Here is a 138,143-nt window from a genome sequence, read left to right on the forward strand (position 1 = left end):
GACTTTTTAGCTACAGAGTCGTACCATTAACCTATACCAACTAGCCACCTTTTTCTGAAGAATTCTATATTAAATGATTTTCACAAGACTATATAAAATAAAAAAAAGTTGCTTTCTGTTATATGTGGAATTTCTCTACACTGTACTAGGGCCCCCCAGTTTTTAGTTATAAACCTTTTAGGGGGTCCTGGATATACACTGGTGACATTTATGAAAAGAATTTGGAAAATATCCATCCATCCAAAATGGCAAAGAAAGCCATATACACTTATCAGTCGATTCCTGGTGTAATTTATCTTTCAGACGTTTCTTCTTGACTGTCAGGACTATAAAAGCCCTGAATGTCGATGAGCTGTCCCCAATCCAGTCCTGTGAAACTGTACCTCAGTAAACTTAATTAGTGTCTTATATCACCTTATTCCCAATCACCTTAGCTGGCAAGAGTCCCATATGCTATCTTAAGTGAAAGACTGCAGCACTCAGATAACAATCCCTTTTGCAATCTTAATCAAGAGGATGGCTTAATTATCACTAATTAACAAAAGACTTAGCACCTTCTGAAACAGGTTACTCAGGGCAAGATTAAAGACAGCCAAAATAAAGACCTTCCGGTGGTCCATAAAACAGTAGTTTGCATTAGTCAGAGAATGTGCATACCGACTGCCAGTGCATGCCAATGTCCACATAGCATCCTAGCTAGGGGCAGGGGGGGGGGGGGGGGGCGCTGAGGGAGGTGCTTCCGACTGGCACGACATACCATTCAAAAGCATTAGACCATCAAAGAAAATAAATTATGTTTAAATTTATCATCATGTTGCTATAAAAGTGTATCAGCTCGGCCATTTCTGAAGACGTCTCCTCAAAATCACCTCAAGTTTGCAGCCAACCTCCAATATACTAATATGTATCTAAACTTGACCACTAGCACACCTGATTTGGCTAAATGACTCATGAGTCAATTCACTAAGTTGATCAAATAAGTGAGCTGGTGGTAAATTTTATATGGAACGGATGGTGCTCCGAGAACCGAAGCTGTGGTCTTACAGCCATTCAACAAAATATCAGTAACTTTCTCATAGAACAAAAGATCATTATTACTATTACTATTATTATTATCATTATTATTATATTTGTTGTATTTGTGTCCATTTGTATATACTCTAATCTTAAATAGTTTTTCTGAGCACATATTCACTTGATGTGCAAATAAATGACTTTGAACATGCTATGACTGTGTGCATTTGGCAATTCTCTTAGAATAAGCAACTAAGCAATCGAGTGGACGCAGAACATAAAAGAGCCATTTGCCACACAAGATGGAGAGTGTTCTTAGGTACAGAAGAACTGCGATAAGAGCATCATACAAGCACACACTTCTTTCATCAAACAACTGATTTTAAGTTGGTCATTAGTGAACTACATGTTGAATATGTTACCTGAATATAATCTTCATATTTTATAGCACCTACAAAATTAACTGCATTAGCTAAAAGGTATGAGCGATAACGGTTAGCAATGCATGTACTCAAAGAAAACAGCACCAGCTGAGTAGCTTTTGGGGAATTGCACATAACTTTAAGAGTAACAGAGCACTAGTGTCACACTCTGTAGTGTCATTCCTACAAGCCAAAATGGCTCCTTCAAGTCTTTGCAGAAGCATTGAGGCCATATGACACGTTTGTGCTGCTCAGGATCCTACTCCTGTCCATGACATTAATGCTGCATCTATCCAAGGTCCGGGCTCCTGCCAAGTTCAGACATGGGAACAGGAAGAGCGGGAGCAGAACAGAGCAGAACGTCAACAAACGAGAAGAGAGAGTGTGTGGTTATGGTGAGTGATGCCTGCTAAGACAGCACTTTCTTTAAAAAGGGAGCGGGCTGTTCTGAGATCAGGGGCTCAGTCCTGAGTGTCGAGTGGCTGTCAATCATTCGGCTCCTCGCGCAGCGTATCGAGATCCTGAAGGATAGCATCTTCGGTTGACATAGATATCTTCAGTGTGCTGGACCACCTGAGGGAAGGCAGAGAGGGAAGTCACCTTCTACATCAAGTCATCCACTTGCTGTCTACCTTCCACCTGCATCATTAGTCTTCCAGCCTCCTCCCTGTATGCATTTACTGGCCCCACTGAGAGCTTCACTCATGTATACACTAATTTATACCATATTAAAATTAATGAGTTTATTGCCCTTGTAGTGGAGACATGATACCGGCTATTGCCTACTAATTAAGTTACTAACACGTCAACCTCTTCCTATAAATCCATCTTTTAACCGCTTGATCCTGATCAGGGTCACTGGAGGGCCTGGATCCCATCCCATGTTGCTCAGGACACAAGACAGCGGTGCACCAGCAATGGGATTCCAGTACATCACAGGGCACACATATACTTGTAATTTACAGGCAGTTTAGAGATGCTAATTAACCTAACTGCATGCCTTCGGAGTGCAGTAGGAAAGTGTCCAGGAGAAACTTGCATAACACAAGGAGAATTTTTACAGTCGAGGCGAGATTTGAATGCTCAGTCCTGCAGATGAAGTATCCACTGAGCCAACATATTACATATTGATAGTTAAGAAAACAAACAAAAAACATCTATTCAGGAACAAACAAACAGATAGATAGATAGATAGATAGATAGATAGATAGATAGATAGATAGATAGATAGATAGATAGATAGATAGATAGATAGATAGATAGATCGATCTGTGAAATGTCTTGGGTAGAAAGTAGTTACCTGAAAAATTTACACTCTCACCAGTGAATTCCTCATTATGTATTATTATACTAGGCTAAAGCAGAAGATAAAGGGACTTTAGCACTGTTGATCCTAATTAGAAACACAACATTTAATTTATCATTGGATTGCTACCCTGAGAGATGGTCTTACTTAAATCGTGTTTTGTCTGAAGAGTACTCCGGCTGTTTTTATTCATAATCCGATTTCACATAAGACAGGAACCGTAACAATAATCAAGCCATGTGTACATAAAACGGCGTCAGTCAGACATGTGAACCACAGTTATACTCTCTTGGGCACAATGGGTCCTTTAAACAGGACTGTTCATCAGTCAAAACTAATCAATTCATAGATATTTGATGTGTGTCTAACACCATAGTAGTCAAAGCTGCAGAAAACTACTGGCGCAAGATTAATTTTATTCATACATATGAAAAGCATATAAAGCTCATCCAAGTCAGAGTCACAAAGCTGCATGGAAAAATGTCCTTTGAAGTATGCTTCTAACAATTTCAAGAAGGAAGGAATTCAGTGTGAAAAAACGATCTTTGGCTAACATTTACGAGCCATATCAATAAAAAAAAAAGTATAACTATTTCTTTTCTGCTAGCTGACGTACTTCTGCATGATATATATCCTTTGGCAGCGGCAGTTGTTATACATTATGATTTTGATTTTAATACCACACTAAAGTTTAATACAATATATCTCAAAGAGTTATGAGGGTCACGCATGCCTTCTTAAGACTGCACATGGTAACAGAGATATCGATATCACTGAAGAAGTGGTTCCGAACAAGACTGTGGACCTATGGTCTTCCACCTGTTGAAAAAGGTTTGCCTAAAAAAATATATTTATTTTAAGACAAATTAAGTGATATAAACCGCTCTTTTAAGAGGAAAGGGCGAAACATGACAAAACATCTTATTTGGCCCTCATTTGCATCCCAAGGGAAATAAAAATTAGAAACTGTAAAACAGTTGAAATATGAATTCTCATATATATTTTGAGATGTATACTGGAAGATATATGCAGTGTCCAGAATATGTCTTTTACGAATGGAACCTTTAAAAGTCATGCATAATGCATCAGCGTAATTGTCAATGCATCAGCGTAAAATGAAAATCCGTTGAAAAATGTGCTGTTATGGACCACAGCCACCCTACCAATGAACGAATGAACAAATAAACAGATAGAAAAAAACACATGAAAAGATAGATAACAGGAACACAGCACGCCACCTGTACCACTCCTAAACTCTTATCGAGGGTCAGCTTTTCCTCACTGGTCGTGTTGAGGGATAACCTCCCAACTTGCACCAGTAACTAGGACACTGCTAGTATAATATCGCACTGCTGAGGTTAGGAACTAACACCCAAAACAAATTACTTACTAGAACAAATTTGTATGCATATCCCGAGCTTTAAAATCATACAATTTTTAGGTTTTATGTTTTTAAATGTCTTTGACTACATATTATAAATCGTCAGGAGGAAGTCAAATGTAATACTGGAAGTACATTCATAAATATTATGACCCTGTAATTTTCTTGTAAATTTCTTATATTTTGTAAAAAGATCTATCAACTACGTGTTCTAGACGTGGCAACTGATTTAAAACCAACTATATAAAACATTAATGAGAAGACGACACGATAGAAATCCTTAACTTATTTATTTAATGTGAAAGTAATTGGTTCCTCGTACATTAATGAGGACAGAGAGCTCCTCAAACTAATTATTACTGCTTCTCATTTGAGTAAAGGGTCAAATGAAGAGTAAAGTAAGGACATATTTCCGGGTGTGAAATAGTCTAGAAATGCATTGCAATTAGGAGGATACAAACATGATCTTATACAGTAGATGCAAACTTAAGAGGATGGCAACCTTCCATTTGAAATGCCACCTAGTTTCTTCTACCTAGAAGATAAACATTGTACTTATTCTCACAAGCCTCAGTAAGAAGACAACATGATTACCTTAGGTGAGGAAGTCAGGGTTCAAATCTTGTCTTGATCCCTTTAAACATCACAATCAAGTAAAATTTACAATGAAACAGGTATAAGAAATTCCTTGGAAACCAAGTCGTTATCAATGTGAGTATGATTCTTACAGAATCAGTAGTGGCACTCCTGATGAAAGGTATGTATGTTTTATATCTATATTTCATATGCATATTTGGTGGTTTTCCTCAAAAAATAAAAGGATTATGTTTTGTTTTTCAACATGTTTTTCATGAGCAGGAAAAACTAGACTATTTTCATGATTCTGCAACCATGCATCTTTACTAAAAAAACTGAAAAACACCCTATCAGGATTCAAAGAAAACATCTACGCTATTATAACAAGAAGATATTCACACATTATACACTTTGGACTGTGAAAGGAAACTGGACTACTTGGATGAAGCCTGAGATGGGGAGAACATGCAAACTTCAAACACACGGAACAAGGACAAGATGACTGGACTTATTTGCTAATTCAGAAGGTTTTTATAGGAACCTACTGACCCCCACTGGACTCCATAATGTGCTGACATTATCAGAGAGGAACCATAGGAAACTGTCTAAAAGTTCAGGGATGTAAACAAAAGAAACAATGGGTGTCACCATTGCATGTCTTTCCGGCTACATTTCATCCTGCTTGTATCCCTTTATCAATGGTTCTTGGAACTAGGTGGTTCTTGGAACTAAAACTCAACTGAGTTCTATGACAGAGAAATTTAGATTAAAAAAATCAACCAGGTGACAAGCCATAGGACTACATCAAGAAAAACAATGTTTTTTTTGTTTTTTTTTACATCTGCTAGCAGAGTGATTCAAGCATTTGTTGACAAGCTTATGGTTTTGTGTGCACTTTTCATGAACTGGAAATAATGCACTAAGGACGAACAAAGACTAGCGCTAATTATAGCTATTAATTAAAGAATGAGAGAGTACGACTGTGCCCTGCTCATCCACTCAGCGTAATCAGGTTATCCCCACTTTCTCAAATCCATTACTTTAGTGTCCAGAGCATGAACTCCTTAGCTGTTACCCAGGATATTTGACCTCATTGCTGGCTACTTAAGTCTGAACAGGGTGACATACGTTACAACATATACTGTTATTTACAAAATAAATTTATACATGCATATTTGTACAAGCACATAGTCTCTTCCAAAAACCACATATGCCATAAAAAAAATCTAAATTGAAACATTGCATGCAACTTACAAATTACATTTTGTGATCTGATATAAGAAATCGTTGCCATTTTAAAGCAGTTTCTTAATGTGAAAACACTGGCAACTTATGAATAAAATTCAACTAAATTAAACCTGTGGTAACATATATCTACTTCATTCTTCCATCTGCTAATCCAGTACAGAGTCTTAGGATATTCTACTTTCAACTAATGTTTAAATAGCTACAGTATAGGCTCTCATGACCTTCCGTAATCCCCAAAATACAAAAATATTAATACAATAAGTAAATCCATCCTGGGTTGTTCCCTGCCTCGTGCCCATTGCTTCCGGGATAGGCTCTGGACCCCCCGCGACCCCGTAGGATAAGCCTTTATTTAGATACATAAATAAATACAGACAAATACAAAAGGTTAAAATCACAGCAACCGGAGGATATGACGCCTGTCAACCCCATCTCAAACAGTATTCGCATTTTCACGCCATAAGCCACTATAGAAAGTAAAAAAAAACACAGACAGACACAAAAACAGAGAGTAGCCAGCAAATGTAAATGAATAGTGTTTGTTAAATGGCACTGGAACTGGGAGTGAAGCTGGGTACCATGGTCACAGGAGATGAAATTAGAGCTGTTCCACCACTCATACCAGCCGTGGGTTTGGCACCAGAAGAGCCCATGCACATGTAGAAATGGACATAATACCTACTTTCAAATGTTGTGTCTTTGATGTAAAGGAACAATCTTGCTTCCAGTGCTCCTGGGGACAGTGCTTAGGTCAATGGCCCCATAAGCTCAAATCGGTGCCATATCAAGCAAAAACTGACTTTCGTAGCCTGGAGACTGAAACTTTTCTGGAAGGGAGTCTTGTTTTTTATTTTAAAAGGCCAGTCTGGGTTAGTGCAGTCAAAGTATATCAAGGGTCTTGAAGGTTTATAGAGAGATACTCTGCAATGTGCTCAGTTACGTAAAACCTCATTTAAAAAAAATCTGTCATTATCCTTGCAAGGCAAATACTGAAAATGATTATTGTAAATAACTGTGAACAATCGTTAATTATTGTAAATTTTATAATTTCAGGAATGCAATTGTAATTGATTGGTTTGGATCATCAGTAAGGACACTTAAAAAATATTGTTATCATCTTTATCAAGCAGGATGAAACACTGACTGTATGCTCATGTAGGCTCAAGTCAGAGAGAGAGAGAGAGAGAGAGAGAGAGAGAGACACACACACACACACACACACACACACACACACACACATATATGCATACCTTCCAGTTCGGCACGGATTTGTACCGGACGAATGCAGCAGATGAAGCCAAACAAGTACATTCTAATATAATACAATATTTGTGTTGTGCAGTTCTAATGTGAAGCTGAAAGCTGCTAAGGTGAATACAGCACAGTTAAGTTTCTAAATGTGCACCTTAATGGATATTCATTTTTATTTACTTGAGAGAATATTTATTTTGATTTACTTTTAAGTAAATTTTAGTTTTTTATTAGTAGGTTGCAGCAGTATCGACCGACTTTTTACTTAAGACAGTCATACTTTTATCAGTAAACCTCTGTTTAATAAAGAAAAAAAGTTTTCTTTACCCCCCGTTGTACTGAAAACGTACCGAACCGTGACTTCAGAACCGAAACACGCACTGAACCGTGATTTTTATCTTTACTTCTTACATATACATATAATTCAAATTCACCTGCACCAACTGCTCCTCTATACATATGGAAAATTTATTCTTATAACAAATATTGCTGACAAATCATATTTGGGAGCAAGTATAGATTGTATAGTTACGGCAAAAATACCTTGTTGTCTTGTTTATCATATGCAGCAGTTCAGTTAAATCCATGATGCCTGCAGAATACTGAATCACAGTCCTCACGGGTTTGAATGGTTCCTGATACACCTCCACAAGAATGATTCGTAAAACTTTCCATAATTAGTGTATTTTGTTGAGTTTGCATGGTTCTATATAATGTTTTTCTGTTTTGTCTTCGGCTTGATGTGCCTTGATTGCCTTAACTGATAGCCCTGTGAGACATCTGGTGAAAGAGTGGCTGATGGGAAGGTGGAGGAATATGTAGCCAGTGGAGGATCTGTGAGCTACGTTTGGTGTTTACCAGCACATTCCAAAACTCCCCTTGTGGAAGCCACGAAAACCTGTGACCATTTCTCAGCAAGCTCTCAGATTTTCACCTCACATTTTGTCCTCATGTACTTGCTAAAAACAAGCGGTACTGACAGATTAGACAGGGGACCTAAGACAGCAGCATGACTGATCTATTTCTCAGTCTTATCTCCTTAAATGGATGGACTCCACTGGCCTCCGGGCCAGGCTCTCGTACCTGGGGGGCTTTCCAGTCCTCCGTGGTTAGCTGGCAGCACTAGTTGCTCCAGGCTCCTGGACTTTCTTCACACTGGTATTTGTCTGCAGATGCCCGGAGGTGGGATAGCGTTTGTTGCCGTGTGGCGTACCTGAACATGGAGGTGAGTGTGCATGTCGGGGGCGGGCCCGGTTGTGGGAATTCACGTTGGCTAGTAGTGTGTGGCCACCTCCCCCAGATAAAACCGGCTTCCAGTGATTCTGTTTTCACCCCGGCGCCCATTGAACATTTGTCCAAATTAGATGTCATTTTCAGAGGCTAGCATTTTGGAGGACAGCATGCAGTAAAATCCACGCGGGCGTTTGGAGGAGAAACGCGCCATCTGGGCATGGAAATGACTGTCTGTCCTGGAACAATCAGGGCCTGGGGGTGAGCTGCTTTCAAACAGTGGGAAATTTGCAGAAACTATTGTTGGGAAGTGCCTGGTTTCAGAATTACGCTTGTTATTCGTGTTACTAGCTGCAGTCTTATTAGAACTAACATGTTTCGTAGGTTTCAGCTTCTAGCAAGAGTATTACTATTTAAATTTTAGCTTTTATATTGCATAAAGCGATGTTTTGATACACATTCCATTTATAAAGAAAAGGCACATTCGGGGCAATTTAGTTAAACACATTAAAAGTAATGTTAACAATTACTGACAATATAATTAAGAGTTGGTTTAGTTTAAAAAGAACAATCATATCCTCAGAATACATTATTATATATTTATGTGACAGTTACACCATACCACTATATAATTTTTGGAAGAAAAATGGTCTAACTCAAATTTATTATGAATTGACCTAAAAACATTTATTCATGAGCCCCTTACTTTTTTCGAAAGCATAATAATTCTGGACATATTATCATAATTTACTCCCAACCTGTCATGTTTATACCTGCAGCCTTGAGCCTGTGTCCTTAAATTGCTAAATTGCTAAATTTCCACCTCTGTCAAAGGCTCCCCAAATGCACTGCTGAGGCAGCAATAATTACCCTTTCACCACATCTCACAAAAAAAAAGAGAAATGCATTACTCCTTTCTGGACTTGAAAGTTTGGCCCTGTCTGGTGCACTCTGCTTCGCTGACATTAATGATACTGGGCTGTGTACAGCAAAACTCTTATTGGACCACAAAACAGAACCTCTATGTGCAAGAAACCCTAATTTACAAATTTCCACAGAAAAGAGGGAACTGTTGCTTGAAAAGCATTACAGAGGCGGAAAAAGCATTACATTTATTAAGGCCAATGAGACTACAGCAGGTCACTGAAATAGTGAGGACAGAATTCATGTAAAGATTATCCAGACTTGGCCGGTTTACCGTACCTCGACAGACACCCTCCAGTCCCGCCTCAGAGAGCAGCTCCCTCGCCGAAGGGAGAGAAGCTGAAATGATCCCTCTGAAAGCAAATAAGCCAGAAGGATGAAGTTAGTCTTTTGACTGGAGTGAGACAGTCAGAGATACCTGGTGCAAAGCCACCGTCATCTGGCAAGAAGCAAGTTACAGATGACATATATGAATCCAATTTAAGAAGCTCAGTTTAAAAACCATTAAGTCTATCAAATCTATCCTGTGCATGTCGTGAGTTACAGATTATTTGTAATGTTTTTAAATCACAGCTACTCTGTCTATAAGTAAATGCACTGAGGAAACCTGCACGTCTGTAATTTTGAGGTAGAGGAGTGTAACAGAATGGGTACTGAGATTTTCTTTCTGCACTGTCAGAGTGTATACGACCGATTTTTGTGTTTTGCCCGATAAACTGGGAAAGCGAGGCTGTAGTGGGGAAGGAAAGCGCAGATTGAGTAGACATATTTCTGCATTCAGCTACACTATATGGTTTGAGAGAAATCCAATTGAAAATTAAGCATGGCCGGTGTGTGCTTGTTATATGATATAGGGTCCATCATCTCTGTCTGGATGTGTCTGCATCCTTCTGTGCACTCGTAAATGCAAAAAACGTCCGGCAATGAATAATAATAATAAAATGTTCCTGTTTCCCTTTTTTGCAGTGGGGAGGTGGGCCTGAAATACAGTAACTAAGCCTGCTAGGGACTGCCGTGTGGAGCCATACCTGAGTTGGGCAGTGTTGGGTTACAGCGTAGCTCTGTGCTTAGATTCCCATGGTAGACTTTTCTGTCCCGGTGAATATTTCATGGCGCAATTAAATAATTAAAGCTTTGTTTAAAGCCCAGGCGGTATGTGTGCCGAAGGTAACTGTGTCTTATCAGCTGAGACAGATCGTTTGTCCATGTTCTTGCAACTCTATTGCTGGATCACTTCCTGAACTCATACAGTCATGAGCCCTTACCTTGTCTCATATAGCACAGAGTGGAGAGAGGGAAAACCCTAACCTGTAAGTGTATATCTTCGGCTCTGAGTGTCTACTGTGGATCATTATTATGGATCAATATCACCGAGGCTAAGATATCTCGGGTCCAAGAGTGAAACTTGAAAATAAAAATACATTTTAAAGAAAAATACAAGGTAGTAACAATATGAGGTGCTCATGGTCACAAAAGGGGTATTTTTTTACAGGTCTTACAATGATCAAATAACAAAAATATGTAATGCGATGAAGAAGAGCACAGAAATGGTGCTAATTAAATGAATGCTACTGTTCAGGATATATCAGGGGGAGCTGGAGCTAAGCAGACTCCGGTTTCACAGTGTAGATCACTGCAAGGCATTTCTGTGAGTGACAGGTGTAATTTAGCAAATTATTTTTTGTGGATATTGAGACAGCTTACCTGGGACAAAGGGTCATTCAGTGTGGCTCATTCTGACACAATACACATGTTTTTGAATTTAAAAAAAAAAGGGAATTCATATCCGTATAAGATTCTTTACATGTGAAACTCCATCGTGTTAGTATCTGACAGAGACTAGTTGTAAATTAATATCAGCGTCAACAAGTTCCCCATTCATTACAAGACTTATGTGTTTTAAGGTATCATGAGGTCATTGGATTACAAATGAAAGTTAAATTCAAATGCATTTTACCTGACTCTGATGCCTGTCCAGATGTCTCTGAAGTGACATTGGGATGTTCAATTGACTCTCGTCTTCCAACGATCCTGTATTGTAACAACGCAAACAGGAAAGCCTTACTTACTGCCAGACAGAGCAAATAACACACAGTCAAACCTGGCTACTTATTTTTATTTGGAAACAAGGCTCCTTCTACGCCAACACCTACCTATGGGCCAGAGACACCATTGTTATTTACATGTCTTCACTTTAATTATATATTTTAACCCTACAGAATTCATTTTGTCTCTCCATTTCCACTGTTTCACTTAGGATCTATTTTGGCTTTATTTCACCTATAGCATCCATGCCTTTCCTCAGTCACCTTCCTCCATATTCACCATTCTGTCATCAACCTTCTCTCTGCCATTCTTCTTTAGTTTGAAAATATATAAAATGTCAGGAAGTCTTATATGTGGACGAAACTGAGCCACGCTTTGTGACCATGTGACTGTAGGCTACTGATTATGGAAGCCAAAGTGGAATGACAGGCCGCTGCTGATGTTTAAAACTTGTATTTAATAATTCATTTGGCCTCTTTTGGGCTTGAGGCTTATTTTTTACTTGAGTCTGACTTGATATAAGTTAACAGCCTAGTCTCACCATTGTATAATTGGTTTCCGTTCTCGATGGAGATGGGACTACTGAAGGGGTGGTTGTTCGCATTATTGTCCTGTAGCTGCGGGGATGGAGAGGGGGGGCCAGAGTCCACCCTCCCCGCTTGGTTCATGTTAGAGTTGAATCCTGTGGAAACATGACATATAAACCCCACTCAGTCAGAATTCCAGAACACAAACTCAACGTGATGAAAACCTACGAACAAAAGGCAGTCAAGTCATTTATCATCTGAATGCAGAGTGTTAATTTTATAAAAACAGGTTCAGCCCCCCCTCCCCCCATCCACACACACACACACACACACACACACACACCCGCACTCCATAGTGTTCTCAATTCTAAAGTCTACCACTCAAATTACCACAGACATGCCCCCCACAATGACGGACCTAATTTTAACTCTCGTCAAATCGCCCACCTCCATAGCACTGAGATGTTCTTGCCAATGCTAGCAGAACACTATGTCACACCTGCCAATTCATTGCTGGCGTTGCACATGGAGCATGACACCTACTTCCAGCGACATTAATAGGATCATATCCCGCCCCTTACGGTATAAATCATGTAAAAACAATGGTAATGGTTTGCAGGGGAGTTGGAAAGTAGGCTATCCGGTTAAGCCACTGTACTGCAGCTCTGCTCACTGTTATTGTATCGTCAGCAACAGCAAAGCCGGCCCAGTCTCCTTTAGCACACAGTCCTTTTTGTTGAGTAATTGTTTTCAACAAATTAATTATTTTATCCATTTATAGTAACATAATGGTCCCGGGCATCTTGGCGGATGTTCATCAACAGAACCAGGGGTCCATCCTGAGTAATGATTTAAATGAATCTTTAGGACATCCAAGGCTACAAGTTCTCCAGAAACACTGTCGTTAAGCCGTAAAACAGATTCACGGTAGATACGTTATACACATAAAGGTGTCATTTGGTGCTGTAACCTCATCAATCAGAATCAGTCGCATCTCGTCTTTGGAAAGGAGTTATTGATGTGTGGGGACAGCGAGGATCCCTCTTTACCCGCAGCTTAGACTATACATGATGAGAATGAACTTGCAGGGATATATTACCCATAACCACTAATTTATACACCGCTAAGCGCTCAGCGAAGCAGGAAGAATCTTTTCTTACTCTTTTTCATTCAGCATCACTCTTGCTGGCTTTATTTCCTTTGAACTTTCAAACACGATAGGAACGATGAGTACAAATACGATCCGGCCCCAACAACACCCTAGGGAGCTGGGGAGAAACGATACTGCTGTTCCAGCCTTGCTGCTAGCGGATTACCGCTCACTCTGAATTAATTCAATGTCCCCATTCTCCCATTGTTCACCGCGAAGAGTATGTCCCGTTCAGATACTCACTTATCTTAGAGAGGATCATAAAACTTAAGAAGACAGCTATTATAAATGACAACTGAAGCATCTACCCCAAAATCAAAAATGCATACTGTTTAACAATAACGTAACATTTAGGAAATATGTACATCGCATGGCGCAATAAAACATAACAGGGAATACTATATAAATGTTGAATTGTAATGATTACCCAAAAGTGACCCTTTATCACCTTCTAGCCCACCTCACTTGTGCCAGACCCCTCATTAACAGAGTTACAACCCCAGAGAAACTTAATGTTCAAACCATCTACTGTGACAAAGGGCAACTACATGATGGCGTTTACGGCCAGCTGCTCTGGGATATCCTATCATCCATTCATCTTATAGCTGCTTATCCTGGTAGGGGTTGCAGCGGGTACCCTGGCACCTATCCCAGGCAGCATAGGGCATACGGCTGGGGTAGACCTTGGACGGGATGCCAGTCCATTGTAGGGCACATATACTGAGACACCCATCTGTACTCTATGGCCGATTTAGCGACACAAATTAGCCTAACTACATAATTTTGAACTGTGAAGGGAAACCAGAGCATGACGGGTTAAACATGCAGAGTCCAGGCAGAAAGAGCAAAGCTGGAAGGGTCTCATATCAATGGAAGTTAATTAATGAAGACATAATCAGTAAGTTCATGGAAGAGATTCAGCAATGGGAGAGTTAATTGGGTGTGGCATGCAGACGTTTAAGCAGTTAGTCCAAAACCCCAAGGATAAGGAGTGTTAAGCACGTCATGCCTCTCAAAGGCCCATGACATCAAGAAATATCAGCACAGGCAATAAAACAGCACAATTAATAATAGTAGAGAGTTATTATGCTGATTCATTTGCTACCTTGGAGAATTTGGAGGTTTTCCTAAAGCAAAGACAAAAAATAAATTGTTTCGGTCTTATATAATTACACATGTCTTATACAAAAATGCGAACTCCATTTGTAACATTCTGCTATCACTGGGTAGTACAGTATTAAACTATGAATCTCTCATAAATACGACCTGGTAGAATCATACCGCACAAGCACATGAAAACCGCTACAATAATGACGATGTCAATGATTGAGCATTGTTTTTTATACACTCATTTAACATCATTTAACTTTGATCTTAGATCCCAATTACAAAATATCACTGCCAAACCACCAGATTGCATTGCTTCTGAAAAAGCAAGACTGATCACAGGATTCAAGGTAGAACTCACTGACCAGTGTCACGGATCTTCCTGCTGTTAGCTGACTTCCTTAGCAAGCTGCGTGGGGTGCTGAAGATGGCGGAGAGCTCATCCAGGGGGCTAGAGAGGGGGCGGGCATAATTCGGATTGAAGAGCAGCGGGGACGAGCAGCAGGAATGCGCGCGCCTGGAATCTGAGTGGGCTTTCTTCACAGGCGAGTAGGGGGTCTTTCCAATCCCCGGGGGGGCTTCTGCTGAACCATACCTGACCTTCTGAGACCCAGAAGAAGCATCAGACACTGAGGCCATCGGAGTCAGTACTGGAACACTGGTCTCGGAGGGAAAAGGAGCGTAAGATGGGGTCTTGTAAGGTGGAGGAAGTTTGGCAGGAGGGAGGCATGTAAGAGGTGGTGACAGAGGATTAACACACTTGTCCTGTATCGCTGCAATGGTGGACAACGAGTCAGCTCTCTGCCTGGTGCATTTGGGTGACAGGGGGCTGCCCCCATCTCCTTGGCTTGAGTAATTCAGGTTTGTTTCTAGCATGGGCAACATCTTTACTTCCAGCGGAGTGAGAGGGGACTCGTCTAAGGCTGACGAGTAGGGCACCTGGGGTGGAGGGAATATTAAAAGTGGTGGCCGATGAGGAAGCAAGTTAGGAAAGGGGGATGGAACATCTCTGGTTCCACTTTTGGAATTGGGTGCGCCCCCCAAGGTCTGGAGTGGACTGCTTTCTGCTGCTATTGGAGTATTCATCCCTGTGTTTGCTGGGGATGACGGCCCATCGGGTGTGGTTGATGCAGCCGTCATTGTTACAGTTTCCCCCTCAGGCTTTGAGTACTTCATCTCCTCATAAACAGCCTCATCCTGCTCAGGGCAGTTTGCATCAAAGAAGCCTTTGATCCTAAGGTTCCCCAGCATCTCAATGTAGACATCTTCCTCTGGGGAATGGTTGAGGCTGACCGTGGGATAACTTAGCCCATCCACAGTGATCCCTTGCTGGGGAAACCCCAAACCTTGTGACCCTTTGGAAAGGCAGGCTAGCTTCATTTCCAGAGAACGTGGTGACAGTATCTCATCAAAGGACCCAGTCAGTTTCGTGTTAGGGCTCCTTATTGGCTTAGGCGGAGGGATTTTCTTTGTTGTGCTGTAATCATCACTGTGAGGACGTGGCTTTGAATACTCTGTGGTAAAGTCAAAAGAATAGCAGTTACTAAATATAATTCTGAACTGGGAATTCAGTAAATCACAAATAAAGATAACCTGACTGAAAACTCAACTCAAACATCAAATAAAAAAATCCTTTCATGTCCAACAGTCTGGTTACTATAGTCTGGTTACTAGAGGGAAACGGAAGAGTTTTAGATGTTATTGCCTTAGCAAACACTGACCATCAAGTGTGTTCTGGGGACAGATGGACAGGGAGGTACTGACAGCCTCAATGGAGGTGCTCAGCCTGGTGTTGGGGTCTCTCTTTGGTTTGGGAGGAGGCTGTTTCCTTGGAGATGACAGGCAACTGCCGCCTCCCCCTCCTTCTGTCTGCTGGGATGGGGGCTTGATTGATAACCCAGCAGCAGAATGTATCAAGCTGTCTACGGCTAGGGGTAGGGGCACGGAGCTGGAGCAGAAGTTCTTCAGAATACGACTCCTCTCTGTGCTGTCTTCGTTGACCTTCACACTCTTGTTTGCATCCCTGGGAGAGCAAAATAATACCCATATGCATTATTCAAAATGGCAACAATGAGACTGTTCATGTGGACATAATTGAATCTCTCTTTCCTCCTTTTTTCCCTTTTATCTTGCATAAACAACAAATCTCTCTCCCACGTAACACAAAGCTTCTAGCGTAGACCTAGATGTAACATATCTGTAGAAGATGTGTTTATGGATTTTTTTTGGGTAAATTTCTATAACCATTTGCTTCTCATGACCATATATTACATATATAATCGATAATCATATTCTTATTAAGAACATAAGAAATTTACAAATGAGAGGAGGCCATTTGACCCATCAAGCTCGTTTGGGGAGAACTCATCTAATAGCTCAGAGTTGTTATAATCCTATCTAGCTCTGATTTAAAGGAACCCAGGGTTTTAGCTTGCACTACACTAGCAGGAAGACTATTCCATACTCCAACTACACGCTCTATAAAGAAGTGCTTCCTCAGATTCAGTTTAAAATGTTCTCCTGCTAATTTCCACTTACGGCCACCAGTTCTAGTATTTAAACTAATATTAACTAATATATACCTGGATCATATCCCCTCTTAGTCTCCTTTGCTCGAGGCTAAACAGATTCAGCTCAGCTAACCTCTCCTCATGAGACATTCCTCTAAGACCAGGAGTCATTCTCGTAGCCCTACACTGCACCCTCTCCAAGGCAGCAATGTCCTTCATAAGGTATGATGACCAAGCCTGCACACAGTGTTCTAGGTGGGGTCTTACCAAGGAATTATATAATCCCAGATTGCAAGACGAAAAGAATGTTAGAATAAATCTTCTTTAAAAATAAATCACAAATTAGTACATTGCTTATTGAAAACATTCATTCATGAACTGGTTGCCTAACATATGGAATTGTGCACAAATATCTTTAATTGTTGATTAATTTAATCAACTTCCTATAGTAATGTAACATGCAATCTCTAGTTTTATATCTGCATTTTAATCTAGGAGTACCATCTGTCATTTTTAAACCAAAAGAGGCAGAGGACAGCTCTGATTAGCTCTCTGCACATCACTGCATGTCAGCTTCTGATTTCAGATCCCAGGTTAAAACACAAAACTTTGTGAGTCTGGACTAAAGATCGCTGTCATGTTTGAGGTCATCGATATGTGAGCAACACTGACGGCATTTTGCTCTCAACTGACCCCCCCGCCATCCTATGGCAGTCACACCCCCCCACCCACCCCTTCCTGTTCAGACTGTGGCTGCCTTGGCAGATGTCTCCTCTGTTTTGCCACCAAAAACAGACGTGGAAGAGAGAAACTCAATGGATAATTTGCTTATACCCCAATGTTTAATTGTATTTTCTCCAGCACAGCTGCCTCATTAAACTGAAGCACCTCCTAGCTAATTAACAGGAATATCTAACTAGAGAGACAAACATAGATATGTCGATGTTTTGTACTTCTTACTATACAATTAATTAAACAGATTAAATGTTATGTGATGATGTCTGTTCAATTAGGGTGATACATCATAGATGAAATGCATTGACACGGAAACCTTAACTCTAACAGAGAAACAAGATGTAGTTCATTATCAATGAATCAATAATTGGGCAAATTATGAAAACAAACAAACAAATTAATTAATTAACTAATATTTTAAACTAATTGTCTGTAGATGATGCCGTTCGAGAAACTTTTAAACAGCCCATCTTTCAAAGTACCAGTTAAAAAATTATTGGATTGGATTAAATACTCAAATTTGCACAGTATACTTATTGTTAGTTAGTTATCTCTGTTTTGAGATCAATGACATATTTACAGTAAATGAAAGACTGAACTGAAGGTTCTTTCTGTACTTTCTGTTAATCCCCTTATAGAAAATGAGTGCGTGTTCAGGACCTGTGCTTAGATCAGCAAAGGACATACGTACGCATGCACATTCTCACACACACACACACACACACACACACACACACACACACACACGCACACCAAGAGATACTCAAGGATATAACAGTGAACAGCCCTGGCCTGGAAGCAGTAAATATTTGTCAGGTAACTGTGTTCCACTGGCTGCATCAAGAGGAAAAAAACAACTATTACTTGCATCTGGGGCAGTCATCTGATAATACCAAAGCAGACACAGCTGACTGTCGGAGTAGACGAGATAAACTCACATGTCGGATTGGGGGGAGAGATAATTTAGTGGCACGTTGTTTCAGAGCATCGTCAACTGTAAAGGGATTGTTTAAGAGGGCTAATTCAAAAACGCCACTCAAAAATATGTGTAACAAAATTACTTTGTAGTGCCTAGTGACATATTGTCTAGGGCAGGGGTGGGCAATCCTATCCGCAAAGGGCCGGTGTGTATGCGGGTTTTGGGGGTAACCTTTAGGCCAGCGGTTCAAACCCAGGTGTGAGAATTCTTCAGCCAATCAGTCCTCTAATTAGGGAGTTGCAGCAAAAACCCACACATAAACCGGCCCTTTCGAGGTAAGATTGCCCACCCCTGGTCTAGGGCTTCATACTGTACACCTACACAGTACTTGTGTCACTGTCAGCTGTCTAGTAACAAGTCCCTGTCACAAATTGTCCACATTTACTCTTTAATTCTTCAAAAATGTCAGCCACCAGGGTTGGAAGGGGAGTCATGGACACACCTCGTTATTTTTTATCTGCCTTTGCTTCTGAGTCATATGTTACCTTTTGTGTATTGAAGTTCATTTTAATTTTATGGAAAAAAACATCTGAAGAAGGTCTTTCTGTATGAGATGAGTCTGATGTGTTGTCATGTGTTTGTCATTTTATAAGACTTGTACCTCTGTACCTGTGTAAATGGGAAATAAAGTTTCAATTCAATTAATTTCAATTCAAGTCAAGTCAAGTCAATTCAGAGTAGGTTTTGACCTGGTCCACTGGTGATTGCTAGTGTACAGTCATCACACAGTTAACCACAGCATCATCTGACTACTCGTATATTTGGTTTGGTTAGTTACCTTGTGTGGATCTCCCTGGCCTTTTCCACTAACTCCTGTGGGTCCACAAGGCGCAGGCTGGCTAGCTGCTTGCGAAGGTCGCCGATCTTATGGGCAACGTCGCTCTGGCTAACGGGGCCGTCGTACGCCATCTGGCTCTGCTCCTCCGACCCGCATGAGAGGTTCTGGGAGCTCATGCGTTTTCGGGCCAGCCAGCCACGCACCACTGCCATGGCAACAGGCATAGTTATTACATGAAACACACATAAGGAAACACATCACACAGCGACACAGAACCAGCTGCACACCACTGCCATGGCAACATGCATAGTTATTACATGCTTCAGACATGAAATGCACTTAGCTACACTGCACTATTCCTAAATAACTTTACATAACATAATATAAAGGAACAGCACAGAAAGCAGTGCAAAAAAATATGGATCCTATAGTCTGGGACAGTGAAAGAAGAAACTGGTTCTTAGAGTTTTTAAATTACTATCTACAATGTTGATATTAACGGTTAAACATTGTCGATCCATGGAAAAGTAATAATGATTCATTTTCACTATGACATCACATAAGACATGCCAATTCCCTTCTAGAATTTTTACTACACAAACATACAACTTGCTATTACAGTGGACATTTTAATCAATGTCTAATATTTTCCATTTCGTGGAAAACATAATAAAAGCACGAATAAAAGGTGGAGGGGTGCATATTACAGGAAAAGTGACAGAAAATATAAATACACTACATTTACATAAATACAGTACATTTACATAAATACAGTACATTTGCATTAACCCCAAAGCTTCAGAGGGGAATATTTAACATGTGAGATGCATAATTGTGTTGTTTGAATGTCGTTATGTATTCCGTTGCTAGAAATACATTAATTTCCCTTTAATGAGGCAGTCACCATAAGGCTGACTGATGTAGTGCTTAGTAAAGCATTTCAGTTGATAGGATGTACTGTAATTGGATTGGTCCTTAATTAACAAAAAAATAATGAAATCAATTAATGTTACCTTTCTGGCACGTTATGATCCTTCTTTGCATCTGGTGGCAATGCTCATCAAGCTGCTTGGCTTGCCAGAACTTCAGAAACACCTTGGTCTGTCCGATCTGGAAAGTGGAGAAATACCATCAGTGCCCTAAATGATTTTACGGTGTAAATCTTCTAAAATAAACTGGAAAACATAGATAGCAACTAAAACAGCCTTTCAATTCAGAAAATCAAAAAGGAAAAAAAAACTGGCATACTTCACAAGAACATAATTAAGTTTAATGAGAGATTCTCAATCACATTTCTCATTTCCATTGTATGCCACACCTGTGCCGATTTGTATGTGACTTCCAAGTAAAAGAGAACGCTCTCTAAGTTTAGAAATTAGACCAGAGTGCTGTTTCTACCGATACCTCGTGCAACTGTCCCAGAGAAAAGAACTGTCATTTGGCCATGAGTCAACTCCATAAACATAATTATAAAGTTAATGAGAACAAGGCATGAGCTTTACTAGCTAGCCTTAAGAGTCAGAAAGCCAACAGGCCAAGTGAAAAAAAAAAAAAACTCAGATATCAGTAACATCTTCAGAGGAGGGACATGCTTATACTGTATATCCTGCATCTTGGAAGTTGAGGGTGTTACATCCCAGCACCATCTCTCTGTCCACACTTTCCCTTTGCCCCTTAGCTGCATGGGCTGCCAAGGGTGCCGAATTGGCGCTGCGAGCCCCATTGTACAAGCGTGCGCCTTTCACCCTCTGACATCCCATTCGTCTTCCTGCCGCTCATTTGACCTTGTGTGCAAATACATGTGTGTGGCAGGTTTTCCGGGGTTAAGAAATTGTGTCTGGAGCCCAGGGCTGCCCTAAGAACATTCTCTGGGGGGTTTTATAGAAAAAAAAACGAGAAACACAGAAACCTGGGGGAAGCCGGAGAGTATTATGTACGCCGCTATATATATAGGACGCCCTTGAATAATAGTACAATTTCTGGCAAAAGAGTAAATGAAATCAAAAACAACAATGACAACAACGAAAACATATATTCAGTGTTGGGCATTTCAGGTAGAGAAGCTACAAATCCAGACCAAGATTTTGTTTCTACCAAGCCGTTAAGCATAAAGAGTCACAGTCATGGAGACATCAGCTGGTTGGTAGAAACAAAATCTTGGTCTGGATTTGTAGCTTCTGTACCTGAGATGCCCAATACTGAATATTTTCAATGGATTCCAATTAGGGGTTTATCAGAAATGCTAAAAATTCTCTTGCATTTACGCCAGCTTCCTTTATTTTAGCTGAAGGATTTTGGGGGGTACTATGGGGAACCCTGTTATACCGTAAGGAATCTTCTTCCTCTCCCCCATAGTAATGACATTCTGCTGGGACAAGGTCTTCAATGTCAGCTTGGCAGACAGCTTGGACGGAGGGAACAGACACCGCGTGTGTCTGTGTTTCTGTGCGGCTTCGCGAGTGTGTGTATAAGACAAGGGGAAGGATTATGAAGGGAGTCTTTGCACAGTTACTGCAGCAAGAGAAAGGAGATTACAATCATGTGGCACGAGACACTGATTTCCCCAGCTGCCCTCACACACAGACAAGCACAGGACTGACTTATCGCTCGCAGGGACAGAGGAACTGAGCCCTAGATAAGAACGATACCTGTAGTGTGTGAAGCAAATGTATGGGCTGAAAAGGCAGCGGGTTTCAACATATTAAATGACACATTAAACTCACTATCCCATGTGTTTGAACGTACCTAACGTGCTTCAGATATCATAAAATAAAAAAAGATTCATGTGTGTAGGTTGCACATTGATTGTGTTAATGCTTTTTTAGAACCAGCGTCCAGCCAGTGCTCTTCAATATGAAAACTGTACTAAGTCTAACTACATTCTGATTCATTTACACCAAGTGATGCTAATTTTCAATGGCCGCCAGCCTGGATAAACGCTTCTGGACAAAGATGCATAAGCGAGTGCCAATAGCAAGTAGTGTGTCACTGTTTATGCTGCACTGGCGAATGCCACGGAAATTCTTTCCATAGCCTGACATACGCCGGATGGGGTTTACAGCCGTTGTAACGTCTTGATCACTGATAACTCACTAATGCACCACTTCATCGTTTTTTTTCTCAGTGCAGCACTTGGGTGGGTCCCATTTTTTTTTCTCCAATCCCAAAGAGATAAAACTTTATTTTATTATTTACGGACTCTCCAGCAGTAAATACATATTTCATTAGGAGTGGAATATCAGCGTGTGAATTTTACACGACCCCTGTATTAAACAGGGGACAAAAAGTGCTCCCACCTGCATTATAAAATATGGATCTTATAGTCTGAAATTGTCATTTGTTCTATATTTTCTAGCATGTCTAGTACTTCCTGTAAAAATGTGATTTATACATTTTCTCTATATATTCTGAAGACATCAGTCTTCCCCTGCATATATATATATATATATATATATATATATATATATATATATATATATATATATATATATATATATATATAAAACAAAATAATAATGAAGGAAAAAAAGAATTTTAACCACGAACTAAGTGCTTCAGGTAAGGATGGACCTTCTGGCAGATGTACATCTTTCGGAGGGAGAAGGGTTAAAGGTTACAAACCTTCCATCCCTGGAGCTTGCAGTGCTGTAGAACATGGCGACACTTTTCCTCCACAGAAGACATTCTCTTGTCTTTTAGAATGGTGGCAGCCAAATCCTGGTATCTAGGGTGGCACAGGAAATAATCAGTCTGTTTGAATGGATACCATTTTCACAAAGGCTTTTTGTGTCTGACAGACTCAGTCGGTCTGACATACAAAGGGGCAGCTGAGCAGTTCGAATAAACAAGTCACATGACATTATTTATCGCTATGCCGAAGTGAAGCTCTTGATGTGTTTCTTAATTCACTTTCTTTGCCTTTTGGATGATAAACTCTAAAGTAGTGTTTCCCAACCCAGTCCTCGGGGACCCCCAGACAGTCCGTGTTTTTGTTCCATCCAGCAAAACCTTGGACTGTTTGCGTGTCCCTGGGGAAAGGATTGGGAAACACAGCTCTAAGGCATAAAAAGGGACAGAACAATTAAAGGAAATAATCAAGCATTCTGGATGTGGGATGCGTTTTGACACTGCTAGCAGTTCTGAGGAGCTAGATAGTGACCCTTTATCTTCTCTCTCCCATTTTTCTCTGAGACTCCTGAACTATAAACATGTTTCCAGGTAAAGTGTAACAGGAGGCCGTCCGATTAACTTATCTTAAAAAATGTTAAAGGTAAAATGAAGCCAGATATAGGATGTAACCAGATGAAACCAGGATCTTCATAACTGCAAGATTCCGACATGAATTCCCTCATTCCCTGAACTGATCTTAGCAGTGTCTGGTTTATAAGAATCAAATAATATACTGCATCCCGAATAAGAGAAAATAAAGCAACCGCAGCGGACTGTGAAATGTGTATTGTGAATTCACACAATACCACATTATCCAGCATATGTTCCACAACCAAGTAAATTATACATACACACTCAGCGGTAACTTCATTAGATACACCTGAGTAGTACCAGTCAAGTCTCAGTTTTGCCTCCAGAACATCTTCACGATTACAAACTTGACATGCCTCTGTTGGACTGAGCTATTATTTTAGTATTTGTCGCCATTCATTTAACAAGTCTGACCATTGTCCTCTGACCTTTCATATTAACGAGGTGTATTTACCCTCACAACTGCTACTGACTCAATGCGTTTTGTTTATTCGTTTGTTTGTTTATTGCACCATCCTCCGGAAACTAGACATTTGATTGTGTTTCAGTCCCAGGAACGAACCTGTTTCTGACATATTGGCGCCACCACAAATGGCACCAACAATCACATGTTCAAAATCGCTTTGATCGTGCATCTTAGCCATTCTAATGCTTAGGCAGATGGTAATTAAATCTCCTATCGTGTATTTATGCTGTAGTTACGTAGTTGCAGACACATGATTCACTGTGTGGAGAAGCAGGTTGCTTGTGTTAAGAAACAGATGTACTTCATAAACTGGCCACTCAGTGTGTGTGTGTGTGTGTGTGTGTGTGTGTATGTATATAGACCATTATACCACCATTAACATATATTAACATATGTCATACTGCTTTTCATTAGAAGAAGGACCTTGTAGATTACATTCTAATTATCTGAAAAATCAATTATTTCCCTCTAAATTTCTCGGGGAAAGTAGACTGATGGCTCAATTCACGACAGGGCTGGAGGCTATTAAAAGTGCATCCACATCCTTCATGTTCCTCCTAGTACCAAATAATTTAGCTTGGACTTTAATAACCTCTTAAAGCGACACCAACTCATATTTTCTATCTGGGATATTGATAAGTTCCTCATGTTCCCCAAAATAACTCAGAAGTCCTCATTTGTCCCAGTGTGAGGCGTACACCCAGACGACAAATAGTATACAGGGATATCAATGACATTTTTTTTTAGACTGCATCGCAAGCTCTTTAAGACGTATCCCTGCGTTGAAATGCACTGTGTTCGGTATCAAGTGTCAAGCATGCATGTTACTGACTTGTTTTGTGATCATTTAGTAACCCAACTCCAAATAGTGATGTGGAGGCAAAGGTGCACCACATATCCCACCGCCCTGCCCCCGGGAGTCAGAAGGAGAAAGACTCTCAGACGAGAGTCGAACAAGATAATTTATCAGACTTTGTTATGGAAAACGGAGATATCTTTAAACTCATCGGACTATATGAGCATTGACTCAAATGATGTTAAGCTGACAGCTAGCTGTAATATATTACATATATCCGATATATTTCAGAAGGCTGCTTTTCCCACAAAACTACCGGAGAATATCAAATATCACGCTTCTCATGAATAAACCTTGAATGACTTTCTTCCTTTCTTCCAAAGATCAACTGTGAACCGTGAATATAGCTTTACCTGACTTGTCCTCTACAGTTTACGAAGAAGGACATCATCTATGTGTGTACACGCGTATGCAAACACATACTGAAACACGGGAGTTCTATATTGTCCAGAGTGCTGAAAAGTAGACAAACGGCTCAAATGGAACAGAAAAATAAATACCAAACGGAAAGTGGGGCGGATACATGAATCTTCATGCACTACCCATCAAAAGTTTGTGCACACACTGAGATTCTGTACATTTGCATGTCACTCCCTCAGCATTTATTAAAAAAACAATGAATATACTTTGCTAGCAAACTAATTTACAGAATGTTCTCCATTTGAGCGCCTTTATTAGCAAAAAAAACGTCATATCTTTGACTAATCAAACTAACCTCGTCTAGCAGTAACAGCAGCAGAGAAAACTCGAGGCAGGGGGGAAATTAAATAGTGCTCTGTTTCATGGGATGAAACAGTTAACTAGTGCATTTAAAATTAAAGGACAGCCTAGAATCTTTCCATGTTATAAACGAAACTTTATTTGAGTTTAATTTTCATTTATAGTTGTTCACTGAACTTTCCAAAGCTTAACACGAATAACAAAGCTGCAGTTCATGAAATAAATGGAAAAGTGGCAGAAACTTGAGGTGCGCAAAACCTATTGACTGGCCTTACAGGAACTCTTTTGTTGTTGTTGACACGTCATGTTCAATGGCAAGAGTATATTGGTACGGAGAAGTGGAAGGTAAACATTGCTAATATACTTAGGACGGGAATGTGATTTATAACTCTTAAGTTCCCTAAGCACTTATTCTGTTTGTTCAAGCTGAATAACAAACTAGTAAGCAGCTTAACGTAGCGCATGAAAACAGCACAGTGGTCTTTCAGTCACTGGAAAATATTTTCCTTCAAGCACAGAAAAAAAACACAACAAGCTGCATGAGTGGCTGTCCTTGAGTGATATATTTACTGTAAAGCAAGAATGCTTTGCTTGGGTATGATTTGACAGTGAAGAAAAAATAAACACTGATGTTAATTTGTTTTGACATATTACTGCAAAGTAACCTAATCTATGGCATATAAGGTATATGTAAGTGCTGTACGTAACATCAGGTGGCTTCACAGGCATGCCTGAGCCAGGCCCTAACCATTTACAGAGATCTTTAAATATCATGCAACAAACGATTCAGAAATACCCAACGGTCAGAGTCGGTCTTCTACAGATGTGTAGAGATGGCAGCAAGCACAAAGCGATTCACCAAGATGTACTTAGTGTTCATTAGAAGTTAGCAAACGTGATTTTTTTTTTCTTTCCCTATTTCTTTTTTTTTTTGAAAGCGAACACAAATTTTTAACCAAGGGAAGGGAATGTCAGGAGAAGACATCTAAATAAATGTACTTAAATAATATACAGCAAACAAATATCGTTTTATGGTGAGGAGGAAGAATATCCACCGTGGATCACTAGGCCATGTTATGTTCCCATATTAATCTTCATATATAACTTCATTAATCTTCATCTCTGATGTAAAACACCTTCAACAGCTTCTTCAACTCCACACACAACGTGCTCCAGAAAGATGAATAGGCGTAAATGGAAAGTCACTTCCTGGGAAAGCCAGTGCAAATCCACATGACCTCTGCAAAGAGGAATTTACATGAAAACTACTCCACTACTCCCCTCAGCTGACCGTCCCTGCCAAGCCCTTAAGAAGGGCATTGACGTTAACTATTCAAATACATAACAGCGCAGGAAACAGACATACAATTAACCATGGCCGATTGAGGGGGATTTCTATATGCATTAAGAAAAATGGCAGACCTTAGTAGGATAATGGATAATGGATACGGACATATCAAGTTGTTTGTGGAGAATAACCTTATCGGGAATGCCATCTTCGTGCCTCAAGGCCTTGGCTTCTCGTGTTGTTGGAATATAAATCTCAGGAGCTATCAGTGCATTGTGCATTTCGGAATATAAATAACTTGCGTAATTTAAGAATATAGGATGAGAGCAGCAAGCACTGGGAATCTCTGGGGAAAATAAGGACTATTTATGAGAACCAATCAAGCTGTATGAGAGTCTGGCATGGTAAATTGAAAGCTCCACCCCTTCGCCTACTTCGGGAATTGAAAACTGCCATTCTAACTCTATTCTGTTGGGCTTTATCCCTGCTGTTTAAGACTTGTTTGAAACAATGTACTGAAGGTGGTCTATATTTTATCTCTAAATTTGAAAAGAGAACAGACCCACTCCTTTAGCACTGGCAAAAGATTAATGATGTTTACTGCAACTTCTTATCCTTTTGCTTTGATTGTCATCCAAGACCATAGAAGTAACGGAAGAACTATATTTCTTTCATCTGTTTCTGCATCTACCAAGGTATTGAAAGCTGTCCTATATTTCTGCAAGCTGTTCAAAAGAACAGAGTGAGAGGACGAGGAAGATCTTTTCAACACTTTGCAAGTGCCTCGTTGACACCTCAGTGCCAGTTCCCAGTCCTGTCAATGTCACATACGCCATAATCACAGTACATTCAGAGAAAATGAGCTCGGTGAAGCCCTTTCAGTTAATTTGCTCAAACCCCCTATGTTCGGAACAGAGTATTCTGTTCCACCTGGACGGAAGGTGAAATAGTGATTATATGATAAGCTATGAGAGTTTCTCAGCTGCTCCATGTTGTGCTGTCAGAATCTTAGGTTATGTTGACCTGACAAAAGACAAGGAAAAAAAAAACCCAGCAAGGCTTGCAGTTTCTGTCACTCTGAACATCACAATCCAAAAGCCAATGTGACAGAAGGGGAATTGAAATGCATACTTCCTCTGCAGCTTTTCCGCATTATCAAAGCGAAACCACCCTGGTACAAAAGCAGGTCACTCTGAACCTTTCTGAGGGTATCCTGACATCAGATCATCACACTCATGAAAGTTACATCATACTTGTACATCTTCACAGCATTTTTGGACTGACACGTAGCTTGGTGACCTCTACAAAGAAGTATGTGGAAAGTTTCAAACTAATGATTACAGAAGGATGTCGAACAGTGAACAGAAACATGCGACGAGGAAAGCGAGCCACAACCAGCAGGCATGTTAAGGAACGTTTTTCTTTTTGGGGATAATGGAAAGCAGAGTGTGTGGACAGAATTTAGACTAAACATGAAAACTTAACATCCCCTGAAAAAAAATCAAAGGGCTGTTTGAACAAATGAAAATAAAAACTCAAGTGTTTGACATAACAGGAATGAAAAATGTCAGTTGGCTGCTATGGGTCTTACTGTCGGTGTCACAACTTTGATCTAAATTATTGGGGACAAAACAAATCAGGACATATTTAATGCTTTTCAGAAACGACTGATTATGCAATTTAAATCAGCATAATTTAGCAAAGCAGTCCTATCTGTTTATCTGTCCCTTCTGAACAATTACACTTTGGAGGATTTCCATTGCTGTTTCTGGTCACCTTCTGATCACTTGATGTTTTCATGCCTCCCAAGGATGATCACAGTTCAATGAATGACCCTTAGCCAATGTAAATGGAACGGGGTTTGTCAGATAGAATAAAGCACACAGTGCTCACATCCAGCTCATTGAATTACAATGTTATACATGTCACTGAATTATTTTGGGAGGCTACTCACTGGGCCAGGAAGCTGCTGAATGACAGTCGGACAGGGTATCCATAGCGGATCATCTTTACCATCTCCAGTACACCCACATGTTGAAGCTGAGAGGAAACATATTGGCTGTCGAAGAAGTCAGGCCGTTTGCTGCCGTTGGGCTTCATGCAGTGGATGAAGTGAGGGGCACAGCCTTTAAGTTTGCTGGTGATCTCAGAGAGTGAATTCTAGTCCAAAGAGGGACACAGACAGTCATCCACCTTGTCGCAACCCCCATGGCAATCTGACAACAACAGCATGGAGGAAGGCAGACGTGCCGCCCGAGTTCTGGGGCTCACCGTCAGCTGAGCTGCCACTGTCATGCGTCCGTTTTCCTCCAGCCTTTGCAGTAAGGAGGTCATTCCATCCTTCTGCAGCAGCTTTCCGGCGTGAGACAAGTTGAAAGAAACAATGGCATCAATTTCCTAAACAGCTGAAGATGAAAGGAAGTCATTTGTGGCACCAAGAGACTCATTTTGTGAAGGAAGGTGATAGGGCCAGTTAATAAGGAGAGGATAAACGCTTTTGGACTTATTACGCTCAAGTTTTCAGTACATATTGCACAATACATCAAATTATAGATTTTACAGTCTACCTTCAAAAAACATACACACATACTGAATAGACTACAGGATTGAATTCTTATCTAGACTTTACTGACTCAATGGAAATTCAAACGGTACCTGAGCGCAGCAGTTTCCGATTCTCCAGCTTAGCTCTTGTGTTATTTGTAGGTTTCATTACCAGCCTTATCTAAAAACTGTAAACTCATTTTGCTTTTCATAAAGAAAATAGCTGCAATCAGATTATAATGAATCTCTTTTGAATATATTGCCATAAGCACCAGCCCCCTTCTGTCCCAGAATATAAATGCACACAACACAGAGAGGAAGGTTAGGGCAACTTTCTTAGGATTCCTTTGTTCCAGTGATTTACGAAGGTCTTGGGCACATAGACGGCACAAATCTATAAATGTGAGAGTTGAGATTATGGTTCGGTCCAGATATATTTGATTTCATAATAGTGAGAATGACTACAGCATTGTGCCCCTGACATTAGTGAAAGCTTTCATATTTGAATTTCTTTTACTTAGATATGTATACGATACATCATTTGTGTACATCAGCAATGCACTTCCAATACGAGTCACTTGTCATGTAATCAGAAACCAAAAGCCCAATCACTCAGTTTTCAGCCAATAATAAAGTGACTTTTTCCCGTCGGTCATCATGACATCACACGACCCTCTTATCCCTAGGAATGCGTCATGCTTCACTTGCATGGCTCGTTAAGCAAAAATAATAATAATAATAAAAAAAAAATGTATTTTGGAGAATGGGAGTGGGTCCAGCAGGATGCTGTCATTTGGCAGCTGTGCTTTTCACAGGGAAGGGTCTGGATCGATAAAGACCAATGGAAAGCATGGCTAGATTAATGGTTTCTAATTTAAGTTACTGGAAGGCGACCTCCATCAGATAGGAGACTAAAAATAGGGACCGCGGCTATTTGTTCTGCCAGCAGGTCATATGTGAAATGTACCCATGGCAGAGCGGAAACCAGGCTTTGACACTGATTGTTTTTAGCCGCACATAATGACCTTATTATCCACCTGTGGCAAGTGTCCTGATCTGCCCTGAGCAGCCCAAGAGGTGCCAATACATGTGTGGGCTTTCGTAACCTCAGCACGGACATTGTACTCCAGCAGAAAGCTGCCTTTCATAAACACTGTTATACAACTTCACAGGGTACATTGGAAAATATATATATGTTTGTTATATATATATATATATAACAAAAGAACTCGATGGAATTAAAACTTTGTTTGCTTTTAACTTATGTGTTCAATGTCTGATAGAAAACATTTGTTTTTGTAAAAAGCAGGTACTGTACTGTTTTGCTTAATTTTTCTTTTAAATCAACGTGCAAGCCTTACTTCTGAATTGCTTAATATTGGAAAAATCTACATTCTACAAGGATGTTCCTTGAGTTACGGTAAGGATTTTGCAGTCCAGTGAAATGGATCTGCTGTGTTTCGTACTCAGAACATGGCTTTGGGTACCGCAGTGTATAGGAAGTCAGACCTTGCTCATGTCCCTGTACTTATCATCCAGGGCTGCAGAGGCCGACGCCAGCTGATGATGAGATTGACCAGCTCTATGCCCTTGAGTCTTGAAGCAGTTGGATGGTGGAAGCAGCACTCCAGTATGTGCCATCTTGTACTTATACATTTGATTGATGAGGATGTTCTCACTGGCTGTCCAGAGAAAAGAGCGAAATAACCTGGATATACATTGGCTCCAGATGTGAGGCTGAGATCATGTGGAAATTCACATCATATGGCTATTACCAGCATCGAGGCCATTGAGAATTGGCCTATCTACCATGGAAGCTTCCGAAAAGAGCCCCTCTCCACGAGCCCCACTTGAACGACGCTTTCCGTAGAAACCCCCCAGGAGGACAGTGTTCGATGCAAAAATATCGGTCATGTGTGGGAGTTGATGAATTGACTCAGTGAAAGAAAATAAATTGAGACATACATGTTTAGCACTAATTAAAACAAGTGTCCAGGGTAATTATCTCTGCACATCAAAATTACAAGAGTGTTAACTATTCCAACCCTGATTCCATTGAATCCCACCCAAGCTAAACTGACCTTTCATTCTTAAAAATGGTGAAATAAATATTCTGGCTGAAGTGTGTTCATAGAGTCCTCTCAACATTGTTGTGATGATGTTAATCAATGTCCCCAGTGAGACTTGTTTTTTGTGCATCTCGAGCCACCCTCTCCCTCTGTCCCACGTCATTCTCCAAATCGGTACCTGTTCCTCGAATCTTCAATTAATATCCGAACAAACATACGGGTGACAGACCAAAACCCCATAAAACAGGGCCCAATGCGACAGAAAGCCTCACACATTGTTAATGAGCGAATCTGACTTCCCAAAGATGTTAATTATGGTGGGCAATTAACGTCTTTCCTTGTCTGCAAGTATTTTGGCATGATTATGAATGCGTCCCAATCCTCGTAGCACATCAGCATTTTTTGTAATGCACGTTGCTGACACAAACAAATTTTGTGCCTGTGGACAAACATTTAACCAAATTGTTTTACATTCTTAGACAACTTCAGACTTTAAAGAAAAGATTCAGATGTAAGAAATGAGGGACGAGCTGAAGTAAGACTTACATTTCATCACAAGGAGAAGGCTTTGGGGGAAGTTGTCCTTGTTTCTCTCTAGTAATCCTGTGAGGTCGTAGGTTGTCTAGCCACCCAAGGACAGGGAAACAAGTCACCACTTTAAACGTGAAATAACACATTTTGATAAAATGTACTTCTTACCAAGGTTTTGTAGCTATTAAAACAGAATTGGGTAGCAATAACTAAACAGAGAGAATTATATACATATAGTAATATACATTTATAATATTTATATACATATCTGTATATAAATAAAACCCATTATTATTTTGTTACTGTGCCAACACACATATTTATGATGCTAGATGTTTTATGGGGAATTGCTGACTGCTGGTAAAATACCTCACTGAAGCGCGTACTGTAGTACTATTCCAGCGAGTTAGCTCTGCTGTCAAGAAATATGGTGGAAAATGGATTTTTATGGCCCGCACACATGGGCCAGAAAACCATGGGTGGTCAGGGAAAACTCAGCAGAGAATGTAAACTACTTAGTCAACGGGAATCACCTCTAGTGGAACTGCAAACAAGCTTCTGTCCCTCAGAATGGGAACACATAAGCTACTGAGGTACTGTCCGGAGCTATTTCACATAACAGGAGATTTCGCAGATACGAATGGAGCTTGTCAACCAATCACCACACGTGGAAGTTCTTCTTAGTTAGTCTGATGCTCTCAGCAGAAATGTGTGGCACAGAATGTGAGGAGCCAACACCAAGACGTCCAAAATGCACGAAAGACTGTGAGCAAGATACATGTTACTACTGAAAAATGTGCGTATGCAGTGCATCAAATATATCTTGTGTTGTAAACTCTGTTTTTTAAAAAAATTATTAAAACAAACTGGAAAACTCGTACCTGGTCTTCTGAAGGATTCAGTCTGTAGCACATAACATTTTATTGCTATCTTGGTAGATATAGCACCAACGGAACAGTAATAGAACTCTATGATTTACTCTGCTAGGCCCTAATGTCTGTGATTCGCTATTATTAATATTTAAACAGAAAGCACGAATTTTACACTGTGTAATTTGCATGTGTTTTATGATGTCATATTTTAGCATCCACACCTTTTACATCTTCTGTCAGAAGTTATATTTTGATGTCGACATGGACATCTCTACCAAAAGAAAGAGAGTCAGCAATGTGTTTCTGAAAAAGTAAAAAGAAAAGTTTCTTATATAAGCATGGATTCAATTACCTTTACCCATCCAGATCTGTGAATTAGACTTTCATGGTTTCGGTCATTCGCAAGCCGTGAACAATTAAATGGGAATATTTTTGGAGCTTGCGAGAGATCTCCGAAACTCACAGAAGACACCAACCCAAAAATATACAAACTAAACTGAAAATGATTTTGATCAGCTAAAATCATAATATATAAAAATGATTGTTATTTAATATTTGTTAGTGTATGCACATACTGCGTCTTTAATATTAATATCATTCACAGATTTTCACATTTGCGGGGACCTTCCACGCCTAACCCTCTTGAATATGGCGGGATGACTGTATATATAAAACATTCTTTTTGTGTTTGAAAAGTTTATGACAAGTGAAAGATAAATTTCTCTTATAATGGGCAAGGTAATAATATGTGTCTAATGCTGTTGATTCAAAATAATATGCTGTCTGAATGGTAGGAGCAGGTGGCCACACCAAACTCACCGTGCCGGCATAGTGAGTGACGGTGAATGTGGGCCCCTGGCTCCCCGCTGGAGGGTTGCCATTACTGTCTTTGGGGGATAGGAGTACCCCAGCCGCACTGGCGGCATCCTGGTTGGCCTGCAGCCTCCTGTAGAAAGCCGGGTCCTCTGGACAGAAGCTGCGACTCTCCACATGGAGGACAGAGAACAGACCGTGGGGTGCCTGGGGAGAGTGGAGGAAAGGCTCACAAAGGATCCCCTCACATCCCTGTGGATTACTGAGTGCTGTGTCACAGCCTGGTCACAATGACCTGAATGTACTGTACGGGCATTAACCATATCGACAGAGACGGGAACTTTAGGACCTCGTAAAAAACATCTACAAAATTTATATCCTGAGCCCCCAGACTATGCAGTGCCCATACCAAGATATAAAGGGGAATCATTGTGTCATTATATAGCATGCAGTTACTGAATTCTCTCATATTGTACATTATAGTCATTCCTCTATAAAAGGGCAATAAAATTGTCATTTCTCATAAATTATATCCCATGATAACCATGAAATATGTCTAAAAACCTACACATTTAAACGATAACACTAACGACATATGATAAAAACTTCTCCTTGTATGACATATAAAATGTGGAGAACAATAATGTTTGTGGAGGATCAGTGAGAGCAGAGCCTGACTGGCATGTTCCTGCATCTTTAGTCATGCGAGCAAAGAGTGTTCTTCGTGAGAGACTGATTCTAATACCTGGAAAAAGAAATCTAGAATGGAGGACTGGTTTCTAGGATGGTACAAAGTTTCCATAGCAACTCCTTCCTGTAGACAGTCCCTCTGCTCGTCCACGAAAAGTACTTCCATCATATATTGGTGGATCTTCTCATCGGTCATGTTGACACAGAGCTATAGAGATACATACAAATGCTGATATTTAATATTAAACATTGGTAGCTTAATCATCAAAGCAAGGTTTTATCCGTGACATTTTGCACATTTAACATGTTAAACATAATAATTGCTGTAGCTCAGAGAGTCCAAAACTAAACACGGTTGCAAACCCAATATATATATCAGAAACAAATCCATAGATTAAAACACATAAAAAGCATATTTAAAGCCATCTAAGCACAAATATTCTGCATATTTTATTCAGTCTCAATCCTTGGCAGGTGCAGGTGGAGTACGTAATTTAAAGCCGCAATATCTGAAGCACCATTTACTTGTTATTTATTAATTGACGGGGAGAAGCAAACTTATAACATCTGGGACCACTTCAGCGCAGATTTATGGTGTGTTGTGGTGCTGCATTAGGAGAACAAACTAATGCCACAAACCCAGCACAGAACAGTATTTACAAAACGGTTTCTGCCATCATGTAAAAAAAAGACCAAAAAAAAAATCACATTATTGCTATTTTGTTTTATGGGGAAGCCAGTATTTAGTCACAGGCCACTTTGGGCCTTGAGATCATTAAATGTCCAAGGAGGATAACCTTGCTTCACCTGCTGCTACTTTACCAACCCTGTCATGTTTATAGGCTATTGGAGACGTACAAATGAGGAGGGAGGGGAGTTTTAGGAGGGGTTTGGGGAGGGGGGAGGTGATGTAATGGAGCTTTTATTAGTGCACATAAAGTCCCCCGTCTGGAAGAGAGTAAACCCCAGAGGACACCTCCCCTATTTATTTATTTGTTTTTCAAAACAACCACTCCTCGGGGAACTTAAGGCACTCTAGGGTTACACGCTGTTAAGCTTAGTGTTACACACACGCCTGCAACCGCTTGCCAATCCTGTCTGCCTTCTGCTCAGGATACACTCTCTTCCAATATGTGCGCGGTCCCCCACGTCAGCAACTATTACAGGTTCTGATGAAACATCCCAACAGTGACACCTCCGGCATCCCCCTTCCAACACCTACAGCCCGTCATTTTTTTTCTCCAAATTTCACAGAAAACAAGGATAGTTGTTCCTTAGCAAAACACTGCGCCACATACCAAAACCATCGTTTCATTTTATGGACTAGAAAATAGCACCTCAATCACATGCAGTCATTTACACATTTCCCTCAACGGAGTAGAAAGTCATCATATAGGATCTAATTAGCAAGTACTTAAGGGTGTAGCTCCTAACTGCTAATATAAACCGTCTATATATATATAGACACTTTACAGCCTTGCTTTATCTATTGAGATGGGATTAATAAGACCATAGACTCCAGTTAGTGAAGAGGTTATTGGTATGAAGCACAGTTGATAGTGGTTTGTGTAGGACATTGGTAATGAACGCAATGAGTGGATTTATCCACTACAAGAAAGAGTTGTAAGGGTTCCATCACTAACATAGAAGATTGGATTCACTAATGCTGTGGTTCACTAAACAGACCTATTTGAGTTATTCCCCAATGATGCAAAATTCACACTTGTTCACTCACGTTATCTTAGCTTAATCATGTTGAATCTGTCTGTGTTTCTCTGGTGACTTATTATGGTATATTGAGGATAAAAGAGTGACTGAGCAGGGACGGGGGTTAGGGTTCGAGGAACTTTGAGAAGAAACTTGTTACTGATCCAAGTCTTAAATGAGGGACTGATTTTGTACTGTAGAGTAAGCTTACAAAGATGTCTGATTGACATGGGAAAATCTGATGTTGTATGATGACTCGCTAATTCCAGCCAATTGAGTAAACACTACAGTTTGAACTCACTTCAGGTGCTTCTGTTTATCATACAAGGTGTAAGAACCTTTTTAAATGTCATAAGCTTTTTATATGTTCTTTGGAAGGGGGGTATTCGATCCTCCATCAACAGTCACGCAAAACCATCCTGGAGATTGACATCAGCTCCTCTCTCTCTGCTTAGCGATCCACAGGGGAGCTTGTGTAAGCATTTCTCTCCTCAGACAGCCTGTGATTTAGAGCACTGCCATAGTGCTGCTGGTAAGGTTTTCAGAAGGCACCCACACAAGCACTATCGTGTGTCTCAGCTACAGGAAGCAGGTGCTGAAGAGAGACGCGGTAAATATACACGTCACGGGCGGAAATGATTAAGAGGCTGTAGATCCCTGGTAAGAACAACGAAGGCAACGATGATCCTGCTGGTAATCTCAGGCACCTACTACAGCCCCGTGGGCTGGGATCAGAGCTTATCATCCTCCTAGCTCTTCTTAGAGTGGATTTAAATGATGAAACAAAGAACATACTGACTCCCTCTCCACTTCAGAACAGAATTACAAAGAGTCGAATATGTAATCTTGGTTTATTCTTGCTTATTCTGGTTTTATGTGAAAGTCATAGCAAGGCACTTTTATTCCGAGTAAGATCCAAAAAGTGCACAGAGCGCTGGGTCTCCACAGGGGGACTCACCCACAGCTCGGCCGCACTGACAGTAACTCTGTAAGTCTCTCGCACATGGACACTTCCTGGGAACTAAGTGAAATATGTGCATATTCTCCAAGTTTCTCTTTTCTTCTGTTTTTTGGGAGGTGGCCATGAGCAGGGAGTGGGGTGGGATTGGCCGTGTCGCACAGGGACCCAACCAGTCACAGTTCCTTCTTAAGAATTAAGAAACCACTGGAATCTGCAAGGCACTATCGAGTACGGACCAGGCCTGACAGTTTCTGCATTTCCTAGACGGCCTGTGTGAAATTCCTTGGAGCCTCCAAGCCCAGCTGTGGAAAAAAAAAAAATCACTCGCTCAGCACTCGAGTCTTCCTACTGGAGGAGGTGACCACATTCCCAATAGGCTGTCAAGACCACATCAAGGTCTGTCTCCCAGGCAGGGCAATGCTCAGGCGTCTTCCGAAAGCACAATTACATGCTTTGTTGCAAAGAAGACTATAGATATAATTCTTAGAAATATAACCGTAGGCTTTGCTGTGAAGGTTTCTGGGTAGGATGTGTTTGAGCAGAATTACATGCTTTTAAAAACGTGTGTTTATGTGGTGGTGAAATTGCTAACAGAGCACTAATCTAGACATAAAATTAAACAGGGTGACTAAAAAAGATTAAGGAACTGCACACACTTCTGAATCATCGCAAACCCAGCGAGCTGAAGAAACCTCAAAAGTCGGTTTGTAGTAAACAAGTTAAAATATCTGTGATGAAATGATGATTTTGAGCTGGTGAGATGCAGAATTTTGGAGGTTTACTGATGTATAATGATTCATTTTTTAATTAAATAGCTTAGTGGTTCCATCCATCTATCCATCTTGTGTAACCGCTTGTCCTATTCAGGGACACATGGGTCCGGAGCCGGTCCCAGAGGCTATGGGCGCAAGGCAGGGAACAGCCCAGCGTGGGGCGCCAACCCATCACAGGGCAGTTTCCTGGTTGTTTAGTAGATGCTTCTTCCTAAAGCAATATATAAGGCTTAGAATTGCGCACTTTGCACAATTACACAACTGGCAATTTAATGAAGCAACTCAGGTTAAACACCTCGCTTAAGGTTACAAGAACAGTAGACTATTTCATAACTGAAAATACTGCCATCTGAGGGGCGGAACTAAGGAATATGAATCTCACAATGGCAAAGGTGTAGAAACATTAGAACAGAAGTAGTATGATAGGAAAACGAATAGAGGAGCATAGAGAGCAAAAATAATTAAGGTTCATCAGATGGAAAAAAACATAGGTGACAAAAAATAGAATTTGTTTTTTTTTTTTCCCCTTCTGACCTTTTGCGGTTATTTAATTACAGAACAAGTTGCAGCGGCAGGTAATCAGTGTTGGGGGGTGGGGGGTCTTTACCTGTTCAAAGCTATTCTTCTGGAAATCTTCAAAACCGAAAATGTCCAAAATATCAATTTCGAGTCCGGAATTACTGCAAAAGAAGGATGCAAAAAAAAAAAGCTTAGAACAGTATCTGCACATGAGTCAGAAAGAAATGCAGCTTTATTATTTATTGGGTGGGGGATGATATAGGAAATGCAGCCTGAGGGTGGAGAGAACAGAGAGTCCGTGAGATGCTACCTTGGGGCACATGGATTCAGAGCATCATACATCTATATATCAGATTCTGCATCACCAGAAATCAATGGCTTTAAATCACACCAAACACAACGTGTCCATTGTTAATTAAAAATCAGTTCCAAGTAGCCAGTCCTTGTTCTTTAACAATGATAAACTTAAACATATTCAAATAAAATGATACAGAAATACGTTGTAAAATAATAATTGGACAACACTTTGATGAAAGACTATGAGATCAGGTTTGCTGAGAACAAGTTGTTATTGGCTTATTTTATTATTATTGTAATTATTATTATTGTTGTAATTATTATTATTATTATTGTCACTATTATTATAATTGGTGTTGTAAATAATAATAATAATGATATATTTTGATAGCTATTTCTCTTCAGGTGCACTTTGTTCACATTCATCGTAAGACATTGCTTAATAGCTTTTCTTTTTTCTTATAAAAAATGCTGTAATGCATATGGCGTTTTGACCACAAAACTAACTGCCTTGTATAGACGCTCCTCTACTTACAAATTTTCAACTTCCGAACTTTCAGACATACAAACAAAAAGGTCCAAACTGTGTTCCTTTGGCTCCCGTTTCCTGTCTGGAACATTTTTTTCCTGCGCGCCAATTCCGCCTAGTACGACTTCTGGCCGCTACTCCCACCGCGCAGCAGCGTAGCGTGCGTACTCCCAGCATCCTACTTCTATGTACTTGCGTATACCCTTAAAATGATGTTGAATAACAACTTACGAACATTTCAAGTTTCGAACGGCTGTTCGGAGCGTATCTTAGCCATAAGTAGAGGAGCGTCTGCAATTTTTCAAAGTAAAGAACACCAAATTCATAATGCATTCACATTTAGCTATTTGCGTAACAGCCATTAAGGAAAAGGACTTTACTCGCCCTCTTCTAAGTCTACAGACAGAGGGGTAAGGAATCCTGTGTATTCATTCTATACGTATCCGACTGAACGGTCCGAAGCATTCCAACAAAATATCTTGTCGATATATCAAAATGTGCCTGGGGTCTTATGGGATTACAGAGGTCTTTAACCCTTATGACAGCTCTCTATCTGAGCTGCCAATGCACACAAACAAATAAGACAGGCTTCCCCACGTCTACACCTGCCGGTCCCCTTGGACTTCTCCTTGGGCTCGCTAGAAACATCAACTGGATCGGGAATGTCGGTCTCAGAGATAGCATACAGTCCATAATTGCTATGACAATGACTATGGGCTGGCAGAATGACTCTGCAGCAGCTCAGGACCATCAACGGCACCAGGACACTACCCTTCCGCCGACTGAACTGCATGTGGTTTGTAATCTCATAGACTAATGAGAACAAATCAGCCTTTCCGTTTGGTACCTTCTGTCCCTCTCTTGATCCTGCAGGTGACGGTTGATGATATTCACCAGGAAGCTGAAGAGATGATCGTATAAAGACTTAGCCAGGCAATCCCTGTAGCTGCTGGACATCTCCACCGTGTGTCGCCTTATGATGACATCACCTGGAGAACGGATGAAGATAAACAGGAAATGTGAAGTAGGATGAACTGCACCAGGGTTTCGGTGATAGAGGATCCCAACAAGTCAAAATAAGTCTTGATTATTATGGCTGTTAGGATCAAACAAAATGATAAGCAGCCAGCATGTCAACACTGATGTGCAATTTCCTTCAATTTTAGGATGCACCTTGGTTAACACAAGCTGAGATCCTGCAGTTGGCACAATAAATAATAAAACCAGCCTCTTTTTTATAACCAGAAGTTCACCAAGCAAACAACTGGCAGTGCAGATGTGTTATGGGCATTTATAAACTGGATCCTGAGTGCACACTCTCACCCAGCCAAAGGGGTCGCCGTGTTCCAAAAAAGGGATTTGCTCCCTGTTACTTTACTACAGGTGTTACGTCACATCGATTGGGTGGAACGGATGGAGACCGTGAGTGAGTAACGATGGCTACGTTGCACTCGCACAGGGGCAAGTTCAACTGGCGGGTAATAAGGCCGCAATTAAGGCACCTGAAGGATGGGGGGAGCATTTCTGCAGGCAGAGAGAGCAAGAAGAGGTGCTGCTAACGAGTGAGGAAGAACTTCAAAGGCATGCTGACAGGCAGGAAGAGGGGAAGACTGGTCTGGGTAGGATAAAACGTACAAGCAACTGACAGTGACAAAGACTGCAACGTGACAGAAAGGCCTGACGGCGCCTATTAGGCGGCACCCCAGCCGTCCCCTAACTTACAGATCAGGGATGATTATTTCATTATTATTTATCATTCTTTATTTTTATACTGCTGACTCTAAGTGCCATATTTATTGTCATCCTTATGCCGATTTTACTTGAATGTGTCACATTACGCCATAACAAACTCCCTGTACCTGAGCTGTACAGGGCGAATATAGTTGATTTTGAATCTGATGTCATGCATGAGGGGGCGGAGCTTGCGAACAGGAATGATCTGTCTTATTGGTGCAGATGTCTGCATGCATCTTTCTGCACCAACATGACGGGCATGTGATGCTGGAGAATCTCTTGGCCGGCTGCGTCATGGCTTCGGTGAATTTGTCCCCTTCTCCTTCTCCTTTCCCCCCGCCCGTGTTAGACCATTGCCGCGGGCAGTGTTTGCTCTGCTCGCGTCACGGAACAGGGGATGTGATGTCCCATCCCAGCGTGCCAGTTACCTTTAATGTGTGTCACGTCTGATGTCAGGGCGGTGCTCAGGTCCTCGGGGCTCACCTGCAACATGTCTGACACTGAAGAGAGGGATAACGTTAATCACATGACTGACACTCGCTCAGACTTAGCTCTCGCTATTCGTCAGGTCCTGGTGCTCCTTAATTACCCATTTTAATATTAAACCTGTTAATTCAAGAGCAAAGTTCCAAAGCTCACTCAGTCTATTTTTTGTTTCTTTTGAGACATTATTGTGAGCCAAAACTCACTCAGTCCTTACGTCATTCAGCATTCAACTTTCCATAAATTTCCTAAACTCACTAAGTCCACGGAAATATTCCTCAAAAACTATCCCATGGACTGTGTGAGTTTTAGAAATATGTTCTTCAATTACACTCTACTTAGAGCCACGTTTGAAGATAAACAGATTGCACACTTTACAACGTGGTCCCCCGCAGTCCATTACCTGTAACGCACTGAATTACAGGCGATCGATTTCACGATGCCTATTTATCAATCTAGTAAAAACATTTAATATTCCCAGAGTGCTGCCTGTTGGTGAGGCTGCATCACTGTCGGCCCCCCCTTCATCGGACGTCAGCGGCGATGACTTATCGCGGCCCCGGCAACAGCTGCCCCCGTCAGCTTCCACTCGGAACAGAATGAGCAACACCGTGGCAGCCCGTGATGTCACTTGTTTACCATCTTCCAAGTCGCCGCTTACTGTAATGCAGGCGTTACATAAAGTAATAAATTATTATTTGAACCTAGCGGGGTCTGTGAGTAATGCCGCGTGGAATGAGTCAGGCATCCCAGAGAGCATGTGACTGCTTTCCTGCACAGATCTGCTGGAGTGAGTGGCAGCTCCTGCTCAGAGCAGCTGCCGCGGGAGATGTTAGGGCGGCCGAGTGAAGCCGGGTCTGTGAGACCCCCCCCCCCCCCCCCACTCCACCCCTACCAAGCCACCCGCAGCACCAGACAGTGGGACCCCTGAGGGGTGAACAGCGGCCGCCCTTCATGACACTGACCTCGTTCTAGCATCCGGGAATCCAGCACAGATGCGTCGTCCTCATCTGGCGTACCAGTGAAGCACAGGTCCCCTAACAGCAGGATTGCCGAGAGAAGCACGAACAGGTTCTCCACATCCTGAAAAAACACACGACACAACGTCTATGAATCAGCGTATTTCTGCCCCCCTCCCCCAGTTAACATAAAGGTAGGAAAAGCTAATGTCTAACAGGTAAAACATCGTGACAACGCGTGATGTTGACATGACAGAGGTTTGGACTAGGAGACAGTAGGTAGATTTAAAAACACGTGTGTTTCTAATAGGTGATCTGGTGAACACCCAGGCTGTTCCTGCTATGGGATCATGAGATAAGATTAGGATCATAAGGACACTGGAGGTGATTCCAGAGAGGGTTAGCACCCCGCGGTCTGGCTGCAGGTCAGAGGCTTCACTAGTAGCACATGATCATGGCATCCAGCAGAGCTCAGGCTCCAGAACATTCCGTCACTGTGGTGTCAGGACCTCCAGAAGACCCTCTCATGTTCACCATTTCATCGTTCATACGCATCCTGAGTATCTTCTCCTCTGTGTGTGTATCTAATGCCTGCCTCTCATTGACACGGTGCATCTGCGTGCACTAGGTACAGTATATGAACCGTGGCTGGATAATTTGCTGCTCTGGGATGAGGGAAGTGCATTTCATCAGGCAGACATGCAGGTCTCCTCTCCTAGTTATGTCTCTTCAATATCCAGGACAGGCCTGCCCTGCCAACCCCACAGTGAATTCCCCAACACTGCACCTGCTCGCAACTGACAAACCTTCTTCTCATTTATCACCCTGGAAAAAGCCCTTGGAAAACACATCTCAGCACTTAAAGTGAGACATCCCATTTCAACGATAATCCTTTAACAGAGAGGTTAACCCCTCGCCTCCCGCCCCACCCCTCCTCCTCCCCACCCATTGCCACAGATGTCCTTGACCACAACGGAGGGCAGGTAATGGAATTCCCCATTATTCAGCGTTCCCATCTACGGCAGCGCTTTATGAAATTTGAAGAGATCCAACTTAGATAAGCAGGAACATTTGTTTAAGTTGACAGTTAGTGTAATGAACAAAGATGGGGAAAAAAGTTTAAGAGAGAATGAATGGAAACCTCATCCAGAAACCACCCGTAACCTTCCTGAGCCTGAAGTACAGATATTAATGTTAATAACACTGAAGGATTTTATATGAGAAGGTGATTCCAAGGTCACCACAGAGAGATGTTCTCCATAAGGGTTAAATAAAATCTCAGAAGAATGACTGTCTGTCTATCATCATTTTCAAGCTGAAATACCAAATAATGTTATTTTGATTATTGAAGAAAGGTAACACCACAAGCAAAGGCTTTGCCACTAGATAGACGTGGAAATGGAAATGCAGGACATGGCAAGTGAGGAGCAACGGCCAGGGTCTAGAAGAGAGGATTATGGGTAAATGAGATCAAATCAGGGAATGGGCATTGGATTCATGGTATCAGGGCGCATTGTGTAGAGGATTACAGTGCTGCAAGTAAGCAGTGCCCACATTTGAGCAGGTGCGTCCACAGCCTGCATCTATGGTAATGAGCACCTGTGGTGACTACCCACGGAAACGGAATATGTCCAGAAAATATAACCCAGAACATGACCCTCACATGTGATGAAGGGTGGGAAGGCCAGGTGACAGGCAGCTCCGGGAAACCTCTGCACCTGGACTTCAAAGCGCAGTGGCGCACATGATGCCACGCCCACCCGATAATTGGTGTGTTCTGAAGGAAACGCCGCACAGGAGGCGTCCATGCGTCTGTTTTTTTTTCAGCCAGCTCGCTGTCATAAAGAGCTGATTGGAGCAGCCATGCTGTCATGCAGTGCTGACTGAGGGAAAAAAATACTGATCGCAGGCGGCAATTGCGTAATCGGACTCGTCAAACACCCCATCGAAGGCTTCCAACTCCAGAAGATCACACGTCAGATCACTGCTACAGTCTGCATCAGTGGTTTTGAAAATTTGGTGCTTAGCAACTTTGTTTTATTTTAAGATATTAACCATAAGCCAACTGCAACAGGTCAAAACGTGCCCGTCAGGGAATATGCATGGACAGAAGCGTGTTTGTTAACTGTGCGGGTCCGTGCTCCGCATGGGGGTGTGGGAACGAGCGCACATGGGGCTGTGCGTGACTGTAAGCGGCCGAAACCACGCTGAGCTCTGCGCATCCCGCATGTGCTTGTTGGGTGGGAGAGTGTGAGTGCGTGTGTGACCACGCTGCCCCCCCTCTGGTGACGCCCCATGCCCCCATACCCACCGGGACACTGAAGCCCACAACCTGCAGAGCTTGTCTCAGGGATGCCAGCCTTTCCCGGCTTTGCTCCTTAGGTACAGCCTCCTCCACCATGTCTCCTGGCGTGCCCTGACTCAGGTACCTGCAGAGCAAGCAAAGAGGCCGTGAGCAGCCACTCTCGCCATCAGATGTACCGGGGGTCACTGGACGCCAAAATCAGGCACTTAGGGTGGGGCGAGGTCTCCAGGAGAGCCGGGAACGCTGAAGCCTCAGTTCTCCTTTCCTTTCTTTTTTTCTGCTCAGATTGACTATGCGGTTATGGATGAAAAGGCCCATGATCCTCTGTAAGCATGCGGGGGTGTAAACGTCTGTCTGGGTCACCATTCGGCCATGACCGCAATCAGCAACGTGGACAGGAACTAAAATTATGGGTTTGACCCCCCCCACCCCTGGTCAGCAAAATCTCCCGAGCGGGTACTCCCCCACCCCTACCCCGATTGGCAAAATCTACTGGGGGGACACCCCATGAAATTTATTTCTGGCTACGGGCCTGACCACTGTGTGCGTTTATTTGCTGTGGCCTAGTGGGGGCCTCTGATAGGTCTCCTGCAGCCTTGACAGAGGTGCCTGCATCACCGTGGAAGTAAAGGGGCCACAGCTGCTGCTGCTTCCCATTCAGGGGCCCCGTGTCAGCCTGAAAGTGCTAAGTGGCCCCCATCTCCTCCTCCCGATTTCTCTGTCCCTGATCTCCCTGTCCTGATCTTTCTGCTCCCAATCTCCTGGTCCCGACCACTCGGTCCATATCCCAGTCCTTATTTCTCTGTTCCCAATCTCTCTGTCCTTATTTCTCTGTTCCCAATCTCTCTGTCCTTATTTCTCTGTTCCCAATCTCTCTGTCCTCGATCTTCTTGTCCTGATATCTCTGTTCCAATCTCCCTGTCCTGATCTCCCTGTCTTAATCTCCCTATCCCGATCTCTCTGTCCTGATCTCGCTGTCCTTGATCTCCCTGTCCATGATCTTTCTGTCCGGATCTCCCTGTTCACGATCTCCCTGTCCACGATCTCCCTGGCCTTGATCTCCCGATCCAGATCTCTCTATCCACGATCTCCCTGTCCATGATCTCTCTGTCCTTGATCTCCTGGTCCCAATCTCTCTGTCCTCGATCTTCTTGTCCTGATATCTCTGTTCCAATCTCCCTGTCCGGATCTCCCTGTCTTAATCTCCCTATCCTGATCTCCCTGTCCTGATCTCACCGTCCTTGATCTCCCTGTCCATGATCTCCCAGTCCATTATCTCTCTATCCGGATCTCCCTGTTCACGATCTCCCTGTCCACGATCTCCCTGGCCTTGATCTCCCGATCCAGATCTCTCTATCCACGATCTCCCTGTCCATGATCTCTCTGTCCTTGATCTCCTGGTCCTGATCTCTCTGTCCACGATCTCCCTGTCCCAATCTCTATGTCCCAGGTCACCAAAATGTTTATATAACACCCTCATGCAAACACTTGAACAGCAGGTGAACTTTTGAACCTGTGGCCGTCGTGTCACTGCTGAAATGCAGTCAGTGTGAAATTCCTTGCCTCGACAGCTACTCAGCATTCATACAGAAACTGGGAATAGAAGAGTGTTTTTTTCATGGAACAGCTGAAACATTCACATCACTGAACCAAAAGATAAAAACGAGAGAGAAATAAAGAGCTTTGAGACACTTAGCTAGCAGCCGCATCAATTCATCAAGTTACCAAGGTTGTGTAATTTTCCAGCAGTATATGTACTCTCACGTTAAGGTGTACCTTTACTAATCTGTGAATAATACACAATGAGCTTGTGTATATCTGTCATAAACTTATTTGTCTCCACAATGTGATAAAAGCCTGTTATCTTGATGTAATGCAAGCTATTTTTTTCCGGTTCCTACAAGGGGAAGCTCAATTTTATAAAATTTGTGCATGCAATCGAAAAACTAAAAAGTCTTTTGTTTTGTTTGGTCACTTAAGGTTAAGGTTAGGGCTGGGTGGGGGTTACGGTTGTCATGTTGGGATAAGAGTTTTTCCCAAAGAAAGGAATCGATGGTCCCCACATAGATATGAATACAAGAATATATGTGTGTGTGTGTGTGTGTGTGTGCAGTTCTGACCTGTGTGTGAGTACACTGTTGAGATACAGACGGCTCTTCTCCTCTGAGGACATGCCCTCTGCTATCAGGTAGAAGATATTAAAGTTCCTCTGATATTGTGGTGGAGAGATGAGCCGTGACTTCTCAAAGAGGTATATATATAGCCTGGCTGAAAGAAAACACACACAGGGCCATTAGCATTAAAATAAAACACACATACAGCTCAAATAACTTAGAGAAGGCACTTAACAATATTGACTTTCAACTCCCAAACCAATGATGGCCTATCCTGTAAAGCTATATGTTTCGCTTTGGACTATTTCCTTTATATGTAGCTCATTACATTCAGTTGTCATTTAGAGTTAGAGAGTAAATTAGAGTACACAGCATTCCTGCTGGTCGGGGAAGGGAAGCGGTTTTAAAATAAATTTTGAAAAGTTAAGCTTTGGCTCCCCCTATTGGCCATTTTAGTGACTTGCAAAATCAGCTCGTCTATCTACACTTCTTCCAACCAAACATGCAGGTTAGGGTAGCAGGGAGGAGAGAACCTATCCTAGGCGGCACAGATGACAAGGCTGGGGTACAGTTTGGATGGGGTGTCCCTCATAGAGCAGTGTTTTTCAACCGGGTCCTTGCTTCCTCCCAGCTCCCGGCTGGACAATGCAAAAATGTGGCCTGTCTGGATCGACAAACACTGCCAAAGAGCGCACAGGCACTATGGGCGATTCAGAAACACCAGTTAGCCTAACCAAACTCCCCATACTCACAGGAGTAATGTGGATTCACCCCTCCCCCCAGGAGGCGTGCGGATACAGCCCCAAGTCATGACGTCACCCATAAAGCCTGTTTGTTTACACATGTAATAGTGTTGACAGTAAACAAGCAAATTCATTTTCCAGGATTTGAAATTGAATCAAACGTTACTATTCATAGCCATGCCTTACACCATCGGTATATAGTGTAATGTAATCATTTCAAATATTTGTAGAATAACAATAAAAAAGATTTAATTTACCTCCAGTCAATGTCTTCTCCTTGTACTGAAGCGAAAGGAACTTAATGAAGCGACTAGAGCTGTCGTTCATTTCGGTTTTCGCATGACTGAATGCTTCAAGAATGCAGTTTATCTGAAAATAATGAAAAAGCAAACATAAACTACCAAAAAGTTACTCCTTTTGTATATCTCCTCACCTGATGAAACAACCAAAAGGAGGAATTACTGACACGTGCACGCAAATACGCATACGTAAGAAATCCAGGGTAAAACTAAATAATTTGTATAATAAAGTAAAAAATCAGTAAGACAAATTTACCACCAGGGGGCACTATCAGATACATGTTGAAAAGGCGACTATGGGCTTTATTTCTTCAAAATGAGAACATATTTGCCCAATGTGTTGCCGTGTTTAGCAGGGCAGGCTGCTTGGGACTCTCAATATACTCATGCAACACCAGTCACCTATAAAATCTCAGTCGTTACATTACAGCTTGCTCTGAAAATACATATTTTGCAGCAAATTCACTTTATTGCAGGTCTATAAAGTGGTCACCACTGGGACTGGCTGCAGTTTCATCTAAGACCACAAAATTGAATACAGATTATGGGTGCTGAGTGAGGGAAGCCCCCAGTTAAAAGGGGTGGGGAGTTACTGACTCACATGCTCCATCTGGGGACCCAGAGCAAAGCCCTCGGGGCTGGAGTGGACAGTCAGGTGCTGCACAACATGCTGAGAGGCCACGGTCTTCCCGGAACCACTCTCTCCGCTGGAGGAAGAGGGTGAGGAAGGGAGAGGGAGAGTGAGAAGGAGATGATGTGAGGGCGGGATAGATTGGGAGGCAGCCAGGCGGACGGACAGAAGGTAGGTAGACGGGGAGGATGGAGGGGATATGGCGGCGTGGGAAGGAGAGATGGAGAGAGAGGGAGAATGAGAAGTTTGAAAGAGAGGAGGAAAGAGAGACTTCCAAAATTCTTGACAGCTTGCTAGAGAAACTCGGTGCAGGACTGGCTCTAGCTACAGACAGAATATGCAGTTGCCTAACGCCCCTGAATTATCTGTGTTGTGGAGGAAGTGAAATGATCATCAGTTTCATTGGTGGGGGGGAGGGTGGGGGCTCCCAAAAAGGCTTTGCCTAGGGCCCCTGGAAAGGTAGGGTTAGCCCTGCTTTGGGGGACACTCTTCTGTAACCTACAATGCATATGTGACCAGAGCTGGAAGGCTGCCTTCTCCTCTCACTACATCTAGACCTTCTTCATATTCCAGTGTTCTAGAACATAAACAATGTGTTATCTCTGTAGGGGACGCATTTAACAAACCAAGCAATATATTGCTCAGCAGTTTAAAAATCCAGGTAAAAAAAACTTATTCTTTCTGGGTCACGGTCATGTGGATCTAGTTATGGGAGGCATGGAGAGCAAACCAGGACACAGAAAAATGGTCCCCACAACGTAAAGATAACATATTTTAATTGCACTGAACATTTAGTCCCCACAATGCAATATAAACATAATCCCCGCCCACACACACACCCAGGAAAGCATATATGGGAGCACATTATTTAATGTGCTTTGGAAAATTTATGTGGATCAGTCCACCTAAGCTGCATATTTTTGGACTGTGGCATGAAACACACTCAGACTGTGGTAATATATAGGAGATAACAGAAGCAGTACTAATTACACTGCAAGTCAAACGTTACTTAACACAAAACCAACAGAGGTGTGAGTATGTCAACAGCTCACGCTCAGCTTTTATTGAGTGTGCATGTTTTCCCGGTGCTCGGGGAAGACAGCGTCCCCCCCCCCCCCCCCAAGCAAACCCGAAAGTTTAATGCTGATTCTGGGGTATTGGCAGCCCAGGAATGAGGTCACACAGATGCAGATGAGGTGGAGAGCAGAGGTGAGAAGCACAGCGAGGGGTACCTCAGGACGAAGCACTGCGGCCGGCGTTCCCGCAGCATTGCCTGGAAGGCTCTCTCCGCAGAGGAGAAGACGTGGGGGGGCAGGCTGGGGCAGGGACGTCCCCTGGGGCGGAAGTACAGCTGGCTCACCTGGAGAGAGCCGGGGGGGGGGGGGTGATTGTAATCACAGCTGTATAGACAACGTCAGAAGCATGCCATGTTTCACAGACAGATGGGGTCATTTTTTCCTGAAGCCCCTGAGAGAATTGATCCTGTCAGGATGGAAAGCAAGACATGACACAGGAATAGGTGTCATGCTGTGAATGAAGGTTTTTTTGAGGGTTTCATAGCTGTATTTTACGTTGTTTTTTACCATTTTTTTTTAACCTTTTCCTCTCAAACCTCAATATGAAGTTTGAATGATCCATAACAATCCACACTAAATAGATCAAAGGTATGTGCACACACACATGTAAAAAACTGTGTATTATATTTCCTCATGTCCAATTTCATTTCAGCTGGTGCTCAACCGACCACACTTCGTATTTTCATTTATCCATCCGGCGCCAACTCTGCTCAGCGCTGCCCCTTGCTGACAGCACAGTGAAGTGCAGGGAACTACATGGCATCAAAGTAAAAGCTTTTAGGGTCAAAATCAAAGCTAGAGATTAAAGCAAACAGGCCTTAAAAGGCTATAGACACTAAACCGAGAAAGACCATTTAGAGGAAAGTTGGGCTCAAAAGATACGTGGTTGTACAGAGCATCAGAGTTACAATATGACATATTAAAATGGGCTGAATGCGATGAATATGCTGATTGATATAAGATGCATAAAGGGAACAGGGATCAAAGGCTGAGCAGCAGTGTTGGTGGAAACACACAATGAGCGACAGAAGAGGCACAAGGAGCAGAATGCCAGGTACAGAGAGGAGGCCCCTGGGTAATGGACTGGGAGCTGCTGTGTGGGACAGATGCAATACTGGGTGACCCGGGTTACCGGGTGGAAAATGAACAGATGGTATGAAAGGAAGACATGAGATTCATGCAAGTAGAAAGCGAACAGGTGACAGAACAGGCTGCTCCTGTGCATTTCATGCATATGCATTGGCCACTCATACTCATGAATCAACACTGGAGCCCCACAGTCATAAATCCACACCAGAGGGCCGCACTCAGGGACACGTGCCTGATTCCACATTCACGGCTCCCCACCAGGTTTCCATACTCATGGACCCATGTTAAATTTATACACTTGAGGAATGACACCTGAGTTTCATGCTTATGGATACGCATTGTGGAGTCGCGCTTTACAGAGAAGAGCTACTCTCCACAGGGTCATTTAAAACTGTTCAGCAGCCATGAACCTACCTAGATGAGTCCAGAACACATCTTACATATATTCCATTACAGGAGAAACAATTTCGCCTAGATTTTTCGCTTTTACAGCGGAGTGGATTGAACTGAAGTCCTTTTGGTCCCAGATAATGAAAATTCCTCACTATAAATTTGACAGATTTCTACACCTCACAGAAAAATACTGAATTAGTAATAATGAGATCAATTTTCCACTGGGTATTTCTGCACAGAATGCCCCTGAAACCATATTCACACCCCAAATAAAGCCATGTAAAGTGCCACTTACCGGTGCTGAATAAATAGGGAGACTTTTGTTGGGATTAAGAATCAGAAGAATGTGGCCAATATATGTCTGAAAGAGAAGAAGATATTCAAGGTATAATTCATCTGTTAGAGCAAATTAAAGGATAATATAAAACCCAGTTATTCATTTTTTGTGTATTTATATCAAAGTTCAAGGTAACATTGACCTTTAAACACATTCTCACAGCCGTTCATCATGCTGCACAACTATACAACAGATCAAGAGGTTTGGTGGACATCTATGAAAGGATTTATCACGCTGACATCAGTACAAGTAGTGAGTGGTTTTATGTGCTGAGTGCAACTCTGCTCTCAGCTAAAGGTAGGTCAGTTCATTACAGCCAGTTAAGTGAGTTACCTACATTCCATGTAGTACATACCATGGTAATAAAGAACTAGCTAAAAGAAATAATGATTCTAAAGTCGATAAAACAAGTAATGTTTACTGGCAAAGAATAATACACGTTTATTTTTTAACCCATTCAGGAAATGATGAATTGAAAAGGTAGCCAAGGAGTTATGTTGCGGCATTTTGATTTATATGGAACTCAAGGAGAAACGCAACTAATCTCCCCTCCAGTCCAAGGGCTAGTGTGGGACTCATCATTCTTAAGGTGCTTTGAAATGTTGTTTCTGCCAGTTCCCAGAGCAGTAGCTTCAAAAGATTATTACTGTCTTTTATGCAGACAACGAGGAAAGTGGAATGAGGCAGCGAGCACATATGCAAGGGTGGGACAGATTAATATATGACACATTTAATCAGCGAAACCGAGCAGAGGTACATCTGAGTGTTTAGTAATGTAAATGTCACCAAGGGGATGAATCAGTGTGAATAAAGATACTTACATATATCTGGTCGTTGCTGAAGCGCTTTTGCATTTCATACAGAAGGCTGCTATCGGTTAATTCACTAAGGGAAGCGAGGTCATCGTTCGGAGCTGGAGGCACGAGCTTCACCTGGACACCAGCGGGAGAGTTGGCCGTTGTTCGTAAAGTAAGCGGCCGCATGTGAGACGATTTGATAGAAAAGCAGCAAAGGCAGATAGACATGGCAAGAAGAGTAATGTTCATTTGCTAGCAGAGACCCATTAGCCTGTAAAGCGTTCATAATGTTGACCTACTGAATTAGCGTGATTTAGGTTTCCTGTAAGAATGAAGTTAGAGGAAACTGTGTGCTCTCATTATGGGCTTAAACCAGTGTCTCCCAACCCGGTACTTGGGGACCCACAGACAGTCCATGTTTTTTTTCCCTCCCAGGTCCCTGCCAGACAGCCCACATTTTTGCTCCCTCTGAAAAACACAGGGCAGCAAAAATGTGGACTGTCTGCAGGTTCCCTGAGGACTGGATTGGGAAACACTGGTTTAACCACAAGGCCAATCCTGGAAACAAGGGGCATTAGGCTGGGAATAAACCAGGATGGGGTGCCAACCCACCACTGGCCACACACAAACCATTCACAGTCTAGTAACTCCAATCAACCATAGCATGCTTTCAGACTGTGGGTGGAAATCAGAGAACCCAGAGGAAACCCCACAATGATGCATGGCTCAAGAGCTGTGTGGTAGTAGTTTTACTACTACATAAGTAGTTCATCGTTAAAATACAAAACCTAACTACAGTAATCAGACACCCCTCAGTTGTTTACAAATGAACAAATACACCTCTGTCAGTCCCAATTACCAGCCCCCGCCTGAAGTTGGGTGCGCAGGACTACAGATGACACTGCTGCTAATCACTAGTGTTGCCTTGGCTGGATTAAAGCCCCAACAGGAGGAAATAGTCTGCAAGGGCAGTTAATTAGAAAAACCCAGAGATAAGTATCCTCCTGACTTCCTCTTGTTATTTCTGAGGACTGTATTCTACAGTTCATGTGTGCTTGGCGGCCAGGGGGGTCGGGGGGGTTTCCCACCCTCATCTGCCAATCTCTGGGGGATGCCTGCTCCGAGCCACATGCGGATACCATGCGGATGGTGCAAAAGAGAGATGGTGGGTTCTGTGCCACTGACCCACAGAGGAGAACGTAGGCATCTGGAAGGACTGAAAGATGCCTCTCCTGTTTCGCGTCTGAGTTTTGTTTGGCACAATGAAACAATTTATCAACCATCACAACGGATGTAAAATACTTTCTGTTACAATCTATATACTATTTAACCAAAATGATTTGTTTTATAATTTGTTTATCTTTCCTACTTGATGGAAATCATTGGAGGAAATATAATCCGGAATATTGCCTTCCGATAACCATTAAAAGCACCTGGAACATGTCTTGTCCATTTTGAGGACACTAGCACATAATATGCACTGTGTATTCATGTAGGCTTCTGTAATGATCAGGAATATAAAATAGCTCCACAACTTTCTCTCTATACCTAGAAATAAAATTAGTAAAACTTAAACTGAAGCTAAAACGTATATGTGTCGAAGACACCATATAGCAAACAACAGCTGAATTTGCCAAAACACTCTTTTAGTCTGAGCCCTTAAAAGCACTATAGTTTAAGCAAAGAGAAAGAATAAACCCTCTGCTACACCCCAAGGCAGGAAACACACAGAGGGGGTCAGACATTTTGATCACGCTCAGTGCTACAATATAAAAACTACTCAGGAATATATTTTTAAAATAAATAGTGACAAAAACAAATAAAACCACACAGAAAACGAACTAAAAGTTAACTTTTAAACGACAATTGAAAATATAAAAATAAAAAATAATAATCATAATAATAATATTGGTTCTATTTTTGTGCATGAGCGTTACAATCCATATTGAACACAGCGTCTAGTGGCATTCTGGGTTTGAGAAAAAGAGTCACTGCTTGACCAGGCTTCATAAAATATGCAGCCACACAGAAAAAGGAATTTTCCAGAAGGAATGCTGTGTGTGTGTCAGATCACAGACCATCTGAGGACAACAGAGATGGGTGTGTGTGTGTGTGTGTGTGTGTGTGTGTGGGGGGGGGGGGGGTAACCTCATTCTCTCAGAGAGGCAGGGGGACTCCCGAAACAGTAAGAGTCACAAAAGCTGCCTTCCCAAGTGTTTACTGGTGCCAAGAAAAATAAATACTTCATATTTTATTCTGCTAAAGTTCCCAAAGGCATACGGGCTTCTCCCACTGCTGATCCTAAGATATTACTGCGATTTATAACAACACTGCGTTGTCACCCGCAATTTATTTCAGTAGTACTACATACAGTGGACATATTTCATGTTGTCTTGCTCTTCTGGTTATAAATCCATTAGTCTGCTGCATGCATTGTCTCTGTTTGTGTGCTTTGCATATTTTTAGCATACAAATACGCATGTATCTCACTGCTTACATTATATCGATGTGTCCTTTGGATATTGGAACTCTGAGAACAATAAGGTTACAATATAATTGGTATATACCCAATGTTCACAAACATATATCTGTTTTATGCAAGATTTTGTTGAAAATGCACATGGCGCATTTATAGTATTTTCTAACACAAAGATTCCATGTTGGGCTTAGCTGGAATTAAATTATTTGATGATTACTTGAATTAAAGTAAAGCAAAGCACACTGGACTGCCACTGGATATTGTGACATGCCTCAAAGCACACTGGACTGCCACTGGATCATGTGACATGCCTCAAAGCACACTGGACTGCCACTGGATCATGTGACATGCCTCAAAGCACACTGGACTGCCACTGGATCATGTGACATGCCTCAAAGCACACTGGACTGCCACTGGATCATGTGACATGCCTCAAAGCACATGTGACTACCACGATAAAACAATGGTGTGCTATGAACTTGCCTGCTCTGGTTGCCTAAGCCTTTCCGTTCTCCTAGATGAGCAGGAAGACGACGATGCCTGAGGTCTCTCCCTGAACATGGTCTCCTTCTCCGCAATGCTGTCCTGCTTACAGATGGGGAGGGCAAGGTGGGTCCTGTAAGGGGACATGATGGGGAGGGCAAGAGGTTATGTAAGGCACCTGGGACTCAGCGTGAGAGATCCAAGCTGCCAAGGGGTGATTTCAGCACCTGGAACTGTCCCAGCAAGGACCAGCTGAAGGAAGTTTCCAGAACAAAGAGGCTTGATCTCATTTTGCATTACTGCCATTTGCAAGAGCAAATTTCCAAAACTCACTCAGCCCACAGCATGCATTTTTAACATATTTCAACTATACTTCATTGGATTAGAAAAGGACTGAATGAATTTTGGTTCCAAATGCTGTAATGTATGATGAGGAAGCCTGACTTTATGTCATTAGCAGTCTCATCTCAAAGGCAACAAAAAATGGTGCTTTGGAATTTTGCTCTTCAGTTGACATGTTTAATACATAGATGAAAATGGCTAATTAAGGAGCACCTGGGGCTGATGAACACTGAGAGCCAACTCTGAGCGAGTGTCAGTCATGTGATTAAGTTATCCCTGTCTTCAGTGTCAGAATCATGTGATTAACTTATCCCTCTCTTCAGTGTCAGAATCATATGATTAAGTTATCCCTGTCTTCAGTGTCAGAATCATGTGATTAAGTTATCCCTCTCTTCAGTGTCAGAATCATGTGATTAACTTATCCCTCTCTTCAGTGTCAGAATCATGTGATTAACTTATCCCTCTCTTCAGTGTCAGAATCATGTGATTAAGTTATCCCTGTCTTCAGTGTCAGAATCACGTGATTAAGTTATCCCCTCTTCAGTGTCAGACATGCTGCAGACTTTAGGTGACCTCATAACAAAAACAACAAAAAATAGACCTTTGGAAATGTAAAATAAAATAATAAAATTAATGACAACGATTGCTCATGCAATATCTCAAACAGAAATATGCATTCTCATTTTATTCTAAAAATAAACAGTGAAGAAAGAATTAAGGATTAAGCCATTAACAGCATCCACCCATTATTCAGTGATGATGGACAGAGAGGAACCTACAATTTCCTGTTGGATGCAGAACCATCTTGGAAGTTTCCCTCACTCTGGTCACCCGGCGATGGCGCTGGTGAGAGCCCCAGCTTCCTTTCCCAGCACTCCTCCGCCCTCAAGAGCATGTCTGCAGTGCAGCGTGAGGCCGCCACATCTGCAGCCCAGAGGAGACACGCACCCGTAAGTGAAAATCCAAGGAGGTGAGTGTGCACGCCCCCCTGCCGAACCGATACTGCACGTTACAGGGGTAGGGTCGCACAATAACCGTGTTTACGCTGCTGGCCGCTCAGTCAGGAAATCAGGAGCGAAACTGCTGATGGTCGATGTGCACAAACTGGTTTGCGGATTAATACTAAGAGGCAGAATACGGAGAGTGAAGGAAGCGTGCGAGCGTGCTGGCCACACAGCTATGTGTGAGCAAAAACACATATTGCTGGACTGTAGATTTTATTCTGTGACTGTGTTACTACCACAAGTAATAATAATAATAATAATAATAATGTACAGATCATTATTATTTTTTGTTATTATGCAAGTAGACTAATAATGCACTGCAGGCACATCCACAAACTCACACAAACACACTCTTTGGGAGAACATGGGGAGAAAGTGCAGGCTGTGCACACAGAGCAGAGGCACGATTCAAACCCTCAGACTTGAGTCTACTGCACATGTAAATGCAACTAGCAATAATTAATTGTATTAGTGCATATTAGTGAGAAGTTTTTAATGGCCACATTGCAGTCGTGGGTGAGGAAGGCAGTAGGAAAAAGTATGTCCTAGCATTAACAGGAAGAAGGTAAGAGTTTTCACTTTTTAATTTAGTGAGCAGATGCTTGTATCCAAAGCAAAGTACATTTCTTGAGGAAGCAGGATTAAGCGGCCCCCTGGAGCGACCAGGGGTTAAGGGCCTTGCTCAGGGGCCCAAATGACAAATTATTCGACTGACTCAGGGATTTCAGCTTCAAATTACAGGCACCCTGAATCTCTCTGAACCAGAGGCAGCTGCACGACACTTAAGGCAAAGCCAAAAGCAGCTGTGCCGCTTAAAAAAGCAAATTTAATTGCGAATTCATTGAGCTCCCTGGCTCCATTTACATTTGTAAGCACAATTTAATCAAGCCAGTCTTGGCCCAATTTCCACTGCAGAAAGGCAGCAATGACTTAATGTCCTAAATGGAAGTAATTTTAAAGCGAATTAAATTCCAAGAACAAATGAATTGAATCATCTGACGACAAACGACCAGCTAAGTAAATATTTCAATAGTGAAATTGAGTTCTATAATTCAGACTTTAGCTCATTTCAGTCTCCGATCTCAGAGTAACAGTCTGGTGGTCATTCATTCCTTTTATATGACACTTTGAAAGTGCATATCGACTAATTAAAAATCCCAGAGACTGAATTTGAATAGTGTTGTTGGCTGAAACAACCGATAAGCAGTGATCGCCCAGCCTACCTGAAGGCCTGTCCCAGTTGTAGTCGAGTAGACTGGGATCTGCTCCATGCCTAAGCAGTTTTGCCACAATGCTGATCTGGAGAAACAGAATTCATGCAAATTTAACAACACAGCTGTTCACTCCAACAGCTTTTAATATCCCATTGCCTTCCAGACATTACCAGAGGTTTACATTTGCTGCATGTTAATCAATCATGGTACTTGCATGTGTGTTTCAGCAGTGAGGCCTTCCAGGGTTTTTGGCAGTACAAACCTTCTTGGTTTATAAGGCGGCATGAGAAAAAACCATCTTTCGAGATCTTTCCTGGTCAGCTTTTAAATATTGGATGTTGTATGCATCAATGATTCAACAAAATCAATGTTCAATACTCCTCTTATATGAATGTCCTGGTATTTCAACATTAATTATATGAGCTGTTAATTATTTAATAATACTGTAAATTGTTGAAACAGAAATTTCCAAGTGCTTGGAATTAGATTTATTACCATGTAAATTCACTTGGATAGTAATCATATTTCCATTAGCTCATGCTGTGCCGTTTTAAGTAAACACCAGTTTCTCTGAGATTAATTCATTTCAGAAAATTGCAAATACAGGCCCCCGTACAGAATAGTCTCCATTTTGAATTTCTTTTGTTTTTTTCTGCAGTCCAGGAAAAACTAGAAACGGTCTAAATCATTCACAGTGTAATTTAAACGCGAAAAAGCACCACCAAGCTCACTCGTGGACACATGACCTTACATGGCCCATTGACCTTGGTCTCTGAGATATGTGCATTTGTTGTTTGAGCATCTGAGCAATGCTGAGATCTGAAAAAAAGCAACTTCATCCTTGTTGTTGCAAAATGTCTGGAATTTATCCCAAAACAGTGGGAAGTGCTATTTTGATCTTGCACCGTGTCTGTGAAGCCTGGGGGAAGGTAACTTTGGAAACCTGGGCCCTTTACCCTGCTGGTCTGCATGCCGTATCTGTGGGCTGACAATGGCCTACATTTGGAGGGCAGGAACAGGGGTGTCCCTGGCCAGTAGAGAAAAATTCTTGCTCTGTAGGCATGTTTGCACTTGAACGACCAGTGTGCACGATATCAGGATGAAGGATGTGGCAGACGACCGGAGATCTGGTCCAATGACAGTCGACAGAGTGGAAAGGATCAAAGACATGCAACGGAAAACAGTGTGAGTAAAAACAAACGTCCCGTTTAACGTATCGGAGTATCGGGTTTTCACCCAGAGGAAATTTCCTGCTGATTAAATGTTCGTATTGGATCTCATAGCCCCAGAGAGCTCATCATTACCATTGCTGAAAGCAGAAAAAATGTATTCTTTGTACTTGATCTTTTTGCCGATCAGTAAAGACAGAAAGACATAAAGGGGGAAAGGAGAACTTTACTTCTTGACAAGAAAACATTAAAATAGATGAAACCATGAGTAGATGCTCCAAACAGACAGCCAGAGGGTTAACACAATGCCTGGGGCTATCACTGTTATTAAAGGTTATTAACAACAAGGTCATGATGATGGGTGGAGGCAAGTACAGATCTTAATATGACAACATTACTTAGAATGTCCTTGAGAGAGCATGGGAGAATGGGGAAAAAATGGGTAACACTTTCCTTAAAGCTCTCATCTATAATGCATTATAGATACCTTCATAATGCATTATAATGGCCGGTATAAGAATCAATAAAGTATTACAGCATCTTCTATTGACAGTCATAAGGCATTATAGTGTTGATTATGATACTTCATAAGCTCAGATAAATTCAGATAAGTGAAGCTGTCATCCATCCATCCATCCATCCATTTTCCAAACCGCTTATCCTACTGGGTCACGGGGGGTCCGGAGCCTATCCCGGAAGCAATGAGCACGAGGCAGGGAACAACCCAGGATGGGGGGCCAGCCCATTGCAGGGCACACTCACACCCCATTCACTCACACATACACACCTATAGGCAATTTAGCAACTCCAATTAGCTTCAGCATATTTTTAGACTGTGGGGGGAAACCGGAGTACCCGGAGGAAACCCCACAATGACATGGGGAGAACATGCAAACTCCACACACGTGTGACCCAGGCGGAGACTCAAACCCGGGTCCCGGAGTTGTGAGGCAACAGTGCTAACCACTGCACCACCATGCCACCGAAGCTGTCATATACTGTATAATGCATTATAGATACCTTCATAATGCATTATAATGGCCAGTGTAAGAATTAAGGATATTTTGTACTGCATTATGAAGGTATCTATAGTGCAATATAGATGACAGCTTCACAAAGCATTTATAATGAATAATATAGATGACTATAATGTGTTATGCCTTTTTATACATAGATATAGCCATGATTATAATACTTTATGAATACATTATAATGCATTATAAATGTGTTCATAGATTCTTATATGTAGCATTAATAGAAAGTGTTCCCAAAAAATATAAATATGGGCAAATTTCCTTTGTCAGAAGCTTGCAAATGACTCAAATTCAGTGTTTCACTTGTCAAAAACATTTCTAGCAAACAGATCCACCCACAAGTTTGGTGCCAGCATTCAAATGCAACATTTATCCGTGTAATCAACAAGTACACATGAGAAAAGAATCTCAGCGAGCTGAAAAAAAAACACCAATTTACAGAGAGGGTAAGATACAACATCATCTTGGAATCTGTGCTACGGCAGACAGTCCCAGCTTGAACAGGTGATGACAGATGCATGGGCTGAAGGTCAGCAGCAGTAACCTGGGAGGCGTAGAAGGGCTACCTGTCCATATCTGGCGGCCAGGTGGAGCGGAGTTGAGGAGCTGTCATCGGCTACCTGGGGATCAGCTCCAGCCTCCAGCAGCAGAGAGACAACGTCCTCAAAGCCACTGGCACAGGCCATGTGCAGCTGAAGAAAGAGGACAAATCAGACCCCCAAGTAAAGAGGAATGAAGATTACAGAGAAGGAGATGTACATAACTATAGCTAAAAAGATTTTGCAAGTTCTGAGTGTACGCTTACAGTAGGATACTGCAACTGTCAATAGCAGACTTATACACAGTAAATCAAGGGGGGGTTTCTAAGAGAAATGTGTAAGAAATAGATCAGTTGCCCAAGTGGCTGGGCAAAAATGCCGAAGCGGGACAGTGCGGTGGATATCACGCACCAATGTGACACCTTCGTCATTCACTTCATTGACACTCCCCCCAGTGGCCAGAAGGTGCTGGACATCAGATAGCATGGATGACTGGCACTGGGACTTCAGGAGGTGCAGGATGTCCAAATCCAGACCTGCAGAAAGGGGACTAGACTGTTATATACATTATGGCAATGGTGCACCGTTCCACCGCATTTTAATGTTATTTCATATACTGAACTGAATCCATACAGATCAATCCGCACACCCCCAGCGCCACCGCGCCTGGCAATTTTACTGTCGGAAGCCCCCCCACCTGCAAATTTTACATTCGAGACCTCCGCCCCCCAGTTAGCGAACCTTTGCCTTGTGTTGTTGATGGAATGTGTTCTTCAGGGAAAAATAGTTGGGGACCCTGTTCTGAATTTTGCCCACAAATGGTTTTTCCAGGTACTGTCACAAGAGGAACAGCATCTTACACTGCCTCTAATAGTTAGATAACACCACTTTAAATAACAGTAGATAATAGTTATCTGTACATTTTTTCAAAACATGAACATCATTTAAATAAAATGCGGAAGACTTTCCGGGCAGGTAGGAGATGTAACATTGTATCTCTTGTACTGTACCCGGCTGTTTAATGATTAATGACATATGAAATGTGCTCCCCTAATAAACAGTGTCTAACTCTTGTTGATATCGACAATGATCCCTCAGCAATTTTATTAATCCTCTTTTCAATTGGTAGGGGAGGTCGAATGGTTCCCATGGCAACACTGTGGGTTGCAATAGCTAAAATACCAAAGGCATCAGCAATCACTCCTAATAGGCACATTTATAAAGCTCTCTTTCGACGAACGAGCACTCCTTCACCATATAATGTCATTAAGTTTAATAAATTAAACCATTAGTGACTTAACACTAAGTCCAAGGCTGCTACGGCTACGGAGGCGGTGCTGGGCTGTGCGAGCGATGGACTGCAAGGAAGCGTAGCATCAAAGCAGAGCCGAGGAACTCTATGCATCCTCCCTGCAGAACGTGCTTCAGAAAGGCAGGAATCCTCTTCATTACAGATGTGGGTCGCATTAATGATTACATACAAAGGGAAGGAAAAAAATCAGGCAGCCTTTTAATTTAATCACTGGCATGATTGGATTTTTTTTTTTTTCACCAAAAATCAGCCCTACTCCTCACTCCATAAAAGGGCAACATGAGTAATGTAAGTTTGGCATCCTGCTTTTAATCTATTTTTAATTCAGAGTCATTTTAGCATCTGCACATAATCATGTACAATGTATCATAATTGTGCCAAATTACTGCTTTGAGCCTCCAGGTAGCTGAGCCAGTACAGACACTCATCATAACTGCAGGCATTGACCTGCAGTCCAGACATTAACTTACATTACAGCCAACGTGGTCAGCTGCCTACATGGAGGAGTTCTTTAGCGGTCAATTAATTCCACATTAGGATAATACCGCCGGGACAGATTTGGGCACGGTTTCTGTGTCGGCTGCCTGTATCCTGAATCCGCGGATATAGGCAGAGAGCAGGACAGGGCATCTTCTGCGTTTGATGTTTCCTACAGGCTTCACTGAGAGCTTACTGATGGTAGAGCGTGACACGTGTTTAACCTGGATGTGTAATCTGGTAAAAAAACATAAGACATCCTTTATTGTTTAGACTCCCACCATCGGTGGTAACAGAAGATGGAGCATTTCAGTTCGACAGGTAATCATTTACTCCTGATGGTACACCTGGGAATCCTGGAACCTGGGTGTGAATCGAGCATAATTTCTGCTGTAAAGCAGCGATGTTCCATAAAGTCTTGGGAAATTCAGATAAGTATCTTGCCAGTTTCCTTCCTGCAGTGCAAATGATGTGCAAACATATTACTAAACTGACATACAGCAGGTTCCCACCCGACAACCAGGTGCATGGTCTTCTATCTGTGCACTGTCCTAACAGCTGGCATTAAAGGATGCCTGTTTACCATCAGCTGACTGTTAAACACGTGCTTGTACTCCTCTTCATTTTTTAAAAAAGTCTATTTTTTAATTAAACGTCAAAAATGTTTCACAGGCTCCCCCAAGGACTTTTTTCACATTCTCAAATAAAATTCCCTAATGGTATTTGAAATACGTCTACATTTTCTTCAGTTTTTTGTAATTAAACTTATTAAATTTGTAATTATGAGTGGATGTAATTGATGAAGGGGTGGCATGGAAGCTGATTGGACGGCACTGTTATCTCACACCCCCAGAGCTGGGAGTGTGGGCCACGCGAGTGTTAATCTGGGGGTTACATCTCCTCCCGGTGTCCTGCAGCTTTCTACCCATGGCCTCACGACTCTGCTGCCTGGGATGGGCTCCAGCCCCCCCTCCCCCACCCCCTCCCCATGATTCTGACTAGAAGATGGATGGATGGCCATTTATGAACCACATGTGCTGTTCTTTCATACATTTATGCAAACATTTCAGTGCTACTTATGATTGGTGGATCTATTTCATATCAAATTCTCATGACGGTTGCTATGTAATATAAAACTGAATACCTAAAACATCCATCCATCCATCCATCCATCCATTTTCCACACCTGCTTGTCTTATGCAGGGTTGCGGGGCCAAATCCAGAAGCTAATAGCACAAGGCAGGGAATTAGCCATCCCAGGGCACACACACTATTCATACCTATGGACAGTTTGGTAACTCCAGTTCACCTCAGCATATTTTCGGACTGTGGGGAGAAACTGGGATACCTGGAGGAAACCCCATGATGACACGGGGAGAGCATGCAGAATTCCACACATATGCGGGCAGAGGAAGATCTGAACCCAGAAGTGTGTGGTATCCACTGTGCCACCCCCAGGTCTAACCCAACATACCTACAAGAGGCTGAAATGAGAAGGTGTTTTCTAACAGACTTAAAATAAGGATTCTGGTTTCATCACAAATTCTGTATTAAAATAGTGACCTGAATTCACTGTCGGAAAAAAGGGTACACCCCTAGTGCAGCGTTGTTTGCCATGTACAAACACTGATGTACCCCCAATGGTACAAACAACACTGATGTACCCCCAGAGGTACAAACAACACTGATGTACCCCCAATGGTACAAACAACACTGATGTACCCCCAATGGTACAAACAACACTGATGTACCCCCAGAGGTACAAACAACACTGATGTACCCCCAATGGTACAAACAACACTGATGTACCCCCAATGGTACAAACAACACTGATGTACCCCTAGAGGTACAAACAACACTGATGTACCCCCAGAGGTACAAACAACACTGATGTACCCCCAGAGGTACAAAAATGTTCCTAAGAGTCCATTTCTGTACCTTAACAGCTACATTTACGTACAGTTAAGGTACAATTGGCAGAGCCTTGAGGATACAGCCCTACTGACGAGTAATGGTACCTTCAAAGGTACAACTGGGTACTTTTTTTTGAAAGTGTTGGCATTCTTTGCTTTTCTGAGGGGAACAATTATTCTCGAAAGAGACTATACAGCAGAAGTGGTCAGGCAAGTTATGTTGTCGACAGGTAGTATTGGTTAAATTTTGGACAGAAAGAAAACTTAATTTCTCTCTAACAAGTTCAGTCACTGTCGATTTCTTTTTTAAAACCCAATGTTGCCTTCAGGCTCGGACTGGCCGTGGTGAACAAGCTTGAACAAACCAGCACAGGAAATACTTACTTTTCATTTTCAGGTACTTCATAAGAATGTAATCCGTCTCACTTCCTTCCACGGTGTAGTCCATGGGGAAGTTCCCATAGATGTCCTGCAGCAACACACTGGCACCAGCCTTCCATGTGGATTGGAGAACAATAAAAATAGCAGTAAAAATAAGCAGAGAGAAAAACCTACATTGTTCACGGCAATCGAATTGGAGACAGTGCAGTGTGATTAGACACATTCAAAGTACCCAGAATAATACGAACAGGTATGGAGTCAGATCATCTATTTTATAAAGGAAATGATTGTACATTGTATTGTAGGTGAATTCAACTATGCTTCCTCTACCAGGCTATATAAAAATTAAATCTATTAATCTGCATCTTATAATACTGGATCTCAGTTGCAGGTTCTACTTAGAGTTGTTGCACGGTGATTTTGCTGTTATTTAATCTGAAGTGTCACCCTTCGTGTGCGATAAAAACACGTACAACTTGTCAGTCTTTAAACTCTTCCCCTTCTGATGCCTTCACTGTCACCTGTCAAGCCTAATATCCAGTACGTGAATGCTTTATGACTCCATCCCCATGAATCAGAAAAATGATCGACATCAAAACTGACTGCATCAGTCCACCCCAGAGATGAGCGCAGTTATACTGAAATATGTTCCACTGATTGCATTCAAGGCTCTTATTTGCAGTGAACCCTCTGAATCTGACTGATGTCTCCTTATTCATACAGGGTTGCCACTCATCATCTGCTGTGACACTCAGGCTTTCAGCCTCTCACACTCATGCAAGAAACCTTACAGCAAATCTATATTACTCCATTATAGACCTAAAATTAGCTACATCAAAAGCATTGAGGTATTTTTCAGACCTTACAGACTATTTACAAGGTAATAAAGCTCTTACACACATGTAAATGAGTGTGCATGTGTGTGCAGACTTGTCTGGAATTGAAAATCTCACTCCAGCCATAGATCCATAGATACAGAGGAAAGCGGGTTCTGGAGAACAGGCAGAGTTTTACCATGGTTACCAGCTACAGTACTTACTTGTGCAGAGACCTACAATGGGAGTATCAGTGTAATTGATTTCAGGCTGTCTCCGTCTCCTAAAGGACAATCGACAGGCCAACAGAGACCATCAAATGGTGAGCACATTAGATGAAAAAGTATCAGGAAGCCAAACATGAAGGAGATAATGGATTTACTAGATGACATTCTTTTAAATTAATCAAGCCCTACAGAAATAAAAAAGGAGAAGAATTCTGGTGCTAGTCATATGTAAATCTGCTGTAATAAAATGTTCTGTGGTGGACTCTTGGTGTGAAATACTCACAAAAATACAGCTACTGAATAATTAATTTTGATTCTCAAATGAACACCATACCTTAGGCGAAGTTCCTATGCAAAATCCAGCTTATTCTTTTTTTAATACATTTTTTTCAGCGCTTACAAAACTGCTGATGATGGCAACAGTAAAAGGCTTGAGGATATTTACTAAGCGTGCAATGTAATATGCAGACGGCCCTGTAAATTTGGAGATGTGTAGCTGTACAAGTTACTGCCTGATTTGACAAAGCGCAGACCAGGATTATGAAAATGGAGTTTAAGCAAGATTTATTGAAGCTGACAGCAGCTGCAGCAACGTGCTACGAGAGACCACTGCATCAGTGTTTGCGGTCAGAACTTTAAAATGCAGTCCCAGCCCGTGCCGTATATCGCAATACAGATAATGAATTTTGTGGAAATTTAATCTTAAATACTGCAAGGAAAACCAAATACGTTTTTTCTTCTGAGAGAACACTATATCTAATTGTTTGCAATACAAACAGATAAATTAGTTCACTTACTAGGTGATAGAAAATAAGAGAAATAAGTGAAAATGATTTTATATTATTTATATGTTAGCATGAAATACTGAATGTGTAACTGTATTTTAATTTTACATTACTGATAATTAGTAACTACAATTACAAGTAATTATAACTAAGTCTAATATTATGACGTTTCAAAAAAATCTCCTTATAGTACATACATTCAAATTTTAAGACAGTACACTGACAACAGAACTGACTGTAACTTTTAAGTTTATAAATTTTGAAATTCATCATTTTGTCTGTGTGTGAGGAGGGTATGTGTATATTACATTGTGGGAACCCTAATGTCCCATAATGTGATAAAAGCCTGTTAATTTGACGTTGTGGGGACCACCTTTTTGGGAAACTCAATTTCATAAAAATCTGTGACAAATCAAAAAACTAAAAATGCCAAAAATCTTTTATTTTGTTTGGTTACTTATGGTAAAGGTTAGGGCTGGGTGGGGATTAAGGTTGTCAGTGCTGGGATTAAGGTTTTCCCCATGGAAATGAAGGGACAGTCCCCACAAAGATATAAATACAAACATGTGTGTGTCTGTGTGTTTTAAATCCATATAACCAAACTGCACAAATTGCCGGTTTGAATATGCTACTTGTCATGCCCGGCTCGTCCGCTCCTCGTGTGTGCCACGCCCCCTGCTTACCCACGTGTACTTCCCTGATCGTCTCCTGCTGTGTCTGATTACTTTGATTACTCTTGTCCTGTTTTAAGTCCTGGTCTTACCTGTGGTCCTCGTCCGTCATTGATGTCAGTTATCGTGCTACGTTTCCTGTTCTGATCTCCTGAATAAACCCCGTTCGTCCCGTATCCTGCCTGGGGCTCGCTTCTTGATTGCTCTCCGAGCCGCACAAGCTATGCTCTCCAGCGCACCCGTCCACCAGTCGTGACACTACTCAGGGTTTGCCATTCACCTCTATACTGCACAGATTTAGTTATATTTGCTAAATAATATTTGTAAATATTTGCTAACAACCGTACAGATATGCCAGAATTTACTATAATTTCAAACTTATAATTCTATAATTTCAACTCCTATTAAAACAGATATCGCTAAGTCCATTGTGCTGACAGTGGATAAAAGAGGTGCCTCAGCTGAGTTACATAGTGATTAAATAGTTACAACAAAGAATTAGCAGTATCTCTAAAATTACCTTCACTGCAAATCTATTGTTATGGAAAATACACAATGACATCACTGATTTAGCAAAAATTCCAAACCACTGCTGAGCTCCAAGACTGGATTCTGCCATCAAAGATACAGCCCTCAAGATATATGACCAATCACGTAGTTGGCAGTCTGAGCTAAATCCTTTTATCGATTCTTTAAGTGAATCATCTGTCTAACGTGACCTAATAAATTCTGACATACATATAGGAGGGTTACTCCCAGGCCTGATAACAGGGGCTAATAAGCTGACCTTTGCCCTCTGAGTGTCTCTTCCGTAACAAGTTATGATAAATAGGGGGAGGATCTGTAACCTGACAGAACGTCAAAGCCACAGTTCTGTTCCATCCTTCAAACAAAACACCTCGATTATTGGTGCAACAAAATCCAAATATACAATGAATGATTTGCATCGCAGGCCTGGTAATCTGATGGAAAAGAGAAGAGCAAAGAAATGCAGTTCTTAGTGTTTATTAAAAATAGGTAAAAAACAAAAACAAACAAGCAATAGATATTGAGCGATCTTTGTATATCAGAGACACACAAAGACTGAGACGAAACAGTTGGACTAAGTAATATCACACATCAGTCGAGAATGAAGAAGGAATCAGAATAGAAACTGTGGAGTCAAACGTACTCTGTCATCATGCTTTCAGCTGTGTTCCATGTATGAATGACAAGAGTGTTGGTGTGTGAAGAGCTGAAAGACTCTCCTGTAGAGAGGATAGATCCCCACGACCTCCCTGATCCTTTGCCAGCCAGCAAAGTCACTTTGGGATAATCACATAACATAGATTGCTTGTGGTTAGCACTATTGCCTCCCACCTCTGGGACCTGGGTTCACGTCTCCACCTGGGTTACATGTGTGTGGAGTTCACATGTTCCCCCCCTTGTTGCTGTGGGGTTTTTTCCTGGTACTCCAGTTTCCCTGCACAGTCCAAAGACACATTGACACTAAATTGTGTCAGTGTGCCCTGTCCCGGGCTGGTCCCTCTGTCCTGGGTTGTTCCCTGCCTCATGCCTGTAGTTTCCAGGATAGGTTCCAAACCCCCCCGTGACCCAGAAGGATAAGTGGTTTGGAAAATGGGTAGATTGCTTTAACTGGTAGATGACCACAAAGTCACGTGATTGGGAAACCTTGCTTGTGTTCAAAAACCACACTAACCATAAACAAATGAGAGATTAGAGGAGATCGGACCAACCAATCAGGTGTCTTGGTCCGGCCTCCTCTACAATCTGACTGGTTTCCGATTTGAACCAATGATCCTTTTTGTTCTGCCCTCAGAATGTTTTTGTGTAACTCTCCTGAGCAGTTCACACGCAAACTGTAGATAAGGGCAACCATAAACATTAGACTAAATGTTATTTATATATAAATGTACAAATAAGAAATACATTTGTGATATATATTATCTTCAAACGTAACCGCTCAAAGTACAATAAGGATATTTCATCAGACATTCCAGCAGATAAGACAAGCGTCTAGCACAGCAGAATTCCTATAATGAAAAACTGGAGAATACAGTAATATTCCCATCCACCCCCCCCCCCAGTATCTAAAGAGCTATTATTAAATATGGAATATCTCTGCCAAGTTGGCATAGATAGCAGGATGGGAGGCCAACTCACAATTAACAAGGATGTCAGACACAGATGGGATGACGATATATGCGTCAAGAATGAAAAATAATGAATGATTTTATTCATTTTGATTGGAGCTTTTGCTGATACGAGTGCTGGTCCACATTGTTTAGCCTAATCTGAAGCATTACCAACACATTAAAGAAAGTAGGTCATGCCATTTGTCTTTGATTCTGAAGCATAACTGCTATGAAAATCTAGGAGCTATTTTAGGTTATAACAGATATTTATTTGAGCCTTTTGTATTCAGCTACACTGTGTTTGTAATGAATCAATATTTCTCACATGCCCTAACTGTGCTTTGCACTTCAAATCGTGACAGCAAACTATGGGCGAGGGACACAGCTGGTAACCAGTGTCTCCCTGCAAGGCGCTTTTGATGGTGAGATTGATGCCATTACAAGGGGGAAAAGGCTGTCTCCCCCCACAAACACGTTGCAAAAATGCACATCTCTCCCTCTCTTTGTCTCCAGGGGAAAGTTGACAATCCACGGCAGAGGAGTTCTCTCGCCTTCTCCGTGTCATGAACACAAACACAGAGTGGCTGACGGATATCTGTGCGGCCTAGCAGGCGTGGGCCTGTGTTTTGTTCACTCCTGCAAGCTGATGCGTGTTAGCATTTCTGCCATCAGCGCTACGCGCAGCTGCGAGGCAGTGCCCAGCCAGCACGACGCCCTCCACAACTACTGTCTCTTAACAGCATACAGCCTTCAGTTCGTTGGAAGGGTACGCGTCTCGAATCTATCCACACTCCTCTAAACTAACAAACTATTAACTGAGCTTGCAGACACACTGCGCCACGCCGCAAAGAAAAGGACAACCCCCCGCCAGCAGCCGTCCCTTGAGACGCGATGACAGCCATTATTAGTGACCCACCCCCGGTGCACTGCATGTGCCGGTGTGGTGTGCTTGAGTTCTGCCTAACGGTCTTCTTCGACACAGCTGTAATTGCACATCCCAGCATGAATAAAGAGCATAATTCCAAGAGCTCAGTCCCCAGCTCCAACTCTTAGCACTGTAATGCTAAGATAACTCAAAATAATTAACCTACCTTCCCCCTTGAGAAAAGGACACAACTCCTATTAAATCAGTAAGCATAAAGTAGATAAGATTCTAAAGCAATGTAAAACATTAACATAAAATCTTTGCACCTAAATCCGGTGGGCAACATCACACACTAATGAAACATTTAACATCACCAGTCTATTCAAAAAAGCAATATTCATGAAGGAATATAAAGCATAACTTGGATGATTCGGCAAGGAAAACTGCAAACCATCAAAACACAACAGTGCTTCTCACACCAAAGCATAAGCTTCTCTTCCCAGAGTATATGACAGCTGTTCACTGGGGATAGTAGAGCTTTGAGAACATTTAATCTGGAATCAACCCCACCAGCAGACAGATTATGGTAAGCAGGGATTCATGCGCTGTCAGTGGACACTGGTAGACAATGGAGGAAAAGGAGAAGAAGAGAGCAGGATTGCGCTGACCGTCAGGAGGAGCAGAGCTGTGTCCGAGCTTCCGCAGGCACAGGCCATGTGCAGAGGCGTCCAGAGGTCGTCGTCCAGCTGCTCCACACTCAGCCCGCGGGCGATCAGCACCTCGGCGGCGAGAGCGTTGTCGTGACGGGCACACTGCAGTGGGGGCAGCATTACATCGGGCAACGGTCAGCCTCCGCATTTAAGACCACAAAAATAAAGACATACACAGGTGACCAAACACCTCCTAACACCAGAAAATAGCTTGTTTCAGCATTCATTTTTTAATTACACGGCAGTCGGTTTTATTGAAAGTGACACACAACTGAGAAAGCAAGGTCAGCCAGTCCCTGTAGCAAGTTAGGGTTAAAGGCCTTGGTCGAGGGTCCAAAGGTAAAAGCATTCTGCCAGTCGTGGGATTTGAACTGGTGACCTTCTGATTACAGCATCAGAGCTCAAACCCACAAAGACATGCACAGTCCCCCATAACAGCATAAATGCTGATGACAAAACAAAACATTCATTTCCAATTATCGCGTACTAGCCTTTGTGATTTATAATAAAAAACAAGACTGTTCGCCTTCTTTGTGCTTGCTCGTAACCTAAAAATTACGTGAAAATAATAATAACCGATACTTCTATTGATCCTCTTGGGGAAATTGCATTTACACCCTTGCTCTTTGTAGAGTAAGCTGTCCATGAAGGCCAGCCACTTGTTGGGGCACCCAGGGAGCTGGGGGTTAAGGGCCTCGCTCAAGGAGCCGCAGACATGCTGAGGCTGGGTTCGACCCGGCAACCTTCTGACTGAACTGGCACGCAGGCTTAGCCCCTAGCATTATTTTCAAATCTTTATGATGGGCAACAGTTTCACACCATCTTCCATCCATCCATTTTCCAAACCGCTTTTCCTACTGGGTTGCGGGAGGTCCGGTGCTTATCCCAGAAGCAATGGGCACGAGGCAGGGAATAACCCAGGATGGGGGGCCAGCCCATCGCAGGGCACACTCACACACCGTTCACTCACACATGCACTCCTACGGGCAATTTAGCAACTCCAATTAGCCTCAGCATGTCTTTGGACTGTGGGGGGAAACTGGAGTACCCGGAGGAAACCCCACAATGACATGGGGAGAACATGCAAACTCTGCACATATGTGACCCAGGCAGAGACTCGAACCCGGGTCCTAGGGGTGTGAGGCAACAGTGCTAACTACTGCACCATCATGTCGCCCCCGAATCTACAGTCATCTCATTCATTAATGTTAAGCAGTTTCACTACAACATCAACATTGAAATATTATAAATTATTCTGTGTTCATTCTTCTGTCCATGAAATAGTTGGCTACCGCCTGTAATGTGGCCTAGTTTCTCTGTGTAGACCCCGAAGGGATTCAAAGGAATATCTCAAACGGTTCATGAGGAAGATAAAACAGTCTAAATGAGAGCTCCAGTTACACTCCTATGGTATATGCAGTTGCACGTCTTCTCTCAATTTTTTTTCCAGATTTGAGATTTAGAGCATTTATTCAGACAGTAGCAATAATGGTGGTTGACCTTGAATATCAACGTTCAACTGAGAGCTAAAAAGCGCAGTGATGATATGAGCGTGGTCAAGGTTGGAGAACGGATCCGAGCTGTACTTTTGATAGCATTCAGGAATAACCATCTAGTCAGCAGTGTGGGGAGCTGGTTTGGGCAGGGATGTGAAATTGTGCCCGAACTGGCCGGAACTGATAAGACCGAAGCAGAGCCTTGATAGCAGGCAGGCATCCAGTGGTTCACGGTACATAATTTTTCACGGAACCGAGCAACGAATGCATGCACAGGGGCGACCTGCGTAAAATCCCTACCAGATGCAGCAGGGACCCTCCAGAGGGAATGACGGTTTTGGGGTCGACTCCATCCCTCAGCAGCTGCAGCACTGCAACATCAAACAAAACATCAAAGAGCCGCAGTGACATCGCGCGCCAATCGCTTCGTTAGAGAACAGAAATTAAGTAGCTGTCACACAAGACACACTGACTCACAATTGACAGCACTCTCAATCATCGTCACTTTCTCGGGTTAAACCCGCAGTAATTATTATAGCTAATTACAATCGCAGTTGTGGTTTTTTTCCCTTCTTTTTTTTCCGAAGATAAGAGGCTGTACAAGGCTAAGCTGTAGTTGCAGGAGGTGGAGAAACCATGTGTTGCTGCTCTTTCAGATAAATGCACGCTGCCTCTCCACTCCACACTTGTTAAATGCTTCCCTTGAAGTACTGGCTGACCCAGATCTTTCAGAAGGAAGTGGGGAAAAAAACTGCGACTTTTTGGTGAGCAGTGCTGGACGTTCAGTCATTCTCTGTACACTGTGGTCTATGGCAGTTTCTCAGCACACCTGCACCAACAACTTTTTTTTGGGGTTGTGACTTAATAACGAAGGACAAATGAGGAGCCCTTGAGAACCACTGGCACAAGTGTCTGTGTGTGTGTGTGTGTGTGTGTGGGTGTGTGTGGGTCGTGTACAGATTACACTGTGGGGAGCAAATGTCCCAACCATGTGATTTAAAAAGAATTCAATTTTATAGAAATCTGTGAGTGCAATCATAAAACTAAAAATACCAAAAGCTTTGTATTTTGTTTGGTTTCTTGTGGTTTTGGTTTGGGCTGGGTAAGGGGTTAAGGTTGTCATTGTTGGGATTTGGCTTCTGCTCATAGAAATGAATGGACGGTCTCCATAAAGATAGGAGTACAGGTCTGTGTGTGCGCGCGTGTTTCTATGTGCATGTCTGAGAGCATTAGTACTAGAGTAGAATCAAATGAAAAAAAATTGCATCCATTTTACAGTGCTAATCTCAATGCTATTACAGTGCCGGTATTATATATCATGAAATCACAGTACCTTCTCCCTATCTTCCATAACAAGTCATTCAGTAAACTGATGCAGTGTGTATGGAGTCTATCATAGGAGGCCCAGGGCATAGATGGAGTCACCTTGGACAGACTGCCAGTGAAAATGCACATGCTCACTCAATCACAGTCACACTAAAGCTTTTTGGAATCACCAGTTCAACTGCATGTGTTTGGACTGCTGGAGAAAACCGAAGTACCAGAGGAGAATTCACAAGAGCGAGGGAGAACATGAAAACTCTACACACAGATGGGGTCGGGAGTGAAACGAATTTGCCTGGAGGTGAGAAGTCACAGTGCAACCCACTGAGCGACAATGCAGCCCTGCTCCACACCACCAAGAAACAGAAATACTGTAAAGAAATAAACAACCAGACTTCAAGTCGTTTTCATTTGCTTCACTGTCACCCACTATGCTTGAAAATCCAAATCATTAACGACACCCCCGTATCGGACAGCAGGCGGCTGACATCCATTTTGCTTTCAATCTGTATGGGACACATCCAGTAATATCCGTTCCCTCTTTACATTGTTTGCTTGTATTTTGTTATATTAGTTTAGCTTTCATATAATGTTATATAAAGCATAAATTCACATCAGCTCATGGGAGGTTTACTTACACAAGAAGAAGTTGAACTTTGAGGGCAGAAGGAAAAATGAGAGAGGTGGGTCCAAGCAACTAGAAAAGGTGGGACCAACCATTCAGATGTCTTGGTCCCGCCTCCTCTACAATGTGATTGGCCATTTCTCTGAACCAATCATTATTCCTTCGGCCCTCAGAACATTTTTTTGTAAGTTTAACTCCCACGAGCTTCACATCACCATAAGCAGTGTCCTGAATATGACTGGTGAGACAATGAAGCCCTATTTGACTTGCTTGCATACTCGTGCTTGGAGTAATTACCATTACTGACAATGTACCAAGACGGCAGTATGAGGCGTTTGCGAAATTCTGTTCCAAATCCTCCTAGACTATAAATACTTCTTTATGTATTACTTATTTGGGTGCGCAGCAAAGATAAATTTGAAACAGATTCAAAAGAAGGCTGGCAGATATAACGAAAATTACATATATCATTTTACAATTAATATCCAATATAATGATGCTATTGTTGTTTACTGGATAAATTACTTTCAATGGAACAACTGAAATGGTACAAAGTGGCAAATAAATGCAGGATTTTGTATCTTTTCAGACATTTTATGGTCTGTCAGTGCAACTCGCCTGCAATTTTTTCATTCAGTTAATTTGGCAGAATATAATCACGGTTCAGGTAACTACACCCATCTGTGACAGTAAATACAGGCCATCAGTGTGAATTTGAAGCGAGTGGGCGTAATAGGAGCACAAGAGTTCACCCACAATGCATTGTGCTGAGCATGAGTATACCTGCCCCAGTTTTCTTTTCAGAAATTGCAAAAAATAAGGCGTGTCGAAGCCAGAAGGAACAGTGAGATTTTATGCGTGAAATTATCAAACAGGCTCTGGCTGTGTGGTTAGCCGAGGTGCGCTCACAGAGGCCAGCTGGGCGATGGTGAGATTGCACAGAAACCTTCTCCGGAGCTTTTCAAGGATACTTACAACACTGAAATCCGGAGAGGCCGCCAATATTAACTGGTAATGACCCTGAAATGGCTGACATTTATAACACAGGGTTCACATTCACTCAGCATGTTATGGTCCTCTTCAGACATGACAGTGTGATGACTCATGGTGAAGTGGATCTCCTGGCTGATCTGACGTGGCAAATGAGAGGAAGACAAGACCCCCCGCTAGATACCTAACAGCTGCTTAGTGTCAGCCTTCCGACTAATTGATGACATTTCTTCACTTTTGTTTCTGTAATGCCATTAATCTTCTGCTAGCCATCCCGCCCAACTCCATTCTGCTTGACAACATTCTCAGACACTCCGATTGTTGGTTGAACAACAGCTGATACATCTTTACTTGTCGGGGGAGGGGGGGGGGGGGGGCGGGGCTTTCACCTTGACCTTTCCATAATGAGCATCTTCACTGCCTTCTCCTGACTGACATAAAATCCCTTATTATTTACCAAATCTACATCAAATGTCGGCAGTTGGTTGTTTACTGTATTTGGCCTTAATAGGACCCACAAGCCTCATGGACCTGGGCTGTTTCATGAGGAAAGCACTCCAGTATTGACGGTTCCGCAACCCCAATTAAGATCCAGGCAGGGAGCTTTGGGACAATCTACTCAAGGTTGCGTGAAAGTTTATATACTATTTTCCTGTGTTAACACTCCACTGCTACACAAAATAATCATGCACTTGCTGTTGAATACTGGAAAACCTTACCAAGTGCTCGGCACTGCATTTTAGTTTCCGACTTAATTCTATGTGATCACTTCCACTCTCTGCTTGAATACATTAACAGGCATCGGTGCTGGGTAAGGCTAGATCAGCCAGAATACTCCTCTTGTTGATTCAAAGCATAAGAGTTTAGTGTATGACTGAGCAGATTTCTACAGGAAAAACAACGGACAGGATGGAGACACTGATGATGACAGAATGCAAAGGATGAAATCCTAGGCTCTGCCACAGAGCAAAACTTTGAAGATTATCTCTCATGGTGCCTTTATTCACAACCATAAAAGACTGTCAGTGACGTAACTGCACATCTGACTTCACATGGTGGAATGTTTTTGGCGTCCTCCCTCCCTTCTTTCACACCAGGGGAGCTAATGCATTAAGGTATATCAGATAACAATGACTGAAAACAGATTCTCTCTGGTTCCCCAACAAAATATTGTGAAAATACTGTTTTGATCTGGTCTTCATATAGGGTTTAAAACTGATAGTCACAGAAACGTAGTGACAAAATTCTGAAGATTACAGTGGAAAGGGATCAGATTCTTTAGTAGAAAATACTTGTTGAGGATCCTATTTTTATTCATTTACTAATTTTTTTCTATAATATTGTCGATGGCTTGGATTACTCGCGCTAGTTTTTGGCAAGTAAGTGTTTCCCAGAAAGAGGAAGAAGTGTCAGACCAGGAATTTTCCTTCACGCCTCATCCTGGTGCAGCTGACAATGTGTGGGATGTGTGTGCTGATCTCATTTTCTGCTAGATACAGTGGCCGGTAAAAATTTGAGATAGGCTTCTTAAATCATCCGGTAAAATTCCAGCAAGACGTTTTAAATCCTTCCGATTTTACATCCCTCTTTCAATATGCCAAGAAATCATAAAATGCATTTATGTCTGTATAATTTTTTTCCCCAAAGTAGCTATGAATGAGTGATTCTGATTCTTTTGTACTGGCGTCGTGTTTCAGTAAAGACAAATTAGAGACACTCATTAAAGAACATGGACATTGCATAAGGGGTTCCGCTGCAAATTTGTCCGCTACCAGTTCGCACAACATTTTCATCTACCATTCAGAACTTGGCATAGAAAGGACCTGGGATGAATCCACATTACACTTAAGATGCTTCTTGGAAAACATTGGCTATGGCAAATAATAGGCTTTACAGGAAACCATTTATCATTGGACCTGGTGAGCAACTATTAGGATGGTAAAGGTTTTGAGGCCTTTTCAGCCAAAAACTCTGCAGGATACCAGTGAGCAAACCAGCTGGTCTCTGATGCAGACTGGACTATAATGGCTGCCAAAGAGAGCTAAATATTGACATGTTGTGGATGCTGGGAGGGATGATATAAATCAGCATGAACTGACTGTGGCAGCAGCTGCACAGCCAGCTTTTAAAGATACAAATGAATGGTCCATGAGACAAATATGGGGCTAAATGCATCCTTACTGCTATACTGCATTAAATGAGGTGGTAACACTTCGCTTAATAATAATAAATACCTTCATAATGCATTATAATGGTCAGTATAAGAATTAATAAAACATTGCACCATCTTCTATTGACAGTCATAAGTCATTATAGTGTTGATTATAATACTTCAAACTAAAAATGTATAATGTCATATACTGTAGGTACCCTCATGAAGCATTATAATGCTCAGTATAAGAAATAGGGATACTCTGTGTAGCATTATGAAGGTATCTAATGAGCATTATAGATGAGAACTTAATAAAGCATTCATAATATATAATAAATATGACTATAATGTGTTATGCTGTGTTTCATAAATACTTATAGCCATGTTTAAAATGCTTTATGGATGCATTATAATGTGCTATGAATGTGTTCATAGATTCTTATAGACATGGCATTCATACAGTAGAAAGTGCCACCAATAAGGTCTTCATGACCAAACATCACTAATCAGCCAAAGACTGGGACTTTAAACTTACTGAACTCAAAAATTGCATATTTGAAATACGACAAGCAAAGACAAGAAAGCAATACAGAAAAATCATCAAAATGTTCACTCCAGCAGCTCATTGTCCCCACAATTTAAAGCAACAGGCTGATGTCCATGTTCCACAAAACCACACACAATACTATACATAGAGATAAAAATCATTTGTCCATCATCTGTCATTTAGTCGCCAGTTTGAGATTCATTTGGAGCCCTGCCTGACAGGAGCCTTTTCATTCCTTTGTGAAGATGAATTTTAGCAAATCGCCTTTATCGCACTGTGCCCAAAATCTCTAATAATCCACATGTTCTGTTTGTAAGATGTGATAATTCTATTAGTCATGAAGTGCTGACAGCATGCAGCTTTGATCCCAGTGAGGAAACCTTATCACACAAAAAAGAGGCAAAAGAATGAAAGAGCAACATATGCATTATTTAATTACAGGGGTAGTATAGAAATAGATACCATCAACTACTGTATATATAAGCGATTCTCAACCTATGGGTCGCAACCCAAATTTGGGTCGCAGCAAGTTCTGAATGGGTCGCGAGACAGAGTTGGAAATGTGAGCATTTTAAAACCAGCAAGTTCCTATGCTGATCTGGGATCAGATTTCCCAGCCCCAATCCTAGAATTGACCTATATGAATAGGTCTTGGGTCTGCAACTGTTTAGTATAAAACTTATGAACACTCAACCAATCCAAGAAGACAAACCACAGATACTTAATTTAAAATTCACTGGCACATCCAATCAGATTTGTGCATTAGGCATTGATTGGAAAAAATTGCAGAGTACACCGTGCAATTGATCATAGCGTTAATTTAAACCTATACTTGATATAGGGTAGCGACTGACCTGGAAAAAGGTTGAGAACCACTGGTATATGTGGCTCTATATGGCTATAACTTACCTTCCTTATGGTTGTGATGCACAATGGCCTCCTGGAGAAGGTCGGACTTGGGAAAAGTGACTATCTGCATCTTCTTGGGCTCCATCTGCTTCTGTGAGACCTTCTCGCGCTCATAATAGGCCTGTATCTGGTCACAACGGACCTGCCTCAGCGCCAGCTGGCCCAGGGGCAACGTGTCCAGCAGACGCTGGTCGACTTCCATGGCGTGGGAGTGAAATACTTTACATAGTTGAAAACTACCTGAAAAAAAAATAACAGAAAGCATAAGCTTACATTTACCAATCAGCGAAGAAACAGAGCAAACGCTGTTACAAAGAAACTGCCACAAACCTCATAAAGGTTGTGAAAAATCATAAATCACATTATATAAAGAACCGCACATGTTATAGATAATTAAGCAATTAATTAACAGTATAAGCAACTCATATACTGTACATTTTCATTATTGTTGCACCGCATTGAGGCAGAAGAGACAAGAAGCCAATCAGACAGGGGTTAAAAAGGTCAACACAAAGCATGTTCTACAATTCTATCAAGACATCACTTTTTTCAGACATCGGTACCCAGGAGAGGTGTGTGTGCTTTTTTTTAATTATTCACGCAGAGAGTACTGAAGAGTTACTTGTCTGAGTTACAGCGGCAGTGTCATCATATGATTACAGCTTGTTTTGCAGGCACTGTTACCCTGGAGACTGATGTAGGCAACATTTCTGGTTGTTGTGACTCTTAATCCTGTGATTTTTCAAGTTGCCAAAGATCCAAGATCTGGGTGTCGTCAAAGTAACACTGCTTTAAAATGTTGCAATAAGTAAATCTGCTAAGCGAGTTCGGCACAATGCTGACACATTCTTGCCACAGTAAACTATTAATATTCTGATGCTGTGCGTTGATTTAATCGTCCTGGAATTTTGATGTTTATGCAAATGAATCTACACACTTCAGTTTCATTTCCAGTTCTGTCAACCGGAAATGCCACAATGCGTAACATGAAAAAAAAAAAAAACAAAACAGGAGTAAATAGGAGCCTTCATGAAAAATATTGCAACCTTTTCTATTGCTGGCATATTGATAACGCTGGTGGTTAAATCTGAAGAACAAAGCACATCATATCGACAAATTTTACTATAAAATGATCTACGAGTAAAAAACCTTTTGTAGCATTTCCTTGCAAGATAAACCAATTAAATTAATTTTAAACCTGAAGGGCAGCAAACACATTTCAGAAGTGCATCGTTGTAGCATGAAATGATACTGTTAACACTCAGTCTCTGTGATGGAGTTGCAATCTTCCAAGGCTTGGCAACGCAAGCTTTTGATGCAACATTGCCTTAGGACCTACGAAGGAAAGACAGGACCCTCTTATGTGCACAGAAAGATGAAAAGTAGCATAATAATTGAGCTCTCGGCGGTGACCTTTCATGAGCAGATTACAGGCCACATCCCCACAACCGGCTATGGCAGAGAGAGTGCGCTGGAATTAGTCACCTTTGAAGTGGGTTATCCTGAGGCCTACAGTGTAAATCTTTTTTTTTTTATATATATATATATAAAAAAAAAAGGCATTACGTAATTAAATCTTGCTTTATGTTTTAGAGTAGTACTGCCTTGGGAATAATTACAGTCTCCAAACACTTCATTGTAGATTTTGGGAATACCTACAAAAATATGTCTTACCGTTAAATGCAAAATTCGCTAAACTTGAACTAGTTATGGCATTAATGTTAAATTAATGTACGTTTCAGAAAGGAAGGTTCTAGAGAAGGCCGCTTAAGAATAAAGTCAAATTTACACTTTAATTAAATCGGCTATGCAGGTCGTGACTAAATAACTACACTTGAATGCACCATGAAGATTATAATTTAAGATTTATAAAAATGGACGGTTCAAATCCTTCTCTCTAACTGTTTAGTTCAGGATTCGATTCATGTGCACAGTTAATATAGGCCATCCCTAACCTTAGGGGAATCCAGCACCAGAAGATGGAACTGAGGGAATATGACGTTTTATCTTCCTCTTATGAGAAATGCGAATGTCTAAAGAAGAGCAAAAACATCCGTCCTGCAGTTTGCACGAGAGTTAGTGTACAGCACTCTCTATGACACCGCTCCTACATCTTTTCTAGATGACTTCCTTTAGAACCCTTTTATTGACTATTCTGGAACTATATTAACATCAATGGTATGAAATGACTTTCTAATAAGACATAATTGTTTTATTACAATGACAGCTTAGCAGCTTTTTTTGTTCATGGACATCTATATCTCTAAGTATGATTTGAATTTTAAATACACACTGGATATTTAAAGTACATTAATACCGTAAAACTGTGACAACATATCATTTTTCAGTACATGATTATTGCATGATTTTTGCATGTATATATATATATATATATATATATATATATATATATATATATATATATATATAATCGTTAACTCCTGCAGCGATATGGTTAATTAATTTTCGTGTTCTTTATGCTTAGATGTTCCTTAATGGAAAACCTGAGATTACTTGTGTTTTTAGTGAGCGAATCGGTTGAAGAAGTATAAAGAAAAGCCCTTTTAATCAGTCAATTTACTCAATTCTGTACTTCCTTTGTGGTGCTACGACACGTTGAGAGATTAAGTATAAATCAGGCCAGTGCAACAGACTTGCATGATTGAAGAGTAAAGTTACCAGATTACATTTTACCGTTCCTTTGTCTGCCCGCCTAGATAGACCCTCATCAGGAAAGACAAGAGGACAGCAGCAGAAAATTGGACACCTGCTCACGTTGTTTTCGGGCCGTTTTCATGCTCAGGCTCTAGGCAGGATCTGTGCCAGCATCCTGTTGTCTAAAACTGGGGCATTTGCCACTGTGGTTTTATCTCTGCCAAAGGGACACCTTCAGCTCCGCAACCCCAACCGCAGAAGAGACCACTGGCTACATCGACGGTCTTCCTTTCTGGGTTCATAAACCATGTAGAGGGGCAACAGCCAATGAGAGAAGCTCGTGGGCTGTAGAGCTCTTTTTTTTCCAGGACCGACATACCCGATTGTAACAATTTTCTTCTTCTTGCCTCAATGAATGATGTCAGAATCACTTATGTTTCAAGGACACGACAGAGGGGTTTTTCCGATAGGTTACCCGTTACATACTAGAGGCAGAGCAGACGTCTTCACGGTTTACTGTAAAGAACAACAAATAGCCCTTAGTTTAGTACTCACACCTACATGTATGAAAATGAAGAAGAAAAAAAACACAATAATGTTGCTATATTGAATACTGGATGATTTCATGTGGTACAGATAATCATTTATATATTAGATATATTGAACATGCATCATCACTTTATCATGCGATAACAGGCGTTTTCCATAAGAGATTCCCATATTGCATAGTTCCAATCACCATTTATCAGTTAGCCGGCCCCTGATTTTCCTTCATTCTTACTCTCTAAAATATGGAATCAGGTGGATATCACATGACTCACTATGCATCACTCTTGGAGACTGAAAACCAGTGAAAACTACAGTGGAGGGAGGCGCAGTGTTGCAGTGGGCAGCACTGTTGCCTCACACCTCTGAGACTAGGATTCTAGTCCCTACCAGCATTCTGTGTGTGGAGTTTCTATATTCTCCCCTCTGCTAAGCACTCCAGTCCCCTTCCCCCACAGTCCAGAAACATGATATAATATCCAATGAGCATTTAAAATTGCCCATGGGTATGCTTGTATGAATGTGCCCTGCAATGGGCTGGTAGCCCCTTCTGGACTGTTCCCTGCCTTGTGCCTGTAGGCTCTGGGCCCCTTGTGACTCGGAATAGAAAAAGCGGTTTCAGAAAAGGGCTATAGTGCAATCAGAGGCTGTTAATTTGGGTAGCTGCATATAGAGGCCAGTCACCCTAACCTTTTTAACATATGCCAGATTACTTGTTCATCCTGTGCCGGAACACATAACGTCTTAGAATAATACTCCAGCTCATCTTATTAGCTGTTAGTGATTTGTTTTCCACTGCCACTTACATTCAGAAACATGTTACCTTTCCCTGTCATCCATTTGTTTCTTTCTGATCAATTTCCTTCAATTTTTCCATGGAGAGTTATCAGAAAAGTTCACAGCGTGGTATAGTGGGGAAAAGCCCCCAAAGACCCCTTCAGTCTTTCCTGCTAATGAATGACTATTTTCTTGGTAGACGGTGCCCATTAGTTACTATGATGCAGTGGACATGTTTTGAAGTGATCTGGTGCATGACAGGAACCTCACAGCTAACAGCTGTTCAATTGGGCAACAACAAAAAAAAGAAAGGAAGGTTTAATTTGCCCCAAGTATTCCCAGTGAGCCTGGTGTGCAGCACCCACCCATACTACCCACCCACCCATACCCGTGCAACTATAACTAGAGGTCTAGATGCTTATTTTTTTTCTAAATGCCTGAGTCAGCTGTAGCCCTCACATCCAACTCAGACAACTGAGATAATCTTCACGCATATACATCCACCCGTTTAGGATAGGACACCGGTTCCCTCACTATCCCCCGGTATCTCCCCAATAAGCAGAGCGTTCCTATAAAACCGTTCTAGACTAGGTGAAACCCACGAGATCACAAAAAAAAGTAGAATCCCTGCAGACTATGGTACATCCTCAACTAAAAATATTTTAAGCAATATTACGTTGACACTTTGATTCCACAGTTCAGATAATATGACTGATTAGTCTGCTGGCTCCCTGCCCTCACAAAACCACACTAAACCTTGGAAAAGGGGGACCCACAACACTGTGTTATGGAAGCTGGCATGAAACACAAGCAACATTCAGTTACGGTAAAGTCAGTTTTGCAATCAACTGTATAAATCTCTGCAATTGTGCTCTACTATACACGCTATTTAATATAGACAATAAAGAAAAAATAGCCAGTGCAGGATTCATATCCTGAGGAAAACTGAATTCAGGATAAACACTCACATCCCAAAATGTATGAATTGCACAGTAATCTAAATACGCGGTAACCCAGACAGCCCCACTCTCTGATCTTTCTAGCATAGATGCGGGTTTTATGTTGATTCAGGGAAGGACGCTATTCCTTGCAACCCTCCATTCTACATCCTTGCATTCAGCTGATAAGATATTTGTATATATAAATGAATTACAGTATGAACTGGAAAACATTCTAACCTCAGAATGTAGCCACTAACAACCATGGCAGCCTTAGGCACCGAACTTGCAAATAAATAACTGAATTCTATCTGGCATTAATCAGTTAATAGTTTTGAACAGTTTATATTTTATCCTATTAAAAACACGAAATATGAAGCATGGGCAGGATATAACATAAAGATATAAATCCCTTCAGAATTTTAAAATGAATGTGCAACATTCTAGTCTTGTGACGCCCCGTCCATACCACACATTACAAATATACAGCCATGGGAAACTCATTGTTCTCATGTCCGTGTGGCAACCTGAGTCCAATAGCAAAAAATTATTGCACAAATCATATCTAGTATACATCCTCCGGACATCCAGCAATTCATTTTTTGTGTCCTCTGCAGAGGACATCATTTTTTTTCATACTCTCTCATACTGTGCATGCTAATCTGTATTGCTGTTTCTGTAAAGTTGTTCCTTAAAGAGGACAGTTAGGGGTTTGAGATCTAATTAGGTATTGGGATGTGACCTTGCAAACTTCCTCGTCCTGTCAAATGAAAATTTCAATCAATATTTTTTTTTTTTAACTTTTTCCCCTCTGGATTTCAGGAGGATATTACCACACAGTCTTCTGTTGTTTTAGGTTGAGTACATGCAGACCAGAGAATGCAGCAACCCTTCAACGGAGCCTAGAGTTTTTCTTCACATCCCATTAAAGCCAGACATAGATCCCTGTGTAAAAACAAGCTTGACCTTTAGTGGCCCCAAAGACAAGAGAGTGGATACATTGACTCACAACACAATTCATTATCTGTTATTGATTATACAGTCTGAAACAGAGCCAGACACATTGACAGATTACATTCACTATGACCAAGGGATTCATCTGTGTTTCGACGGGCTTGCACTGTAAACCCAACCTGAGCGTTAAATTTGTCTTCATGGTCACTTGGAAGCTTCCCCGCTAAAGCATGGTCAATGTCTTGGTAGTTCATGCGTCTTAGTAACAGTGACCTATATTTTAGGAGGTTTATGGTATTCGGACATGACAGATGCCTCAAAGGTAACAGCTGTTTAATTGGCTAAAGGACGGATGCGGGAGTGTATCTTCCAGTCAACCTTCCCAGCCAGTCTCATTTCCCATCTCCTGGACCCTGTAACAGCATGTGTCCAGTAGAAGACAATAAAAACTGCAAATGACCTACAGAGTGTGGTGAGGATGATGAGAGAGATAGAGACAGCAGCACATGGAGGACCCCCCACCCCCACCTCCCCCCTCCCGACTCACTCCCCCCTAAGCATCCTCAGCACCATTGGCTCTGCTGCCTGGACTATAGCACCTTTCAGACTTAACATCCCTCCTCTTGGTAGTGGAACTGTGCAAGCTGCTCGTTCCGTCACAGCACATGATGCAACATCACTGGCATCCAACATCCCCTAACATTATATGTGTGTGTGTGTATGTGTGTGTGTGTATTGTGCTGGAGATTACAGGTCTGTCTGTCTTTCAGGAGACGTATTTAGACTCAGCTCCAAAGCTGGGCACAGTCATCCCGAGGCACTGTCCTTCCATTTATAGTCATCTCCGAGTGAGAGTGTGGGAGTGAGGCTGCACTCCGTGCGTTAAAAGATGCAGTATTACCGTTAATCGCGTTTCTCTCTCGCTCGCTCCCTGCCCTACCAAACGCAAGGACTACTAATGCCAATTACTGCCAAATAATTTGTGTCAGCACACAGACTATTAGACATCGATGCTGCAGGATTTCTTCTACAATTCATGGTAATATTACACCATTACACGGTAATATTGTGATATTACAAGGCGTATGACATTTGTGGCAATGAAACACATGTACATGCATCCGTTTGTACAGCCAGCCGCGGATCGGCATCTGGTAAGTAACATAACAGGACGAATCCTGTAGATTTCACAGGCATCAAACTAAATAAAAAGGTGCACACCCACTGCAAAGAAAGAAAAACAGGCTTCTGGTTTTGCTTAGAACGAGCGCGGAAGCAAAATTCACATTTAATAAGACTACACAGACTAGCCGACATATTTAAACTTTTTACTCACAGTATGGATAGTGTATGGATAGTGGGAACAATTTCTTGACACCGGGCAGTAGTGGTAGCTACAGGTTTCCAGCTTCTTTCACGCCACAGCCGAACGCAATTAAATTCATAATTCAGAGTCCTGCCAGCGACGTGCGGTAAAGTCCTGCGTGCATTATTTAACGGCTGAGTTGTGGCAGTATTAGCGGCGGCGGCAGCAGCGGCATCCCTCCCCAGCTCTCGCAGCCCACTCTCCTGGCTGCACAGCCTACTGGGTGCGCACCGCCCGCATCTCCAACCATGACTTCTGCACGTGCTATTGTGGCGCGCGCGATTGGCACCTCGCTAATCCCCACCCCTCCGCCTCCGCGGGAGCTGCGCGTCTAATCTGTGCCTCTCCGCATCAAAAATAAAGGTAAGTCGCTGTACTGCGTGTATTACTGACACGTCTTCGGAACTCCTGGCAGCTTTATACGCAGGGAATTTCCCTTTAAAAGACTAGCCTCAGGTTGATGCCTCCATCCGTTTCCAGGGTGGGTTAATACTGGAGCTTTGGTCCACTTATCTTTAGTGTGGTATGTGCATGTGTGCCTGCTGAGCTTCTAGCTATTTTCTCATTTTCTTTTATTACGCATATTCTTCGTGAGTTTCATCGTCCTCCATCTCATCCCCTCCCCCAAAGCTGCTTCATCTCCCATTCACATCAAAACACAGATAAAAAATAGCATAAAGATCGAGAAGATAGGTGGAACGATCCTGATATTTCATGTTTATTTAGGTCACAGGTTTAATCTTCTTTTCTCTCATAAAAGACAGAGATCCGACCAGCAAAATCAATGACTATTCCTCATCCAGACTGCTGCCTCATGGATGTATTTAGTTAATGACCACTAAAGTTTAATGATTATATTAAATATAATTTTGTCAGCTAGCTTCTGATATCAACAATAACACCTTTTTCTGTGCAGTGACTGTGTCAATAGAATTTTATCCGAACAAAGGAAAGCCATGCAGGACTAAGAGACACACCTCCCACTGTGACTTTTGGCAATTACAGCTGTCGAGAGTGCCCTTATGACTACAGTACTGATGACAGGCCTCATACACAGGGTGCCTACCATCAAGAAGAAAGCTCCACTTTCATCATGGTCACAAAGTGTGAGGAACAGGTCAGCAGGAATTCAGAAAACAGTCAAAGGCTCTTTGAAGATTGCATGGTAAGGGATTAAAGAAGCTGAGGGAGTTTACCCCTGTAAAGTGTGGAGGAAAGCACTAAGAGGTCCTTCAGTCCACTCAGTAAGAGAAAAATCAGGCAACAGGAAGTTTGATAAGTGGCTGTACACTGTAAGTGCATCTACATGCACACAGAGGAGGTAGCAACATTAGCTGTTTGGGTCCTTGGAAAGGCACAATGGGGAGACTGAACAGAAACTGCCCAATGGATGCAATGTAGGTTCATAATAAACAGCACAGAGAGTTTGGAAGTGTATCACAACACTGACTAATGAAACAAAAATGGAGGTAGAGTTATGATATCATAGGCATTATGCATATTTCCATCCCCTAAAGGTATCTCTTTAAATATAGCTCCATATTTGGCACAGTTTCCAGCAATATTAGAGCGATATTAATATTTCAATGCCAAATTTAACACAACGCAGAAAATGGGTTTCTTGTTCAAATCATGCATATCACCTCTAATTAATTAGGCAGTTGGGGGTATGTGTAATATGAAAACTCTGCTATGAAAGAAGTTTGGTGAGGCTATGGAAAATGACTTTCAGTCAGCCTCGAAGAGATTCTGGCAAACTGTCAGCTGAGTTAGTAGGGCTTTATCCATGCTGTTTTCAGCAATGATAAGGCTCTGGTAATGTAAAATGGGGATATAGTCAAGCGATGGAAGGAGTATTTTGAGGACCTCCTGGACCCCACTGATACACCTTCCTTGGAGGATGTAGAGCTGGAAGACCCAACGGAGGACTTACCTATCACTAGGCTTGAAGTAACTGAAATAGTCAAACAACTCTTTGTTGGTAAGGGGGTGGATTTGCTCTGAGTTATTGAAAACTCTTGATGTTGGGCTGTTGTGCATGGTTGACACGCGTCTTCAACATTGCGTGGAAACTGGAGACAGTGTCTTTGGATTGGCGGACTGGGATGGTGGTCTCAATATTTAAGAAAAGGGACTGGAGGACGTGTTTCAAGTTTAGGGGGATCACACAGCCTTCCAGGGAAGGTCTATGTCGGAGTACTAGAGAGTAGGGTTCATTCGATAGGGGAAGCTCGGATTCAGGAGAAACCATGTGAATTCCGTCCTGGTCATGAAACATTGGAGCAGTTCTTCACCCTCACGAGGATACAAGAGGGTTGTCCAACAAGCCTACATGTGTTCTGTGGACTTGGAAGAGGCATGCAATCCTGTCCCTCAGGGGTTCCTTTGGTGGGGGTGTTTTGGGAGAATTGGATATGGGGTTCATTGTTACAGGGCATCAGGTCCCTGAAGAATCAGAGCAAGAGTTTGGATCACATTAGCAGCAGTAAGTCAGACTCTTTCCTGGTGGGTGATGGACTCCAACAGGGCTGTCATTTGAAACTGAATCTGTTCATAACTTTTATGTGCAGAATTTCTAGGAAGCAGAGAGGGCACGGCATGGTGATCTCAGGATTGTGTCTTTGCTTTTTGCAGATGATGTTATCTTGTTGATATCGTCAAGGCTGCCACTTGCAGCATGAGTCTGAAGCAGCTGGGATGAGGATCAGCACCTCTAAATCTAAGGTCATGGTTCTTGACTGAAAAAGGGTGGATTGCCCTGTTCTCTTATTGCCTCAAGTGGAGAAGTTTAAGCATCTCAGGGGGTGGCGTTCATGAGTGAAGGAAGAAGGGAGCAGGAGATTGGCAGGTAGATCTACGCAACATCGGCAGTAATGCGGACACTGTACCATTCTGTTGTGGTAAAGCGAGAGCTGAGCCAGAAGGCAAAGCTATTGATTTATTGCAGGATTTACATTCCTACTCTTACGAGCTTTGGATAGTGACCAAAAGAATGAGGTTGAGGATAAAAGCAGCAGAAATGAGTTTCCTCTGCAGAGTGTCTAGGAGGACATTAAAGTAGAGTCACTGCTCCTCTGCATTGAAAAGAGCCAGTTGAGGTAGTTCAGACATCTATCTAGAATGCTTGCTGGACGCCTCCCTGGGGAGGTGTTCTGTGCATGTCCAACCGGAAAGAGACTGTTGAGTAGACCCCGGATACACTGGACAGATTATATCTCTCGGTTGTCGTGGGAATGCCTTGGTTTTCCCCTGGTGGAACTGGGGAGAGGGACATCTGGGCATTCCTGCTTAAACTGCTGCCCTGTGACCCACCTCAGCAGTAGATGATGGATGGATGGATGGATGGATGGATGGATTGACTATTAAATATTACTAACTATAAAATAATTTCTAGTCCAAGGGAATGTGACGATGTATCAAACGAGAGCATTCACATGGGAACACCAAATTGGCAAGTTTACACTTTAACATCAGGGTCAATCCATGTCAAATCATCACACTTCGTCAGGGATTTTAACAAAACAGCTTTAAAACAATATAAGGATCGCTTCTGTGCAGCTTACAATGTTGATCCCAGACACACCCAATTTCAGTTTCGTGAGTTATTTGCCTCTTGTTACATAAGATATAAGATACAGTATCTACATCTATTTACATGTAATTGTGGTTCAAAGAGGCATGTATGCACATAAATCACGTATCACGGACTACGGTATATACAGACAAATTAGTACATTATCTGGCAAAGCCTGATTAACTCCTGGGGTGACAAAAAAGTCTATATATAGTACAGTGGAAGATTTAAACACCCAACAATTCATCTTCTAAGTGATTTCTTGTTCAGACTCGTGGGTGATATGAACTTATACATGTAACTGTGTTTGTTTAGGTATGAGACGAATAAAGGGGAAATAAATCCCACCTCATGTTGTGTTTATTTTAGTCTACAGATCTAATTAAAGCCATATTCGAATAATTACGTGGTTGATAATGCAAGGAAACTGTATTCAATCCACTGTTAATTAAGGCCTTAATGTTTCTCATCTTTCTTGAAGTAAGCTGCTGCCTCTATGCATGTTTGCCAAAGAATAAAATATAACTTTCGTAGGAATGGTTATATAGACTTTCCTTAACCTAGTTTATCAAGTGGGCTTGAATCCGAAGCAGGATATCAGATTGCTGTAGCAAGAGGGCCTTGGAATGATCTAGAAGAAGCCTTGGGTACTCAAATGAAGAGGAACTTCAGCTACAAATGAATAATGCAAAGGCGCAAACTGGGAACTTCACAGCTTCTGTCAGTATTAGGTCTAGCATCAAGGGTCTGCTTCTAAAACAGGAAAAACAAAGTTTCACTTCTGAACCACAAGGAAAACATATAAATATGAACTTCTACTTCTGAACCATGAGGGAAACACATATCTAAGTGAAGGTCGGCATAAGTAAAGTATGTCTAGATGCTTGTATCAGTGCAAATGGGAAAAAATAGCTGGAATTATCTGTGTCCACGGAGTATGGAAATATGAATGGCTCTAAAATAAAGTTGTTCTGGTTGCAGTGTTTCAAAATGTAACATCTGAGTATAGCCAGTCTCGTAAATGCATTTGTGAAGCATCGATGTATGTGGAATTGCTGTTTCTGTGACAGTATGTGATGAATTATCATAGCATGAACAGCACGGAGCTCGGCCTTTGCTTCCAGCACACGGACTGTCCATAAAGGTGTCCGTGATGCATATAGTGTATGTGTACATGTGTATACTCCAAAGGTGGGAAGATTACTGGGTGTTCTTGTGACAGAAAACATATTTATGTAACTTAATCACAGGGTTGTTCCCTAATTATTTTTCTCAGAGGGCCAAATTCAATACGAATCAGTAGCAAAAAAAGCAAGTCCCCGAAATGAAATGTTTTGGCATTGGTAAGTTGGGGGGGGGGTGTGTGTGTGCTAACTTAATCATTTGGTAACTGTGGTGGTGGTTGTTGGGGGGGGAGGGGGGGGGGGTTGGGGATTCCTGCTGAGTATCATATGACCTTTGTCGTCACATTACATGACAGGTTCTTCTCTAAACATTCCTTGGATTTCAGGCAATTTTTTTATTGTATCCTAATGCCATTTGTTAAAGCTCAATATTCCATAATCCCTTATTGAGTTGAGTGGAGTTCATGTAAAAACAGTTGGTTTTAGTACTTCCCCATTTTAATGTCCATCCATTCAACCATCTGTCCATCCATCCATCCATAACGGGGTAGCAGTGAGGCTGAAGTCAGTCATAAGGAAGGAACTAGTGTCAACAGTAAATGTCACAGAATGATGCTTAATAGCATATACTGAGGGTACTGCTCGTATAGAGTTTAATTAAAAGATAGGGCCATGGTTGTCTGCTGGAACATTAATCCAAACCCAATATGCACACAGAGGGTAGAATGCCTTTGTAATTTCAATGTTAAATCAGAAGGCTGATTGCTTAAGCTCTCTTCCTCATTATCAGAATACTCCTGCGGACATTCAGTTCTCTCTACTAGGTTTACGTCACGTTACAGAAGTAGAGATGTGGCTGATATGGAGACACCTTCAATGCCTTACACGGCGTGGACGCCACAAACGTCCTGAAGTCACAAGGAAGGACAGAACGTTCTTCTCAGAAAGGAGGTCAAGAGAAATGCACGTCCCGCAGAGAGTGGCGCTGATCCTTATGCCCGCGTCCGTCAAATTGATCCTTCTGGCAAAACCACCCTGCCTGTAATGCCCCGAGCCTTTCTGAGTGGCTTTATGCAGACACATAAGAACAGATTTCACGGGCCGTTCGCCTAAAACCACCAGCACCCCTCAGATGAATTTTAAAAAAGGACGGAAGGCTCCTTATCTCCAAATAGCTTCTTGCCTCACTCCTTGGGCTTCCTTTGCGGAAGCTCTAAACTGATACTTTCCATCGGGGCGTGCCGTCCCCGGCAGCTCTCTGGCCATCTGCATTTTCAAATGAAAGAATGGCGCTCCACGGATACAGCTGAAGGGCGTGTGATTCATTTAGCTCATTAACTACTGTGGTGCATGGGGGGGGGGGGGGGGGGGCTTGTCGAAAATAGGCTCATTCATTTTGCTGCAGCCGGCACTTTGACGTCTGCAGAAGCAGCTCTGCCTTGCTGCAATAAACCCACAAAATGGGCACCTCTGAACTCTAGACAAGAGAAATCAGCATGAATACGTCAGCTGGGTAGAAGCCTCAGATTCACTCTCAGTGAAATTCCTCCACATCCTGCAACATAATAATCTCGAACTTCTATAGCCCAAGTTCAGCTCTTTTTATATTTTTGCAAAGGATGACCAATCATTTCAGGGCCCTGGCAGACAAAGCGGAGGGGGGGGGGTTGGGGGGAGCACTGGAAACTAATAGAGGGTGATAACGATCTGGAGGGAGTATTAGTGAGCCAAGCAAGGCCTTAAACAGAATTTGAAATTAATCAGAGCAGACATGTGCCATGGTTATGTCAAAGCGTAATTGCTGGTGTGAGAGTGGACCAGACCTACATTTCAAATAAGACAAACAACTCCAGAATTCTGTGGAGGGCAGTTATTATGAAAACTGAGAGGACAGAAAAGGAGAAGAGTGAAACTACATTTCAATTATGTTTCTGCTGGTTATTTTGCCTAATCTACATGTCATTGAGGTTAATTATTGAGCTGGTGGTGAAATTTATTAAATACCCTGAGCTGGTGGTGAAATTTATTAAATACGCTGAATGACTGGTGCCCCTGAAGAGAGCTTGGGGAAGCAGATCAGTGGTCTTCTAGCCGTCCAGCAAGATATCAGAATAGATGTTTTCAGAATGGAAGAAAATTATGTGGCTTTTTTTTGTTGAATTATTGTTCATTAGCATGTTGTATATTTTAATGTTAATGTTTTTTTCGATGCAAGTATACACTTACAACTCAGATATATGGCTTATATCTGAATAATTGTCTTTGGTCACCTGAGACTTTTGCACAGTACTGTATATGTCTATATTTAGAACCACACTTTGGAATACAGTTATACCATTCAGCCACGACTGCCTGCCTCTTGGGGACATAGGGAGCGATTGGCTGAGTTTGAGATCTGCTTTAAATTCAAAGTGCTACCGAATAGATTCTGGGCTAATGTATTTTATTTCCAAACATTTCTCTGTTTTAATAGAATGCTCACTTAAGGGGCACAAATTGTTGCAATTCATCATTTTTTTCCACATCAGATGAAGCAGGTGATGGGATATTTCGTGCCCTTTATAGCGAAAATTCAAACCAGAAATGCAGTTAAGTTCTTGCACAGTCTAGCTATCATTTGCGGGCTGTGTGAATTTAAGAAATCCCACCAGTGTTGAAATATTAATACTTAATTATACAATTTCAGGCTCGGCAGTCCCCCCCCCCCCCCCCCCCCCCAGACAAAATCACAGTTCAGGCTTCCAGTTTATTTTCCAGTGTAACATTCCAAAAAAATTGCATAAAGTAAGATTAATAGGAAGTTTAGTATTGTTACCCAAAGCAAATCTTCCTGTACTTGTTGTCTGCACCTTATGCTACAGACAACCTCAAGCATTTTTTGCACAGAGCCATAATTTACACTTATATTAATAATTTATCTTTAATTTATTGGTAACACTTTACATCAACTGCACATTCATAGTCACTTTATAATTCATGCATAGAACATTGAGTGCACCTTCATAATGCATTCATAAGCAGTATGTAAGTATACCATAACATCCTAACATACCTTAACAATTTTAGTATACATTAGCAAACAGTATATGATAATAACAAAAAGCAAAATCGTAACGTTTGTTTTTAATGTATATTAAAGCCGTTAAGCTATGTTAGGATGTTAAGGTATACTTACATGCTGCTTATGAATGTTCTATGAATGCATTATGAAAGTGTAGTTAATGTAAATATTTACCCATTTTATTCATAATTTATTGTATTTATATATATTTTATTTGCACCTGGTTAGATGCTAACTGCATTTCATTGGCTCTGTACCTGCATTCAGCACAATAAAAATAATGTTTTGTTTAATCTAATCTATTGTACTGCACCTGTGTGTTCAGTAGCACACCATCATCATCTCAGCTGTGCCAAAGCCCACCTCAGTACTGTACACCATTAGCTGTTGCTTGCTAATTTCTTTGTGGCAGTTATAGGGAAGGATGCCAAATCAAACTTTCCAGGTGCAGTTGACTGGTGGTTGAATATGCTAAAAGCTGGCCATATTCCCACAGGCTAGGCTGCTCCTTACCTTTCCTGGACTTTCCTGGATTTGCCACTGATTGAAACATAGTAAAGCGCACTAGTACCAGTCTCAGGCATGGTAATTTATTTCCTATTGTATATGCGCTCTATATACCTCTCCCAAATACTCTGGGATTAACAGGCGAAGAGTGTGCAGTATTTAGTGAGGCTCTGCTGTCCTACAGACAGTACGGAGACATCAGCATGTCATCTTTCATGCCAACTGAAGAGAAACCCTATCTACATGATACAACTCAAAGACTGTCTTGCAGATATTCCGCCTGACATTTCGTGGTTCTCTGATTAACACGTTTAAAATCTGTTGTCATTTCTATAAGACATTGATCCTGATTTCACAAGTTTTTTTTCCCCTGAAATCTCATTTAAGTACCATGACAAATTTAGATTGGACTAAAGGTCTCTGCTCTGATTTGATTTTACTAGCAGCATACACATGATCCCTCCCCCGCACCCCCCCCCCCCAAAGAGGGGCAATAGATGCCACTCACAAAATCCTAAATGGTAAAAGCACCGCAGTTAAATTTGGAATTACTTACGGTTGACCAATACCGTAAAAATCAATAAAGAGAGCCCTACCTCATATGAAATCCTGTGAAGAGTGAGATATGTGTGAGGTTGGAGTGCGGGGGTGGGGGGGGGGGAGATGGGGAATCTCGGGGTTTTTCCTCTGTAGCTGCCGTTTCGCAGTTCCACACTCTCCCACCTCGCAGTCTCCATGATGTCATTCATTCATCTACTTTCTATCCCCATGGCAACCCAGTAACGTAGCGAGGATCTGTCAGTTCAGAGCACCACTCGTTTTCCCATCAGCCCACCCCCCCCCCTCCCCACACACACACACACACACTCCACAGCCCACGCAGAACCTCACAAACTGCCTCAGCAGGGTCCGGCAAAGCTTTGTCACAACGTCGAGCAATTTCCAGAAAAACACCCTCTCGTTGACAGTGTAAGAATGTCGCTAAAAAAGCAACATTATTGAGGAAGTCCCTATGGTCAGTCGTCTTCCTTCTCTCTCTATGCAGGCAGAGAGATATCATTCATTTCATATGTGTAAAAATGCGCTCCTCCAACAAACCAGCACCACCACAATGGGTCTGCTAGCTACACCTCCATACCTGCTCTAATTAACACAGACAAGACACTGATACTTTTAGGAAGAAAAAGTAAGTAAACCCTGACCTTGGGATTTATGTGCATCACACACTCTAATAAATTGCCAACCGCCAGAATGTTATTCATTTGTATTTCATCGTAGCAACCAAATTGGGTGGCAGGCAGGGCCGGCTCCAGCTATGCAGTAGGCTGAACAGATAGTTGCCTAGAACCTGCGAATTACCTGCCTTGTGGAGGAAGTGAAATGATCATCAGTTTTCTTGGTAGGGGGGCTTCCCAAGTAAAGCTTTGCTTGGAAAAACTAGAGCTGGCCCTGTTGGTAGGGGCAGTAGGTCAGTAAACCACACAGCTGCCTTGCTAGAGAGATAAAAGCCCACAAGGGGCCCAGCTTTTAAGGACATTTAAAAAAAACACTCTCATGCTTTATAGCACGGGTGTCAAACTCCACTCCTGGGGGGCCTGAGCTCTGCACATTTTTGGGTTTCCCCTCATTTAACACACCTCATTCTACTCCTGGAGCTGAATCATTTGTGGTGGAACAGGGAAAAAATTAAGCTACACAGGGCTCCGGCCCCCCCAGGACTGGAGTCTGACACCCCTGCTTGACAGAGTGTCTTGTGCGAATCCACGGTGTTCTTTAACTCTTCCCAGATTTTGGACTCAAAGCATTATCATCAAAATCACTATTTTCATAAATATTTCTGCATCTGTGGTGATCACTGCGTTACCATCAGATCTCAAACTTAAATGTCATCTCAGGTTAAACAAAGCAAATGTCACATCTTGTCTGGATTCTGTGTGAGGGATGCCTTGCTGGCTTCTGTGGCATCAGCATAGGAGAATAGATGGAATCTCCTACACCTCAAACGTCATACGTGTCCCTGCCCTACGCATCCTCAGTGACCTCTTCTGTGTCGGGTTATCATTTACGTCGCACTGTTCACTATCCAAAGCTTTACTGACAGATTCACTACCACATGGATCCATCACAGCAAATCTTATAGAAACAAACCAAAAAAAAACATGCATTGATGTGTAGCTTCTTGTTTACTTGTAGTATTGCTTGTAAAAGAAATGAACCTTAACTGAAGAACAGCTAAGTGCATTAAGATGTCAAGCTTCCCTTATAGTTTGAGACAGAATCCATAAAATAACATTCACAAAACCTCTTTAATCCTTTTATAACAAGAAGGGCAGATTCAGTAAATGGTAAGCATGGCCTTAAGTGTCTTAAAAGACAAAGATCTCAGCTCTGCATTCCAGGTGAGACGCTTTTCAACTGGTCGCAACTCAACAGGAACCTTAAAGAGGCCTCTCGAATATCTAGTGACATGGATGTTAGATAATCCTTCATTAGTCCCTGATGTGTAGGACAGGGACTGGGGTGATACCTTCCTCAGTGGCCACCGGAGAAGATTTCACGCTCCATTGCCCCCTTGTCATGATAGAAGTGAACATGCAAATCTGGTTTATCACATCTTAGAACCATCCTCCATCCATCCATTCTTCGATAACTTATTGGGCTCAGGTTCATGGCATGTTGTTGCTTGTAAACAATTGGAACTATAGAATATCATGCTAATGTGACGCTTTACATATGTGTGTACCTGCCAGTGTGTGCCTTATTAGATATTTTGGTAACGCTTTACATTATCTGCACCTTCATAATGCTTTTATATTGCATTCATAAAATGTTCAGTACACATTCATAATGTATTCATTAAGTATTCATGACATTCATAAACATCATGTATGTATACCTTAACATCCTGACATCCCTTAACAGCTGTAATATACATTAATAACAAACATTATATAATAATAACAAACATTATAATTGTATAATCATCATGTAATGTTTGTTAATAATGTATATTAAAGCTGTTAAGGGATGTTAGGATGTTAAGGTGTATTTGCATGCTGCTTAGGAATGTTCTATGAATGCATTATGAAGGTGCAGTTAATGTAAAATGTTACCGATATTTTTAATATCTAGACGCAGCAGCCATCATATCGCACATTTAGGTTTGTCTGGCTGCCATCACAGCATGGACTACATACACCTGACCGCTTTCCAGCTGCTCTGAGGTCCAATGCCAGCAGCACCTTCTTCTCCACTGGCTACTTCTGCCTTTGATGCTGACCGTGTTGCATCCAGAGAAACCAAAGCTTGTAACATCATAGCTGACAGGAGTACAGGGGCTCGGCAGAGTTGACATCTCTATGCGTCTTGAGCAGGAAGCCTCCTTCAGACTCCTTTGAGGTTCACTGATGCTTAAATCGTCACCCACAATGCATTTATTGTTATGGTCAAACATAAATGGGAAGATCTCCATTTCTGCTATGGAGAACTGGAACATTCTCTTCAATGTAACAGGCACTTTATATTTGTATTACTGCAAAAAAAACTTGAACTAACCTCATAAACTGGACTGATAGGTGTAATAGGGATTGATTTTTTTTTCTCTATCGAGCTGCCAGAACCTGGGTCTCTGGGCAGTGTTTACTGATGATATTTCCGAAGAGGGATCATGAACTTAGAAATGAGAAAATTTACAAAGTTATAGGCAGCCAGGCATTTCCACAGTGACCCAAAAGCCTACAATTTCACAAAATAAACCGCCAAGCCGAAAATCTATTACAGCTGATGAATGTTATTGACAAGGGCGGGTTTTGTTTCTTTGAAGCTGCTGTCTATTGAGGTTTTTTTACTGCAAAATAAGCAGAAGGAAATCTTTTACGTGAGTGCCGTCCATCGTCTTGACAGCCCATTTGTCATTGCTCTGCTGAGGATATTTATCAGATATTCATTCCCAACTCTGTGCTAAACATGGTACTTTTTGCAATGCATCAACCAGCATTTGTCACAGAGGACTGCAAAGGCTCTTTGTGGGTGAAACGGCATATTGGAAACACAAAGAGCCAGACCTAATAAAGGTTCAGTGCTTTTTCTTCTTTATGTAAAAACCAACTCGAAAAACAAAGCTGTGATTCTTGTATTATGAACCACTAAATCCCCATTATTATGGTGATCTGGAAAAGTACTTGGGTGGCAGCGTAAACTGAGCATCACTTGTTATAAAAACTAGGAGCACATCGCATCTGATGAACAGAACGGACTGCATCATTGCCTCACCAGCTACATCTGTTCTGTAATTTCTCCCTCCCTCTTTCTCTCATTATCACCCTCTCTCAAGAGAAAGGGAGCAGTGGAGAGCGGAAAGTAAATGTGATCTGCTGTTGCCAAGAGGCCTCGAACACGAAGGCCTGTATTTGGAAAAGGCCCTTAAATAACTTTGCTCGTTGGTCTTTATCTGTCGCCGCTTTTCAAGCGCCGCGGCATCTGGTGCACAGTGGAAGGCTCCAAAGAATAGAAGCAGCACCTGCAAACTCGCCACAGAGGGTGCCAGGCTCATCAGATTCCCTTAGAAGTGCTTCCAGCTCAGGGTGGCCAGCACGAGCTGCTTTCTACGTGAAAGTAGGCCAGTGTGCCACTGGAGCTCTGGGTTCCCCCACTAAACGTGTGTGAAGTTAAGCCAGCCGCAGGGACTCCCTATTATAAACTGCAAATGGGAGCAGCATGTCAGTTAACAGGAGCCTCAGAAGCATTCAGACACTGTTCCCTTATTAAAGATGTGTTCGGAAACAAAAATACACAAACATACAGTATTTTCAGTAACACTTAAGGCCACATTTTACTGATTTATAAACACATTCATAATGCATTATAAAGTATTATAAACATGACTATAAATATTTCTAAAAATGCATAACACATTATAGCCATGTATATTATGCATTCTCACTGCCTTCTGAAGCTCTCGTCTATAATGCACTATAGATACATTTATAATGCAGTGTGAAACATCCTTAATGCTTATACTGACCATTATAATGCATTATGAAGGTGCCTATAGTGCATTATAGATGATAGCATCATAAAGCATCCATAATGCTTAATGCACATGGCAATAATGTGTTGTGCCTTTTTATAAATAGATATAGCCATGTTATAATGCTTTTTGAATTCATAATGATTTGTTATGAATGTGTTTATAAATGACTAAAAACATGGCCTTGAATAAAGTGTTCCTGCACATTTGCACTGAAAACTTCTAATCATAATTTTTTTATTTGCATACTTACAATGTAAAGTTTGTTTGTCCCTGATTGTAAGACAGCATAAACTGGAAGACATCTAATTCTCCAAAATGTACATGCACACACATGATGACAGCGTACTTGGAATATCCATTCACATACCTCACTGCCTTGGGTCCTAGTCACAGCTGTCCATATGAGGTATTCCCATAATAAAGAAGTAAATACACACATCAAAATTATTCCCATTAACAGTTAGGACACAGAGTTTGGTACAGAGACTTCTCTCCAGTAACAGAGCTGACAAGCTCCCAAGACATTCCCAGCACTGATACACAGACATTGAGATGACAGTACTTACTCTGTTTGTTCTCTACTCCCATAGGCAGATTTCCACCATGACTAATCCATCCCTTCCTTTACTGTGATAGTGAGAGAGAGAGAGATAGAGAGAGAGAGATATGCAGTAATAGAGGGAGAGGAGGAGGGGTGAAAGAATGAGGAAGGGAGAGTGAGAGAGAAACAAAGGAGAGGGTAGGTAGATAGACAGAGAGAAATAAAGAAAGACTGTACAGTCTCTCAACAGAGACACATTGGCTGGTATGAGAAACCGTAGCAGGAAACAGTTAGCGACGCTGGCATAGGAAGCTGCCTATTTAGAATGGGGAGGCATGCTGAAGGAACCAATGAGCTGAGACCAAGGGGGGTAGCAGGAGACAGGGAGGCAGGTCATACCACCAGGTGGTAGATTGCTAGGACAAGCAGGCAGGTTGCTGGGATGAAGAAGGACGCGTGTAGCTGAGATCTAGCAGAGCCAGGCCATAAATAATGAGACATCAATCTCTACTACTCTTCTGAACCATCGCCAGGCAGAAAAAGCATCAACTGTTGCAAAGCATCAGGCAAGATATAGGACAGCAATAGAGTCAGAGGCTTAAAACTCATTATGTAAACTGTTTTATATCCCTCTTCTGTTATAAACCTTTTTTTCGGACAGTTACACAGAATTTATTGCAGAGGCCCTTGGAAGAAGCGGTCGGGATGCATTGTAAGCATCAGAAATTTCCTGGAGGAAAAGCATGTGTAAGGCTGCGCTGAGGCTGCTGGGTAATGCCTTTCAAATGGGGGGGGGGGAGAGACAGGCGACAGAGACAGAGGGGAGGATGCGCTAGCTTAGCCCGTGAGCCTCATCCAGATGCCTCCCACCAGCAGCTCCCGTGACAGACACCCAAGCCGAACGACGCTGCCCACGCGGAGTCACTGCACGCATGCACGAGTGGGCCAAGAAAAAACAGCCGACGAGTTAAAGAAGCAAGTGCTGAAAATGTTGGCTGTCTCATGCCTAACATGAGTAGCTGAAAATCAGTGCCAAACGGGTGTTTCAAGGGCAGTGCTCCAAATGCTGGTGCGCGCATGCATGCTTTTCTCATTAACAGCAGTTTGTCTAAGATAATACACAGCTTGAGGCTTTAAACCCACAAACACAATAAGACTCGACTGAGGTTAAAAGAATGATCCTCACAGCAAGTGACATCCATAAAATGGATAAATGCTAATGCTTGCTATTTCTGTAATGCGCTACATACTGAACAAACTGCCCTACACAGTGAACGTAGAACAAATAATAATTGAAGTGTAATAACTTTTGTGCCAAAGGACTGGGAGGAAAGGTGGCACTATTCATCAAGCTGTCTCTCTTCAGTTTTTTGATTAACCTGGTTTGCTTGTTCTTGAAAGAGACCCCGTTCCTGGGTGCCATGTGTCAACGTTCCCATGGAGAAAAGTCATGAAAAATTAAAGGTGAATGGTAAGTACTGAAAACACTGTTTGTGTGGAGGAAAGCAAAATGAAGGGGCAGTGCGATAGACCAAGTGAATAAGCAGCAGAGCCTTGGGCGGTGACTCTGCCTGGCCAGTTATTCTCTGCATTTATGAGCTTTTGATTCTGCACGAGGGACCGAATATTTAAAAAGGAGTATAAATTATTTCCGTATTGTGCTGAACGGAAAACGATTTTCACTTTGAATTTAAGCATTAACTGGAATTTAGTTCTGGGTCCCGTAATGCACAACGGCATGCTGAGGACGGAGACACTGGAAAAAGCCGATTGTCGGTCCAAACCAGGCTACTTGTAAACACAGGCTTGTTTTGGCTCATCAGGATGTTTTACTTAAAAGATGTCGGAAAGGAATTATGGCAGAACTGGGAGAAGAATGGTGCAGGAGGAGAGATGCTCCGTGAAAAGGCAATGGGGTCGGGGGAAGGATGGATAGAGAAGAGGATTAAAAAGTGGAGATTATGAGGTTTTATGAGTCAGACCGAGGGAGAGGGGCAAGCAAACCAGTGACATTTATTCTGACATATCTGCAGAGTATTTTAAAAAGATGTATAAATCGTAACGTTACATTTTTTAAATTCATGTATTTGTAAGAAAATGCATTTGTCTTCCTCTGCCTTATGCAAAACCTAGGACTGTTGAAATTTCTGAAAGTGATCAAAAAGTACATATTAATCGACTGACAAGTCACAGTTTTTTTGACTGTTTTCCAAAACGCCAGAGTCTGATTCCTGTGTTTTTCTTTAGTTCCGTTTTCTGTTTACCCAAATACAGATGAAAAGTCCATCAGCAGTATATGCCTAGTTACACCCTGCAAGAAACTTTCATGACTATTCCGGGCATATATGGATTTGCTTGTATTTTGACTAGCATCTTCAAAGCTTCTGCCCACCAGATCGAGTAGAATATGAATGGTGTTAGAGAAATATGTACTTTTTTTATTGTCATTTTGCTAGATGCCATTTCTTAGAAATAACACCCTGCAGCAGCTTGATCTTAATTTAGCAATAACACGTCTTAAGAACTGTCGCTTGAATATTTCCACCCCATACATGGTGATAAACAATGTTGAATGTTATTTGCATATCCTGGTTGTGTACCTCAATAAAAGACACCGCGAGGGGACTTCCTCCTTTGAAGTTGGCTGGGTCAGGCTGAGAGGCTGATACCTCAAGGTCGAGACCTGACTTCCCTTGCAGCAAGTAAAAAGTCATCACAGCTGTCTGTGTTGTTCTGTGTTCAGAGACTGGTTGGTTTCCAGCGTATCTTCAGAAGAAGAAAACCCTAACCAATGGAAAAGTCTGCATTAAAAAAAAAGACAGATTGGTCTTGCTTAAACAAATATGTGCATAATCTGCAAGAAGGGAAACCATGACTAATCCAAGTTCTGCATAAAGCGGATCATAAAGACTGAACTTTTGTTTACGCCATACATATTTCAGTCTACACTGGAATTATCGGAATGAAAAAAAGCCACATTCTCACTAAGCAAATGACATCACCTTCCACTGTGCATTTGTTGCTATGGCAATTCATTGGATTTTTTTTTTGGCAAAGCAGTATTACGCTCTACAAATTTACCTCACTAGGCGACAGTTTCATTGCGCCCTTCACTCTTTGTTTTCCAGTTTCATGGCCGACAAGCCTTTTATGGTGTTGCCATCCTCATTTTGTGTGTGCTCAGCTGGGGGGGGGGGGGGGGGGGGGACTCCATGGAGTCAGTCCATAACAGCAACAAAACAGAGTCAGCATGCTGTGAAGTAAGAAACAATGGGGGAAACACCGGCCTTTGCCGTACATTTGCCTTTGCTGAGGGCCAAATGAGCTTAAACATATAAACCAACACAAACAGCAATGTTCAGCTTCACATATCAGCGATAGCAGGAGTAACGGCTGCAGAAGCCACAGTAAACAGCACATGTGTTTGACCTGAGCCAGAGCATTAGTAATACATGGAGAGTTTTTCTAGGTAATTACCATCTGCTGCTCATTCCTCAGCTCCAGATGTGATGACACTGCACATGGCATTCTACAATAATATTATACAAGTGGCCCTGGGCACCCTGGGTAAAATATGAAAGGTGCCAGGTCATTTACCAGTAGGGGTTATGCTTTTGGGTTCTTCAGCTTTTACCTGAACCGGTGCAATAACACATCCAGCTGTATTATCAGACCAAATGTCTCTAAAATCTGCTCTGCATGGGTGCATCTGCTAAGCAGAAAGCCTGGCACACTGGTAATGAGCCTTCAATATGCAGCAGGAGTATTCTTGGACCAAAGGTCACCAGCTTTCTGCCAAGGTCATCGGAGCTGGGCCACGGCTGGGCCTGTTCCAGGCGTCGCTCGCTCACTAAAATATGCAGAGATAAACCTGCAAGGGGAGAGGGCCGATAGGAAGGGAAGCAGAAGATTACACTCCTGAGATGCACAGGTCACAGAGCAGGGCTTCCTGAAGGATGATGGGTAATATAATTATCATGGTGTCCTTAGTGTCCAGATGTTCAACTGTGGCGATAAGAGAATATTACTAATGTGCTGCGCATTTGCTTTCTTTTCCCCCATTCTATGCATTTAAAATATATGTGGAAAAATAATAATTTAAAAAAGGTAGAACTAAAAAAGTAAAATTAGTGAGAACTGGCCGTAACTGGTACAATACGGCCTAAACAATGTTTATTAGGGACATCAGGATTAACTGAGAGTATAGCGTGCAACCTCTTATTCGAAGATCAAAAACACTGTCCAAGAGGAAGGTCCTGATTCTGCTAGCAGCTATGCATTACTGTAAGTCAGAGGGAGAGATTGCCACCGAGCTTAATGAACCTTATGAGAATGTGTGATGATGTCATTCATCAAAAAGCATATTAGGCAAGCATCATTTTTTTTTGTTTTTTTTTTTAAACCTGGATATTATGTGTCAACTTTAATACATGCTATTCGCAGCTTGTGCTTCCGTTCGGGCCGAATATTTATAAATCCCATGTCAGCAAACACTTCCGTCAGAGAGAGGAGAATCTGGGACAGACAGACGGAGCGTGGATGCAGTTAGTGAAGGGCATGCCTGCAGAGGGAATACCATCTTCACCTGTGTAGGCTCTGCGTGGGGTTATGTCGACCCTCGCTGCTCCGCCCTCGTTCACTGCGGCGGCGCCGGCAGAAAATTCCGATTGGAATGTCCATCAGGGGCCGATTATTTTTATAAAATTAAAAACTTTTAAACGGGGGGGGGGGGGGGGGGGGGAGTGAATGGTAAAAATGTACCGAATGGGGGGATCAGTGCCCGCAGATCTATCGTCCATTCATGTGTATTGATTTGATGTGACATCAGGCCTGGCAGGTCACTAGTTTCAGCCTCTTGTCTGGGATGAACGCTATGGAGTTGCATCTTTATAAAATCGCTTATTAATCTTTCTTTAGCAGTTTACCAGCTTGCTTTTCTGGATTAAGACAAGAATGGAAACATAGGAGTCGTTATTAGGCTCGAAGTGTATAAATCCAGTGAATAAATGGTGACTCCTTTCAGTATAGCAACTTTTCACACTGCGCACACCTTGTACCTTTACTTGACTCATAAATCATATAGATGCTTACCTGTCCCCTTAAACTTGGAAAGACACCTGTTTCAATAACACTAAGACACATTTATGAGAGAGGTAATTCTGGCCACGTTCACAGATAACACTTTAAATCATAACAATATTATGTGTTACAGCACTTGCCAGGCTGCTTCTACCAATGGTGGACAATCCTATCCGCAAAGGGCCAGTGCAGGTTTTTGGGGTAACCTTTAGGTCAGCAGTTCAAACCCAGGTGTGAGGACTCTTCAGCCAATCAGTCCTCTAATTAATAATCTAGTTAGAGGGTTGCAGCAAAACCCACATACCCAACAGCACTTTCTGGATAAGATTGCCCACTCCTAGCTTATACTATACAAAGACACAGTAACATTTAAAAAACAGTTTTTATTATTCTTGATCTGTTTTAATAATGTGCAAGTATAACCTACAATCCAATTCACTTCCTCCTGCTAAATGCTAACTTTCATGAGCTATTTTTGCAGAAACAAAATCTTATAGTTGTTTTTTGAAGTTTCACCACAATTGCTCCAGAGCGAGTTTTACATATAAAAAAAGAAAGATTATAAAACATCTTAGAAGTTTAAGAATGGCAGATTTAACATGCAGTGTACAGTGACCTCCTCAGCATAAGCTTGTTCAGTTTTCCCCATAGATCCAACATTTCTTTCCATAATTACGGACGACTCGATTTTCTTTAATGTACCCGCATCTGTAATTGATTTTTAAAGCTCAGTCAGCTTGCAAGTGGAATATCTACCAAAAGTTATACGAAGGTATCCAAGCTCTAAGTAGCAGAATCTTAGATAACAAAATATATACTGTAAGAGAAGCTGCAATTTCCTCCAGTACAAAAATTTCCATTTAAATAATATGAAAAAAGGGGCGGCATGGTGGTGCAGTGCTTAGCACTGTTGCCTCACACCTCTGGGACTCGGGTTCGAGTCTCCGCCTGGGTCACATGTGTGTGGAGTTTGCATGTTCTCCCCATGTCGTTGTGGGGTTTCCTCCGGGTGCTCCAGTTTCTCTCCATAGTCCAAAAACATGCTGAGGCTAATTGGACTTGCTACATTGCCCGTAGGTGTGCATGTGTGAGTGAATGGTGTGTGAGTGTGCCCAGCGATGGGCTGGCCCACTATCTCTGCCTCGTGCCCATTGCTTCCGGGATATGCTCCGGACCCCCCGCGACCCAGTAGGATAAGCGGTTTGGAAAATGGATGGATGGGTGAATAATATAAAAAAATTACAGGCAAAACACAAACTAAGACAACCTTTCACAGCTAGCACCTAGAGGTCATAACAGAGTACTGCTTGAACATGTCAAATACAACCTTTATACAATAAAGTGTCCAAAAATACAATAAATGGAGATCCTAAAATTTCAGTTAAACATACTGACCAGCTATCTCCCATTTCCGCTCATGCCTCAATATGCATTTTTAATAAAAATATTGACCATACTAAGAGAGGAAAAATTTAAGCATTTTTATAATTTTATAGATATTATATGTTTGTCTTTATGATATTTTATGGGGAAAACTTATCAATATAGTTCAAGTGATGAGTGTAGTACTTTGTGCTTTCTCCCCACGTTTACAGCATGCAGTCTTGCCATGGACACAGGGGCTGTAATCTTTAATTGAGAGTGTGTGTGCATAGGGTGTGGTCTGCCAGTAGACGAGGGACCGGTTGGGAAATTCGTCTCCTGCTGCATTTGGGCAGTGACCACATTGCACTTGAGTAATAAAATGTAGCTTGCAGTCTCCGTGAGCTTTTGCCACATGTTTCAGGCAGCGCACTGCGGAAGTAGCCCTTCTGGGTTTGTTAGGAGCGTCCTAAGGGATGCGCGATCACACCAGCTTGATGGCACCAAGGAAAGTGGAATCGCCATCTAGAGACACGTTGGCAGATTTGCGGGGAATCAGCAGCTCGACGCGATCTCCCACCTCTAGTTTGACGATGCCTGGGGAGCGGTGACAGAAAGACACGGCGAATCAGCTTGTCATAGCGACACCGTCGTATGAACGCCCAACACAGAAACCCGGATGCCATCCTGGCTTAGTCCATTTTGCTGTGGCAAAGGATGCGATTGGGCAAGAGTGCCGATGGTTACAACTACAAGCGTTGCTTGGCAACAGACTGGCATTATGCTCAAATGCAATATGAAAGAGCCTTTTTTTTCCAATTAGCCCCATTTAGCTAAACTACACAAATAAAAGGCTGCCATTTTAGGTATACCTCCTGTATAGCAAGTGTTGTAAGGAAAGTCCGGGTCCATGTTCTGAACGCAGCGGAACAAAATGACTTTTTTCAGTTCATCACCAACGACGTTCTGCTTTTTTCGGACGATAAAATGACCCATGGCAAAGGTCGTGTCCATGTAAAACACCTGGTGAACATATATGAAGAATTATTCTAAAACACATATTCTGATAACCAAGTCATCAGCCAACTCCTAGATCTTGAGGAGAATGTTTATAATACCTGAGTCTACTTATCTACTGGAATTAAAGAAATTTTAAAAATTAAACAGATTAAAAGTGATATTTACTAAAAGCTAAGAACTTAGTTACTCAGTTACCACTCTAGAACAAATCATGAACAAATGCATGAAATGCACAAACTTTCATGACTGATTAATCATGAATGAACGTGGGATCAGTACATAACTAACACTTGGTTACTAGTTAATTAATGTATTATGTAAGTGCGTACTACTACATTCCTTGTGCCCCCTCCCAGATCTCGTGGACTGTCTGGGGGTTCCCAAAGATCAGATTGGGAAACACTGCTCTAGGGAGTGACAGATATCACTGCTGGGGGGTGTGCTGTTAATCACAGTTGATGTTTTGACCAGGGTGCCGATTCTGAACTAATCAAAACTCACCTGGCTGTACACAAAGTAGAAGCCCTCTTCCTTGACAAGAATGGCGTCCTCCTTCTCCTCCAGGGCAGTACCCCGCCTGAGGCCGGTCAGCCAAGGAAGGACCGTGTGTTCTTCTGAAAGACGCACACCATGTGAGCAGGCTCCACCCACAGCAGGCTCCACCCACAGCAGGCTCCACCCACAGCAGGCTTCACCTGCATGGCACCACCCGGAATATGAATCCTGTACAAATCTGCTTCTTTCCCTCATTTCAACCTTCATACTTGCCGCATGGCAGCTATCAAGTATGCTGGCAATTTATCTTATTATTAATGTTACTATATTATGAATGTGAATGATAACACAGTTGTAGGGGGGCGTGGCATAGACATTCTGAGGCGGAGCATGGTCAGGTGACATTCACATTTATGCACGTCACAGGTGCTGTATTTCCAGCAGTACTGAGTGTTCAGTCACCCACAGCAAACAAGCCCAGACCCTGTTCGCCGACTCTATGCACGGTCTGTAACCCACAAACAAACCTGTCTCGCTGTCTAGTGATTTTTTTTACACACCGATGCCAGTTTTATTGTTCTTTCCCATCCTCTTTTGTTGCGTGTATCTCCTCTGCCATCCTCAAATAAACCCCCAATCTCAAAACCCATTGCTGTTATATGGTTCTGTTTACTGTCCAACTCAGAGCAAGTCATGCAATATACAGTATTAAACATACGACATGGCGTATAATCAATACCATGATTTAACTCTAATTTCCCAAAAATGTTATTACTGCAAAATACATTTGTTTATTTAACACATAATTTACAATGTCATTTTCATAGTTCTTGTTAGTAATTGACTTTACATTTTTTCATTTCAAGCACATCTTTCAATTTTGGATTTTCAGTTACACACAGCCTTAAAAACAAGCCCTTTCCCTACCATCTGAATTAACACTAAGGTACGCCCCCTTAAGTGGGTATTCCACCTTTTCTGACGAATTAACATTTCGATTAACTTTAATCCGATTCACATAATGAGGAATGCCCTCACTTGGGGCGGTAATTAGCCTAAATGGCCCTCTGGATGAGAAGGCGGTTCCTACCTTGCAGGGTAGGCTCTCTATTGCTGTTGGTCATCATCTGCAAACAGGGCTGCAACACTAAAAATGCAAATGCTCAGTAACAAGCGAGAGATATGCAGAGCAGCATTGAACATATGCCACATGATTGGCTTTTAAATAAGAAAGTGCTTTTTGGTAGATCTGTTTTTAATTCTAGCACGTGTCCTGCTCGTCTGAAGCTACTGATTCATCTGCATGTTTTTTGACGTTCGGCAGAAAATCCTACAATGTCTACAGCAAATTCAAACAAGCACGAGGAGAGCATGCATATTTTGCCACAGAAAATTTGCGATTTACTTTACTTTAATACAGTTTTTCTGAACCTGCTCCGTGGGGACACACATCAATGCATGTTTTGCTCCCTGCCAGCTGCCAGCCAGACAGTCCACATTTTTGCTTCCTCCCAGGGAGCTGGGAGGGAGCAAAAACATGCACTTTCGGGGGGTCCACAAAGACTTGGTTGAGGAACGCTACTTTAATGTGACCAATTACAGCAAAACATATTCCTCATACAGTAGTCGTGCTTGTACACGGCAAATTAAAGTTGATTCTGATAAAGCTGGGTTTGGCTTGGAACAATCTTAGCTACACACTACTGTTATTTAGCATGAGTAACGTACCACACCTATGTTACGCGAAGTAAACCGAATGGAGACAAACCTTTTATCATAAGTACAACTGCTGTTTATAGCAAAGTGACCATTGCTACCACATGGCCTAGAGCATAAGTAAGACCTAGACAAATAGAAAGGGAATACCTGCCTTTTTCAGAAGACCTCTTCTTTATGCTGTGCACATCTGGTTGAGATGTTTGATGATGATGATTGGAGTTCAGTTTACCGTTTACGGGATCCAGAGTCTGAAAAAGATGACACAGATGGTCTAAGCCACAGAAAGAGAAGGGATTGATCGTCTCCTTCAGCATTTTAAACTCTAGTACTTTGTAATGTAATATACAGTACTGTGCAAAAATCTTAGGCAAAGAAAATATTTATGGCTATGTGCGTAGTTTTGGTCAAAAAACACAATTTAACATTAAGATATATGCAATTTAACAGTAACACAAAACTATAAACAAGAACGTCTTCTGTTCTCCACAAAGTTACTGATATCTGTCTGGATGCCTGGATGAATGCTGCTTCAGTCCCCAAATCTCTCCTCAGGGGCGCCTCATTCATGCTATGTATTCATTACATTTCATAAACACCTCAATGAGGTATTTATTACGTAAATAAACTGGGGGTGGCGGTTGAGTGAAAAAAATATACAATATATTGGAAAGTTACTGCAAATACCAGAGTGACTTTAGGAAAGGTTTTGAAATAGCTAAGCTGACACACTTTGGCTGACTTAATATCATAGTTTTGCACCATGATGAATATCATTTAAATACCTTTACCTTTGACTGCCTAAGATTTTTGCACAGTACTGTATATGAAGAGGTTTAGAAGGTACATCAGCTAGGTAGGTCTTAGTTAGAAATGTGTAGGATCTGAAACCAAATTCCTCGGAGTGGTCTTCTGGGGTCAAGCCTGTGCTCAGCTTACCTTCTTCTGGCCAGCGTGGGTCTCCTGAGGTTCTTGAGGTCGCCCGGCCAGCCGCTGCATGGACACGCTCTGCTGCTCACCCCTCCTCCGGCTCAGCTCAGCATGGAGGCCAATCACCTCGGCCTTCAGGGCGAGGATGTGGTACAGCGAGAGGACCGAGAGGGACGAGGAGGTGACGGCAGCGAGGGTCAGGACCAGCACAGCCCAGGAGAGACGGCGATGCTGAGCTTCGGGAGAAGCACGGGACGAGCCGTTCCCGAGAGCGGCCGCCATGTCAGCCGTGTGGCTCAGACAACGAGCATGACCAGATCACCAAGAACCATTGAGAGACGCGAGCCTGCTGCCTTCAGGGTCGGGCTGCACTGTACGGCGCAAAAGAAACAGAAAGAGAGTAGAGAGAGAGAGAGAAAAACAGAAGCGGTGCAAATGCTGTGGATTCCGGTTAGACGAAAGTTTGCTTCCTGTCAGACTGGCCACAGATCCAAATTCAATACTTCATTTCGGCCTTTTTTTTTTTTTTTTAATCGGACCAAATTAAAAAAAACAAACACGACCCTATCATATGTCTTGAAATATATTATAAAAAAAAGAGAAGGCTATCATGTTGTAATGCAAGGTCTGAAAAAAAAACAAATAAAACAACCCAAATCCCAAGTGTAAGCAAGTTTCTTTTGGTCAAAGACGGTGCCAGGAAATGTAAAAGGCCTTATTATTCGATGCATCAATATGCGCAGTTGAAGGAAGTCCCCTTGTGTCAAGAAATACTTAGTAGAGATGGCAAGAAAAGATCCCCTGAAAGCAGAAGTGATGTGCAATTTTCACTTTATTTTGAAGAGAAAAAAGATCATTGCTATTCCAGTTAATCGCAATCACGTTATCCTTTATTTCGCAGTTCAATTACCCTTTTACACAGGACGTGGAAAAATTTCCCCAACATTTAACAAATTCTTACAGAAGCCAAACACTAGACAAGTCGCTGAACCTTAATTTCAATTTATTGCATGTAACAGTAAATAAAATAGAAACTGTGACTGTATCTAAAAAAAGTTAAATTCTCACTCTGATACAATAAGTGTGAAGAAAGACAAAGGGATGACAAGCCATCCGCAATCCATGCCTTCTTATAAATAATATCAATATCCAACCATTTCAGCACTGCAAAAAAACAAAACCAAGAATACACATTGGATTTCTATAAACATTCAATGAACCATGGCACATTGTTTTGAGTGTGGGTATGTATGCAATCCTATTCTCATGTCAGAGACTCAGTTTATTTTTAAACCATAAAAACAAATTAAGTATTAGAAAATCAATAAGGCCATCAGTAATATCTGAATTATACCTGCACAAATGCTAACTTTGTTTATGAACATCTAGCAATGAACATCTATAGAAACTTTCAGGCAATTAACATAGGATTTACTATTACTCGTTAAACTTAATTGATATGCATTAATTGATATGCTTCAATCACATCACTTTCATTTGTAATCTAAGTGCCAAAATAGGCCAAAAGTTAAAACAGGTCAACAAATGAAACCAGTAGAGCCAGTCACTCAGGATGCAATGAGATCCAAGAAGGTATAATTTAACAGCAAGACCCACCCATTTGGAACTTAACCACTAGTGCCTAAAGTATATGGTTGAATGATGGAATAATGATTGGCTGCAGTGTGTCGTGATTTGCTTCAATTAAATATGTGTAATAGAAAAATGGGGGGTGAACATTAAGTGCAGAGCACCTGTAACCTGAATGCAGACACACACACACACACACACACACACACACACACACACACACACACACAGCAGAAATCCATTTAACTGAAATGTGATACAATGGACATTGTACCAATGTAATGTGTAAATGGCTTGGAAATTATTTAAGGAATGTTCAGATATTCCATTTCATACGGACGTAATTCCTGGAAGACGTGCAGATAATCAGCTCACCAGGATGTTCCCCCTAAACAGTCACTCCATTTATTTAAAAAAAAAAAGGTGAAGTTCAGGGACTTTAAAAAAATAAAAATAAAAAACTGGGGGGGGAAACAAAGCATTCATGGAGAAGAAGAAAAAAAAAGGAATAATTTTGTCTATAAACTCCAGCGGCCTTCTTAGATGTGTGGCTACAATACAATCGCTGCGCTCTCTTAAAAAAATCTACAGTTACGGTGCAATGTACGCCAGTGTGCTGACACAGCAGGCATGTCAACGACCTCGGACTGGCTCCTGCGCTTCGAGCCTGAGACCGCAACCACGCAGCTAAAAATGGGGACCGCTGGTGTGAAAAGCGCCGGGGCTAAGCCGCACTGAGTTCGGTAGCCAACAGAACGAGGCAGCCTTTCCACGGTTTCCTCACCCTTTGTTCCAGAAAAGCACCAGCACAGCCTGCTACTGTACATGTGATGACTACCTGTACTTCTAGAAATGGCTCCATAAATCAGAAGAATAGTGAAGACTTGGTATAAAACCCTCGGGAATGAAATGTGTCTTCTGGTTGTACTGTGAGTTAAGGCCCAAATTAATTAAAACAGTTTAGCATGCATCCATAAAATTCTGGCAGTCTATGGGTACCTTTTATTTCCACACCTGGTTCACCATAATTCTGATGCAATTTTACAAATGTGAAGTGAATAATAATAATAATAATAATAATAATAATAAAACATAAGAAATGCACATTCTGTCACCGCTCACCCTCACCCAACAAGAGCAGGTGGGTGGGGGAGGGGCTCAAATGATGGTGACGCTGGCCCCAGATTGGACGGTTTCCTCCTGAGCATGACTTTTCAGGAGGTCCTTGATGAACTGCTCAAGGGCAGCGAAGTAGCCCTGGCACTGCCACGTGTCGTTGTGCGTGCCGTCCGGGAAGACGGCCAGTCTTTTGGTCCGAGAGGGAGACAACTCATACAGCTGCTTCATCATGACTGGCGGGATGAGCTGGTCAGACAGCCCCGAGATGAAGAGCGAAGGCACCCGGCACTGTGCGACCTGCCGGTACGACAGGAACTTGTTCTTATAGCAGCACAGCGGAAGGTACCTCATGGGGAGGAAGGAGAAGAGGGTACTGGCCATATGGGGGATGCTCAGGAAGGTGTTCTCCACTATGATGGCTGCTACACGGTGGGGATTCCCTGAGGCCAGGTGCACGGCCACGGCCCCCCCCAGCGAGCGTCCGAACAGGATGACCTTTGTCTTGTCGATGTCCGGCCTCGTCATGACATGATCGAGGGCGGCCTCCGCATCCAGGTACAGGCCCTCCTCGCTGGGCTCGCCCTCGCTCTTCCCATAACCCCGATAGTCCAACAACACCACGTTCACCTTCAGGTGCACCAGCATCAGCAGCGCATTGGGAATGCGGTGTCCAATGTTGCCGGCATTGCCGTGAAAATAGATGATGGTGGGTGCCAGGCTGGGGTTCTCGCCTACGTACCGTAGCAGGATGAGGTTGAGGCGCACACCGTCCCTGGTCCTGATGAAGACGTTTTCGTGCGGGACCCCCGTAGGCACAGGGACGTAGAGGCGTGACGAGGAGGGCTGATCGGGGAAGTAGAGCAGCACGTCCTGAAACTTGTAGAGGATCCCGGCCACGGACACCAAGATGAGCGCCAGCAGCAAGAAACCGCCGTACAGATGGAAGGTGAGGATGAGAGCCAGGAGAGACACCCGACACACGCTCCAGGACCAGGAGCCCATGGCTAGGAGCCACCTCTGCACCACCCCCCACAGCCTCCACGGCTTCTCCATTGTGGTGCGCTGAACAAACGAAGCCCCTTCTTACAAACTGGATACCCTGGACAGACATATGTCAACAAGGGACATGGGATTGGGGTGGGGGGCAAACAAGCAGAGTCAAAGGTCATATGGATAAAGTTATCCCAGACATAGAAATGTCAACAGGAGCAGGACAGCCTGGGAGGCCTTAACAAGAACACAGATACAGTTACATTTGAGAAATACTTTACGCACCTGTGTTTTAGAGAGCAATGTTTCCCAATCCGGTCCTCGGGGACCCGCAGACAGACCACGTTTTTGCCCTACCGGGACCTGGGAGGGAGCAAATATGTGGACTGTCTGGCAGGGAGCAAAAACATGAACCGTCTGTGGGTCCCTGAGGACCGGGCTGGGAAACACTGCCCTGGAGCGACTAATAATGTACAAGGGTAAATAAAGTAAGCAGACAGTCTAAATTCAAGATGGGTTTCAGCCAACCCTTGCTACTAATTTAATCAGAGATAAAAGTACAACAATTACAATTATAAATATTTTTCCACAGCAAACAGTAAATCAACCTAATACAATTATAGTACCTGACAGTGAATGATGTTGCATTCTAAAAAAAAAGTCTAAAAATATACATTACCCCAGATAGTTCAGACCTGGATATTCACTACAGAACTGCAGTTTTTATTATGCTCAATGGCTTGTTCTACCACAACAAAACCGCAAAGCTAAAGAGAAGGGGTCCAATGGACTTACCCCAGTGCAGAGAAGGCAACGTGGAAAACCCTTGCAAGCGTGCTGGTTTGTATGATAAAGGCCTTAAAACAACCAACTTCTTAAAGAAAACTGCTTATTTCCCGTGGTAGCTTATTCTGGTCTCTGTGGTCGGGAACCACTACAAGCTCCAGGCCCTGCCACATTATCAAATAACCTATCATCTAGAAAGCCGTGAAGTCACAAATGGCTCTTAGCACCAGGCCTATAACGGTAGAGCAATGCTACCACCTGCAGACGGGAGACGGTATGACACACAATTGTGCTCATTTAGTCACTGCTGCATTTAATGGACGGAAATGATGGGTACGGCTTCGTTTACGGACGCAATATTCAGATTAACACAGACTGGGACTTCATTCGTCGGGATCGGGGGAAATTCCAACAAAAACATAAAAATGTCCCCAAATGTAGTGGAACAAAATTTGCAGGCGCCCGGAGGTAGCAAACCCGACCCACTAGAGCGTAACAAGAGGCCGGACGGCACCTTTAAACCAGAAAAGGTCAGAGAGCTTGCGTCAACACTGAAATCGTGTCGGTGTCAGTGGGTCTCAGGTAACACCTAGTGGACTTTCAGCAGATCTCTGGGGCTCGCCGGCATTCTGAACCTAAATGACACGACAGTATAGGATTACTGAGCGTAGTAATATATATATTATACCCCATTTTAAAGCTATACGTTACTCTCTTGTTAATAACATAACATGACGTTCCTTGCAAGGAACCAGAACCTTATTCACGATTCTGGCAAGCTAACATGTTACCGAGACGTTATCTGTCATTATTAATTGAAGACTTAAAAAAATCATTTAAAATAGCCCTATAATAAAATACCAAGAAGCACCTGACTGTTTATACGTCCCAGGTGTACCAGGTACAGACTGGTACAGGAAGACTATTTAGCAACACTGCTAGCTAGGTAGTGATATGACTCCTTTAACACCAGGCGGGCATGTATCTTCTAGTGCCAAATCAAGTCACGTAGCTAACTGGCTACCCCGAGATGCCAAACCCTTCCTCTTCGGTAAGATCAGCGGCGTTAGCTACCAGGCTTGAACAGCAGTAATTACTTCATTCTAGTACTGAGTTACCTACATTATTACGAAATGTATCGCCGAATAGGGCGTACTTACTTACTTACTTTTCTCTCATCCTTCTGAAGATTGAGTCTATACTATGAAAAAAGAAATAAAAGACAACCACTACCTATCGCAAGCACACCATGTCTATCCAGTTCGCACCCAGCTCACTCCATTTCAAGCCGTAGATCTTGAGCCGGCGGTGTTACGTCAAGAAATTCCGGGTAGAACAAAGACATATATGTATAAATTAAAATTAATATATGTATAACGTGTAATAACAATTACATCGTTGACAAAAGGATATGACATATGGTCGTAATGTAACATTTAAAGGAAAATGCTTACTCCACGATTCCGTTGGGCTAGTGTACATTTACCACTTATTGGGCTGAATTTCCGGCAATGCTACGCGGAAGTGAATTTGGTGTTCCATTATTTTTCTTCCCTCACCATTTCTAACTGCTTGTATTGGTATTTGGGTCGTTGGTTGTATAACTACATTTTGCATGTTTTGTAACGCATTCGGTAAGCTCCGCCATTTATTTATGAATATTGTATGGATCTACATTGTATTTTAACAGTTAAGAAATTAGCAAACTACATTATGGCAATGGTCTAAAACGCTTAACGTGATAAAGCTGTTTGGAAACTTTAAAACACGTTCAGCCATATCCTTTTACAGTACCGGGTTTATATGGAGAGGAAAATGCTGAACTTGAATTGACTTGAATTGAATCATGTCGTCTTTGTATAATAGTGTAACATATTTATTTAAGGTAAATGTACCAACGAAGTGTGAGGGAATTTTGGTTTAAGATCACAGCTTGGACCTTTTTTTCTGCGTTAAGTGTTTTGGACTGTTCTTCAACATACAGTTCTTTTCACTTTTGACGCATTGGCAGATGCTTGAATTTGTCACCAGAGCAAGTCCGGCCATGTAATTAAACTACTGCACGTTCTGACGTATGATGTGAAATTACATTGTATTGTTTCTATTGTTTATGTTTTATTACTATACCATATTTTACTATATCCTTTCGCCGTTGATTTTGTCCCTGTGTCACGTTTTACTCTCTTAGTTTAAGCAATGCTAGATTAATTGTAGAGGGCAAGTGATGCTTTCCATATGAAAATTTAAACAGTTAGGGTGCTAGGCACTGTAAATATTTGGGCACGATAGCCAATTTGTCTTATTTTCCGAGTGGCACACTTCTGCCATGGTAGATAATAAATTTAGTTTCTCTGTTGTCTTTTGACATGTATGCTCATACCACCTGACGTTTCATATGATACTTTAAGTTATCGTGGTTATTGACTCGGACATCGATACAGCACATTGTCACAGAGCGAAAGTTTAACCTACAATACTGACAAACAGAAAAGGGACGAAGCAAACAAACAATATAAAGAAGGAAAAGTCAACAAGAACATATTTCTCGCCTATCGTACATAAAAAGAATAGCATTTTTTACAATTTTCAATTGCTTGTGAGATTACCGCACAATTCCCTATTGAATTGACTGGTTTGAAGATCGGTAAATCCATTTTCCACAAATAGATGGCGTAATTGGAGCGCTTTTTAAGTTAAAGTATTTTCAGATTGTTACATGGGTGACAAATGTCTAATTCTTTAATTGTCATTTTTATTAAATTACTATACATTTTCCACAAATGAGCATATTAGAAATCAAAGGAAACTTCTTATTCTTTTAGACTCCTGTAATATAGAACAGTTTTATTAATTTTCTTGATACCTTGATTGCTATTTTGAATTTGTAACATTCCCTACATGGTTCCCCCCCCCAGGGTCTTGCATACTATAATGGAAGAAGAACCAAGCAGTGCTGACACCTCTCAGAGTTCTGTAGCTTCTCAAGTTCCATTTCTACATCTCTGTTTGACATTAGAGAAAATACAGAAAGCTAAGTCTCGACCCGATAAAGCCAAATGTCTGTCAGATTTTATTGATTCCTGGAGGAAATTCCATGCTGCCCTCCACAAGGATAATCCCACAACCACTGATTCGTTTTACCCAGCCATGCGTCTTCTTGTTCCTCAGTTTGAGCGAGAACGGATGGCCTATGGTATCAAGGAGAGCATGCTTGCCAAATTGTTTATTGAGGTGTTAGGGCTTCCAAAAAATGGACCAGAAGCGAACAAACTTCTCAACTACAGAGCTCCTACGACCTCTAAGGGAGATGCAGGGGATTTTGCCATCATGGCTTATTTTGTCTTGAAGAAACGATGCATGAGTAAGGGAAAGCTTTCTATTAAGGAGGTAAATGACTTCTTGGACTCAGTGGCTATCAACAATGCTGCTAAAAAGAAGGATCTTGTCAAGAAGAACTTATTACATTTGTTAACACAGACCTCAGCCCTGGAGCAGAAGTGGCTCATTCGGATGATTGTGAAAGACATGAAACTGGGCGTGAGCAAGGATACTGTACTCCAGGTCTTTCACCCAGATGCAACAGAGCTGTACAATGTCACTACAGACCTTTCCAAAGTGTGTCAGAAACTCCATGATCCCACTGTATCTCTCAGTGACGTGTCCATCGAATTGTTCTCAGCTTTCAAGCCCATGCTGGCAGCTGTTGCCAGCATCAAGCAAATACAGAAACAGATGAACAATCAAACTTTCTACATTCAGACAAAGTTAGATGGAGAACGCATCCAGATGCACAAAGATGGGGATGTGTACAAATACTTCACCCGCAATTCTTTTGAATATACTCAGCAGTTTGGGACATCACCATTAGAGGGATCTTTGACCCCCTTCATTCACAGTGTCTTCAAGTTCCATGTTAATAGATGCATCTTGGATGGGGAGATGATGGCATACAACCCCACCACTGACACTTTCATGCAGAAAGGTAGCAAGTTTGACATCAAAAAGTTAGTAGAAGATTCTGAATTGCAGACATGTTTCTGTGTCTTTGATGTTCTTTTAGTTAATGATCAAAAATTTGGACATGAGACACTGAGGAAACGTTGTGATATTCTGAAAACCGTCTTCACCCCGCTTAAGGGGCGAATTCATTTAGTGCCTAAAATTGAAGTTAAAAGCATGCAGGAGGTGGTAAATGCCTTAAATGAAGCCATTGACAATCGTGAGGAAGGGATCATGATAAAGGATCCCATGTCTACATACAAGCCGGACAAGCGAGGAGAGGGGTGGCTCAAGATAAAACCAGAATACATGGATGGTTTGATGGACGAGCTTGACTTGTTGATCCTGGGGGGTTACTGGGGAAAAGGTTCCCGAGGTGGGATGATTTCTCATTTTCTGTGTGGCCTTGCTGAACCTCCAGAACCCGGAGAGAAACCAACGGTGTTTCACTCATTGTGCCGCATTGGCTCAGGTTACACTATGAAGGAACTGTATGACTTGGGCTTAAAGCTCGCTAAGCACTGGAAGGTCTTTCGCAAGAATAATCCTCCAGCATCCATACTGTGTGGCACCGAGAAACCAGAAGTTTACATTGAACCTTGCAACTCTGTGATTATTCAGGTCAAGGCAGCTGAAATAGTGTCTAGTGATATGTATAAAACAAACTGCACTCTGCGTTTCCCCAGGATAGAGAGAATCAGGGAAGATAAAGAGTGGCACCAATGCATGACGCTAGATGACCTTGATCAGTTGCAGAGCAAGTCCTCTGGGAAGCTGGCTTCAAGACACCTGTATATCGATGAGGACGAGCCCGATAAGAAGAAGCGGAAGTTTGTGGCAAAACCCAAGAAAGCCATTGGCATTGTTGACCACTACAAATCCCAAGACCTGTCCAGCGTGACCAAAGAATTCGATATGTTTGAAGACGTGGAGTTCTGCATCATGAACGGGAGTGAAGAGCATCCCAAGGCTGAGCTGGAGAAAGGAGTGGCGAAATGTGGTGGAATCATAGTGCAGAATCCCGGCAAGGACACCTACTGTGTCATCGCAGCTGTGGAAAACATGAGGGTGAAGAACCTGATTTCGGCTAATCAGCACGACATTGTGTGGGCATCCTGGCTGCAGGAATGTCTGGAGAAAAAGCGTCTGGTACCATGGCAGCCCCGTCACATGATTCATATGTCTCCATCCACGCAGGAACATTTTTCCAAGGAGTATGACCAGTTTGGTGATAGCTATTATGCCGAAACTGATGTACAGCAACTAAGAGAAGTTTTCTCCAGAGTAAAGAGCTCAGGGCCAGAAGTGCCGTCCATTGCAAACGTGGAGGCGAGATATGCCTTTGATGACTTGCCCAGCAGCATGTTCAGGCCTTTCGCAGTCTATTTCGACCGCTGTGCTGACATCAGGGACACCGAGAGCCTAATACGTGGGACGTGCTTGGACACGCGGTCACTGGAGCTTCGCTTCCATGGAGGAACCGTGGTACCGGAGCTTGCAGAAGGGGTCTCTCATGTCATTGTTGCAGAGGACACTCGAGTCCAGCAGCTAAAAATGCTCCGACGCATTTTTGCCAAAAAATTTAAAATTGTGAGAGAATCCTGGGTGACAGACTCTATCAAAGCAGGGCATTTGCAAAATGATAATGACTATCTAGTATAATGTTTAAAGTCACTGTGCGTTAAAGTCAATGCACTAAAGATTTTTTTTCTGATTGAGTTCTGTGAATGAAGAACGAATAATTAGGAACATGAATCTTAAGTAATATATTCTTTTAAAGCAGTCTGATTTTAAAATATGAACTACCTTTGGGCTTTTCTGATATCAGTAGTTACCATTTTGCTAACTGCAGTGGGATTCTGTATTTCATGAACTTGTGGATTGGAGGATTGGAACAAATCTAAAGTCTTTCTTTTTTGTATAATAAAAATGTGCAGTTTAAAAAACTTCAGATGTAGTATATGTGCAAAAGAAATAAAATTTTGATTGATTTTTTTTTCTGGTATTCACAGTCATTTGACGAGAAGGTTCAGAATGTTAAATTCTTTATAATTCATAAAGCGCATGTTGGAAAGGTTACGGCATTGTCATGCTTTATGAAATGTATCGGTTTTTAAACACAAGCTGAGTTTTATAGATGGAAGGAATATGTTAATATACTGTGCAATGAGTATCGAAATAATAATGCATGTCAGTTCCTGATATTCTTACCAGGAATAATAATTGTTGAAGGACAAATACTAAAGAGACATGTCTTGTTTTTCAGAAAGCGCAATCATTCACTATTCATTTAAAGGGCAAAATGCAGATGTACTGTACTGTGGGTCAATGGATAAGCTGCTGCACGCACCTAAAATGGAAAAATGGAAGTTACAAATGGGGGTTGGCCTGGGGGGGTGGCACTACACCATGATATGCATGAAAGTGCATTGACACAAAAACTTCCAGGTGCAATTGAGAGTTCTGCGAGGTCTTGGCTTCTTAGTTTAAAACAAACATGGGTAATCTTTATATTTTAAGATATCCTTTATGCAATGATCATCAGGCATATGTATGTTCTTCTTTTTAAGGGTATGCCATTTTTTTTTCTTGAAGATTTGTCCAAGGCAACATAAAAGACACAGTACCCCTTTTCAGTAATCAGAGCCTAAACCCACAGTATGTTTCACAGTTTAATGTAACAGTTCATTTAAGGCATTCATTAAACTCTACGCACTTAAGCAATTTGCACTTCATCATGCACTTTTTTGCTGTCCAGTGAAGTATAAGATTGTTTCATAGTGAAAATAACTCAATCAGAAGATAATCTAGAAGAGTGTTTACCAGCCTTGTCCTCAATGACCTCCCCGGACAGTCCATGTTTTCACTCCCTCCCAGATGCCTGGCAGACAATCCACAATTTTGCTCCTTCTCAGCTCCCAGTAAGGCAAAATTGTGGACTCTCTGGGGGTTCCCGAGGACCGGGTTGGGAAACAGTGATCTCGAACAAGCATTCTGATGGAAAAAAATGAACACCAAGCTATTCAATATCCCACAACCCAAACCGAGATAAGCTGTTGGATGGAGGGAAAATATTTGGTAGTCACAGCAGCCCTAATACCTCATGACATGCTAATGATGTTCCAAGTTTAATTTTTTACCCCTCCCTAGAAAATAATAAGCCAAGCGATATTTTAAGAAACACCATTTAAAGCTCACCACATGGATTATTTACTTAACTTTAGAAGCTTTAACAAAAAACCTGTGTGTTGATTCTTGGGAGTATTATGTGAATACAGGCAGTATTAAATGAATTTTTCCCACGACAGCATCTAAAAGCACTTATTGCTGGGCATATGGATAATATACATCACCCCAAAATAATAATTTATTTGCACAACATTTATATTATTCTAAGTTTAAAGTTTTATCCGTCACTGTCAAACGTACACGTACATATGTGTAGTGAAATGGTTTTCTACTGGCTTCCAGGTACTGTAGGATGATTTTCACATATTACCTTCCAGATCAGCAGTTTAATCTGGCAAATAGGCTAATAGATAAAGTGATTGTACTGGTACAAGTGGATGCCAATACGAGAAAGAAATGGAAATATGGGAGAAACACAGCAAATATTATAACTGCTTTCAACTGCATTGAAGCTTTCACCAAGAAGAACACATTATGAACAATTCCATGATTGCATCAAAATTCTGTAATTTAAATGATTTGCTAGTTAAGTAGTTTTTTTTTTTTTTTGCAGTTCTATTAACATATAAGTAAATGGCATTTTATATCAATTCTGATGAAGAAAAATCAGAAAAGAAAAGCCTGATGACTGATTGCCAGATCGCCTTGTAAACAGTCAAGCTACTTTTTAGCTGCTGAGTTACACTTATTGGGTTGAAGAAGTTGTCGAGAAAGGCCCTGGTTAGATAATGTATAGTTTTATGAGCATCTCCGTTGGCGATGATAAATGTCCATCATTCTTTTAAGTCAACAGCAAAGGAGGGAGATCTCACTGGCCTCGTAATGGGGTGAGAGAACAGCTGCAAATATCCTGCAGTCCTGTTTTTTCATTCATCTTCAGCTTTCACTCTTATCTAGTCATATCAGAGACTGCTTTCTGCAAGCATGTACGATGCCCCCCCCTCCCCCCATGAGTGTATTGCTGTTTTTATACACTTCAGCTCTCATAGCCCTGTCGTGGTAGGCTAACATTAATTGGCAGAACACATCTCACTGCAAGTACCTGGTGACCTGCAGGCAACTAATTTTTCTTGTGCATTTTACACTCCTGTTTCAGCAGCACAGTGCTATTTACATCCTGTTCCTCATAATACGATCAGAGTTGTGAGAACCTGCAACTTTAAGGTAAATAAAATATAATAAGATATCTGTAATTCTGGTCATCTCCTAGGCAATTTTGCTAAAACATACATATTAATAGTAGTCAAACAAATATCATGAGCGCTGCCGAGTGCTGCTCATTGGAGGATGCGGAGTTGCTGTTTATTCATTTCCTGAACACTTTGAATGGATTGCATAATATGAATTTCATTTGGTGCACTGCTCCGTCAATGTGAGCCATAGGAAGCTGATTATTGTATCATTTTTCACCCGTGCATTGGTGCCATTCCTTATTACATTTTTTTTTCACCTTGAAATTTAAGCAGATGGAAAGCTTGGTGCTCTCCGCCATGATGCATACATTAAGATGGCCAAAGCAAAGTCAACAATAAGTCACATTGTACCAGTAGGTATCATGTAAATGCATGCTACAGTGCATTATATTGAACTATATTGCATTGTCCTTTGCCCATCTCAAATGAAGCTCAAAGAATGAATAAGCACCCAAAACAAAATGTACAATGTTACGGAAATTTAAATATCCAGCTGTTTTTAGGGCTTAAAAAAGAAACCGTTTTGTAACCACGCCAGTAATTAGCCTCTGCACCTTTCCCACCCGCTAGCAACCACAGCGGTAACCCAAGACGAAGGATTTTTAAAGGGACACTCTGTACACTGTACGGCAGATTAATTTGCAGCTGTTTACAAATGTACACTTAGTTTGCCAGATAATGATTGGAAATCTGCCGAATAGGATCATTTATGTCTCTTGCGACAGTGAATCCACTGCACTATCTTTGTCTCGAGAATTCATTTGACATGATTATTATTTAGTAGTGCTACAGGGACTGGAAAATGGAACTGAAACAGTAGCCAAAATAGTTTTTGAGGTTTCACTCCTATATATATTCTATCAGTGACAGCAGAGTGTGAAGGTCAAATTAGCAAAGCAATAGCACAGCAGTACATAAAATATTGCAAAATCCACACGGCATAATGGGAGACATATCAGAGTTCAAAAGAGGACAAATTGTTGGTTCACATCTTGTTGGTGCATCTGTAACCAAGACAGCAAGTCTTTGTGGTGTGTCGAGAGCAATGATATCCAAGTTAATGTCGGCATACCACCACAAAGGTTGGACCACATCCAACAGGAGTAACCGTGGATGTAACAGGAAGCTGCCTGACAGGGATGTCTGGATACTAGCCCATATTGTATCAAAAAATACCACAGCTCACTCACTGCAGAATTAAATGTGCACCACAGCTCTCCTGTTTCCACCAAAACTGTTCATCAGGAGCTCCACAGGGTCAATATTCATGGTCGGGTTGCTATAGCCCAGTGGTTCTCAAACTCGGTCCCTGCTTGTTTTCCAGCTATCCCTGCCCTACACACTGCTGATTACCTGGATCAGGTGTGTTCAGTCAATCAGAAGCTGAAAGACAGCTGGGACTTGTGTGTGGGGCAGGAATAGCAGGAAAACAAGCAGGGCAGTGGGGCCAGAGGGCCGACTTTGAGAACCACTGCTGTAGCCAAACCTTTGCTGACTCATGCCAATGCAAACATCAGTTTCAATGGTGCCATCAGCATAACTCTTGGGTTGTGGACAATGTGGAACATGTATTGTTCTCTGGTGAATCCACCTTCACTTTCTTTCCCACATCCAGTAGTGTTACGTTGTGGAGAAGCCCCAAAGAGGCTTACCACGTGGACTGTTGCATACCCATAGTGTAGCGTGGGTGTGGATCAGCGTTTGTGCTACAATATCATGGCATTCTCTAGGCCCACTACTTGTTCCAGATGAGTGTATCACTGCTAAAAACTACCAACCCATTCTGGAGGACCATGTTCACTCAATGCTGTTGTGTGTTGTGTATCAGGATGGTACTGCACCAATACACGCAGAAATACTGGTGACAGAATGGTTTGATGAACATGAAAGTGAAGTTTATCTCCAATGGCCTGCACAGTCACCCGATCTGAATATTGTTGAGTCACTTTGGGGTGTTTTGGAGGAGTCAGGAAACGTTTTCCTCCACCAACATCATACAGTGACCTGGTCACTGTTCTGCAAGAGGAATGGATCAAAATCCCTCTGGCCACTGTGCAGGACTTGTATCTATCATTCCCAAGATGAATTGATGCTGTATTGGTTGCAAAAGGAGGCTCTACACCATACTAAGTAATTATTGTGGTCTAAGACCAGGTGTTTCAGTTTTATTGCACAACCCCTGTATGTAATAAATCCATAGTAGGCTCTTTTCATTGGTTTGAAAATTATGTGCAATTTAAAAAATAGCTGTTGAACTGTTCAACCACACTAGGAATGGCATCCACATATCCATCTTCTAACTGCTTAAATGCTGTGCAGGGGAACGGGGGAAGCCTCAGGTCTCTCCTGAGCAGCACAGAGCCATCACACACCAGTTATACAAGCACACATTTTTGAATTCATATCTTAGAGGGGACCATCTATTCATTTCTATGGGAAAAACCCTAATCCCAACGTAACTATCTTAACCCCTACTCAGCCCTAACCTTCACCATAAGTAATCAAGCAAAATATAAGAATTTTAACATTTTCAGTTATTTGATTGCAGTCACAAATTTTTATGAAATAAAGTTTCCTTTTGTGGGGACTAAAATGGTCCCCACAACGTCAAAATAATAGGCTTTTATCGCATTATGGAGACTGTATAGCCTGTTCCCTTTTTTTAGTCCTCCACAAGGAGAAACTCAGTTTTATGAAAATCTGTCACTGCAATGATAAAAATAAATGCCAAAAATCCTGTATTTTGTTTTTTTTTATGGGTTGTATACATAACACCACACACACACACACACACACGCACACACACACACACACAGGCACAAATACATAAATCTGATTTAGACTTCATTGCCTGCCATGTGTTGCATGTATTTTCTTCCAATACCTTGTTCAGACTTATTGAAATATTAAAAATTCATCTCTAATACAAACCATATGCAGTTTATCAGATCCGTCTACACAGATCCTGAAATGACTTCTGCTGCAAGAGCTGCTTATCCTCTTCTGTCTCACTTTATGAAGCACAGCGGTGTTGATCCCAGCTGTGCATGTCAACTGCTCTCCAGCATGGTGTTGTACTCTATAAAATTACCATGCCATCCCATCCAGAGAAGTGTGACAGCCTTTCTGCATTTACCACTCCATTTCCCCAGTATTTCTGCTGTGTTTGATGCCGTCCATTAACTAAAATTCTCTTCTTTTTTTTTTAATTCAAATTACACTGAACAAAAATATAAACGCAACACTTTTGTTTTTGCTCCCATTTTTCATGAGATGGACTTAAAGATCTACAATTCATTCCAGATACACAATATTACCATTTCTCTCAAACATTTCTCACAAATCAGTCTAAATGTGTGATAGTGAGCACTTCTGCTTTGCTGAGATAATCCATCCCACCTCACAGGTGTGCCACATCAAGATGCTGATCTGACATCATGGGTAGTGCACAGGTGTACCTTATACTGCCCACAATAAAAGGCCACCCTGGAATGTGCAGTTTTGTCTCACAGCAAAATGCCACAGATGCCACAAGCATTGAGGGAGCGTGCAATTGGCATGCGGACAGCAGGAATGTCAACCAGATCTGTTGCTCGTGCATTGAATGTTCATTTCTCAACCATAAGCCGTCTCCAAAGGCGTTTCAGAGAATATGGCAGTACATCCAACCGGCCTCACAACCGCAGACCACGTGTAACCACACCAGCCCAGGACCTCCACATCCAGCAGGTTCACCTCCAAGATCGTCTGAGACCAGCCACTCAGACAGATAATGCACGGCCCCATGTTGCAAGGATCTGTACACAGTTCTTGGAAGCTGAAAATGTCCCAGTTCTTGCATGGCCAGCATACTCACCGGACATGTCACCCGTTGAGCATGTTTGGGATGTGCTTGACCGGCGTATACGACAGCGTGTACCAGTTCCCACTAATATCCAACAACTTCGCACAGCCATTGAAGAGGAGTGGACCAACATTCCACAGGCCACAATTGACAATCTGATAAACTCTATGCGAAGAAGATGTGTTGCATTGCATGAGGCAAATGGTGGTCACACCAGATACTGACCGGTTCTGAGTCCCCAGACCCCCAATAAAGCAAAAAACTGCACATTCCAGGGTGGCCTTTTATTGTGGGCAGTATAAGGTACACCTGTGCACTACCCATGATGTCAGATCAGCATCTTGATGTGGCACACCTGTGAGGTGGGATGGATTATCTCAGCAAAGCAGAAGTGCTCACTATCACACATTTAGACTGATTTGTGAGAAATGTTTGAGAGAAATGGTAATATTGTGTATCTGGAATGAATTGTAGGTCTTTAAGTCCATCTCATGAAAAATGGGAGCAGAAACAAGAGTGTTGCGTTTATATTTTTGTTCAGTATATGTATACCTCCGCATTCACTGTGAATAAGCTGTTTGGGATTACATGCTTATACAGAAATGAAAATCTCCAGATGTGATTTTTAGTAGTTCTTCTTTTTCTTCTTCTTCTTGTACTATTTTCTTATTTTATTGTGTCATCATATTGTATGTTAACCATTTCAGCCAGCCAGAAGCAGAGGTAGGGGTACAGTCATGTGACTGTCATGTGACAAGGGGACCATTTGCAGGGTCAGGTACATGCGGTGTTGTAGTTTAACTATCCAGCTACAGTAGATACATTACGAATATTGTCATGTGAGGCAGGGATACTGAATATGATGAGATCATCCTCCCCTCACCCCTTTGCAAAAGTAGCTTGAATTGGCCTTTACCGGGGTTAACAGTAGCTGCCCCAGGTGCTGCTGATCACAGCCCTGATATAAGCATGACAATATTTGACATTAGGTACAGATTGTCAGAGAATGTTTGAGGACCAAGGTGCGCTGTGTTTATGCTACATTATAGTCTTACTATAGTAACGAAAATATATTTTCTGTTTAACCTTCCTGATAGCTGAAAGTGTGTCTCCTTACATTGATATACTCCCCTAAACTGTCTCACCGCTGATGCACTAGGAAAAGGTGGTTCCCCATCCAGCACAGAGCATTTATCTTCCTAAGTGAAACACACTATTTCAGAATGCACCCTGCATATTGTGCAAGGAAGCCAGTGGTCTATGGGAAGATTTCTGACTTCAGCTGCTCTGGACAAAATAGTTGGTGCTGTGACACAACTGTAATGTTGGAGAAAAGGTAAGTTTGATATGGCAAGAGAAGAGTTTGATATTTAGAAAGAGAAGAGATAGATAGATAGACAGACAGACAGACAGATAGATAGATAGATAGATAGATAGATAGATAGATAGATAGATAATTATATAAAACTTCTTATGTCGAAGGTGTCATCACACGTATGACATTCTTGCTTGCCTTTGCTTCCTTGCAAAGCTGCAAAGACAACATTTGACTCAGATATAGCCGAAGATTTCAACATACATTTACAGTCCCTTTCTATGGAATCTTAATTTTATTTTCATTTACCTTTGAATAAATTCAAGGAAATTATTAGAAAAAGCCTCATTAAAGTACATCAAAAAATTAACATCTAGAAAAATGTGCAACTAAAATTACTTTCATTTTGTAAGTTAAAACATGTAAGTAGACAGTTAAATGACAAGGTCATGCAACCACAGAGGGGTATGAAGCATATTTACATCACTAGGATTTTTTCATATTGAACCTGTGACTGCTGTCTCTATTATGTACACATGCACACTTCCTCACATCCTCCTAAACCACAGTGCTGTGATAATATCCATAATGCCCTGTTTCAGTCTCTCATGAGCCCATGTGTGAGTGATGTAGATCCGGCAGCATTATGAAAGCACTTGTTATGCCCTCTACATTGCTCAGGACAGGCTATTTCCTGTGAGGAACGCATTGTGTTTTTGCCCCACTTTCAGTATGATGTATTGCCTGGTTAAATGTGAATTAATGGATTATCAGTAATGAAGAGGTGTGTCCTGCCAGCTCTGTGTCAGTGAAGGCTACACTGAGCTGCTTTGACATGCAGCCAAATGGCATGAGCTCCAACGATCCCCCATCACAGTCTTCGCTTATTGCCTGGGATCCATCTCCTGCTGTGTCCTTGTCACATTTTCTTCCTACTCTGCACATTATTCCATCTACGCCCAACATGACAGCCTCCATCCCCCGTTCCACCCAACCTGACACACATGAATAACCCAGGCATGCATGAATGTGCACATAATACAAGAATTTTGGTCGTCGCTGATGAGTCATCAATCAGCTTCTTATTGGCCAGAGCAGAGCATGGGTGTGTGTGTGTGTGTGTGTGGTCCAGGTATACATTACATTGTGCATTTATGTATTTGTTCCCATAATGTCAAAAAATCCTGTTATTTTGACATTGTGGGGACCATGTTTTTGGTCCCCAGAAGGGGAAATTCAATTTTATAAAAATCTGCGATTGCAATCACAAAACTAATAAAGCCAAAAAACTTTTATTTTGTTTGGTAATTTATGGTTAAGGTTAGGGCTGGGTAGGGGTTAGGGTTGTCATTGTTGGGATTAGGATTTTGTCCATAGAAATGAGTGGACAGTTCCCACAAAGGTATGAATATAGGTATGTGTGTGTCTGTGTATCTAGCACAACATTTGGAAGAACAGTCACTTCTTTGAGGGGTGGTTCTCTGTTTCTTATATTGCAGTCAGACTAATTCATGTCTCTGCTGCTTAGCAAATCAATTACCTTAATCTTTCCAACTCGAATGAAATATAACCATTGTTTAGACCATATGGAGTGAATGTTTTTGTTCAGCATAGTACCTGATGAAGTGTATTTCTTATTGTCACTTGGAATTATTTGTTAATTCCATCCATCCATTTTCCAAACCGCTTATCCTACTGGGTCACGGGGGGGCCAGAGCCTATCCTGGAAGCAATGGGCACGAGGCAGGGAACAACCCAGGATGGGGGGCCAGCCCATCGCAGGACACACTCACACACCATTCACTCTCACACGCACACCTACGGGCAATTTAGCAACTCCAATCAGCCTCAGCATGTTTTTGGACTGTGGGGGGAAACCAGAGTACCCGGAGGAAACCCCACGACGACTTGGGGAGAACATGCAAACTCCGCACACATGTGACCCAGGCGGAGACTTGAACCCGGGTCCCAGAGGTGTGAGGCAACAGTGCTAACCACTGCACCACCATGCCTCCCCTTATTTGTTAATTATTTGTTAAAAGTTGAATAAAATCTGCATGTTACAACACACAAATGAAGAGAGGGCTGGCCTTTGGTGAAACAAAAGGTGTTTTATTAAACATAAATAAACAGGAACTGGAAGTAAAAAAAGATCATGAAGGTTCAAAACAAAACAAGAGAGCTAGAATAGGATCAGACAAGGGGCTGACAGGAGGAGCAACATCAATGGCTGGACTGGGGAACACAGGAGTGGGAAGCACGTATATAATAGACTAACGAAGAACTGATAAGAGGCAGCTGGGAGTGATTAACATGAGGGTTAGGAATGGGAGGTAAGACAAGCGAGTAACAGGCGTGGCTTGTTAGGGTCACACTAGGGGGGAGACAGGAGGGTCAGGGGGATATGGGAGGCATGCACCAAAAAGCGTTTTAGTTTTTCTCAAAAAAAGATTCCCGAGCCTGAAGCATGCATCAAAAAGTAGCAATAACTGAGAATTTTTATCTTATTTAGACATGTTATCTGTCTGTTGGACAATGATACAGTAGTGTAATGTGATATACTGTAGCACAGTACTCTTACATTAGATGCAGATGGAACACAGGACAGTAAGACATGGGGGGTTTGTAGGGGGGTCTGTGGCCTGTTCCTCAACAGTATATTTTGATAAGACTGTTCTGTGATTTACAGTCAGCTGCTAGCAATTGCTTTTATGGCCCTGCTCAATCACCATGGTTACCCAGTCAAGGATATGGTCGGCCTTGACTTGTACAAATCCTGTTGCTCGAATGCGCGAGTTATTATGAAGCAAGGTGAGATGCGAAGCTGAATTTAATGATGCCAGTAATTTTTGCCGAGGTTGATTTAAGCCTCAGGCAGCAGGAAAATCAGAGTGAGGAGGCTTCTTGGGATGTCACGTTGCACGTTCCGCAATGAGGGGTTTCCAAATAATCCCGTAAACCCATTAGCCCCCACACTCTATTAGACTACATGTTTGCGTGTAGAGTTTTGACCCTGGGTGATATCTCCTGTCTTTTCTTTTCCTGCCTGGATCTTGACAATGGCCAATGTCTCCCTCCAATGGTGAGTTTTATTTCAGTCAAAGGAAACGCCAGTGATGACTGCTGAACTAGAGTAGGTCAGAATCTTTTTAGTCATGGGTGAAGGTGGTCAATCCAAGTATACAAAATCTTGAACGGAGAAAACAGGGTAAGCATACACAAGTACTATCTATCTATCTATCTATCTATGTATCTATCTATGTATCTATCTATCTATCTATCTATCTATCTGTCTATCTGTCTGTCTGTCTGTCTGTCTGGGGTTGAAAAACACTGGTCTAAACAAGGCTACAAATGGACACTAAATTAAGTCTGGTTTGGATTGGAAAAAATGATTGTATTTCTGAAAAAAAGGCATTTGGTATTTGCAATTCTTTGTAGTGGACTCAACTGTTTAAATTATTAATTTCAGCCATGGACAAAACACATATTATACAACCTAATGTGTGCTTTTTTTTGAAGATGCCCAAGGAATGAGTGTTTGTACTCTCACAGGTTCATTCTTACACTCAAATATTTTTAAACAATCTGCATATATCTGGTGCTTTTATCTGAAGCAACATATACTAGAGTAAAGAGATACTTTTGTATTATTTAGTGTGGGCTCCCTGCGATTCAGACCTACAACCTTTGTGATGATAGCGCCCCACTCTCCTTGTTGAGTTACTGGAGACCCAACTGCATGCGCTGAGTGGTGGTCGGGAACGTGGGACGGAACAGAACTGGAAAGGCTGGAGAAGATTTTGCCTGACACTACCCTTAAATAGATTACTGGTCAAGCTCAACTTGGCATAACCTTATCTCAGCAAACCTCCATGCACACTGCTGATGGAAGCATCCCAAGCATTAGCGCCATCAACTTGAATAAAGCAGAACACATGCCCTCCACTAGGGGGCAACACTTTCGTAATCTGTATTAACCCCTCTAAACTCATGGTGTTTAGCTACCTTTCAGTTTATATTTGCAACAAGGGCTCTAACAGGGGTTTATGCATATGGACAGGAATATGTTACACCGAAACAAACAACCTTTAATGCTAAAATTTAAAAATGTTTTTTTTTCATGTTCTGCTTTGATCATATCACACCAATCCCCTTGTGATGTCCTCTGTTACTTCCCATGGCTGACACGTTAGATCTGCCTTTTTGCCAGTTTAGCTGTATAGTCATTTCAGTTTGTTATTAGCTTTCAAAATTGGCACGCGAGGATCTTTTGTTGCTGATTTGGAGCATGTGCTGTTACAGGTGGTTCAATAATTCTCTTTCAGATACAGCCTTCTGGGTTTTTTTTTTTTCAATTTCCAAAATGGATGGATTGCTGTCCCTGATTTTCCGGGGTTGTGTGCTTGGCTTCCTGGTCCTGGAGCACTTCCATGTGAGTTTTGGAACACCAGTGGAAAAAGCGACTGGAAAAACATGTGTAGAATTTACCTATTAGCTGGCCATTTGTTGGCTTTTACCCGCAAACCTCAGGCAATTCCGATCTGCAGGGTTAGACATTCCTGCATCTTGTTGTCTGTGTTCTCATTGATGGGCCATGAGTGACCGTGAGAAGGTCCTTCTAAAGCTTATTGAAAAGTTAATATTATTTTGTGATGACAGAAAAATCCACTAAGCTTTGTGGCAAAGCGTCTGTTTACCAATTTTCAAATCCCGCGTTCGCAAAATTTCAAATTAAGGCACACAGTCCCTTATTCCTGTATTTATAACTCACTGCCCATTTGCACAACTGCATATTTTTAAACTACGCAAACTATATAAATCCATCCATCCATCCATTTTCCAAACCGCTTATCCTACTGGGTCGCGGGGGGTCCGGAGCCTATCCCGGAAGCAATGGGCACGAGGCAGGGAACAACCCAGGATGGGGGGCCAGCCCATCAACTATATAAATGTAAACTATAAACAGACTGTATATTTTATTGTATTATCTTCACAAGGAATTACTTGTTACTATTTGTTAAAGACTAAATCCACGTCACAGCGATTCATGTTTAAATTGTTATATAATCAGTGTTTGTATATTTTTTATATTCATCTTTATATTGTATGACCAACAAGATCATAATTGCATCTCAGCTTATGACTCGCGGATCATATAGCTGAAGATGACAAAGATACTTTTACTTGACTTATAGACACGTCATGGAGTGAGAACCTTTGCGCAAAGGCCTTAGGGAAGGCAGCAGTGTATCTCAATCATTATATTTTTGCTGCAATATAGAAATGTGATTGAAGCTTTATGAAGCTAGATTTGCCAGCACACAGAGGACTGGGGCACTTAAAAACTTTTTTTTTTTTTTTGGCTATTTTATGTTTTGGGTTTGTCTACTTCTGTCTCTGGCTCCCAAATCTGCCCATGGGTACGACTGCCCTCGTTTAAAATTGCCCTTGCTTTGGGATACAGAAATGCAATATCGTAGGACTATTATAAATATTTAAAACAATGATTATATGAAAAAAGAAAAAAGGTCTTGCTCAGATAGATACTCAGACTTCTGGGTCAATAATTGGCAGAACAGCCTTTGGTATAAGTTACAATTTAAGAACAGGTAGTTATCGTCCAGTCTACCGGATTCACCCACTTGGAAACAGTTGCATTTCTTTCTTGGAAATAATTATTCGTGCTCTGTCAAGGTGGCCAGCAGTTGTTAATAGATATAAGTCCCCCTGGTATTTTGCTTTTCTTTTGATTTTAACTATGAGGTTTTCCTGGGTGGAAAGAAAAGGCTTCTTTAAATCTTTTTTTAACCAAATGATTATTTTACTCCTGCCCTGAGGTGAATTTCCATCATAAGTTTCTTTATGGATTGAAGTAGCTTTCCCAGAAGGAACTGCCTGTGTGTGCCCCCTATCCCAACAAGCTTCTTCTAGTCACTGCCAATAAAAATCATCTTCAAGACCTGATGACCCCCCCATGCATCATAGCAAGGTTGAGGATGCATGTGCTCCCTTTAGTGAGTTTGCATCTAAGCCATCTGAAAGTCAATCGGTATCCCTGTGTTGTCTCTATATTGTCATTCCTGGGACAGACTCAATGCACACCAAAACCCTGCTCTGCATCAGCAAAGATAAATATATGGGTTATGTAATCAGTCCTCTTTCTACGTGGCCTTTTGCAGTTTTGAACCAGAGTATTTTCGGCATTGTTTTAGAAATGCCTTGCTGGAAAATGCTCCTTTCACTTAGTTTCTCATTTTGAGAGGACAGACTGTTCCATGCAAGTTCGGCGTGCTGCCTTGTCCTTTTCACCACTTAATGGTAAAACTGCTAGTAGTCCTTGGCCTTTCTAATGCCTTTGACATCTTATTTTGCCCCTTGGCAGATCTGAGCCTTTGTCCACCACTATTCTAGAGTCAGTTTTGAAAGTTCCTTTGCTTTCATGATATTAGTTTTGTGTAATCTAACTGTGGGAATTTAATGATAAGTTCTAAATTTTGCCTAAATGTCATTGTTCGTTGTGCAATGACAATAAAAAGCATTCCATTCTATTCATTCTGTTCAATTATATTTTGTTCTGTACCCAGTGTTTAATCTGATATTAAGTTGGATTCATTTAATTTACTGTGTGAATTGTAAATGATGACACCTGATATAGGGAGTACATGCTTATCCAACTAAAATTAGCAAATTATGGTTGTTTTTTTCTGTTTGTTCCACTTTTCAAATTGAAAATGATAAACGGTGTTGTTTAGTTCACAAAGCAAAAATTATCCATATTACTGCATCAGTTCTCTAGGCTGTGGCACTTTAAAATGTAAAGGCTATCCTTGCTGAAGATTATTTCCTAGATAGATACTCTGTCAGTAGCCATCTTAGGCTGGGAATGATATTTTTCTGTATCATGCAGGCACACTTCTCCATGGAAGCGGGGGGCATGGTTTAGTGATCTGGGCAGACATCCAGGCCCGTCTTCTGGGGCAGGCTCAGCTGGGCCGGGCTGGATACCGGCCTGCTCTCCTGGAGCTCTAGCCGTCTGCTGTTTATGTTCGCCATTAGTGGGGGGTCGCTATAGGCAGAAAGAGGGAAACGCGCCTGGTGCCTACTGTCTAACACAGTGGTTCTTAACCTTTTTTGAGTCACAGACCCTTTCTTGAATCTGGTGAAAGCTACGGACCACGTCCCAAAAATATGCACATAAGCATGCAAATTCAATTTTGCATGCAGTAAACATATTTTATTGTACTTTGTGTCAAATGCTCCTACAGTACATGACATACACAAAACATTGACGAACCCCAGGTTACCATGAGACAAAGAGACCCTCATATGGCCCAGGGCTATTTAAGCGATTCTACCTCAGTCTTTCTCACCATTGGCCTCAATCACCTATTTAGAAATTCTGTATCTCTGTTGAAGTGTCAAAAAAGCCAAAAATCTAAAAAAAAAAAAACTAATTAAAAATAAACAAATGGAGGCTGTTAAAAATCCACCAACAAACACACAGATGAACATACTGAAAAATGAAACTTTCAGGTCAATGGGGCATTACAGTGCAGCACAATGTCGAAAACAAATCTCCTTTTCACACCTTCTAGCCATATTATTGTCACCCCCACTTTTCTGAATAATAAAAGGTACCAGCTCTGTCAGAGCCTCCATGTATGACGGTAGAGGCTGAACGTGAAAAGAACTCTGATTGTAAAATCTAAGGCACATTATTGATAAAGACACTCTATTCATCCCAAGGATGTGGCTGGTGTAGTGGGTCCATTGTAATCCCTTCATTTTTGTTTATTACTTCTCTCTTCGCATTGATCAGGCCAATAGACAAACACAGACAGATGCTGCGAATCGCATTCACAGCACACGGGTGATGAATCCCCAGCATGCCTGTTTTCATCCTTTACACATTTATGGGCATGCAGTGTAAGATGGGCAGGACAATCGCAACAAAGGGGCCGACTGGCCACACAGGAGTCCCCCAGAAAAACGTTCTCTTTCTGCTGAACTGCGAGCAACTTCAAAAATATGTCGTCGCTACCGTTCGTCATTCCAGTCGTCATCCGTTCTCTGATTGCACCATAACTCGCTTGACTTAGAACCATGTTTTTATGGTTTGAAAAGGAATGCTGACTTGAGTATCTCCTCTATATCCAATACCTATAATTTACTAGCATGAATAAGTGCATATATTAAGCCTGATAATCGTTGACATAAATGAAAAACATATTCTTGAGTGGTGCATTGTGGGTGTTAGATGCAGCGCAAGACCTTAGTGTTGGAAAAAAAAGAATAAGAATGCAGCTGTGAAGTCCTCAGTCTCCCCACAGGAGATGTTCTAGAGATGAGGTGTGAGGCAGGTGAGGGGTTGTCAAGGGTAAAGGTTTCTGCAAGGCATCTGTTCCTTGCGGTTTCAAGGTAGAAACGGTGCAAGGTGGCTGTGATGAACAGTGATAGAACCTCAACATCGTGTTAAGGATCAGTCTTTGTGGAGGTTGGTGGACTCATGACTCAGTTTGCAACAAAGCACAGGGTCGAACAGGCTGTCAGCTCCTGCACTTACAAACGTAAGCCAACATATTGGCAGGCCAATAGCTATTATAACAACTTAAGTGTTATTATACAAGTACATACAAAGGATCTCACCTGATACTTTAACTATCATACTCATTGGAAAAAAACAAAAGTTCATTTTTGTTTCATACATAATAGAACAAAGTATAAACAACCTGTAGGCTGTAAACACCTCAACTCATTCATTTAATAGAATCATACAGCTCCCAGATAACTTAAATTAAAGATAAATTAAAATATAAATAATACATATAAATATAATAAAAATTGCAATGGATGTTAATTTTTTAATAAGAAACCTATTCTGTAAAGAACTTTTATGAGTATACAAAATGATAAAGCACATGTTCTGTGCCTTTGCAATAACAGTTGCATCTGATAATTATGAAATAATTATAGTAAAACTTTCATTGTCTATAATTATATCGGCACCTGTTTTTATTTTCCCGGACTGAGACGGAGTGGCCAAAGCAATAGCTATTTTTTCTCTCCCTGTTCCGCATACAATCGCTACCCCTCCGAGTACCACGGTAAACAGCCCCCAGGTTGGTTGTGCTCCAGAAACTCTCTGGCAAGGCAACAGGGGCAAAAAAAAAGAAAGCGGAGGCCATAAAAGGGTCTCCCTTCTGATGGGAGGAAAAAAAATAGGTAAATGTGGTGCCTAAATACGATTTATGCCGAAAGCAGTGGCTGGGCTATTATGCGTAGGAACGACCCTGCTGAACGTGGTGGCGACCGAGGAACAACGGGGAAAGGTCTAAGACTGTATTCACAGATTTATTCTTAAATGAGTTTGCAGCTATTGCTTTTATGATGAACAAGTATTAAATTATTCAAAGTTTAGGTTCAGTGTTTGAATAATTTAGTGTTTAAGTGCTAAATGGAGAGGTAAAAGGTTTATATTCAGCATTTTTATGTTGTTAAAGCTACATATCTTCACACTGTCTAACTAGTACAGGGTGGTAAACCTGGAGAGCAGGATATTCGCGTGGATATTCAGAAGGATGGGGAACAGCCTACAAAGGATGCGATTCAGAGACACTACATCACTTAATGGCATGACTTTGGACTGTGGGGGGAACACAGAGCCCTCACACAATAACTCTGGGGTGGGATTCGCACTCGTAGGTGTGAGGTGACGGTACGCACCCACTGTGCTACCATGCCACCCTGACATCGCGCCATATTCAGAAAAATCTAACGTTTATGGCAAATAATTCTTTGTAAC

General features: G+C 41.9%; 4 protein-coding genes and 1 long non-coding RNA gene across 21 annotated transcripts; 2 read left to right on the forward strand and 3 right to left on the reverse strand.

The window, feature by feature from the left end:
* Positions 1–728: 728 nt before the first annotated feature.
* Positions 729–99,991, reverse strand: LOC125710073 (unconventional myosin-XVI-like). 3 transcript variants are annotated; one of them, XM_048979275.1, is made up of 36 exons: positions 99,737–99,991; positions 78,637–78,876; positions 72,391–72,461; positions 70,553–70,696; positions 64,390–64,498; positions 60,715–60,839; positions 60,331–60,456; positions 57,571–57,646; positions 56,123–56,267; positions 55,002–55,134; positions 52,064–52,174; positions 51,201–51,266; positions 49,580–49,707; positions 48,318–48,423; positions 47,675–47,786; positions 46,681–46,828; positions 44,567–44,684; positions 42,262–42,379; positions 41,242–41,313; positions 39,927–40,068; positions 38,342–38,414; positions 34,349–34,501; positions 33,610–33,810; positions 31,934–32,009; positions 30,828–31,000; positions 29,046–29,126; positions 28,729–28,934; positions 22,806–22,908; positions 20,198–20,294; positions 19,185–19,389; positions 15,904–16,205; positions 14,548–15,696; positions 11,940–12,080; positions 11,310–11,383; positions 9,632–9,705; positions 729–2,009 (listed from the first exon to the last, which is right to left on the reverse strand). In XM_048979275.1, exons 1-35 carry the CDS (start codon positions 99,756–99,758, stop codon positions 9,658–9,660), a joined length of 5,394 nt encoding a protein of 1,797 aa, XP_048835232.1. In that variant the 5' UTR covers positions 99,759–99,991; the 3' UTR covers positions 729–2,009; positions 9,632–9,657. The 3 variants fall into 3 exon arrangements, 2 of the variants coding, with proteins under 2 accessions (XP_048835232.1, XP_048835233.1); XM_048979276.1 differs by lacking the exon at positions 99,737–99,991 and adding an exon at positions 85,843–86,136; XR_007382909.1 differs by lacking the exons at positions 729–2,009; positions 9,632–9,705 and adding an exon at positions 14,181–14,202.
* On the forward strand, positions 86,113–107,867 carry LOC125710075 (uncharacterized). The gene is made up of 3 exons (XR_007382910.1): positions 86,113–86,235; positions 101,113–101,182; positions 107,737–107,867. It is a non-coding gene; the product is annotated as an uncharacterized LOC125710075 (long non-coding RNA).
* Positions 105,154–110,680, reverse strand: LOC125710074 (tumor necrosis factor ligand superfamily member 13B-like). 2 transcript variants are annotated; one of them, XM_048979279.1, is made up of 6 exons: positions 110,323–110,680; positions 109,538–109,634; positions 108,758–108,814; positions 107,674–107,786; positions 107,025–107,175; positions 105,154–106,749 (listed from the first exon to the last, which is right to left on the reverse strand). In XM_048979279.1, exons 1-6 carry the CDS (start codon positions 110,593–110,595, stop codon positions 106,637–106,639), a joined length of 804 nt encoding a protein of 267 aa, XP_048835236.1. In that variant the 5' UTR covers positions 110,596–110,680; the 3' UTR covers positions 105,154–106,636. The 2 variants fall into 2 exon arrangements, with proteins under 2 accessions (XP_048835236.1, XP_048835235.1); XM_048979278.1 differs by having other exon boundaries at positions 107,674–107,867.
* A 447-nt stretch (positions 110,681–111,127) lies between these two features.
* On the reverse strand, positions 111,128–116,124 carry abhd13 (abhydrolase domain containing 13). 14 transcript variants are annotated; one of them, XM_048979127.1, is made up of 4 exons: positions 115,959–116,120; positions 115,313–115,433; positions 114,298–114,375; positions 111,128–114,121 (listed from the first exon to the last, which is right to left on the reverse strand). In XM_048979127.1, exon 4 carries the CDS (start codon positions 114,073–114,075, stop codon positions 113,062–113,064), a length of 1,014 nt encoding a protein of 337 aa, XP_048835084.1. In that variant the 5' UTR covers positions 114,076–114,121; positions 114,298–114,375; positions 115,313–115,433; positions 115,959–116,120; the 3' UTR covers positions 111,128–113,061. The 14 variants fall into 14 exon arrangements, with proteins under 14 accessions (XP_048835084.1, XP_048835078.1, XP_048835085.1 ...); XM_048979121.1 differs by having other exon boundaries at positions 114,808–115,433; XM_048979128.1 differs by lacking the exon at positions 114,298–114,375 and having other exon boundaries at positions 115,959–116,121.
* Positions 116,125–116,334: 210 nt separating this feature from the next.
* lig4 (ligase IV, DNA, ATP-dependent) lies at positions 116,335–120,792 on the forward strand. The gene is made up of 2 exons (XM_048979427.1): positions 116,335–116,432; positions 117,714–120,792. Exon 2 carries the CDS (start codon positions 117,730–117,732, stop codon positions 120,457–120,459), a length of 2,730 nt encoding a protein of 909 aa, XP_048835384.1. The 5' UTR covers positions 116,335–116,432; positions 117,714–117,729; the 3' UTR covers positions 120,460–120,792.
* The last annotated feature ends 17,351 nt before the right edge of the window (positions 120,793–138,143 follow it).

This window comes from Brienomyrus brachyistius, chromosome 16 (genome assembly GCF_023856365.1).
Source record: "Brienomyrus brachyistius isolate T26 chromosome 16, BBRACH_0.4, whole genome shotgun sequence".
NCBI classification, from domain to species: Eukaryota; Metazoa; Chordata; class Actinopteri; order Osteoglossiformes; family Mormyridae; genus Brienomyrus; species Brienomyrus brachyistius.

What these genes read in the sequence shown, in the direction of transcription:
- lig4 (XM_048979427.1), top strand. Translation starts at nt 117,730, where the DNA reads ATGGAAGAAGAACCAAGCAGTGCTGACACCTCTCAGAGTTCTGTAGCT.
- LOC125710074 (XM_048979278.1), bottom strand. Translation starts at nt 110,595, where the DNA reads ATGGCGGCCGCTCTCGGGAACGGCTCGTCCCGTGCTTCTCCCGAAGCT. An exon ending in CCCACGCTGGCCAGAAGAAG is followed by an intron (nt 109,635 to 110,322) that starts GTAAGCTGAGCA and finishes CATCTTTTTCAG; the next exon opens with ACTCTGGATCCCGTAAACGG. An exon ending in TCTACTTTGTGTACAGCCAG is followed by an intron (nt 107,176 to 107,673) that starts GTGAGTTTTGAT and finishes TATGTTCACCAG; the next exon opens with GTGTTTTACATGGACACGAC.
- LOC125710073 (XM_048979275.1), bottom strand. Translation starts at nt 99,758, where the DNA reads ATGGGAGTAGAGAACAAACAGA. An exon ending in AGAAGAATAGCTTTGAACAG is followed by an intron (nt 34,502 to 38,341) that starts GTAAAGACCCCC and finishes GTATCTCTATAG; the next exon opens with CTCTGTGTCAACATGACCGA. An exon ending in GATCATAACGTGCCAGAAAG is followed by an intron (nt 19,390 to 20,197) that starts GTAACATTAATT and finishes TTGCCATGGCAG; the next exon opens with TGGTGCGTGGCTGGCTGGCC.
- abhd13 (XM_048979125.1), bottom strand. Translation starts at nt 114,075, where the DNA reads ATGGAGAAGCCGTGGAGGCTGTGGGGGGTGGTGCAGAGGTGGCTCCTA.